Genomic DNA, 144,179 nt, shown 5'->3' with positions numbered 1-144,179 from the left:
AAAGAAAAAAGAAAACTCGGGAGAAGCGCTGAACTTCAACCAACCTTTCATTGAAGGAACACAAAAATATAAAGCTATCATGCGTACAAAAATATTATAAAATATTATAGCAACTATAACCCGATCAAAGCCCCGATGAGCGGACTGTCTCACATTTCACACTGATCTCGATGCGCAACATCTGCGTCCCGGACACGGTGGAAAAATAGGTGAGGTGTTGATAGTACTGCCCACGGCAAGGCGATCAAATCTTGTTCCATGAACCCGCACTTTTCGCTCGCGCCGGTTGATGGCGCTAGTGTATAGGGACCCAGCCACGTGGCTGCAGAAGTTGCGTCAGCTTGGACGTGGTTGGCCAGAACGTGTAGATTGAGCCCGCAGGCGTGTTTATTGCAGCACATAGCTGCAGTGTACAAATTCTTCGGTACATTTACAGTTTACTGGTCGCTCTAAACGCAGCAAACTCAAAGGTGGGCCAGAATACCATGGATGCTGTGAAACGTTAAGACAAAGTCCCCTGTCAGTGAGATTGGAGAGCTTTGGTGTATCCTTTCATTACTTTATTTACTCTTTGTAAACATCGTGGACACCATCCCCAATCTCGTGCGTTGTGCTGCTGTACGTCCCGTTCCAAAGTTTTTCGGAACTATGGGTACTACGGGCCAGAAGACATCTGGAGAGGAGTTTCTCAAATGCTTGCTTAAATGCCCAGAAACGTAGCTTAAAAAGACTCGTCAAATTCTGTTTAAAGTAGGCCTAAATCTTGCTGCGAGTTGAGTAACCTTTGCGGTCGCAGTAGTGCACGAATTGCATGATAAATGGTTCGTTGTGTCCATAGTTACATTTTGCGAGTGGTGGAGAGAAGTATATTTCTTAAAATATTTTTATCGTGTTGTTTGCCTTATATCTGCAGTGCACTTCAATCTAACAAAAAAAAACATTACGATAGCCAGTGGTTACCAGCGCTATTGTTCACGTCTTTATGTGCATTAGCTCTAAGAAATTCCAATTACTATTTTCACTAATGTCACATTTTTCGTGCTTGTACGATTTAATTCTGTGCAGTTGTTTCCTCTCGCATAACAAATGTTTTTGCCCAAACAGGAGTATTTTTCTGGGGACAGCTTATCAAAGGACCTGCTGAGTAGTGTAACGGTGTATTGTAAAAAAGGGTAGTTACTGTGATATAAAATATTGTGTGCGTGTGTGCTTCCGTGTCCATATATATCTACACACATGTATTATGACTTCGAGTTAAGTATTGGCACACCGCGCACATTCAAAACACGATATATATATATATATATATATATATATATATATATATATATATATATATATATATCAGAGTGTCGAACCGAAAAAAATACCGGTTCGGTTACGGTTCGGGTTCGGGTGAAATAATTTCGTTCCGGTTCAGTTCCGGTTCAACAAAATCACGTACCGAACCGGTTCGCGAACCGGTTCGGGAGCTTGAACCGGTTCGCGAACCGGTTCGATGAGTTGAATTGTCACTGAAATTAGAAAAAAAATATTTAGTAGTTTAAAGCGACAGTAAAATCAAAACACAAACAAAAACTCAAAATGCTGCTGTTCCCCAAGGGCAGAGGCGCAATAGCAAAGCAAACTTTAAACATTCACGAGATATTAGAAAAACAGAGGAAGTGGTGACGATTTACCACCTACTTTCTCGTCCAGACTTTATGTTGTCCTAGCCACTATTCATATAGCAACCGCCAAGAGATATGACGGTGGGATATATTTTCTGCCTTTTCATTTTTCGCAATCGTCGCTATGGAATCGCCCATCACGCTAACCTTGAAGCCTTAAATTTAGGTCTGCGTACTGGCGCGTACAAATATCAGCGCTTAATAGTGTGCATTACAATCAGTATGTCATCGTACCGCCTGACCCCCGGCCATCGTTCCGTGTGCTACATTGCGGAATATTATAACAGATTATGCTGTTACAAAATGAAAGGGAAATTTGACACGCGGAGCATGAGATGAACCTTTTTGGGTAGACGCTCTTCAATTCGTCCACAGCAGTACTCCCCTCCGACCAGCCGCGGTGGCTGAGTGGATAAGGCGCTGCTGAGCGCGAGGTCGCGGGTTCGATTCCCGGCCTCGGCGGCCGCTTTTCTGATGGAGGCGAAAAGCAAAAACGCCCGTGTGTACGAAATTTCTGCGCACGTTAAAGATCCCCAGGTGGTCAAAATTAATCCGAAGCCCTCCACTATGGCGCGCCTCATCGCCTGCGCTGCGTCGGCGCGTTAAACCCCACAATCAAATCAAATCAGTACTCCCCTCCGGAACGAGTAGCAGTAGAAGTAATGTAGCGAATTGGGCAGTCAGTACAAGTGCACCTTCGAAAAAAAAAAGCAGATCTGAAAGAGACAAAACTGCAGAACAAACAAACAGAAAAGATGACCGCTGTGCGAATGGGACAGTGTGAGGTACCGGCCTGCCTTTCTGCACGTGTCATCTGCTTTATTACTGTTTCTGCTTCCAAGACAAGGTCAAAGGCTGCAGTTTCTTGCCAAGGGATTAACTGCGCACCTTAACAGTTTACGCTGACATATCTGTTGTTATTTGTACTGTAAAAAACGGAGCTTGTCCACTGTACTGTCCTCAAAAACGGTCGTGGGTAAGGGACATCGAAGCCACTTGTGGTCAGCAGCAGGCGGTTTAGCCACTGAGCAGCTCCTGCGGTCATACCTGTCAAGTATTAACAATTTGCAGGTGTCGGACCTTTTAAACAAATTATGAGGAGGAGGAGGAGGAATAAACTTTATTTATGCGAGCGTTAGGTGCTGCTGTCTGGGCACCCGCCTGGTGGGGGGAACAAATTATGAAATGCAAAAAGTTTGCACACATCGGGAATGGGCTTTCGCTGCTGCGCACTGGAGCACTCCTGCAGCCTGATTGCTCCACTAAAGTCGCAGCTAGGGAAGGGCAAAGTCGTTTTATATCCCCTGCAAGCTGCGGAGAATGACATTTCGTTTGGTCAGCTTGCACTACGCTCGCGCTTCCAGCAGAAACAGACCATTGCTACATTGGTGCTCATTCATTTCTCTTGTTGTTACATAGAGCGTGATAGTGTTCAATTGTCTGGAGGGGAAAGTGCGCGAGCGGGTACGAAGTTGATGGTTCGTGGAAGAAAAAAAGGCCTGAATTGCATTGACTGTGCAGTGTCAACAGCGGAGGGTCGAACCGTTTCGGCATGAACCGGTAACCGCTATTTCTTTTTTCGGTTCAGTTCCGGTTTGGGTTCAGCGCGCTCAAAAAATAACGGTTCGGGTTCGGGTTCAGTTCCGGCAAAAATACCAGTTCAGTTCCGGTTTCCGGTTCGGTTCGGTTCCGGTTCGACACCCTGATATATATATATATATGCATATATATATATATATATATATATATATAGTTGCTGTTCATAAAAAGGGAGACCGTTTGCTAAAAGAAAACTACCGCCCAATTCACTACCTTCATCCTGCTGCAAAATACTGGAACACATCATTGTGCATTTCATAGCCGATTTCCGCGAACGTAATAAATTGTTGTCTGATATTACCAACACGGATTCCGCAAAGCCCTTTTAACGAATACTCAGCTTACAACTACTATTCACGAGATCGCTTCAACAATTGATATATCTGGGCAGGTTGATTTAGTGTTTTTGGATTTTAGCAAAGCTTTTGATCGGGTTTCCCAAGAAAACTTCAAAGATTTGGCCTCCCCTCCTTTAATATCAACTGGATAAAGCAGTACTTGCCCAACCGAACTCAGTTTGTGGATGTGAATGGGCACTTCTCCGGGCGTTTACCAGCTACGTCTGGCGTGCCCCGGGGAAGCGTCTTCGGACCGATTCTTTTTCTCATGTACGTAAACGATATCACTGCTGTATGTCCTGATGTTGAGACTACATTGTTTGCAGATGATTGTTTGATTTTTAAAAAGGTGACATGCCAGAGCGATCAAATTTCTTTAAACTCCAGTCTAGCGAAAATACACGAATGTTGCACAACCTGGCCAATGTCTCTGAATTTTGAGAAAACTGTGCTTCTGCACGCAACAAATAAAAAGCAACCATTTTCCCTCACGTACAAAATTAATAACGATATCGTAACAGAAGCCACAGATTACAAATATTTAGGTTTAACAATCACGAACAAACTTACGTGGTCTTCGCACATTGAAAAAGTTTGTACCGCAGCTACTGAGAAACTTGGACTTCTTAGACATAAACTACGTAATGCGCCATCCAATGAAAAGCTTCTGGCCTATATATCCTTTGTTTGGCCTAAAAATGAATACGCGGGCATAGTGTGGGATCTCTACTATAAAAAAGGTAAGCATGGGCTAGAAATGGTACAGAGGCGGGAGGTTCGTTTTATATTTAACAAATATAGGAGAACAGATTCCCCGTCATCCCTTATGCTGGTAAATAAGATTCCTTCCCTGGAGCAGCGTAAGGAAATAGCCCGACTTAAATTTTAGTTTTTACTTTATCGCAACAAACTGACCGTAAATGCGCGGGCATATATTCAGCCTTTCTTGAGTCGCACATCCAGAAATCGGCATGCACATACCACCCTCCCTTATCAAACTCGCACGAACCTTTTTAAATATTCATTTTTTCCTAGAACTATTGTCTACAGGAATTCGTTCTCTGAAGAAATTGTTTCATCGGAATCTGTATGTGTTTTTGAGAGTGCACTGCTGACTGATCTGGAAATGCAGTTCTGAAAATGCAAACAGTTAATGACCTTGTAACAACTTCTTTTGTATTGTGTCTATTTTGAAAAGGGGATGCATTATTGATGCCCTGTTATCTATTGTTAGCAGTCCAGTATTGTCTCTTTTGAAAAGGTGATGTATTATTGATGCCCTGTTATCTATTGTTAGGAGTCCAGTATTCTGCACACCTGGCATTGTTTTTGGGGACTTCTATGGTGTCTTCTTGATGTGATGTGTATTGAACCCTTCTGTAAGGTTGGTTATTTTGTTCCTTGGCTGGGTTTAACCGTTTTGCAATGTTTCTAGTTACGCGGATACGTATATTCCTTCTCTATTTGTTTAATGTTTTTTACTTCGGCTGCTGTGCGCCACGTGGCTAATGCTGTGCCACATAAATTGTATATCTGCATCACCATGTTCCAACCTGCATGGTCCTCCGTGACCGCAGTATACTGTAAATATATATATATATATATATATTTTATGTATGTATATATTCTTCATGTCTTTCAATGACCCACCACAAAATCCCCGTTGCTTTCCGAGGTTTTCTTGACTACCAGCCCTTATTTTCTGTCTTATTTCACCGAGCCCCTCATTGCCCGTTTTCTGATTCGCTACATACTTAGCTAGGGTCTCTGTTCTGAAAGTCTCGGTGCCAAAGATAGCTTAAGACGGTTCAACGCTGGTCGACAACTCTCGAGATGTCGTAGACTCTCGAGTCCCGGCCCGGGGGTCATAAAGACGGTCCCCTCCACCCCGAGTAGTCCAGGTGGCGCTGGCTACCATCCCCAAGTGCAGGAAACAAAAAATACCTTAACATAAATACCCCAGAAAGTGGTGGGGAAACAGCCCCGCCGGTAGCGTAGTGGTTATCGCACCGGGCCGGTATTCTGGAGGTCCTGGTTTCGGATCCCACCCGGCGGGCATTTTTTCACCACTTTCTTCCTGGCTGAAAAAAATTATTCATCTGTTTCTATGATCCACCGCAACATCCCCTCTGCTTTCCGAGGTTTTCTTGACTGCCAACCCTTATTTACTGTCCTATATATATATATAATTCAAAGATGCCGTGGGTATTGCGTATTGCCAGTGCTATTTGCTTATTTCCTTTAAAGCGCCAAATGAGGTGGTTCTCATTTTTGTATGATACAGGAATAAAGGAATTATAGTCGAGAAAAAATCCGCCGGGATCGGAAGCGCGAATCGAACCCACAAAGCAAGTAGCCGAATATCTTTGTGTTTGTACAGAATCCCTCGTCCCAAGTATTTCTGTTCTGCGCACTGCATTACGAGGTGTCCGGCTCCAGCAGTCCGGAAACGCCATTGGCTTACCCGGACGGGTGAGCCTCATTTCACAGACGATTTCTATGACACACCCTCGCGCTCCTGTCACGTGATCATAAAGGTCGTGACGTCAAGACCAAACGTCACGTGACAACGATCGTTTCGTCACTTTCTTGTTTAACCCAAAACAAATCGTGCCGTGCGAGTTTTCTCTACGTTGGCGTCGGCGTTTGTCGGTTCGGTGCTATCCGCGTTTGGTGGTGGTGGTGGTGAAACTTTATTTCCAAAAAGGGTCCTGAAGGACACCTGACCGGTGTCAAGGTGTAGAGGGCATCTCCCACGTCGGGACGGGGAGCCCGAGACTCTCCGCCGCTACGCGGGCCTTCTGGACAGCCCAGAGTTGATCGTTAAGTTCACTGCTCCTGAGAGCACTGTCCCACTTGACCTTATCCTCCAGATAGGAGGCTTGCGTAGCACAACCACACAACATATGACCCAAGTTCACATGCCCATCACACTTTGAACACGTAGCAGTTCCGTCGTAGTCCGAGTCGATGTGGCTCATCCTCCAAGGATTGGTGTATGAGTCCGTTTGTAACATGCGGAGAGTGACTGACTGCGCCCTGTTGAGTCCTTTGTGTGGGAGCGCAAATTCCCGTCGATTTAAGTAGAAGTGCTTGGTGAGCTCGTTGTAGGTCTGAAGTTGATCCTTGAAAGCCCCTTGTGGAGACGGGGGTGGTTGGGAGGGTGCGCGGCTGCTGAGTCCTCGCGCCGCCTCGTGTGCGGATTCATTGAAGTTCCGCTGTCCTCCCCCGAGGTCGCCCATGTGGGCTGGAAACCAGACTATCGAATGATTACTAATGTGTCTATCTTCCAATAACTTGGAGACTTTGGCATCAACCACTCCCCTGGCGAAGGCTCGAGTGGCCGCCCTAGAGTCGCTATAAATGACCTTGTGTTGAGGATCAAGCAGAGCAAGTGCAATGGCCATTTGCTCAGCAACCTCCGGATTCTTGGTAAACACGGAAAGTGCGTTGCACATCCGTTCTTGAGCATCAATGACGGCTATCGAAAAGGCCTGTCTTCCATTTATCTGAGCAGCATCTACAAAAGCCGACTCCGTAGGGCTCTCGAGAGCTGCAGCTAGAAGTGCCTTGGCTCGAGACAGTCTCCTTCCTTGATTAAAGACAGGGTGGACGTTTCTGGGGAAAGGACGGACCACGATGGAGTCTCTGATTTCTCTGCTAAGGTGTTTAACACTCTCCTTATTCTGTTCGGTAAAGATGCCCAGAGTGACCAGAATGTCTCTGCCTGCTCTTGTGCCTGACAGTCGACCTACCTGCGCAGTGTGCTGGGCTTCTGCGATTTCTGATAACGTATTGTGAACCCCTAGTTTCAGTAGGAGATCTGTGGATGCATTGATAGGAAGCCCCAAAGCTACCTTAAAAACACGACGAATCATGGTGTCGAGGCGTTTCTTTTCGGTTTTCTTCCAATTGAGCATAGCCGCGACGTAAGAAATGTGGCATAGGACGAAAGCGTGGATAAGCCTGATGGCGCACTCCTCGCTTATACCCCTATTCCTGTTGAGAATGCGTCGAAACATTCGTAACGCGTTTTCAACTTCCCCGGTAATCTTCTGTAACATTAAGTTATTGGAATCGTTTCCTTCGATAATTAAGCCCAGAACTCTGATAGAATTGACCTCCGGAATGCGATTGCCGTGCATGTCAAAAAGCGCCACGTTGGGCCTCCTGTCCTGCCCCCAACCCCTGGGCTTGCGCCCTGGTCTAGATGGGCTATAGAAAAGCAACTCCGACTTCTTTGAGGAGCATTTAAGACCCGCAGGGGCGAGGTATAGCTCTGTGGCCCTGACAGCTTTTTGCAATCGAGCCTCCAATTCACCGTCACTGCCCCCAGCACTCCACAGGGTAACATCATCAGCGTAGATGGTGTGTTCAACCCCCTCAATATCGAGAAGTGTTCTAGCTAATTTGGACATGACTAGATTGAACAAAAATGGAGACAGTACCGAGCCTTGAGGAGTTCCCCTATCTCCAAGCTGGAGGGGTTCTGATATAATATCTCCAATGCGTAGGGAGGCGGTTCTGCCGCTGAGAAAAGATCGAACGTAAGAAAAGAAACGCACGCCGAGACTAAGGTCCGATATGGCCTGAAGTATAGCCGTGTGGCGTATATTATCAAAGGCTTTTTCTACATCAAGGCCCAGAATGGCCCTTGTGTCTGGAGTGACCCGATCTAGCAGCTTCTTTTTGATCCGGAGCATAGCTTCCTGGGTCGAAAGACCCGGCCTGAAACCGATCATGGTATACGGAAAAAGCTGGTTATCCTCCGCATAAGCGGAGAGCCTGTTAAGCACAACATGCTCCGCAACCTTGCCGAGGCAGGACGTCAGAGAGATCGGTCTGAGGTTTTTAAGTCCGAGAGGCTTGCCCGGCTTAGGAATGAGTGTCGTATTAGCGTGTTTCCAAGTATCTGGGACGTAGCCCTCTCTCCAGATATTATTGATTTGTCTGGTTAGATAGCTGATGGAATTATCCTCAAGATTGCGAAGAACTCTGTTCGAAATACCATCAGGGCCAGCAGCAGATTTACTGTTAAGCTCCTGAATAGCAAAACGAACTTCGCCCTCCGAAAACTCTCCGTCAAGCGCGTGGTTGGGAGAACCCGTATACACTACTGGCGGAGGGACGAAAGTCTGCGTTTTTATAAGTGGCAAATACTGACCGGCTAGATCTTCCAAGAGCTCGTCATCCTTAGCTTCCTTCCGCGCCTTGGGAATTATTTTGCTCAGTAGCGACCGCTGGGTTGGCTTGGATCTGGAACCTCCCTCATCTAGTAGATGTCTGAGGAGACCCCAGCCTCTCCCTTTGCGAAGTTGGCCGTCTAAGGAATTGCATATCTCATCCCATTGTTGTTTACATAGAACTTTACAGTACTCCTCAATCTCTCTGTTCAGCAGCGCGATCTTTTTCCGAAGTCTCGTGTTCAGTCGTTGGCCTTTCCACCGTGCTAGTATTGATTGCTTAGCCTCAAGGAGATTAGCTAATCTGTGGTCCATCTTCTCAGTTCCAACATCCGTGAGGATGGTTCTTTCTGACGCGTGAATGTCCAGCCCAAGCTGCTCTATCCAGCTCTCGAGCGGAGGATCTGCCTCATCGGGAGAGGCATCGAGATTAGCCCTCAATTTGCGGAACTTATCCCAATCAATCAGTTTAAACTCCCTCAGCTTCTTACAGACTACCTCGAAGCTGACGACTACAATATAGTGATCGCTGCCGAGGTCAATATCAGTATTCACCCAGCTAGGTTTCTCGATTCCCCGGACAAAAGTTAGGTCCGGCGTCGAGTCCCTGCACGTAGAAGTGCCGCATCTAGTTGGGCGACCCGGGTCTGTAATGAGAGTGAGACTAAGGTCCGAGGCGTGCGTCCATAACCTTTCACCCTTGCCGGTGGAGTAAGGGTATTTCCACGCTTGGTGAGGGGCATTGAAATCCCCACCAACAATCAGAGGAGCGTTACCGGCCAGCCGTGCCACTTTAGTTAGGATGGCCTTAAAGCTCTGCCTCGATTCTTTTGGGCTACTATACAAATTGAGGATAAATATACTGCTGCTGTTGCCTATGTAATTGTTAGGAATTATCTCTATCCAGCTCTCGAGCGGAGGATCTGCCTCATCGGGAGAGGCATCGAGATTAGCCCTCAATTTGCGGAACTTATCCCAATCAATCAGTTTAAACTCCCTCAGCTTCTTACAGACTACCTCGAAGCTGACGACTACAATATAGTGATCGCTGCCGAGGTCAATATCAGTATTCACCCAGCTAGGTTTCTCGATTCCCCGGACAAAAGTTACGTCGCGTTTGGTGTCAAGGGCGGTTATTTAAAACAAGTGCAGCGTCCATCTGCAAACGTTTCTGTCAGGTAAATAAGCGAGCGAGAGTGAGGGAGAGCTATTTTGCCCTTGTTTCCGTCGTTTCGTGGTTTCGGGCGTCGCGTTCGTGCCTGGCGGTCGATCGTTCCGAGTGCGCGGCTGGCCTTGCGCGCCGGGAAGCTGACGCCCACATGTAGTAGTTATTAACCTTACCTTACCTGTTCTTGCTTCTAGCTCAGAGTACTGGAACAACGAGAAATTTCGCAGCTACTTTGAAGCGGTGTGGCTAAGTGTGAAGGAGCTGTGGGTAATGTTTCACAGGCTTGAATTTGACGTTGTTCTAACGACAAATAACGGCATTGAAGCCCAAAACAGGGTGCTCAAGGCCCACTATGTCAAAAGTGCGAGTGGAAAGCGGTCACTGTCGTCTCGGATCGCAGCCGTTGTTCGTGGCTACCTTTCGGACAACGAGAAAAGGTTCCATGAGTCGACGATGAGGCAGTCGTCACTGTACAGACAGTAGAGAGTTTTAGTACCGCGGAAAGCATCACTTTAGCGCGCCCATTGCGTTAGTGGGCACGTTAACTGTTGTGTAACGAGGCGTATCCGTTTGGGATTTCGGCGCGCAATCGTTAACGCCTATAACAATTTTTGTGGAGGCTTTGTGCAAAGCCCGTGAGTTTTAATTGCACAGAGGTGCAGTGTCCTGGTATCTGTACAACAAAGTGCGAGTGTCTTGTGTTCTTTGATTTCCATATTACTCCACATTGGATTGTTTACCTGTGTATATATTAGTTTGTCTTTCAGTATGTTATTTGAATTTGAATGTTTGTACACCGACACGTATTTGAGGCCTGCTCTCAAATAAATTGGTGTCTGCTTAACTATCATGTCTCACAGATCTGTAGCATTGCTGAGAGCAATTAAGTGGCTTATAAGCTACACCTTAGACAGACATAATGAATGCTTCACACTGTTAAGGCAGAATTACAGGTACAAACAAGAAGTCGGTCACATAAACAATAAACTACCTACCTGCAAGATATTGCTTTTATTGCACTTTTGTGCATAAAAATATTGTTTTTTCTTTTGTTTCAAGTGTACTTATTGAATTCTAATTTTACTTTCGCAGTTAATGGCCTTTTTGTACATTTGCTGATTTTATATTATATATTTTGTTTTACATACCTGTGACATAGTATTTATGCCAATGGGCATACTATCGCAATAAAAAAAATGTGGGGTATGCTTGCTGTCATTCCAACTCTGCCCTATTAATGTGAAGTTGTGATGTACAGTGGGGTCCACTGTTAAAGGGAAACGGCGAGCGCGTGGCCGCTGCGCTCCGCGAAGCGCCGGCGCCGAGAAGTGGCGAGATTCGGAGACACCCGGCACACGCGCATTGACTGCACGAGGTGGGAAAAGCGTTCTGTCGTCTGCTACGGTGCTTCGCCCGCCCGCTCACATCCTTCCGAGTGCGGAATCCCTCAGCTGTTGCAAGCTGAGCGGCGCAGCGGAGCACCGTAGCAGACGACAGAGCGCTTCTCCCGCCTCGTGCGGTCAGTGCGCATGTGCCGGTTGTCTCCGATTCTCGCCACTTCTCGGCGCCGGCGCTTCGTGGAGCGCAGTGGCCACGCGCTCGCCGTTTCCCTTTAACAGTGAACCCCACTGTACAGCAGCGGCAACGAAACATCCCAACTGTATGCGCCATAATGCAAGCATAATGTTTGGTACAAAGTTTTTTTACAGCAAGGCATTTTCAGCTGCTGCTGACACACACAAAAAAAATGTAAAGTTCCTTTCAGGCCTTGGTAACTGTTGTGACTAACAATAGTGCAGTAGAAGTGTGGCAGTTTCACAATTAATTTGTAAAATTGGTTGCGAACTCAGTATTCCAACACTGAAACTATGCAAGTCATTACGTTAACTTTGTTTCAGTGGATTCAGCATCTAAAGGTCCAACGAGACGAAAGGTCCAATAGTGGATATTCCGTCTCGGTGGTCATTCAGGCTCGATTGGACTTTCCGTCTCAGAGGATCTTTCGTCTCGTTAGACATTGAGGCTCTTACTATTAAATGAATGTCTGGAGCACTCTGAAGTTACCTTGAATGCCCTCTACCGCAATATAGTTGTGGGACCTTCTGCATTTTCACATGCAATACCTTTTACACGATAATTTGAAGTGAAATGTATGCCTGGCACCTCTGATTTACGTCATAAAATTTGAGTGCGTCTGCAACGCTATTGACGAAAGCAAGCTTGGTCGCGAGTACGTTTCTGAGGGTGCCGAAATATGACTCCAGTTTTTTCATTCGGACCTGTTGTATCATTCGGGCAAACCATCAGGGTTTTTCTCGTCGTTTTGTTGGAGTGCACTAGTATCAGTGAAAAAAATAATTTTCCCGTCCTTCATGCCATGGCAGGCACACGAGCGCTAAGCAAACATTCACATGTTCGTCCATCCAAAAAAAGGAGTGTGCTACGACAGTCGCCTGACACTCACCGTGTACGCGCGTGAGTGTTCGTCAACTGCTGGCAGCCCGTAAGAAGCGGTCGATGCGGATGAGGGTTGTATATTCTCAGTTCGGTCTCATCAAGGCGTCGGTTTGATGTGTCATATTTGTCATCCAGGATTTCACATATTAATCAGTTATTCAGATAAAACATCCTACTTCAATATCTTCCCTTCTGATATTTCGCCTAAATTTCGTGCCCACTTATAAAAACCACGTTATTGTGCTTCACGCTGTCACAAGAGCAAGCCCAAATACTAACTTCAAGCCTTGGAATTATCATAGTATTCACTTTTCAAAAACCGTCTTCTTTTCATCAATTCCCTTTCCTCATCTGTCCGCAGCAGTAGAAATTTGACGATGCCCTCAGCAGCATAGACTCAGCACCAGGACATGTGTTACATCGATAAATGGAACACTTCCTGAGCGTATGAAATGAAAATACGCTCAGGAAATGAAAATTTCCTGAGCGTATCGCTGCTCTGTTCGCGCTCAAACTTCACACGGCGGTCTCATTTTGTGGTCTATTTTGTTTGGCACTGGGAACAACAACAGTAGATACCTGTTTATTCTGCAAATACATAATATCGATCTTTGACTATGGCAAAATGGCGGCCATTATGGACGGGCAAGCTGATCTTGGATCGGTGGTGCCACCTGGGATATGCAAAATGAAATGAGCGATGACAATTCACGGTGGGAAGGAGCCGAACGAGGTAGCAGAGGATCAAAAAACCTCTTTTGTCGATAGCTTAGGATGGCCACAAATAATTACATAGCAGCTAGTACAAATCATAATACTGTACTCCTGCGGTTCATTGTTGTCGATACCGGTTACCTGGTTTCAGATAAGCTGTCGTCTTCTGTGCCAGGTTACCCTACTTTCCGAAATAAGGCTTACAATTCTTTGTTCACGTTTGTTGCTTTGTTCTCGTTTTACTTCTATTACTATTGTGTGCGTAAGTGTCTGTGCTTGTGACAAGGTGCCACGAGATCATTCACAGCATACGAAAAGGCATATCCTGTTCACCTGCAGTGATCGATATGGCGTCATGTCACAAGTACAGAATGTTCGCCGTTCGGCTGGCTTGAGAGACAGGTAAGGTGTGCCGTACATAATGTGCCTTATGAGAAAAGCTTAAGTCGGATGATGTCTGGTTCCTTCACTCCTGCCCGTTTGTGCTTGGTGCGATGGATGAATTTGGTTAGCTGAGTCATTGTGCGTTGAAGTTGGAGCCTGATCGGTCCTGTGGGATGGTGAGCACGAGTAGGCTCAAAGGCCAATTGCACTCAAGATTTCAACCCCCTGAAGATGTTATTTACGCATAGTCAGCCTAAAAAGACTGCATGCATGCATAGGCAAAAAAGGACTAAAAGTTGGTCTTCTGGGGGACTACTTGACTTTGCCCCAATCATTACACCCTTTAGGAGCTAAATGTGAGCGGACAAACGGTTAATCTGCCACCGGGTTGTTCAGTTGCCATACTCCCCAGGGATGGACAACTATACTTCAAACAAAGGAATGAACAAGAGAGAGCGCCAAGAGATGCTGCTCGAATGCAATTATTTATTTTCATAGCGGGTCAGATGATTTTGTGTGCACGTTAATTCTAGTAAACCATGAGCGCTTGACCCGTCGTCCTTCTTTACCGTCGTTGTCCAAGTCGCACTGTATTTTTTGAATCATTAAGGAGTGCTCCAGCTAAATCGAGAAGATAGCCCATACGTTGCTAAAAGAATCAATTGAGCAGAAGTTCGTTTTTCTGGCCTAAGAGTAATGGGCAAAATTTTGTGATTTCCGTTCCAGTCTTCACACGCCATTAATCATATGATGGTACCCTGTGCCGCAAACAAACAGATTAGTCTTATAGATTTCCATAATCACAATCACACTTTCTTGTTTGTTTTGGGGTGGAACTATTTTTAGGAGGTTGACGAAAGCCATCCGGTACGGCACATTCCTGTGCAACGCTTTATATTGACGCAAAGGTGAGGCCCGCACACGACTACCTGCACAGTCTCAACGCTCATTTTATTAACGTAGCGTAACATTTGGCACAACACGCTTGAACCTGCCGCTATCGGCTTAATCTTCACAACAAATGCATGTCTTGAATAAAACAGTGGGCCTTAGTATTGTTGGACCCTTCGTCTCGTTGGACATTCAGGCCAAAAGCGGTTTTTATGTAGCTTGAAATAAAATTCAAGAGAACAAAGAGCAGAATGCACATTTGGTGGACACTTCAATGCCCACAGGAGGATATATATTAAAGGGCGGGGGTAAGTGCGAAAGGGTTTAAGCGGAGGTTGTTCAGAGAACATGCCTGATTTACAGCATCCCTAAAAGGGCACTTGTAAAGTGGCCTTTTATAGTCCAGTATAATTGCTGGCTTTTTGTAAATGTGAAATTCGAACCTGTTATTAGATACAGAACCTACTTTTTGTCGTTCCTAAAGCTAAGTTACGACGTCCTAGTAAATTGGCAGAAGTCTAGCCATCATGCTGGAATAGAATAAGTGCATGGACGAGGGATAATGAAAACAAGCGTCCTGCTGTCACCATGGTCTCCATACCCTTTCTTTCACCACCGCCGCTGCCATCTTTCGTCCCCGCAACGCGCAGCATATTACGCGGGTAGCAGCTCCGTTGGGCGAAACAACCTCGGGCGCTAACCGAACGCCAAAGCGATCGTAACTGACCAGCACAACCGCGCGATGCTTGCAGCGGCTGCCTGCAACAATCGCTGCCCATGCAAGCATCGCACTTCACCGCCGAGTGCGCCGACATGAAGAGCGACAGAACAAAGTAATCGGTACATAGGACACAACACACCCTCCACTCCTCCACATCTCATTTGCGCATTTACCGCAAAATCCGAATGTGGTAAGTACGTCGAGCTCTACGCTCCGATGCACACAATCGAACCTCACTGTATTCGCCACATCACAGCACGGCGTTTGTTCGTGTGGTGATCTCTGGCACGTTGTTGCATGTCATTGCTGGTGGCAACGTGACTTGTAGGATAGGTACTGCAGAACTAGTGGTGGCAAACTTTGTCCTCGATTTTTCACGAGATGGATCGGTGTCGTCATGGTCACCGTTTCGTCGGCGAGGGCTCAGCACGCCGGCTACACCCGTGAGCTCCCAGCACAGCACACAACGCGAAGTCTAGCGTTTGCATATCGACGCTGCACTTGGTTTAAATAACCGGCCTTGACAACGTAACACGCGGATAGCACTGACGTTTAGAGGAGGAAAACGGGGCGTCAAACAAACGCCGACGCCAACGTAGAGAAAACGCGCACGGCACGATTTGTTTTGGGCAAAGCAAGAACGTGACGAAACGATCTTTGTCACGTGACTTTTTGGTCTTGACGTCACGACCTTTTTGATCACGTGACAGGAACGCGAGGGGGTGTCATAGAGATCGTGTGTGAAATGAGGCTCACCCTACCCGGACACTCGACCACATTTCCCGTGGCGAGCCGCTGGGATAACGAACGATGCTCCGCGTCTCCTGCGGTTGTCGAGGGGCGGCGCTAGTTGACCGGTCCCACAGTTTACTCAGTTTACTTATAGCATCCTCCATTAACCGCACCGGTGCACACCGGGGCACACCGGTGCGCATTTTCATCCTCGATAAACCGCACCGGTGTGCACCGTCCGTCCTCAATAAACCGGGGCGCACCGTCGCGGGGCAATTTTCGGTTGCACCGCCGCGCACCGAGAGTCGACGGTGCGCCGGGGTGCAATCCCGAGATGCATCGCGGACGACGCCGGCGAAGGGGCTTCCTCCGCCGTCTGCTGCAGCGACGGCGCATCGCCGCACTCGTGTCAAGGCGGAAGGAGCTGTGTGTTGTCGCTGACAAGGATGGCGTGCTTGTGAATTCATCGGGCAACGATGCGACAGGCTCGTAACGGTCGGTAACAACGGCCAGAGATTGTAAATGAGGACGCGAACTTCGTGTACTTGAAAGACGGCTGCATGCATTGCCAGACAGTTGGGGATTGACATTCGTTTCGTTCGATCGAATTATCATGAACTGTAACCGGAGTGCCTAGACGATGAAGACCTACTTGTTTTGCTGTAACGGAAGGGCGGAACAAAACAGGCACTCGCATTATGGCTCAAACGAAGATGAGAAGCAGCTTGTATGTAGCTGTTCAGTGGAAGCGGTGGCGGTACGTTGTTCCGCATGTGTGACGGATTTAAGTTGTGCGTACATATAATCATTGGCCTTCGATAAATACCACTTTCTAATGGCGCTGTGTCTCATTACAGTGCTGCATTGCTACTTGTGAACGTTTTTATGAGTTGATTTCTTAGATTAAGAGATGGCGCCTGGGTAGAACCGCCCCGTTTGTTCTCGATCAACGCTCCGTGCCGGTGCGCACCGTCGTGGGGCACTGCGCACCGCGCCGGTTTTTAGGGCAACACCGGTGCGTGTTTATCGAGGACGCTATCAGATGAAGACTGGTCCTCCAGTCGAAACGTCAGTAAACCACTTTTCTTGTTTTTAATCGTGAGCCAACCATTTCATGAAGTATTTCTTCTGGCTCCTCGAAAAGTTTCTTCTACTGCTTATATATATATATATATAAATATATATATATATATATATATATGTAAGCAGTACAAGATACTTCTCGAGGAGCCAGAAGAAATAGTTGAGAAAATGGTAGACGCATGATTAAAAACAAAAACAGTGGTTTACTGACGTTTTGACTGCAGGACCAGTCTTCGTCTTGCGTAACATACAACGTTGGAGCACGCACGCTTATATAGGTGCAGAAGGTGTGCTGCAGTGCTCATATATATCCCTTACAATATATATATATATATATATATATATATATATATATATATATATATATATATATATATATAGAGCGAATCACAATGTGCAATGATGGCTCGTTGAATTAGGACAGAAATAATAAGGGTCGGCAATCAAGAATGCCAAAGAAAGCAAGAAAGCAAAGGCATTTTTTCTCCACTTTCTTTCTCTCCAAATTCTTTATCTGTTTCAATGACGTACGATATCCTCCCCTTCGCTTTCCAAGGTTTTCTTGAGTGCCAACACTTATTTTCTGTCTTATTTCAAGGAGCCCCTCATTTCCTATTCTGATTCGCTATATATATATATATATATATATATATATATATATATATATATATATATATATATATGTAAGCAGTACAAGATACTTCTCGAGGAGCCAGAAGAAATAGTTGAGAAAATGGTAGACGCATGATTAAAAACAAAAACAGTGGTTTACTGACGTTTCGACTGCAGGACCAGTCTTCGTCTTGCGTAACATACAACGTTGGAGCACGCACGCTTATATAGGTGCAGAAGGTGTGCTGCAGTGCTCATATATATCCCTTACAATATATATATATATATATATATATATATATATATATATATATATATATATATATATATATATATATATATATATATATATATATATATATATATATATTGATTGATTGATTGGGGTTTAACGCGCCGACGCAACGCAGGCGATGAGGCGCGCCGTAGTGGAGGGCTCCGGATTAATTTTGACCACCTGGGGATCTTTATCGTGCGCCGAAATCTCGTACACACGGGCGTTTTTGCTTTTCGCCTCCATCAGAAAAGCGGCCGCCGCGGCCGGGAATCGAACCCGCGACCTCGTGCTCAGCAGCGCAACGCCTTAGCCACTGAGCCACCGCGGCGGGTATATATATATATATATATATATATATATATATATATATATATATATATATATATATATATATATATATATATATATATATATATATATATATTTATATATATGTATATATATATATAGAGCGAATCACAATGTGCAATGATGGCTCGTTGAATTAGGACAGAAATAATAAGGGTCGGCAATCAAGAATGCCAAAGAAAGCAAGAAAGCAAAGGCATTTTTTCTCCACTTTCTTTCTCTCCAAATTCTTTATCTGTTTCAATGACGTACGATATCCTCCCCTTCGCTTTCCAAGGTTTTCTTGAGTGCCAACACTTATTTTCTGTCTTATTTCAAGGAGCCCCTCATTTCCTATTCTGATTCGCTATATATATATATACCGTAATCGTTCGAATATAAGGCGGTCACGACTATAAGGCGAGCGAGGAGTTTAAGGACCGAAGAAGAGGAAAAAATGTTTGCACACTAATATAAGGCGAGCGATCCCGCCAGAAACTTTATTCAAATTCCTACCTTTGAAGTTCGCGAAATTCAGCCGCGATACCACATAATCACGAGCTGTCATCATCTGAAGCATCACTGCTGTCCTTGTCACTGGTGCACTCCCAAACTTCGCTGTCGTCAGTGCCATCCAGTGAGTCGGAAATGCAGCACTTCTTGAAAGAAGCTGCCACCATAGCGTCGGGTATAGCTGCCCAAGCGTCGGCTATCCAGCGAGCCACTTCCGACGGACATGCACGCTTCAAACGGCCCGACGGTGTCAAGGCCGTTTCGTCGGAGGCCATCCATTCGTTGTAGAGGGAATACAAGCGAGGGAACACAAGCGCACACCAGCGAGGGAACACAAAAGACAAGCACATGCAAGCGGCGAAGCGCACGTGGAAAACTGGCTGCGGCATAGAGAAAGAAATATGGCTGCGGTTTTGGACTCGGCTTGTGGATTGAAACATACTGGATTTTTGTTGGCTGTTTTTTACTTTTTATGACTTCCCGCGACGCGCCGTTGCTGATTTCAGAGCCCACCCTCGAATATAAGGCGGGGGCAGACTTTGAGGCCGCGGTTTTTGGAAAAAAACCTCGCCTTATGTTCGAATAAATACGGGATATACATATATATATATATATATATATATATATATATATATATATATATATATATATATATATATATATATATATATATATATATATATATATATATATATATATATATATATATATATATATATATATATATATATATATATTGTAAGGGATATAGTAGACCGAACGTCGTTGTTTCTTGGCAGGAGCAGAAACAAGGCGAGCGCAGGTGCAAGTGTACAGACGATGGCTGAACTCGCGCACCGAGCACCTTCTGCCGTACTTCGTCTCCGAGCACCGCTCTGTGAGCCCGTTGGTTCGCGGGTGGTTCGAGGAGCTCGTGCGGTGAACAACGTGGCTCGTGGGGTAGCCAGCGCCACTCCAACTACTCTGGGTGGAGGCGACCTTCTTTTTAACCCCCGGGTCGTGACTCAAGCGTCCACGACATGTAGGGAGTGGCCTACCAGCGTTGAACCTTCTTAAGCTACCTACGGCACCAAGACTGCCAGAACAAAGACCACTCCTTATGGCACCAAGACTGCCAGAACAGAGACCCTCACTATGCGAATAGCGATTCAGAATGGGAAGCGAGGAGCTTGTTTAATAAAGTCAGGAATATGGATAGGAAGTCAAGAAAGCCAAAGAAGCCGAGAAGCCAAGCTGCCGCCATTTTTGGTGTAGGAAATCACGCCTGCTAAACATGTCCCGACGCGGCACGGAATGTTTAGTGTTGCTTGATATCCGAGTGGTAGTTTATGAGTTGACAATTAAATATATATGGGTGCTTTTGGTATACCTGCAGTCAAGATTAAAATGTGGTTGATGACCCAGAAAGTGCAACTGCTGCGGTACCATGTACTTCCTCCATCCCCGTCGCTGTGTCCCGGCCATCAGTGCCCTGACAGGTGCTGCTGGGAATTTAACACAGTTGGTCCCTTCTGAACCGCGTGTACAAAACAGAAAGAGCACCGGATTTGGTGGTGTATGAAGCCTGTATATGGTCGTGTCTGTCAGCATCATGTAAGCAGTACCAAAGGGTCGGCCATTCACTACAAAACACAAATGCACAGGGTGTGTGAGATGAAGGTTAAGTCGATGGAGTACCGTGCGATCATATCCAGTGATAGCAAGATGGTACCCGTACAAAACCGCATGGGTCATACTTTCAGTTTTCTGCCGACTGTTTGCACCACACAGGGCCCATTGGAGACGTTGTAAATCCTACCACCACTAATATGCCCGGTATCGTGAACGTGTCCGTTCACGAGAAAGCAAGACAGTGTTTTGAATGCGAATAAAAAAAAACCAAATACATGTGTGTCCCATGGTTCCTACCATCCGTATTGCAGACAGCTATATCTTCCACTTTAGCACAAATCCTTCGGTGCTCTTGCTGTGCTGTCTACTTCCCCTTTTGTCGGAAGGTCAGCGTGATGTACCCGTATAAACGCTGCGTGAACGCGTCCTTCACTACTTTGTGCGGGACAAACATGTAGAAAGGGGTGAGTTTCGTTATGCTTGTGCCACACGGCAACATTTATTTGGCAATTGAACACTCACAAGTGCGCGCTATGCATTTAGAATGGGGTCCTCCTTAGACAGTTGGTTTAAAGGCCACCTTTGAAATGGTCATGTCGCACAGGTATTAAAAAGCTTCGTTTTAAAATTTTTTTTTCTTGTCTTGATGAATATTTTTATGTCTCGGTAGAACACTGGTGCTAACATTGTGTCTCTTTCTACGCCTGCCAAAACCTAGCTCACGCAGGTACTTCAGCTGGTCGCTTCAAACCAGAGTCGATCGAATACGTGATTGCCATCATTCAACACGTCTGGTCCGATCGGAGCGAAGAGAAGTTACAAGCCCTCTTCGACTACTTGAAGTCAAATGGAGTGAAATCCGAAGATGATGTGGAAACAATCAACGCAGAAGAGCTTGCCACTGTGGTTGGACGTGCTGCCGCAAGAAGGATCTTGAGACAATTTAGCAAGCTAAGTGAGAAATGCTCTTTTGTCCTTCATAGCTTCCTAGAATGAATGTAATATGTAGAAAAACCATTGGTTGGTGATTTTTCGTTCATTCTCATGTACTCAGGGGAACAAGAAAAAGCTGAACATCACGAGAAGAAAAAAGAAAATACCTCTTCTAAAGGGCTCCAAGAACGGTTAAGAGATGAGACGTCCGATGGTCTTCCCGGCTATAAGTGAGAATTCACCGGTAAAATAATTGTCAAATGCCGCAAGAATGTGCGAGCCCTTAAAACAAACCTTACAGAAAAATTTCACGCCAAAAAAAAAAAAAAATCGTCCGCTAACGTGCTTGCTTTGCTGGAAATGCCGTGGACACGCCGTAATCTTCCACTGCCCTGGTCACGTAACTCCCTCTTCTCTCTCTCTCTCCCTGCCGCCACTCTTTCTCTATAATATGAGGGGAGTTGTACAACCATTACGTCCCGATGACACTGTGGTGATTCCATTTACAATATCGTGACGCGCGAAAGGTGAAGCAGCTCGAGGGAGAGCCGCGCCTTGAAGGAAGGCACCGATGATGATAATCCCATTGATGTAATGACGATGGTCACAAAGTTTCTACACTTTGTATTGTCCTCTCACCCCGTTCATCCTATGATAGATGCATCGGAGAAATGTTAAGTTTAATTCTAGTTTCCCCTTTCCCACGACTCGCACGTAATTTCTTAGGGCAGCACGAGCGCTCCTCCTTATCTTTTTTTCAGTTCAAAGAGCTAAGGCTGTCATATTTAATTCTTTTCTTTTACTTCGCCTCTTTCTGACGCATTTTTAAACTGTCTTTATTCACTATCGCGGAATACAGTGCAACGTGTATTTCCTGAAAAAGAATGGTGCTACTGTGTACATGGTGTCGGTTGTGTACATCCTTTTTTCCCAAAATATGCCTGAGCATTCGTCTGCCCTGTATAACCTGGTCATGTGGAGCCATCGCAGCAGCTTATTCGGATGATGCAATCTGATAGGAGGCTGTATTTTGGCCGGTGGGCAAGTCATTTTATTGGAGAACGGACGGGAAGACAGAACTACAGATAGGCAGATACATTTTTTATTTAGTTTAGGTTGCTCAAAAGAGACCATCCTCTTCAAAAATTCGCTTTCTCTACGACATGTACCTGCGATGTCCGTCATAACGCTTTTACAACTGAAGTAATTCAGGAGGAAAACGGAGTGATCAATCGTAAGCAGAGACTGAACAAATGGTTCGGTGGAATATTTACCCGTGGGGCTTCTTTTGGCCGAAATAAATATGCCCTTACTATTTGTTCTCCGAAGCTTCCCTCCTCTCCTAACAGTTTAAATTGCATACCATCACAAGCTATGCATTCGATTTGTATGGACCTTTTTAACTTATTCGTCCTGGGAGCTGCCATTTTATCACCGGGCTGTGCTAGCGGCTCTATGGTTGGCGCAGTCGACTGGAAGATTTAACTGCACATCCGCAACACAGCCCAGAACATGTCCTGATCTTTTCACAGATTACCGGGTGAAAAGGTTTATACTTCTGTTTGGTTTTTACCAAACGGCGGTGCCTCGCTGTGTTATAAGTGTTTCAAGATAAGTGCGTGTATACTTCACTTTCTTTTGAATGCTGCACGGGCAATCTTATCTTGATAGGGAGAGTGTTTCGCCCTGACGTAACTAGCCTAGAATAATCGTCTTTGATCTCGAGTGTTCTCGTTCTAAATCGACGTTTCGAGAAAAAATCGCGCCGACGGATAACTAGTCCGACGGCAGCCGCCGCGGTACTCGATTCACGGACACTCTCCTGCCCACGTCACTTTGTTGACTGCTACTTCGCATCCTGTGTGTTCTTTGAGTTGTTAGCGGAGCACAAATCCGCCCCATTAAACTCATTTTTCCTTCAGGACAATTGCATCATCTTTGGCTTCATGAAAATACGCATGCCCGAACCTGCGAATTTAATTGCTGTCTTTTATAGCTTTTGTCCTGAATAGCAACATGTTTATGTAAAGGCTTACTCATCTACATTCGTATCAACTAAGATGTATCGTCACAGGCATGCTTCGTTTATGTCACATGGTTGAGGGTAGGTTTGGGAAATTTTTGCTTTGGAAAATCACTGCCGCGTAGGCGTTTTGCTAATGTTCAGATTACGTCAGTTACTTGCTTTGCACTATGAAATTATAAAATCTGTCTTGGCTAAATTTATACCTCGCGGTTTTCTCGGTGCAAATTAGCGGCGCTTCAACATCTGTTTGGTGGCGCGAGTACTAAGAATGTTCTTTAAAGATGTAAGTGGAAGAAAGCTATACTGTGTTTCAAACAACCCGGCTCTGTTTGCTTTGAAGTTGATTAGTTGCATAATAGCAACTTCTTTAACATTCCAAGTACGTCAATTTACCTTCTCAGACTGAAGCAGCAGGCTTGCATCCTACGTGGATTGTGTCTATGTAGTGTAATGTGCAATATTCAAGCCACTGCTTTCCAGAACATTGTGTGAGAAACTGATTGAATATATAACTATTGGCGATAGGAAAGAATGGGGGGGGGGGGGCTACTTGGATCTCCCCACACATTGTACAAAGCGGGGTTTCTCCTGAGTTCTTCTGGAAAAATATCAGGGCCATATTAAGACAAATCCAACTGCTTATTTATCCTTTTTTTTCCGCTGTTTAGATGGCAAAGTTGAAAATATCTGCGTATTGGTTTACAAATTTGCCTCCGTATCTGCGTATTGCGTATTCGTTCTGCAAATATCTGCGTATTGGCTCTGAATTATTTACAGTCTTAGAAGTAAGTACAATACCCATCAATACTCCACTCACTTGGTTAAGTATGTGGCTTACTTGCGTTGTTCACACATTGAGTTTTGTGAATTATTTGTATATTTATTTACCACCTATACTAATTTTTAGCTATCTATGTTTAGATATTTTTGTATTCATTTTTATCTATTTATTTAGTGATTTATTTATTTGGGTCCGTCTGCGAATGTAAATTTGTCCCAATTTCTTTAAAACCACCCTTCCCAGCCGAGTCACCATCCTTATGTTAATAAAGTTTCATTCATTCATTTATTTACGATACTGCCACTCAAATTCGGGTGTATAGCACGTGGGCTATCTAATGTGCGTGCAAGAACGCGTGATTCCTTCTTTCCTTCCTTCTTGAGAAAAAAGAAAAAAGAGAACATATGCATGCATGGACACAAATAATTACACATATACACAAACACACGTGTATACAACAAGGAGCAGTAACAAGGACAAAAACAAAGAAACAAGCAGATAAAACCGGTAAAAATAGGGTTACTATAAAGATACAGCAGCAAACAACGCACAAAAAACGAGCAGATCGGAAAGTGAAAATGCTACACATGTGCCAAGTTCTATTAGCCTGATGATAAATGTTATTCCTGTATTGAAAAATCTGGCATCTGACTGAACTTAGATAATGAGTCCATGCTTGTTATCACCAAATCCAGTTTTAAAGCGGATAGCCTTTCTTGGGCTACTTAAACGGAGAAATTTTGAACTCTCTGTCTGTCTGTCTGCGACTTGATTCCACCACCCAGCCCAAATGAAACAGACTGTAAAATAGGTTTATATACCCACAGCCAAATCTAAACGTCTGAGTCCAGTGCCAATGTTCATGCTTGTCAACATTGTTAAACAAGAACAAGACATCACGGAAATATGAGGTAGAAATTTAATACATGAGTAATAGTTACAGTGTTCCTTTATTAAAAATTTTGGATGCTTAATTTTCGCGATAGCAAGTGAAATATGTCCACGGCTGAAAATAAATTTCCTCTATCGCCTGCTATCTCCTACGCCACTATAGCTTCAGGCGGCATTTTGAAAAATCAAACGGCAACAGTAACAAAAGGTTGCAGCAGAGATTGGTTCCACGTTCCGCTTGGACCACGCGTGGGGTAGGGCAACGTGGTTCTATAAACGTTGTAGTAGGGTGCCTCGATTCACGCGCGTCGCCGCCGTACGGCAGGGCTGGCATCGAGGCACCCGTAGTGGCGCGGTGAAACGCGGTAAATTTAGACTGACTTGAGCAAACCTCTAGCATACTTATCTTGGGAGGATCAAGACGGGGGAGGAACTGAATAAGAGGTGAACCGGAAAACGAAGGGAGGAATTTACTTGGCAGGGGCTCCACACGACTATCGTCTCTCGTGGACATTTGCAACGACAGGAGGAGGTACGCGGTCAGTTTTTTTTTTCACTTGAGTATTTCAACGGGAATAAACAAGCATATAAACATCTCGTTACTCAAATAATTTTTGGATATGATGCAGTCGTGCTTACGGCGTGTAGGGCTAGTCTGAGAAAAATATACGTATTGGTGCATATCGTTCATAGCTCTTTTTCTTTCGGTTCTTTTGTAAAGTAGTAAGGCTGATATATGTTAATCTGCGAAAAACAGTTGTTGCATGTCTTCTGTTCAAACCAGGTAATTTCTGACTGGAAATTTTCTCCTTTTTTTCAGTGATGGCGAAGCTGATCCAGGAAGGTCAACTTTACGGAGGAGGGAAAGCCAGAGTGATATGACTGAGATGTAAGAAAATTTCGGTGATTACTCCAGCTCTCTGACGACTTCCCCATTCCCACGTGTTGCTTGCGTAGGTGAAAAATAAAACAAGATGTTGAGCTCTTTGTGAACCGTTGTTTAGCTAGAACCAGGGAAAGTGACATTCATCTAATAGGCCTTCGGAGTATCATGACCGCATCAAGTGAAATACGATATCCAGCTTGCTATCATTAAAATCTGGTAAATGTTTCAGGGAATGATTGAAACCTTTTTTGTCAAATGCGAATTTTCGGTCAAAATTTTCGAGCTCATTTTTAACACCAGTGTTACAGGACCTAATTCGGATATAAAAGGTAAATTCCTTTATTACAAATAAATGTACTATGAGAGTTAGGAAATACAATAACGACAAGGCCTTCCCAAGCGCATCCTTTTGAGTTCCCACGAAACAACAGGCACAAAGCTTATGAGCATGAGAGCAATTTCATTGTCAAGAGGATGAATTCGATTGCACCATGCATACTGTGCTTTTTTGGTGGGTTCCTTGCCGCCAGACTTCTGATTGGTAGTGCACCCTTGCCTGCTTTGGTTATCATACTTAAGAATAATACGTGATTCTTCCGTGCACGTCGCTATTTTTTGTTGGCCTCACAAATTTTTCACTGCTTGTACGTTAACATCTTGCAGGTGAATAAGCTATATACTTAGTATGTGGTGTTTAGACGCCCTTGTCAACTGCAACGGCTCTGCCGTGGCAATTTAACAAAAATTGTTGGGGCGCTAGTTGGTTGATGATTCTTAGAAATGTTTAGCGCAAAAAAACCAAAGACGGTACAAAAGAAAGGAGACAGGGCAAGCGCTAACTTTCAACTAAACTTTGTTCTGTTCAGCGCCGGAGCTGGTAAATATATAAATAACTAGAGCATGCGCAGCAGGCACCAGAGTAGGGATCACACGCACTCAAATGTGTCAACCACTGAAACGCTCGAAAAAAAGATTTCTCTGAGTTAAAAAGGACTACCACCGACGTATCACTGATGCAATTGTCGCCTTTTTGCTTGATATAAAAAAGCTTCCAAGAGTTCCCGTGCTGTCGCATCTCTGCTTCTACCCAAAATCTGAATCTCCCCCAGAAGTGGCTCACACTTGCAGGCGTGCTAATGCGCGGGCAAGTGGGCATTTCTGTTGTTTTTTACCGAGAATTCATGTTCCCGTGCTCGTTCGTTGATGCATCGGCCGGCTGGAAACATAGACTTTTCCGCATTTAGGTGCAATCTGATACACGATGCCTATAGCGCAGTCCACAAAGGGCCTACCATGCTTCTTGTCGCAACCATGCTTCTTGCACCCATTGGAAGAGGTGCGCGCGCAAAGTCGGGCCAGCCTACGCGACGCCCAGAACAGGATCGGAATCCCATGCCTGTTGGCCACCTTCTTGAGGTGATGGGAGACTTTGTGGATATACGGCACCACTTCGGGTTTTGCCGTAAATTGCGCTGGCTCAGGCGTTCTATTAGAGGTGCCTCCTATAACGTTCTTGAGGAGTGCCTCAGCGACTGAGTACAAAACCGTGCACGGGAAGCCGGCTGAAAGCAGCCTTTCAATTTGCTTATCAAAGCTAGCCCGCATGAAGTGGGGACATGACTTGGAAAGAGCCGATTTCAGGCACGAGTGAGCGATTGCTCTTTTCGCCGTCTTGGAGTGTGCAGAGTAAAAAGGAGGAGCTCTTTCTCTGCCCGTGGTGAATAAAGCTAGCAGACATGCTTGGTAACTAAATGGATGTTAATATCTAAAAACTGCAACGAGTTTTGTAAAGGAATCTCGAGCGTTAAAACTAAACCCTTCCCATAGTGCCGAAAAGCGGCTAAAATAAAGTCAACAGATTCTGTGTGCGTCAGAGTATTATTTTTGTTTTCTTTAAAACCACTAAATAATCGTCCACATATCTAAAAGCTTTTAAAAATAGCTTGTCGTCTAATTTTGTGTGCAAGGCACGGTCAACTGCGGCTAATAATATATTGCAGAGTACAGGGGCCACAAAGCAACCAATACAAATTCCTTGTCTTTGCAGAAACAGACCATTGTCAAAGGAGATAAAAGTGGTGCCGTATATCCACAAAGTCTCCCATCACCTCAAGAAGATGGCCTACAGCCATTGGATTCCGATCCTGTTCCCGGCGCCGCGTAGGCTGGCCCGACTTTGCGTGCGCAACTCTTCCAATGGACGCAAAAAGCAAGGGTGCGACAAGAAGCATGCTAGGCCCTTTGTGGACTGTGCTATAGGCGACGTGTATCAGATTCCACTTAAATGCGGAAAAGTCTGTGTTGGCGAGATCGGCCGATGCATCAACGACCGAACACGGGAACATGAATTGTCGGTTAAAAACAAAGGAAATGCGCATTTGCCCGCGCATTACCATGCCTGTAAGTGTGAGCCACTTCTCGGGGAGATTAAGATAATGGGTAGGAGCAGAGATGCGACAGCACGGGAACTCTTGGAAGCTTTTTATATCAAGCAAAAACGCAATAATCGTATCAGTGATACGTCGGTGGTGGTTCTTTTTAACTCAGAGAAATCTTTTTTTCGAGCGTTTCGGTGTTTGACACATTTGTGTACGTGTGATACCTTACTGTGGCGCATACTGCGCATGCTCCACTTGTTTCTATATTTACCAGCTACGGCGGTCAATAAAGTTTAGTTGAAAGTTAGCGCTTGTCCTGTCTTTTTTCTTGTGTATCGTCTTTGATTTTTTGCGCTAAACATTGTTAAGAATCTGCCATGGCAGTACTGTTGACCACAACAACACTCCCGAATAAACGCTGGTAACTTTAAAGAGTTGCCGATTACACCTGCATTTGGGTCCGAGATGAACGACATGATAACGTTACTTCGACATCCAGGGAGTCTTCTAGAGCTGAATTGTTGCATTTACTATCTACCCTTCACGAGCACTGGAAGTTGGAAAAGAGAAAAGTATAGAAGCAAAGGTTTTTAATCACCGGAATCCGGGAAGGCGAAAGCCTTATGCGCTTTTGGGAATTTGCGCTTCTGAGACTCTAGGTCAGAGTTAAAGGTTGCGCCGGCGGGCTGCTGTAAGCTTGAGTGAGAAGACGACATTGTCAGTGTTTGAAAGAGCTTATTTTTTGATGTCTTGGCCGGACTGAATGCTTTAGAGTTTTGGTAAGAAAGAGAGATTGAATGTCTTTGTTCAGGAAAAAAAGTTGGGATTTAGAAAAAGGGTGAACAGGTTATAGGGAGCTCAAGGGTGGAACCTCCAGTGCACGGCTCCAGATGAAGCAGCTGCTTTCGTGGCCCTCTCAAGCAGCTAGCGCTGATCATCAGGTAAAGAGTTGGGGTGGAATTTGAAGTTTTGTCCATTTCATGCCTCTTTCAAAGTTTCTTTGACGAGCGAACCCTGACTGGCCTAAAGCACACCACTGGATCTGCCGCAGCACATTTATTGCTCAAAGGCTTTGTACAAGCAACTACCTGACGACATAAGTGGACAGGAAATGGACCTTTCCGGAATGTACACCACTTCTAGTTCCGCCACTGTTCAAAGCTGCCTCCCCTGTCTCTGAAGAAGTGGAATATTTATTGTGTGAACAATTCCCTCTGAGCATGCCTTTGGACTATATCGGTTGCTTTAAGACAGTGGATGCTCCCTTAAATTAGGCACAGTTTATGTTATTGTCTTATGCTGCCAGCGCTCACCTTCGCCTACATAGACGTGTAGACACCTTGGTTATTTCATCCCCCTCAAAGCGTTCGATTCTCACGCATTGAGACACCCTGTGTCACGAAATAAACCTATGCGTTTTGGTACATCGGTATTCATATGAGCAGAACGGCTAACACCAGGAACCGTTTTCCAGACCACAACAGAACTTCGGCCCAAAGCGTATACGTCCCATCACTTGAACTTCCCATGCCGAAACTGTACTTGGTCTATGAGCAGCGCCGTAGTAGGTATCTTTATATAATGTACATCACCCGGGTAGCCTGAATATCCCCGAAATCTTGACATAATGGTTTGTGTTTTCAGTGTTTATCAGAACAACGCCACCCGTCCTCAAATGCTACCCTCGTCCTTCGACCTGGCCGCACAATGCCTGCGGCACTGAGCCTCCCCTATGGGTGTGGATCAACTGCCACATTAAAAAAACTAAACATTCCCCTCGCGAGGGGCACGATCAAATGCAGAGCATTTCCGGGGGCGCACGACGTTTAGTAGTTTGCGTTACGTTAATGTTGTTGCACTTGTTGCTGTTGACTGTTGTATTGTAATTAAATGAGGAGACGTAATTACGTGGTCATGTGACATCATTTATTAGCAGGTGGGTATGATTATTATTCTTCTCTTCCCTTTTCTCTCTTTTCTTCTCTGGCTGTTGTTGTTGCGTCGTCGACGTCTAGATGCCTCTGGTTGAGTTAGTCCCCCCATTCGAGGGAGTCGATGGGAGACGTCATTGTTGAAGTTGTTCTTGTTCTTTCTGCTGCTGTATCAGCAGCTTCTTGACGTAGTTTGAATGAGTCAAGGATATAAGGCGCGTTCGTAGCCCTCCATTCTGTGTCGGCTTTGTGGCGCAGTGGGTAGAGCACCATGTACCTTGCGTTCCGCCCGCAGGGTCGTGGGATCGCAACCAGGTGCCGGTAAGTATTATTTTTTTATATAGTGTAGGGGGAGGGGTGCGGACTACTACGGACAACTAGAACGGGTGACATCGTGAGTTAAAGAAATGCTCTGCATTTAAAAAAATAAGTCAGTAAACCGAGCTCGAATGCCTTTGTCCAGCACGGCACCTGGACCCTAGTTGTGCTCCATAACAGTTCGTTGTGCTGAGCTTGAACCACATGGTTCAGATTGATCGTGCTAAAACAATAGCAACATTTTTGATAAGGAAAGAAAATGGTTCTTAACGATGCATAAGGGTAATACTACGTTCCCCTCTTTTACAGGGTCAAGCTGTTCCAGGAAATGCAGGCGGCGGAAGGAGACAAGAACAGGGCAATGATAAAGTCGATCCAGGAAGGCATGCAGAGCACAATGACCGAAATTTGCGGAAACATAATGAGCACCGTGATGGTGATGAACAAAAGCTTCACCGAGCAAATGGAGATGCAGCGGCAGTTGTTAGAAAAGTTGGGCGGAGAGATAGTTGCAATGAGAAAGTCACACGACAAGACGGCACGCCATGCGCAGGAATTGATTACCAGCTCCCAAAAGATGAACAAGGAGGTGCTTATGAATATTACGCGGAAAGTCAACGCCGCCTTGGAGGCGAATGATAATGCGTTGTTCCGGTGTACAGATCTTTTAAGTGAGCCTGAGCTTAAGCAGCAGAAGGGCAAGTGCACAATTTTATGAAACTTATCACAGGATTTATTTTAGGCGCGAGTCTTATATCTCCATGGTTCCCGGCATTTTCTTGTCCACCAATCAGAACTTCATTGACTCCACTTGTCCTTGAGCGCAAGGCGTTTGGAAATGAACGTCGATGTGTGTGTCACCACCAAACGTGCCCACCAGTCAAAACATTATGCCGTCCTAAAACCTATACGTTTTGGTACATCGGTATTCATATGAGCAGAACGGCTAACACCAGGAACCGTTTTCCAGACCACAACAGAACTTAGGTCCAAAGCGTATACGTCCCATCACTTGAATAATCAATGGACTCAAAACCAAATCGTATTAGTGTATGTGTATATTGTAGGGATGATCACCATGAACGCTCAAGAGAAAAAAAATCTTTGCTCACACTTTTCACCTACATTCTGTGTAATCCACGGTTCGTGTGCTACAAAGGTTCGCTGGTTATCCGACTTCAGAAAGAATAACTGTTTTTTTTTCTGTTGCATTGCACAGCGCCTGCACTACTAAATAAAGGGCGCATACGCTGGGATACTCGGTCTTCATTGTTGGTGTGTCCCACAAGCTGAGATCCGCAACGGTGACATAACCAGCAAGAGAGGCACGTGGATAATTGGAAGAGTGTTACAGGTTCAAGAAAAGCTGATAAAATCACAGCCATTTTCCTTTTCTTTCTTGTCCTTTTTAGGGTGATAAAGACGGGGACATTATTTAGGTACAAGCTTAGATATTGGTGAAATGCTAATTGTGCTTTTAACATCCATATGTTCTGTGGCGCAACGTGGGAGGCCGCACCCTGAACCTTTCGTCCACCAGCTATACACTGTTCTTTGACTGTGGCTGAGCGCCGTAGCCTGCTCACGCGTTCACGCCTTCCCCATACCGTATACGCGGAAAGGACCCCGCGCGTGTGATGCATACGTCCCTATACGGAATAGACACCGGCCAAACTGTCGCTCCGGACTCCCTGCAGGAAGAAGACAACACCGAGACTTCTAGCAGTCGCCCAGCGTACGTGTGCCGTCCTTCGACCATATTTTGTGTACTATCCGGCGGAAACAGCTTTTGTGAACTTAATGCTAGGTTTCGTTCCAAGGTGGTTAACTTCTCTCGCACTAGAAATCACGAGCCATACCAATCTGTGAAGGTAGACCGACAACAAACCTTTTGAGCACGCTACATTTACGGCTCACATGATTTAGGGGAAAGTATGAACAAATTTTATGTATTTTAGCGTTGACGGCAGTCATCATTATAAAAGGCACGTACACAGACGAAGACATGTATTCTTCGTCTTCAATAATCCTCATTATAACTCTTATAATAAAAACCCACACTAAAGTGATAAGACGTATAAGCTTGAAGCCCTGTTCCCGTTTTCTCCTGGTATATGGTGCCTATTATAACTACTGCATTCACGGTGCATATTCAAGTGATGAAGTGTATTGGTTTGGAACAAAAATCGCGTTTTGAATGACGTGAAAGTTTGGTGGAGACCCCGTGCCACTGGCACAGGCACCTCGACGTTCGTTTTCCCACACCTCACGTTTAAAAGAAATCTGGAGACTCGGAAGGCTTCCTTAGAAGACAAAAAAATAGATGGAACCGAAGCCTACAAGGTTCACTTACAAGAAGAATTTCTTTCCGAAGAACAATTTTGCATTTATGACCTACACTTATGCCTCTACATTGTCGGGACGCTCACTGTTCGGCTGAGTAGCTACATCTCACTGTCTCGGTTTCTGGTCTCGCATAAATATTTGTAAACTTTATAATGCGGGCAGGGCTGCTTACTGTTAATAAAGCGAATATCTCAAATTGCCACGATCTCCCTAAAAAAACTTCGTTTTGGCTTTTATTGCTGTGCTGTGACCTGTCACGAAAAACCGCCTCTGTAAATAAAAATACAAAAAACACCTCTAAACAGTGAGTTTTGAACCCGGCTTTGCGCTTTAGCGGTCCAGTGCTCTGTTGAATATAAACATCATCATCATCACCACCACCATCACCATAATCATCATCACCACCACCATCATCATCATCCCATCTACGCCCACTGCAGGGTAAAGGCTCTTCCATAAATCTCCAGTTTTCGCGGTCCTGTGCTAACTGCGACCAATTTCCGCCGCCTGTACTTTCCGCCGCCCCTTGACACAGTTGCGCTCTTCAGGGATCCATGCTGTTACCCTTAACGACCAACAATTATCTTGCCTAGGCATTACATGCCCTGCCCACACCCATTTCTCATTCTTAATTTCTACTAATATGTCCTTTTCCCGCCCTCATATATTATGTACTTAACATTTGTTCCGACCCACTCAACTCTCTTCTTGTCCCTTACCGCTACACCTATCACCTTCCGTTCCATTTCTCGCTAATTCGTCCTCAATTTACCTTGAACCCTTGAAATGAGTCTCCAATTTTCTGCCCCGTAGGTGAGTACCGGTAAGATGCAGCCGTCATGCACTTTCTTCTTCAGGGACAATGGTAGGTTGCCATTCTGTATCTGAGAATGTTTGCCGAATGCACTCCACCCCATTCTTATGCTTCTAATTATCTCTGCCTCATGGTTGGGATTCGAGGTCACCACTTAGCACAAGTAGATATATTCGCTTACCACTTCCACTGCCTCGCCACCTATCACAAGCCGCTATGCTCTCCAGATGTCATTGATCAATACTTTAGTTTTGCGCATAATAATTTTCAGGCCCCCTATTCTACTCTGCTTGTCCAGTGCGGTAATCATGCTTTGCAATTTGTTCCCCGAGTTGCATAGCAAGGCAACGTCATCCCCAAATCTCATGATGAAGCGAAAATCATCTATTCCCAACTCGTACGTATCAGTGTCATGCATTTCCTATAAATTTACCCGTCTCTCCACGCCGAGATCTTCAGTCTAATACCCTGTTCGCCCAAATGACATCATTTCGGAGTATAACTAATCCTGTGATTAGGCGCGACTACCCCACTAGCAGTATTAAACGACCGCTGAGAAAGATCAGCGGCTAAGATGTGCTGCTGAGCCAAAGACCCCGGTTCAATCCCGGCCCCAGTGGCTGCTGTCCAGATGGTGGTCAAAAGCGAAAACGCTCGTGTGTCGATATTTTGACGCATGTTACAGATCCCCAAATGGTGAAAATTAACCGGGATCCCTTTTACTGGGATCGTCCAGTGTCACTAGCTAAGGTTACTGAGTATGGGCATTTTTTTCTCCCGCCGTTCCGTGCCGTCGCCGTGATCATTGGTCAGTTCGCATCCCGTGACACAGTTTACACTGCGATGGTTCATGGGCGCCGCCATTGTTTTGTTTATGCGGTTTAGTCGGTCAACTGTGGTAGTCTCATTTTGTACTCTTTGCTCTGCGGCTGCGCGACTGACGTTGTTGTGATCACCACCATGCCTTCCTGCGCCACATACCCTGAGCTCAAGATGAGGCTGCCAGAGGTACTTCCGCGCCGATTAGAGACGCTATACCACCGACTTTATTTCAACGCAGCGCTTACGAAGTCAAAAATTTTTCGCCTTGGTGTCACGAAAAACCTCTACTGCGACAACTGCGGATCGTTGGAAGCCGGGGAGCATCTGCTGTTGGAATGCCCCGCATATATCAACGCAAGGTGCAGTCTTGAGCAGGAACTAGAGCACCACATCCCAGGACCAATTACCTTGAAAGCACTTCTTGGTCCATGGTCATCCCCACCAGCTCAACGCAAAGTACTCTCGGCGTTGTTCGCCTATCTGGACAGGATTGGCGTCATTGCAGTGATGTAGAGTAAAAAAAAATAGTCTTTTTAATCCCACTACTGACACGACCTGAACGTCAGCTTCTTTTTGTCATTTTTCTCTTTTTATTTCTTCTCTTTCTTCCTCTTTCTTCTGCCCTGTAATCTATCGGGCCTTTTATTTCCCCCTTTACCCCTTCCCCCGCTGAGTAGCATGTCGGTGTCAAAATTCTGGCGAACATCTCGGCTTTCAGCTCTAATAAAGAGTCTTCTCTCTCTCTCTCTCTCTCTCTCTCTCTCTCTCTCTCTCTCTCTCTCTCTCTCTCTCTCTCTCTCTCTCTCTCTCTCTCTCTCGCTCTCCGAGTGTGAATCAAAGATAACGCGCTTGGCAGCATTTCAGCTGCAGAACTGCGTCAGAAGATTCAGTCTTGCTGCTACTACAGCAGTGTTATTTACAAATGATCTCGTCCAAGCTAGCGGTGAAGCCGCAGAGGCGGCAATCTGGTAAACCCAATACACAACAAAATGGCCGCCGTTGATCGCTTGCGTGCCTCAGTGACGGTACTCTGAATCTTATCTAGTGACGCGTTTTGCTTTGGTGAAATTGTGACTTCGTGTAGGTGTTTTTATCTTCTTTTGGTTGTTTTATTTTGAAGCACAGGTGAAACTTGAAGATTGTAAGCAATTTTTTACTTGTGCAATCGATTTTTCAGCACATGCTGCTATGAAACTTTTCATCCGTTAATCTTTCATAAGATCAGGATATGTCCTGGGCCGTGTTGCGCATACGCAGTCCCACCTTCCTGTCGACTGTGCCAATTATAGAGCCGCTAGCACAGCCCACTGATAAAATGGCAGCTCCCTGGACGAAGAAGTTACAAAGGTCTATATGTCCGAATATATTGACTGTATGTTATTGTTAAATGGGCGGAGTCCTTGTCAAGCCTTAGTGGATTTTTGTCTGTATTCTCTTCAGTGTCAGTTCGATACTGGAAATATAAAACATGATTTGATTTGAGCAGCATGCGTTTAAATTCGTTCCACCACTCTACTGTGACACATTTCCTCGCCATGTGTCTCGGTAGTGATAAGAAACCACTTTTCCAGAACTTGCATCGTAGCACCCGACCGACGAAACGGTGGATAAACCAAGTGAATTCGCTCAGAAATGCTACCACTCTATGACATACAATTAGATGTGTAAGCATACCGAAGGCAAGTATTAGAGTACGCGCACAAATATTGTTTCACATCGGACGCCGACAGTGATTACGCTTTCAGAAAGTTTGTTTTGGTTCAAAAGTTCGCTGTTCGAGACGGTGAATGCGGGAGATTGATTGATTGATTGATTGATTGATTGATTGATTGATTGACTGATTGATTGCTTGATTGATTGATTGTGGGATTTACCGGCCGACGCAACGCAGGCGATGAGGCGCGCCGTAGTGGAGGGCTCCGGATTAATTTTGACCACGTGGGAATCTTTAACGTGCACCGAAATCGACTGCGGGAGATTGATATCTGAACGGGGCACACAGCTTGACTACGCTACTGTTTATTGGAACGTTACTGGAACGTTACGCTACTGCTCGGATGCAAGAAATAGTATTTATGAAATAAAGAAAGTGCAGCATAATAGTATAACAGCCACGAACGGCTGAAAAGGATTGTACATTAAAACAGCGCAAAAATAGACTAGACAATGAGCGTGAACATATACGCCTGGTTGCACGTCGAGCCCATGTTTTAGATTTCGTCCATGGTGTGGCGCTGTTGACAGGTGGCAGCAGGGACAACCAGCCCAGATTCGTGCGCCTATTACTCAGAGAATGCCTGTATCGGGAGGTCGATAATACCGCCGCTGCGACTGTTTCAGTGTGAGCTGATCACGTTCATTATGAAAGTGTTCATTCCTTTACGGGACACTTTTTGTGGGAGTGCTTCCCCTGTAAGTTTGTTGAGCGATCATTTGAGGTTGTATAACACTGTAATATGTTTTGTCAGCTGGAGTAACAGGGTAATATAAAACGATGAATAGCGTCTACAGCTTTGGAATTCCAAGGGCCAGCGGCCCACCTAGAGTTAAAAGCGTGCCGTAGTGAAGAGGTTCAAGATAATTTATTCCGCATAAAGAGTTTTACAGGCGCCGAAATCACTGCACACAATCGTTTTAGATGCGAAGCATCTCATGGTCGAGGCTATATCCGTCCCTTGTCGTTGTCGTTGTTGCGCCGTCCACACCCCCACTGCGCATGCTCGGCTTGCTGAACGCCCAGTGGTGTCTTACCCTTCAATGGCTCCTGGAGCGAAAGTGTTGCCGGTATCTTCCTGGGCGGGTACGAGACGAGCACGCTTCACGCTTCACGCGCCTTCGACGTTTCATCGTCGTCGGCAGCGGCGTGCGTCGGCGAGTCTCGGCGGGCCGTGATTGCAAACAACCCACAACCATCTGCGGAACGTGCATCGACCTCATCTTCAGCAACTTTAGGTTTCATCCACTACAACATCCCTTGACTTTACATTTCACAGACCATAAGGCGGTCATAATCAAAGCGGAACGCCAACCACAGCTCGACGTCACCTACGTTGAACATAATGATGATAATGCGTTAATAAAGGCAAACTCATGAAACGTACAATGTCTCTCTCTCTCTCTCTTTCTTTATCGCCTCTCCACTCTAACACCTTCCACCCCCTCCAAAAAAATTACACCATCTTCCCTTAGGGGAACCTCGAGTAGTATGCGAAACAGCCATGGGGTCAAGGCAATTTCCCATTCCTAGTTCCGGTAAGTGAAAAGTGTGGTAGTTACCATGGAAACCAAACTGTAAATATTGCGGTAGCTACGTACCTCAACTTCACGGAAACGACGAACTGAAGACTAATGGGCACTTGAATCGACCCAATGGCGGCTTCGCATGCTACTCAGGGTTCCCCTACGGGATGATGGTGTAATTTTTTTCTTCTTCGACTCTATCAAAACAGCGGCCGCGGCAGCGGAGATGGTAGTGCTACCTTGAGCTCTCCAGATCAGATATTGGGATTTAACTCGCCGAAGCTACACTCGCGCTATGGAGCGCGCCGTAGTTAGTGGCTCCGGATTAATTTTGACTGCCTAGGTATCTTTAACATGCGCTCGAAATATCGACACAATGGTGTTCCGTTTTTCGCCTGCATCTAAAACACAGTCGCTCCATCGACCTGCGTCCTTGGGCTAAGTAGCAGAGCGCCTTAGCCACTGAGCCACCGGGCGGGTTAAAGGCGAATGTTTTACCATTAAAGAGTTCATGATTTTTTTCGCATATCACCACAAGCGTCCACCCGCATTTTTTTAATATACTCACTTTTTAAATCGGTTACAATAACGTCGTTAAAAGTCGCCCACAGAACAAACCAGTATTTGCCGAAGCAATTTGGACACTTACGTCCTCTGGGGAGCCCGCTTTAGTGAAATAACACTTCGAGTCGAACTTGAGTGCTTCAGTCTTCCGTTACCCAGTGTATGTACACAGGTACAACAACATGACAGTGGTGACGCCGATTTACTGCCTCCTAACGTTTTACTCAGAGGTCATGCTAGCTCCAACACTTGTGAATCTTGGATTTATTGAACATAAAAAGCGAAGCTTCACTTTTTTTTCCAATATACAAGCTGTTTTTTGTCTGAAGTGTTCAGCAATCATTTTTAATTCATAAATATGCCATGGGCGACATAACCGCGACATTTATTCTACCTTCAATACACAGCTACACGCCAGAACATTACGTCCACAAAGAATCGAGTGAACGGGTCATTCAGAGGAGTAGAAGTGTATTTTACATGCAACAGGTAGTAACTTTATGCTCAGCAACGTTTGCGAGAAATCGCTTAGGCCGAATAGGATTCCTGCTCCGTGATTTAGGGCGTCCTCAGTCGCCGATTACTTAAATGCGGGTCGGAAAGGCCCCAATTATGTTTGTTGCCTGTGGATCATAATAGCACACTAGTATCTCTCCTCCTGACGGCATAAATCACGTCATTTATCTCAAATCACTTGTTCGCGTGTACTGCCTCCCACCCACGTAGAAATAACTAGAGTTCAAGTACGTGCTGCCGCACTTATCTGCTCCCCAGTGGCCGTTCAAGACCTCGCTTATCACTGAACAAGTCGTCACGTCGATTCTAGGATATCCTAGCAGAAATAAATGTGATTGAAAAGCATGCTGCCCTGCTTATCATCAAGCGTGGGGCGTAGAAGACCTCGTTTATCACTTCCGTGAATTGGTCGTTAGCAGTGCTCGGTTTCCGAGTAGCAAGAATACGGGTGTTCAAGGGCGTGCTGACCGCTCATCTGCTCCCAATTGGGCGTACAGTATCTCACTTAATAATGATGAATTTTTCACTCATTAACGTGAAATCCTGGGGTGCACATAGTGTACTAACAAAAACGGGAGAAGTGGGCGTCGTGGCATGTGACGGCACCGATGCTCGGTACTCCTTTAGAGGGGCATTGATACAACACCTAGATGGCTTACGTGGCCTTTGGGGCATCACAAGACATTTCTGCAGCAACACGTACTTTGCAAAGCAGAAACTTTGTGGTACAAATGAAAAACACCAATGTTGTTGAAAAGAACGCTTGCATTTTTTCTCCTGCTAAGGCGGGGCTTAAACAAGCATGCGCGAGAGTCCGTGGTCGTGTAGCTTTCGTCGCTCCTAACAAGTTCATTCAAATCTGCAATCCAGACCCGCTGCAGTGGCTCAGTGGCTAAGGCGTTGTGCTACTGGGCCCAAGGACTGGAGTTTGGTTCACGACCGCAGTGGCTCCTCTTTAGATGAACGCGAAAAGGAAAAACGCTCGTGTGTACGAGATTCCTGTGCAGGTTAAATATCCCTTGGTGGTAACAATAAATACGGTGCCCGCCGAAGCCCTTCGGAGTCAGTTGAACCGCATAATCAAATCTAATAAAATCGGCAACAGTGTTAGCTCATATGACCGGGTTGCGCAGCTTTCAAAAGAAACCAGGTGACAAAAGCGGAGGCTGTGTACACGTAGGGGTTTACGAAATACCTTTCTGGTGCGCGAGTTTGTGCATTAGCCAAACGAGTTGATGCCTTAATGAACGACTAAAGAAGCACGAAAAAAGCCTGCGTTCATCGGCAAGCAGCACCTTAGCCTTGCATAGCGAGTACTTTAAATGCACACCCGTACTCTACCGGTGCATGATACTGAAAGTATACAAGGGCAAGCTAGCTGGCACGGCAGGCCGTGCCCGTGCATATATATATAAATTGATATATATATATATATATATATATATATATATATATATATATACAGAAAGAAATGCCGGCCGTCTACAACGCCAAAGAAGGCATAGGGGAATGGTTAGACTACTTTTTTACCGTTAGTGCCGTTACATTATTATTTTTATTATTATTTACGTTAGAAAGAAAGAAAGAAAAACACGCGCCCAAGAGTAGGGACCGAACCCACGCCTTTCGATTAGATCTCGAATGCCTTACCAATTCGGCTATCTGGGCGACTGTGTTCTCCTTCACTTTCTGGGGTATTTATATTTACTACAACTGTATCTGACCCTTGAGGGTGTCAGCCAGCGCCACTCAGACTGCATGGGGAGAAGGGGCCCTTCTTTTCAACCCCCGGGGCATGACGCGAACGTCTACAGCCTGTCATAAGCGGGTAACTGGCGGGAAACCCTCTTATGCTACCTTGGCATCAAGGCTGCCAGAACCGAGGCCCTCGCTATTCTTTCGCACGATAATAGGGTTTAGAAATGAGGTGCTCGTTAGGAAACACAGAAAGAAATGGCGTGGGTTCGGTCCCCACTCTCGGCGCGTGTTTTTCTTTCTTTCTTTCTCACGTAAATCATAATAAAAATAATAATGTAATGTCACTACGGGAAAAAAAAATAGTCTAACCATTCCCGTATGCCTTCTTTGGCGTTGTAGACTGCCAGTATTTCTTTCTGTATTTCCTAACGAGCCCCTCATTTTCAAACCCTATTATCGTGCGAAAGCATAGCGAGGGCCTCGGTTCTGGCAGCCTTGATGCCAAGGTAGCATAAGAGGGTTTCCCGCCAGTTATCCGCTTATGACAGGCCGTAGACGTTCGCGTCACGCCCCGGGGGTTGAAAAGAAGGTCCCTTCTCGCCGTGTAGTCTGAGTGGCGCTGGCTACCACCCTCAAGCGTCAGATACAGTTGTAGTAAACATAAATACCCCAGAAAGTGAAGGAGAACACTGTGTCCCAGATAGCCGAATTGGTAAGGCATTCGAGATCTAATCGAAAGTCGTGGGCTCGGTCCCCACTCTGGGCGCGTATTTTTCTTTCTTTCTTTCTCACGTAAATAGTAATAAAAATAATAATGTAACGTCACTAACGGTAAAAAAATAGTCTAACCATTCCCCTATGCCTTCTTTGGCGTTGTAGACTGCGTGCAGTTCTCTCTGTATTTCCTAACGAGCCCCTCATTTCCAAACCACATATATATATATATATATATATATATATAGTTAGAGAAAAGGTTGCTGGTTATGAGGTTAGCTGTACGATAGAGAAGTCAAAGTGAAAAACATAACATTTATTCTAACGTTTCGACCGGCCTCCGGTCGAAACGTTAGAATAACTGTTGTTAGGTTTTTCAGTTTGACTTTTCTATCGTATATATATATATATATATATACATATATATATATATATATATATATATATATATATATATATATATATATATATATATATATATATATATATATATATATATATATATATATATATATATATATATATATATATATATATATATCGCAAGCATCGCACGCAGAGCCGTGTGCGATGGAGTAGAACGAACATCCACTTGTGGTCGCTCGTACAGCGGCGACGTTTAAACAACGCCGTGAAGCTAAATGGAGGAAACGCGCTACCGTTGCGTCCAGCGTCGCTACTTTTAAGTCGTGCCCGTTAGTGTGACCTTCCTTCATTTTTCACATCTGTCGGAGGCCACTGCCAACGGCGTACTAGCAATGGAGCCGAAGGCCGGCCCACCGAGGCCCATGTAGTGACTGCGCGGCAAAGCCGGTAGCCAATGCTCGGCAGGCAAAAGCAGAAGACAGTGAAGCGAGCGAATGCGGACGAGGTGACCCGTGCGGGCAGCATATAAAAAAAGGGCGGTTTACATAAATGGCGTTTCCGTCTTCAGTAAAACTGAGGTCAGGGCCTCCCCTAAGCGTTTCCTTCCTCCAAGGGCGAGACGTTGACGAATTTTAAAACCGAGCAATCAATATTGAAATATTCTTGCATGTTAGAGATGCCAAAATTTGGGTAAATGGTTGGCAAATCATGGGGAAGCCCGCAACGTCAGCATTTTTCTATGAAATATTACTTGTTTGAATTCTGTGTTGACTGCCTTAAGCGTTTGATTGGCAAATATGAATTTACCAAGGACCAATGAGACGATTTAGAATTGCACTTGTTTCAATTACGTGTTCACTGTTTCCAATTTCTCATGTACCCCTGTCAATGTCATACAGCAACTTTTGGCCCATGACAACATTCACAGCAGCGCTTATGTGTGTGTTGTGTTCACTGTTTACAATTTCTCATGTACCCCTGTCAATGTCATACAGCAGATTTTGGCACATGAGAACATTCACAGCAGCGCTTATGTGTGTGTTTAAATAATAAATTGGCCATGCATTGGCCCCAGGAAAGACCATGCACCGAGGCAACGCCGCCTGGATATTCATTGCCTAACGCGCCAGCAAAAAATGGCCAAACAGCCACTCTCCTGTTGCTCTCTCCTACCCTTTCATGGTCCGTAGACTTCCTGCGTGCTTTCATGTCCGCTGGCCCGCGCCGCTTCTCGGCAACTATGCAAAATATTTGAAAGTTTGTTTAGTGTTTCTCAGGCGGCGCTCCTACACTTTCTTTATCACCATGCCTGTCTGTCTTGGGCTGTCGCTGATAAAACCGCCTTTGCCTCGGAGAATAATCACTTGTCCTGTCGCAGGCTGATGCCAGCTTTGCGTGCTTATCTACTTGGATCACGGGTCCCCAAATTTTATGAGTGGGGCATCCCCCCTCTGTCCCCTCCACATTGCAGTCTTGTTGTGTCCCCGCTGTTCGCACTCCGCATCGGTACGCAATTTTAAAATTGAGGACTGTACATTTAGAAGCGCCCGGACAGCGTGGCGGGACCCTCAGCTGCTTATCATTTTGTTTTCTATTATGTCCTGAAATGTACAAGCACGTGCTATTTTTGGAAAGTAATGGTAGAAGTTAGCACCCGAACAAAAAAAATGTGCAAGCAATTTTTTCTTCCCAGATCCTCCAGAGAGAAATACATCAGTAAAATAATGGCTGCACCATTCGAAGTATAGTTTTTCTGTCCGTATTTTTTTACCCGACAATTAATATAATCTTACGCTATGTCAGTTATGCCTCCGTCAGTTATATCTGGAAAAATGCTGCAAGTATGAAGCCAGCGACACGTTGAACAACATTGTCAGTGCTGCCCAGAACTATCGCCCTGTCGCGGCTAAGATGTGAGCGTAACGGCTGTTGAAATTCAACAGGCAAGCTGACAGACACACGTTGTAGAAGTGGGTGGAATGTTCGCGACTCGCGAGCCGTGACGTAAGGCGAGATGTCCGTCGGCGCGCGCCACATGGCGGATAAGTGCGTGAACTAAGCATCCCTACCCTTCCCATTGAAAAGCGCGCGACGCGTTAGGCAATGTTTATACAGGCGGCGTTGACTGAGGTCATATTTAAATAAACCACCATCACACGCCGCGTTAGCGCAGTCAGGAGACGTTTGCACTTTTCGGACGTCATCTATGCACACTGACGTACATGACATTTTTCCCTTTGTAGTTGCAGAATGCGCCATTTCATCGGAAGCAGAGTCCTCAGCGTACATGAGATACAGCAGGAGCCTTCGATAAATTAAAACAGGAGCCATTGATAAATTCAAATAAGGACCGATTGACTTGAGTCTCAAAGGGTGGATGTCAAGCTGACCCTGTTAACGTCCATTAGATACAGCAGGAGCCGTTGATAAATTCAAACATGTACCGTTGATAAATTCAGACAGGGGCCAAGCGACTTGCGATTGAAGGGGTCAAGCTGGCCCTGGAGCGGAGGAAAGATAAGCTGACGTGGAGCGGCTGTAGCGAAAGAGGACCAGCGTCTGGCTTCCGATACGGTGATGCAGTCGATAAGCGAGGCAGAGCGCGCCCCGATCCTCCTCTTCCTCTTCCCCTACTGTCGCCCCCTGCCTGCGCTTCTTTATTTCTCAACACACTCCCGCCGCCGCCAAGTTGGTTGGGAGCTAGCTGGCAGCAGCACGGGAAGTGGAGAAGTCCGGGCCTCACTACGACCAGTTGTTAGACTTCCGGCGGTGCATAATTCCACAGTAGCAATGCTTGTAGGCTGGCTGGGGAATTCAGTGGAGCATTTGGCTGGATGCCTCGATGCCGTCGATCTCGGTACATGTCTATAGCCAGCGTCACGAGCAACGAGTGCTTGCTGGGTTGCTGGATCGAAGTGACTTAGGGCCTGAAAGTGAATATCGCGAATGTTCCTATGGTCACCCGGGAAGAGAAACCATGCTCCAGGTTTTTGACCAGAAGGCAGCCGCCGGGATCGAATGGGAACAGGCGATGCGGATGGTCAAATTTGCGGAGAGCGTCAGGCGAGTGGTATGGCATTGCCGTCACGTCCACGTCTGATACTGCTTCTGTGAAGCAATCGGTGGGTTCCAGCAGCACATCCGGTTTCTCTGCGAACCATGGGACTTGCCTCTCGTCGGACCCATAAACAGTGTAGAAAGGCGCGTTCAGCATCGACTTGCTCTTGTTGAAGAAGGGGTAGTCACCATCGAAGCTTTTGTTGAGGATGCCTCCCCACTAGGCCTGGACTAGCGCGGCCGAAGCTCGCTTCCGGCGTCGAAGCTCGCTCACAGAGCGTCGGAGAAGCAGGCGCTTCGTTATCCCCTGAAGCGAGTTCACCTTCTGCACGAATAGTGTTTTCGTTGCTGGACCCAATGAAAATATCTTCTACTCGAAACCGTGTTTCTGAACTGCTTTGGGAACGAGAGATGCGTCGCCGACACAATGGTCGCCACAGGGAAGCTCGGATATATCCAAACCGAGAGGAGCATGATCGACGCTAGCGCCGTGACAGAACGGGTCAGATGTCTCCAGAGCGGTAGTCAAGTCATCGAAGCGAGGGTTGCGGAAGGGCTGTAGCGACGTCTCTGACGTGAGAGACGTGTCGGCGACGCCAGCGCTGCGGCAAGGCCGGTCAGACATCTCGGAAACCATAGTCGCGTCAGCGACGGCGAGGTCTGGGCAGGGTCCCTGAGATTTCTCCACCACGGCAATCACGGCAACACCAGGGTTGGATGGTCGCTGGAGCCGCTCTCCCGTGCTGAGCCCCTCGGGGTCTTGCTTGGCGTCCTGAAAGGCTGCAGCGCCTCCGTCATCGTTGCCCTGTTCTTCTACCGCCGCACCAGTCATTTCCCAGACAGGCGGCACGTCACCCGGGACCATTGTCCGCCGGTGCGGACAATGGTCGAGGGTCGAGGGTGCGATGCAGGTGGTGAACAGGGCCGCCTGAGGTTGAAGGACGGGGCTTGCGGAAGAGTCATGGCTCGCGGAGAAGCGCACGCGCGTTCGCAGGGCGCAGATACGCTCGTCATAATCGATCGCTTCCAAAACGTCAGCATCAAACTCTTCACCGTGCAGGTTCTCCTGAACTTGAGCGTCGAGTTTGTGAAGGCTCACCTGGTCCAGCAAAATGAGGTCGAGGACATTTTGTCTGTCAAGGGCCGTTGCTACCTGGCTCCGCAGCAAGGCGTCGAGGACTGTCATGGTCCCGGAGTCGGTCGCTCGGAGGACATCTCGGCAAATACGAAGAGCGTCCATGGCACCAGTCGATGAAGCAAGACGCTGGGGTTGCGAATACCAAGGGGACAAGGGCGGGCTTGGGCATGAGCCGATAGGGGCGGCGGCCGAGGGCAAGGCTTCCAGGATAAAGCAGTACGAAGGTATCCAAGCCTCGCGTGCCTCAGATCCGCTGCGCCGTCGAACGTAGATTCGCTCGTGCGCCGGTTCCCGGGCTTCACGGCACCAGAAAATGTGTAGCGAAAGAGGACCAGCGTCTGGCTTCCGATACGGTGATGGAGTCGATAAGCGAGGCAGAGCGCGCCCCGATCCTCCTCTTCCTCTTCCCCTACTGTCGCACCCTGCCTGCGCTTCTTTATTTCTCAACAGCGGCGTTCGTCCAGCTGCACCCGTCCGACGCGCCAGTCGTCCGGCTTTTTCACGTGTCCTGCCACCACTTGTACACGTTATGAAATTGCGATTGTCATGATTCACGGAAGAGTGAGGGACAAAAGACTACAGAACGACCATGATAGCGGTGAAATACCGAAAGCGGTGTACAAAAAGCAACGACAGGGAACCAACGCCACTGACGAATAAGCATACGTTGAATTTGAGATAATAATAACGCAATGTGCGGTTGGCACGGTGGTCAAGGTGTGTGCTAGAAGCGCCGTCTTGAGGGCTTCGAAACCCGGAGCAAGGGGCACGGATCAGGGCTAGCATCACGGGCGTGAAAAAGACACAATAGGCACTCACAATTTTTAAAATCTTCGATTCAATATGCCTCTTGCTATTTTTTCTCTTTTCAGGTCCACGATGATCATGCAGTCGCACCCGGCGGAAAGAAAGATGGACAGGGAAATGCTCAACACAGTGCAGGAAGTCTTAGAAACGACACTTCGAGAATTTACCGGAAACATAATGGGTACCGTGAAGGAAATGAACGGAGAGCTCTCCGAGCAATCAACGCTGCAAGGGCAACTTTTGGACAAACTGTCCAAACAAGTGGACACCCTGGACCTCAGGCAGCACGAGACAGCAAGCCAGATGGACGACTGGATGGCGCTTAGTGAATGGGAAACGCAAAGGAACCGCAAGATGCTAAAACAGCTGAAGCGCGAACAGTGATTTGACTCCTGGTCTTCTTGCTAGCACCTGGTTGGACTACTAAGAGTTCGGATTTTTGTGGGGCGCAGCTCAGGCCGCACGACTTCGCGTCTTCATGCAACGTCTTCGCTGCTTGCTGCAATGTTTCTTTCATCCACGCCTCAGACCCTGCTCTGTTTGTCCATACCGTGTTATCGTCAGCGTAAAATGCATGGTCAATTCCTTCAATATGTTCCAATAGTCGTGGCAAGGGCAGGATAGCGAGATTGAACAGTAGAGGTGAGATAACCGATCCCTGGGGTGTGCCGCGCTCGCCTAGTGTTATGGGGTCCGACTTGGTTCCTCCTATCGCCAATGTTGCCGTTCTGCCCGTTAGAAAGTTTCTCGCATACTGGAAGGTCCTCCCTCCGCATCTCGCATGCTCCACTATCCCTACTTTCGTAACCCAAGAAGCTGTCAACCCGAGAGTTGGCGGAACTCGGTCCTTCTGTAATAGCGCCCTTTGTCTGATGCGCTTCGTAACACGCAGCAATTATAAACGAACAGCAGATAACCCTAACGAATAAATGAACAGATATGGTGACGCCTCACATCTAGCTCGTCTAGTTGCCATGTCAGAAGCGGTCTAGACAAAGAAAATGAAGAAAATCAAGACTGGCGGCAACGCCCGCTAGGGCTCCCAAAACGGGCGACCATGTAGGGGGATAACGAGCTTCTTTCTTACACCTACAAGCGAACGAAAAGATGCCCGTTTTCGCCTAAGCTGAGCGTTGAGGGTCCCTAACCTGGGCAATCACGAAAGACATTTCGAATTGGCCCTCCACAGTCGCGGCAACACGTCATCAGCTGACCTGGTGTTTGCGCTACATTTCCGGCGCACCATGTCCCCCCGTTTCGGTTTCATGCGGGAAAAAGTACTTGATTTTCGAGGGATGCAAGGCTTTACCTAGGGACTTTTTCTTTGCTTTAAAAGCTGATGTCGCATCATCGTCTCCATGGCTACAAACATTCTATGAGCAATAGCGGCCAAACTTCGCTAATTAAAAAGTTCATAAGACAACTTTAGTTATTAAACTATTTTTAGATGCGGAGCGTCTTATGCTCGGGGGTATGTCCCGCGGCGTCGGCGGTGGTCCGGCGTCCGCACACCACCGTTTCTTGGCCAATCCCCCACGTGGGTACGCGCCATAGAAGAGGAGCAACAACAACAACAAGAACTCCGGTTGTGCTTGCGCTTGACTCCGTGATTCTTCAGATGAAGTAGGATAGAAGCAGCGGCCCCGTCAGTGAGTGTGCTGACGCAATTAAGTGAGGGCATCAGCGCAAACACTAACAGCAATTACACCCAACTACAATCCACGGAACGTGTATCGATCTCGTCTTCACCAACTGCAACGGCGACGACTGCATACAACCGCTGCTACGAGATCCACTGACTTTGCACTTCAGCGACCATGAGGCCGTCATACTCAAAGTAAGAAGACATGCAAACCTAAATAAAGTCCTTTAGATAGCTCTTCAATCTCGTCTCACTCGCGTATACACGCACACAATAAGGAAAATTACACCCATCTCCCCGAAGGGAACCATGAGTAGGATATATGAGCATTACGGGGTTCACTAAATTTCCACCAAATTTGGCTAACAAACATACCGTAAACGCAAACGGAACCCCCATGACGCTCCGCATCCTACTTATGGTTCCCTTCGGGGAGATGGGTGTAATTTTTGCTTTTTTATTCGCACATTTCTTGTACGAGATTTCGACGCACGTTAAAGATTTTCAGGTGGTAAAAATTAATCCGGAGCCCTCCACTACGGCGCGCCTCATCGCCTGCGTTGCGTCGGCGCGTTAAACCCCACAATGTATTCGCACATTTCTTATAATTGCTGATGTCCGCCGTACCTGATAGCTCGCTTATTAGAGAATTATTTTATCGAAAAACCTACCTTTAGGATTTTTCGAAGTGTACCCTGAAACACCCTATATACATATGTGGTCATATAAATAAATATATATGTTTGCGCCATTTATGTAGGAATAACGTTGTTTAAACTAATTTATGGAATGCTGGCAGAAAATGCAACACTCCTAACTTTGCGCCTTTCTTGACGTGCGATCTCTCTACTTTTATGTCTATTTTTATATACACCGAACTTTCTCGGCCGAACAGTGTGGGCAAAGTGCAATGGACGTGCAGTGTGCCCGACACGTAAACAAATACTGACTTAGAAAAACAGAGTTCGACAATCGACATAATGAAAGCCGTGGGGTGGTAGCAGTTTATTTTGCCGTTTCTCCAGCTCATATAAAAAGACAGTTTCTATTAATCACCAATTATGTGTACGTCTCCCAGTGACAGCATTGATACACGTGGAGATGAAACCTGTCCGCTCCTCTCGCAGTCTTCTTCTTTCGCGCTCCTCGTCCTCTTCCCGCTTTCTCGTTTCGCGCTTCTGCTCCATTGCTTTCGCAAAACGTGTTTCCTCTTCCCGCAGATCCTTCAGCATCTCTTCGTGGGCCTTTGTAGCACGGCTTAGGCTTGTCTCGATCCCGTTTATTGTGTTCTCACCGATCCTGTCCGCCTGCGTTAGCTTTTCATCCACGCTCCGCATGGTGTCCTCCATTATTGTCTGTCTTTTTTCATGTCCCTTGTTCCAGCTTTCCGTCCTGAAACACACAAGTGAAGAAAATAAATTGCGACCGACGTTTTTTTTCGGAGGTGTCTAGGAATGGTTTAACTGCTGAAATAATTTAGAAAATTTTCTGGGTTCTTCCTGAACATATCTCCCGAAGTGTTTCCTGCTTGAGCGACATCTAATGAAGTCCAGCGTGACACCTAACGTATGCATTAGTTACTTGTTTCAAGGTTTTACCATGTTAAAGCCATCTTTTTAATTTACTATTTTAAATTCCGCTTGCGCAATAGCTCAACGATATCGTAGGAAGAAAATTTCGATTGAATGTTCTTAAACTGCATAGAAAACATTATATTTGTGAATTCACTGAATGCTAAACTGCTCAACTTTTAACAGCACTCTCTGCAATTTGGAAACGGTAATAAAGAGCATAGCTTAGACAAACAAAAAAACGTGTGCTTTAACTATCCATATTACGGGACGTAACCTTAGCTTCTACACGTCCTGTTGCTTGTTGTGTAATAAAAGTGAAAATTTATGCGCAAGTGTAACACTGTTGGGATTACTACTCACCGCATAAAATTCATGTAATCAAAACACTGCCGGACACTTTCAAATTTTGTTCTCTTTTTGAAACAAAACAGGCATGCAGAGTAGCTGAGGAGACTGAAGTACGGAGCGCTAGCAGGCCGGATCCTCTTGAGAAAACAAGGTATACCAGATCACCTGTATTTAAAGAGACTACTTTAACCAAAGTGAAATATAAAATATAGGAGGTCCTGCAATCGTCGTGCTCCGCTCAAAAGGTAAGTTAAAAAAAAAATTGAATGCTATTTTCTACATTAGCGTCATTTACAGGCGCAACCACGCGGGCAGCAGAAGCGGCTCAGAAAATGTGGGTGCCCTGCTAATGGCAGGGAGAGGCATTTGTTATGGTCGTCATTACAAATTTACTGAGATTGCCTTATTGATGATGTGTTGCGGCATCCATGACGTTGGTGTCGTGCATCGTTGAAGGCTCGTGTAGCCACCAAGGAACCTGTGCGGGCTCAAAGGCCATGCGCAGTTGCGGCGCCAGTTACGAAACTGCGTCATAATAACATGCATTGTGAAATTACGCTAACCCGGGATTCGCAGCCCCTTTGCAGGTGCTCGAAACGATTCGGTTGCTGCTGCGCGTGCCTGTGCACGATGAAATGCACGGATGGAACGCTACCCTGGCCACCTTAAAGGGGTGAGAGTCCACTCGAAAAACTGCTCTCTCCCGATAACACTGACACCAGTTTTATCCCAAGCCTCGAACAAATATTGGAGATAATAATGAAAACAGATGAAGCACTAACACTTTTTCAGCCACTTTTTGCCCAGTTCTTAAGACGTCGCATAGTATTGTTTTTATGATTCGGGGTTGCTGGCCTGTGAACCACCACGAAGAACCATAACCAGGGGATTACAGTTGGGCCTGTAGTTTTTTGTATCGTATCACTGCAACGCCAACGTCCAGTTAACACACTGAGAACTATGTTGTGAATGCTTTCACATGTTACTTCACTCCTGCCAGTATTGCACTGCTGTAGGGAGAAATTTGGGTTTTGTTAATTTTCCCCGTGATTTCGGTGTTGGAATGTTGCTGGAGGAGTTACCAAAGGACTATTCTTTATAATTAAACACTCTTTTGTTTGCCTTTAGGAAATATTTCTTAACGCCGCCGTTTAGTGCCATCTGAATACACAACATACCGCAAATTCTCTGATGCAGAATCTGCAGAGCTACACACAGTGCTTTCCTCAAAAGGTTCAAACTACTTCGCGCCAATACAGTGTGAAGTGAAGCTACACTGGCTTTCACAGGTATGAGGGGACGTTTATTATCTGTGGTTAGAAAAGCGCCGGAAAAAGTCGAGGTTTCAGGATTTCATGTTGCTGATCCCAGTGTGATAGAGATATGTACAACTGTTTGAAAACAAAACCAGTCGATATAACAAACTATGCCTTCTGAACTTATTTTTCGGGAAGCCACATGGCAGAGTAACAAAATGCGTGGTTGTTCCACATTCATTATCACCTCAGTTTCATACAACCGTGTTCGACGCGGTCTTCAGAACTCCATGCAGTAGCAGCATCGTTAGGTTTACGGCGACCAGGAAGTGTGAGAAAGGCCAGGTTGAAGGCCCAGATATTTTCCACATCATTACGATAATGCGATTTGCAAAGGAATGACACCCAGAAAATGTCTCCCTAAATTCCAAAGAAAAGCTGCATTTAGTTAAGCAGAAAATATGGAAAGTCATAGTTCTGGGACAAGACGAGACAGGGCCTCATGTCGGGGTTCGTGCAGTCGCAATAACGACAAGAGGGCGAGGTCGTCGGTGATCGTGGTGCAGTACTACGAAACCAGAGCTGGGGCACAGATCATAAACTCATTGTTCGGGTCTCCTCTACTTGTGTTAGTACATATTTTTCTCGTACTAACCCCAAAAAGTTTACTTGCGGCGAATATATCGACATTTTTTTTATATTATCTTTCGGGCTCCACAAATGCCTCATTGGTGGACACTTTCAGAATTCGTTGATCACTGTTTCTCTTTATATAGGTTCGCGCGACGTGCTCCCGAACTGCTTGTCATGTTAGCAAGGAGCGGAGGGACTACATTACGTGTTGGGCGAGGACGATGATTCGAGAACAATAGAAGATCGAGACATGTAGAGACCCGACAGTTGGTTCTTTTGTGCTGTAGAGAATCCCCCGTTTCCCTTTTTTGATGGGACAACGGATGTTCTTCAATAAACGATTATTCAGCATCACCATCAATTATGTGTAAATGAACCCGCGTGTGAGTGGCTCTAAAACGCGCGAATAGCTCATGGTACCGTGATGTTTTACGACTGTCCTCCGCATTCGTTAGCAGAAACGCTATAATATATGTCTGAATAAAACTACGGAATAACGTCACTCCTGCCTGAAGGAAAAAGACTTGCATCTAAAATATAAAAGTGCGCTTTCTTGAGGCCGTGCCCCCTCTCCCCTCTGCGAAGGCAAAAAATCACCCTTAGCTACACCGAAAATTTATAAGGTATTAACGCGTCGGCCAAAGCCGTACGTAAGACGCATCAGGAAGTGAACGGAGCTCAACGTTGCAGAAAACGAGTGTTTTGGTGGCATTTTTTCGACATATGGTAGCAAATGGCTGCGATATACAGATGCAATGAATCTGAACACCTTTCCCTCCCGTTCATGTAAATGTGGCCTACCAAAGCCATTTTTGCCATCTTATTTAACCTGATCCAAACAGTAAAATCTTTGTGATATTTAGGCAAAACGTCTTGGGTACCGTAAGGACTGTGATTAAACAGGCTGTTGTTGTTGTCAGAACATATTTTTGAGACACAAAAAAATAGTGACCTCTTCTTATTTCAGGAATCCGCGAGCGCCGCTGCAGCTTTTTCCTGGGGGAATAAACACTCTAAATTTAAATCCCGAACTTTTACTGTGCCAGTGCGGCGGAAGGGCGCATATTTGGGTGGTCCGAGCATCCCCATATGAGGTGCTAGGTTCTATTCGTAGTATAATAGGTTAGAAAGTTGTAAATCTCTGCATTGGGAGATTCGTTCTCGTGTATAAGGGCTTTGAGGTCTATTTGGAACTGGAGTCTGCGCCGTAGCAAGGCATCGAAGGTGTGGAGTTGCCGTAGTAAGACAGGATCGTGTTCGAAAGTCATTTTAACACGTTATCGAAATTAATAAAACTAGCTAATACTATCGCCTAAACTAGTGAGAGTACACCTATTGTAATATATATCAAGAAATTCGCATTAAGGGTAATTTTACAGTCGTTTTGCTGGAATCCATCCTGCCGCAGAGTGCTTAAGAAATGGTGAGCGTGCAATCATTTTCAAAAAACTAGACAAAACACTTTCTACTCTAGTGAATAACCAGAAGCATGGCAGGTCCATACAGCTATTTCATTAGCTCAATTTTAACCTAATTTTTATTTAGATGAGCAAGGGAGCAATACAGAGGACTTTTTAAAATTTTATTATCGTCACAGAGAAGGCCTGCCACCGTGAATGCCTAATAGGTCTCCATATCTGCCGGAGAAAATATTACCGGTTTTTAGCACCAAGAAGCACGTGGCGTCAAGATTTCTTATTTAAAAAATTGCATTGCATCTAAACTGTCGGTTTACTCTCCAATCACCCTGACAGTCAGTTGGCTCAAAGCTATGTAACTAGAAACAGGTCTGTCAAGCTTGGTATTCTGTACTGCACTGCTGTTTATTTCAGAAAACTTGATTAACTGCACATATTTTTTTAATATGAGGCACCATTTGACTGAAAATCCTAATTCCATGTCCCCATTCACATGCGTGCAGTACGCATAACCTTATCTCCAAGAAAAAGGTGTTAACGTATTCATACTGAAATGCGTTGATCGCGCTGTTAATTGTTATGGATTACTTGCCCTACCTTCACAGGCAATTTTATGCGACATAAAAACTCATTGCAGCAACTGTTCTGTGGCAGCCTGGTGTGGTGTTTTCTTTGGCTTATAAAAAAACATCAGCACACAGGTATGCAGTCAGTTTGAGCTGCGCACAAATCACGTTGCTTACGTTTCTCGGACTTTTCTGGTTACGTAAGCAGTATGGATTCAAGAAAGCTGAGGAACTCCGACCAAGCAACTGGCACGCATTCACGACAATTCTTAGCGGGAAGCTGTTGTCACATGTAAAAAGTATGTTTGTCATTTGACACTTTTCTGCACGCCATCTGAGGCTTGCGATAACAAAATTGCAAAATAAAGAACCGCGTGACTTGTAAAACATGTAACAACATACAGCGCACGCTAGTGATGGAATAAAGAGTAACAATATTTCTCTTGGGGTGCTTTTACAAAAACTGTATTCGGATGCGTTGTTTCCGAATACAGTCTCAATTACCAATGTGCCCCGCTTTAAATAACAAATGTTAAAATTCCGGCTGGCCTTAACAATTGACCATTGAAAGGGAATATTCGTATGTCTATAATGCAAGCCACGGCTTGAAGGTGTTAAGTAAAAACGTTTTAGAAACAAACTAGCAGAGTAACTCATGGAGTCAGCGAGAGCACGGAATTGACGTTTTCTAAAGCAACCCGTTCTATTGTACGGCCAACAACGCACGACAACGGCATCAGCAATGTTTACGGCACAGTGTTATGAACAATAACATTGAGCTTCACCAGCAGGATTTGCCCATTATCAGAAATAGTGGCGTGAAAAAGTGAGCGTGAAAATGGCGATTGTGGCAATTTGAGCAGGGCTAGGTGCATCTCTAGGTTTTGAACTTACGTGGCTCGGCAAGCAGCAGCAATTCGTGGCTCCGCGTTCACCAATGCTTGCAGCTGTGCCAAGCACCACTGGGACAACCTGGAACGTTGCGCATGGGAAACAAAAGTTCGGTAATTGAATTTAGGAGCAATTTTATGACTCGTAATTGTGGAATCCCGCCAGAAATAAAGTAATTTGAAGAAAAAGCAATTCTCCTAACACTAATTTGATAGGCTTCTTAAAGTAGCAGTAATAATTGTAGTATATGATGAAATTGAAAGCTGCTACGGCAGATTCTTAATTCATAGCTAGCAACACTTAGGGTTGGTCCTCCCGATTTTGCCGCTCAGTCTCACTGCTTTGCCACTCATTTGAAATCTATACCTCGGCCTTCAGAATTTTTTACTGTGTTTCTCTTATGTACCCTGAAGTTCTTGTTATCCCAGTTTTCGGAATATCGGCAAACCTTCGCAATATTATATTGGTTTGAGTGTCAGTAACAAGTCATGTTTCGTAACGACGTTGTCAGTAGGCGGTATCGTAGCCTTCAACCCAGCGTCCGGGCTAATTGCGATTTTGCGCCAAATTTTCCCCTGGTGAGCCTGGGGAAACATTACTGCGTCGTTGTTGTTGCCCTAGCTACGCCACCGCCATGTTGGCCTTGTAGGCGTTATAATTGTCATGGCAACAATGCGAGGGCGCGCAGCTTGTGGGGGGGGGGGATAATGCTCTCCCCTCTTATGCCGGTTGGATTTCTTCCCCCCTCCCCGTACCCCCATTCCTACCCGGCAACCACCGCCGCCGCCCCGCTGCCTCAACCGGGCAAGCCCCGCTCCGACGGCGCGAAGCCGCGCCGCTTGAGCAGTAACGACGCCAGCTCGAATATCACTTGAACACTGTATTCGCGTTACGTGCGCGAACGCGACGTGCGGCGAGAAACACCGATGCCCAATACAACACAGACAAGGTTGTCTGTCATCAAGCACAGCACACGCACGACACAAGTCCTATCCTTCAGCTCAGCTTCACGTACGGCATACGAACGAGGTTCGCACCTTTTGCTAACAGCACTCAAAAAGACCCTCGCGTTAGATTCATCCTGGTTAAGGTGGCTAGAATTCCTGGTGTTCTTGGAGTCCCTTTTGCAGCACCGCCATGTCCGAGGGAGCACACACGAGAAATCGCCCACTACATTAGACGCGCGTCGGCCTCGCTGCCTGTATGGCCTCGCCGTGCGGAAGCTCCAACTGCGGTGATCGTTTTCGCGCATGCGCGCCCCCAGTCGCGCCGGAGAGAAGCGGAAAGAAAAAAAAAATGAGAGGAGGAATGTTTCCCTAGCGCCACTGCCTCTAAGCGCGCAATAATAGAACGGAAACTAGAAAAAGTAGCATTGGCCTGACGTTGTGTTACTTTCTGTCTATTCCTTGTTGTTGATGGCCGCCATATTATTCTTTGAAGTTTGCACCCCCCTTACTCAATGCTCTCATCAAGCTGGTAAGGTATCATAAAAAAATAAAAGTGTTTTAGAAGAGATTGAAACAGCGCTGCTACAAGGTATGAAGCGACAGTTTTTATGATGTAAATTACAGACTTAACAGTTCAGTCAATTCTAAATAAAAAAAACTGTATGCTGCTTAGAATTAAAATCAACTACAGGATCTGTTTTATTGCCAGAGTGTGGAAACAGTGCTCAATAATATTATTATCATAGCTAAAGGCAAAATACTCACGGTCCTGTAAATTGGCTGTTTACTTGTGATGACCTGTGATTTAGGTCCCTGAAATTGGAACAGAAGCATGGTTATACAACGTGCATCAATGCTTTTCTTATAATACTACACAAAGCTGGCAATGCAATTTTACCCACCACCAGGTAGAAACAGGGCATTTGAAGAACTCGTGCAGACATTAACGTCAAGATCTAGTCATATTGGAAGGAACAATGCTTCAGAAAAACAGTGCTAGTGATTTGTAAGGACGCAGATATTTCATAAAAAAAGCAAACGAGATCAGGGAAGAAAATGAATGAATATTTCCCTTGGCAACACAAAATAAAAAGTAGACTTCATTTTAACACAACCGCAAAAATCATAACTACTTAATTAGCAGATAAGTCATTCCCTGTTACCACACTGAGAATCGTTCTGCAAACTTGCTTAGCACCTAAATGTGCTATCACAACCAAATTCAGGCGATGAAAACGTCAATTCCCCAGTAGTGCCATGAATTACTGTATTAATAGCCCTGAACTTCACCGGTTCCTTAGGTTTAGAAAATTAGTTTCTCCTGGTTAGCTTTCTCCATATATTAGCGCCAGTTTCCCCGTAAACATACTTTTGCTATTGGTGTATATTTATATGCAGAACTCTGTTAATAGGGAACGCTAACGGCGACATCGCTAAAGTCATTTTTGGCTGCTTAGAAAGATGCACTCGTAGAAAAAACGAGCCCATAAGACTTGCGGCTCCCAGTGTTGATACCTGCATGTATTCCCTTCGGTCTGTGCAGCTGAACTCTTTCGTGAGTAGCTCATATAGATAAAGATAATGCTTGAACGTGAAATTACACTTTTTGATTATAAACACCCAGGTGTATTGCAAACATTATGAAGATATTCTGCCTGTAAATCGTAACCTAAAAAAGATGAACTTTTAGTGACGGGTCAAAAATTGTCAAATCAACCGATTTGTCGTAACGAACCCAATTGCACGTACAACGTTTGGTTGAGCAACAGCAGAGCAGCGTTTTAAAATTTCTGGGCTCCATATTTATGCAAGTGTTGGCAAAAAAATAGCAACTTGATTCATTGCGGGTCTTAACGCGCCGAAGGTATACCTGGGCTGTTAAGCGCGCTGTAGTGGAGAGCTCGGGATTAATTTTGACAAACAAGGAATCTTTAACGCGCGCTTAAATTTACACACGCGGGTATTTTGGTCTCTCGCCTCTATCAGAAAGCAGCCACCACGGCCAGAATCAAACCGCGACCTCAAACAGCGACTTTCCCTTTGAAAAGGCTCGATGTATAACTAAATGTCAGCAGAGCATTTTTCTCCTGTATAATAGATTGCGATTTCCCTGAAATCCTTTAACTGTGCCCTAAATTTGGTTTCTATTCTGCCACTGCTAAATGATCATTATGCAAAAACTTCAATTCAGATGAGAAACACTGAATGGGTGGCATATACGTAGTGTGCTTTTTAACCTCTTAGATGGCTGGGGGTTTTATATAAAACTTCATGAAAAGCACATAGAAAAAAGTGAAGTAAATTGCGTGGTATTCACAAAGCCCTGTCAAAAAATTATTATTTTATATTCCAAGATAATACATCAAATGTTTGGCAGCAGACATCCTAGCTGACAATTATTTTCGCATTGTTTTCTTCACATATTTTGTGCACAAAACCCCCTAAGCTTTCCAAAACTGAAATATGTTTTAATTGCATAACTTGCCAAATAAAAACGCCTCATAAGTAATAACTGTTGTGTGTTGAAACACTATAGTCATTAGAGTGTTGGTCATATCGTACATCCCCGAAGGACGTGGGTTTGATTCCCGTCCGCGGCGGCCGCTTTTCTGATGGAGGCGAAAAGCGAAAACGGCCGTGTGTTCGAGATTTTGGGGCACGTTAAAGATACCCAGGTGGTCAAAATTGATCCGTAGCCCTCCACTGCGGCGCTGCTCATCGTCTGTGCAGCTCCGATTGGTTAAACTTATAATAATCACATCACACATCGCTAAATGTTTTTTGCGTTGTTTTTTCCTCTCAAAGTGTGCCGCACAACCCGCGCGCACATTAAAAACCTACACACAATATCACGTGTACATTGTGGGCCACAAAACTCCAATAAAATGGTGGTGACGTACAACGAGAGAAAATTAGAAACAGTGGGAATGGCAATCTACCGGTCAAATGGAAGAGTAGGACGCCAAAGATGACGGCACCGCGATTACAAGCAGCGAGTAAGAGGTAATGTTGCGTGTTCCTTAGAAGCTCAGCCAATGTAGTCACAATCTTAAGTCACGCTGCTGCGAGGCAGTCTCTTTCGTACAATGTCCTCATGCTGGACGAAATCTTCGATGCACTCGAACGCAAACAAGAAGCTTTAAGAAACGCCCGCTCAAGCGTCCATTATTAAGTTTCATAGCTTTCGTTGCGACAGCCGTAGAGGATGCACGTCGGCCAATGTTTTCGCGGTTTAACGTTGAGCAGAGCGAGTGGCAGAAAAGCCGCAACAGCAAATCGCGTGGTTGGATGGCGCTGCCTTGGCTCTGCAGCCAAACGTTTCGACAGAGGCGTCAATTTGAAGGCGGGCTCTACACCTGCTCTTCCCGACGCGCTAGTACCATGCAGTCTCAAAATTGTCTTGTTTCCTCCATAACCCCTCGAATGCGTTAAAAATGGAGTGTGCAGCCAGTTTAGGTCGGCGCAATAGGAAGAATTGGCAAAGTTAGCGAATAAATACCGGTACTGGTACACCAACCTCAGGAGCGGCAGGCAGGAAATGCGATTGCCGAAGGAGTCAACGTAACTACCGAAACATTTGGAGCTTACAGTACGGCTGTACAATGTACGAGGACGTGCGAGGAAGGCGTGTTGTAGACTTAGAAAGCCGGAGAAATGCACCTGCAACGTGCCGACCGACAAGTTCACGCAAAAACGGGACAAGATGGTCACGAATTCTTGAACTTCTGCCGACACATTTTCGGTTTACTTTTTTCAGGCGCGATAGTTAGCGTCGTAGGCATTTTTACATCATCTAGTGTTTGACCAGCACAGAAAATTCCAGCCTGTGAAGGGCATGACAACAGGAGCTGTATGTTGCTCCGTTGACGACTCACGATTGCAAAAGTGAGCTAACAAATTATGTTTGTATTTTTCAATTCAACACACTTCTCAGTTACGTACTTAGTTGAATGAATATTAGAAGTACTAGGGTCTAGGTTCAGCGGAAAAATGTGGGGCTGTCCGTTTCTTTCCCGCAGAAGGCTATTGACAGCACACGGGACTTTCAGAAGATTTACAACCTCTTTGGGGACTGAACAATTATCAAAAGTAATGAAGCACGGTGTAATGTTCACGTCGTTTCAGCGGCTAAATATTTTTTTGATTTTTTGTGAATAGCGTCGAATAAACGCGGGTTAAAATTCTTTACTGTAACAATACTCCCTCTGTAGATGGCCATATTTCGACAGCTGGCAGTAATTCCGCACGTTTCCAGCTTTACTGCGAACTATATGATTAAGACAAATAATTTAAACTCGTTGTAATAATGTGCTGCTCATAGCGGACAATTTCAGTAATATTTTAAGGAAGGTGGCTAGACTGAAAGCTACTGGGCATGCATCAGAAAGTGTGCTGTGTTGTCAAATTTGTCGACGTGACTTGCGTTGACGCACGCTTTGTTTTTAACCCAGCCTGTGAGAGCTACTTTGGAGTAACAACCACACAGCATAGTCAAGCCTCGTCCGGTTGCAAGTAATTGCGCATAGAGGATTTTATATTGAAGCATCCCTATATAATAAAGAAAAGGACGGCACTTGTTGTTGGTTTGATTCCGTGTTTGGTGGGGGAGCTTAGCAAAAAAGTCTTAGGGTCATAAAAGCCAAAGTGGAGGGGCTTCTAACGGTAACCGCCTCAACTTTTTTATAACATAACCAAAGAAAAATATGGATATTATGGTTAAGTGCTAATGAGGTTAAATTGTTTTCCAAGGCAAGATAACCCGCCATCAGTCTCATTCAAAGTGAAAATTTTCCGCCATCATCATAAGCAATTTCGATAATGATAGTCATAATCATAAGCAATTTCGATAACAAAACAGAAGCGCCAAGTTTGGTGTAACAATTTTTATATTTGAATACCTGTAATAGAAAACGCCGAGTTGACGTGTTACTTCTGAAGATTTTGCTGTAAAGGGACACTTATGTGATTTGTAACCATTGCGGGGTTAATTCCGCAAATTGAAGCCTGCAGTCTCAAGGCCATGTTTCGACCATTGTGAGGACATTTACGCGACTTTGTATCGTAGAAATATCACTTCAAAGGTCGTGCCTTCCTCTGTGAATCCTCCTTGTCGATTTCGTAGGACATTTCGTATGACGATTACTGCCCAGGCTTGGTTTGACTGCGTCTTCTCCGTGGCTCGCCGTGCATCCGACAGAGGGAGTCGGCCAGCCGCCGGCTGGCGGTCTGAGTTCGTTGGCTCAGTTAAAACAACTCGAACCGGATTTTTTCCCGGAAAAAATGGGGCTTCAGTGTGCCATTTTGTAGACTGTATCGAGCTAAATAAACTCTATGAAGCCAAAGCAGCTCCATAGAGGCCCACGCCACGCTTCTCTCTGACTTCGCTCCAGTGGAGTTGTAAGCTGCATATGCCTGTACCACTGGTACGCTAGTAGAACATCAAACGCCAATTAAAGACAGGAGACCAGTCAGTGAAATAGGATAACGATGAAACAACATCAATTTAAACTGCGAATATAATTGGCAAACAAAGGTACGGATAGCACTCTTCGCGCAGGAGGAACTAGCAGAGCGGTCAACAGCACGACCACACATTTGCGACCGCTCTTCCTTCCTAAATAACGCAGTCGGTTGCGATCTAATGGGGATGTGTGGGACGGTTAATGCACAAGCGTATTATAGACTCATCTAAGCTGTTTGGATGGTGAATCTAAAAGAAAAAAAAACAGCCAGTACGATATGTACTTCATGTTTTCTCGCCATGTATTCCTAGCGTTATGGCCGGGTGGGCTAAAGCACTGAACGCACTACGTTCGATTAGCGGTTTCTAATCCCAAATATTAGCTTACTTACGACTAGGCCATGCCTACTGATGTGAAATGCTAAAAGTAGCACGTCCCGCACTGAGAAGGTTCAAATCCACGATTTGAGGAGTATTTAGTTGATGTCTTTATTTAGATAATGTTTTACATACTCCAGTCCAAATTTCCAATGCACAAATCATTGCTCTACGAGCGTGTTGGCGGACTGCGTGCCGATTGACACTAATGCGATGGCCAGTTCTCGTTGGCATAGCGGTTACATAAGCAACGAAAGCTTGCGGGCACAGTGCTGAATCAGCCGACTGTAGGACTGGTGCGAACACACCTCTTACAACACAGGGACGAGCCATGCAAACTCCTAAGCTGAGGACGCGGCCCCTCAGAATTGAGGGTCTCCGGTGGCGCGAACGCCGTTAGGCCACTGTGTACGCTTCGGCTAGTGAACGTTACAATTCTACGCGATGCGTGAAGCGTTATATGACCCATTCTACAGCCGAAAACATGGCAGAAGCGCGGTCTGCCGATTTCTGAGATATCGTGAAGGGCCAACCAACGATAAATTCGGATGCCAAGCATGCTTTAGCAAGAAACCAAAAACCGTACTGGTCTGAACAACTACAACCTTCGCCATCGTTCAATAACATTCCATTACGAACATGGATTCACTGGTGTAGTTGTTGCTTCCGCCAGAAATGTGGCATGGTATTTTTTTCAAGCTTTATAAATAAATCCCGTTTAACGATCGGATAAAGGATGACAAGTGTGTTTATTTGCGCCATTCTATGCAATGCAAACAGAATTGCAATGTAAGTCTATGCAATACAAACAATTTGTCAAACAGATGTTTGACAAAGTCACTTCGGTCTCACTTTAAAGCGAGTTTTTGTCGACGCATTCTGAAATTGTTGCGCATACGATATAAGGTGATGGACCAGTATCAATCATTTTGAATGCTTTCACAGGAGAAATATTTCATATCTCAATCCTAGCTGCTGTAGTTTATTAGGAGTGTCGTAAATTTATTGGCCTAAATTTTATAGCGCTCCTAATCTCTGAAAAACGCAACGTAGAACTTGCAGGGAGAATTGTTCTCGCTACATTTGACTGCATACTTAACATTTTTTATCTTATACGAACCACGACTGCACCAAACTGAGGGGTTGTTGGAACCCTACGGGGACTGCTGGAAGCACGTTTTAAACAGGGGCGGGAAAGTGGATACCGCTAAAGGTGCTTGGGAACAGGTTAAACGCCAGGCACAACTGGAGGAATTAAAACCGTCAGGAAACCGGGTTTTCATTCCTGCAGTTGTGCCTGCCGCTTAACCTGTTCCCATGATGAAGTACCAACTAGCTCGCATTGACATATTAATTCAGCTAAAGGGGCTCTTGACGGTACCCATAAAAATCGACAATTTCGGGGCAAAGGAAGGTTTTGAACATTGCAGGACAGAAGTGGTTAAAAGTCTACATGATAGACTGTCGTCTTTTCTATCGAAAAATAATTATGGTGATGGTGATGCTGCTGGTGGTGGTGATGCGTGCGATGACACCAATAAGGCCACGTACAATGACTAGAAAGCTTTCAGTAAAAGTGTGTAACGCTGGCATGAACTGTTTCCGTAGAAAGTGCTCCCTTGTCGTTTACCATTGGAGCGAAGGGCCCTCAGAGTGAGGCAATGTGCATGATGACTCACCATCCGCCATCAGTTACAACACAGCCCATTGAAGTAGCTGGAAAAAAAGCAGAAAAATTATTAGTCCCGTTCACCACCAAAAGATTTAAATTCCCACCCATGCTTCAATCCTGCTGATAAACCTTGCCACCAAAACGATGTTTGGTCGCCCCTAAAGCATGTCTGAGATTTTTCGTAGGAGTGGCCTCGAAAGCACGTGACCTTTCCTCACAACTGGTGACGCAAACAAGTGGAGAATTAACTGCACTAGAGATCAATTGCAGAGTTTAAGTGAATCGCTCTTGCTGATGTCAACTCTGCCTTAACTTTCGACGTTGCATATTTTTGTTGTGTTTTTGTGTTATCAACATTCTGTGGACTTCATCCGCAGCCCCCAGAATCTCGTGTAAGTTTGCCGGGCCTGAAATCATGACCCTATATATTCGAGTGAACGCTGAATGTGTGAAAAGCGGTGCCCCCCCCCCTCCCTATTTGCGGCGGAAAAATAAAAAAAATGCACAGCATATCCACGGGGTGAATGATGATGAGTGGGCGAAGCTCCTGAGGGGAAGTCATCGGTAAACCGTGACTCTTCAGTGAAAGTTCGCCCACTACATCTGTGTCCGAACGTAACGTCTAGAAAGTCTCGCTTAAACCGCGCGTCGGCACCTTGGGGCTCAGCTCGCCTGATGCGTTTTGCAGACGCCTCACGAGCTCTCACTGCATCGGGGTCTGCCGGCCGATACGCGCGCTTTCTCGCCGCTTCCCGCTCTCTGACGTTTTGGAGATCCTCTTCGCGCCGCAGCCGTGCCGCTTCGCGTACGGGAGGGTCCTCGCGCCGTTGCCGTGACGCTTGGGCCTCTCGTTCTCGAACGCTGGGATCTTGGCGGCGTCGTCGCGCAGCCAGACGACACGCTTCGGCCTCCCGCTCTCGTACGGCAGGATCTTGGCGGCGGCGTCGCGCAGCTTCACGGGGCGCTTCTGCCTCGCGGGCTCGCACATCTGCAGCCTTATCCATCGGGCGACTCCGAGCGCGCGCCAACAGCGAACGGATTTTATTACAACGCTCCCCGCCATCTAGTAAACAATCCAAGAACTAAACTAGAGGTAGCCACGCCATCTAGTAAACAATCCAAGCGCATCTTTTCATCATATACAAGTACCGCCATCTAGTAAACAATCCAAGAACTAAACTAGAGGTAGCCACGCCATCTAGTAAACAATCCAAGAACTAAACTAGAGGTAGCCACGCCATCTAGTAAACAATCCAAGAACTAAACTAGAGGTAGCCACGCCATCTAGTAAACAATCCAAGCGCATCTTTTCATCATATACAAGTACCGCCATCTAGTAAACAATCCAAGAACTAAACTAGAGGTAGCCACGCCATCTAGTAAACAATCCAAGAACTAAACTAGAGGTAGCCACGCCATCTAGTAAACAATCCAAGCGCATCTTTTCATCATATACAAGTACCGCCATCTAGTAAACAATCCAAGAACTAAACTAGAGGTAGCCACGCCATCTAGTAAACAATCCAAGAACTAAACTAGAGGTGGCTACATACATACGTCGACGATGGACAGACCCACGCCCTAAGGAGCTTCGCCCCTAAAAAAGGAAGGAAGGAAGAAGAAAGAACGGCAAGGCCGGGAGGTTATCCAGGTGTAGAGCCCGGTTTGCTACCCTGCACTGGAGGAATGGGGCTCAGGGAATAAAAGGGCGGGAGAAGAGGAAGAGATATAAGTGGGAAAGCGCGCACTCTAGTTCCGTTTCGGGCACTATAGTCTTTCACGCAAGTTCGTTACACTCAGGAAACGTAAAAGGGCTTTCGTCGCCTTTTGTGAGTTCGATGGTGAAGACCGATGACTTAGAATAGTTTCTATTGTAAATTGCCGATTTCCTCCAATCGCCTGAGCGAGGTGGCAAGCACGCTCCTCTCCGACGAGTATTCGAAGCAACGACACAGCACACGCTGTATTAAAAAAAAAATAATTTTTTTTTCGGGTTTGCTTAGCTGTTCGGCTGGAGGTTCCGTTCCTTTATTTATGTTTCAACGAGCCATTGGCATGATATTTTATTTCTCCTACTGTTTTTGGTTCTTATCTCTCCACCAAAGATGTCTTCTCATACCCAGCACTCTTCCATATTGTTCAGGTACTTCTGCCCCATAGCTAAACAGGACTGGCGATGACCAGGGCAGGATTACCTCACGCTAGCCTAAAGGGTTAGCCTCTAGCAGTAACCAGTTACGAGTAAGGCGTTACTGGTAACTTGTTACTTTTTCAGTAACTTGTAACTGTAACTTAGTTACTTTGACGTTATGGCGACTTCTACTTACTACACTTACTTCCTTTGTTACAAATAATTATCCAGAAGGAACACTCGCTAAAGGCCAACGTACATATAGCGCTTTCCACTTTTTTTGGGCTTTCTTGTTTACATATCATCTCCCCCTTTCACCTTTCCACAATACGGTATTCCCTCGCAGTCCAGGAGAAGAGGTCGCTATGAAGATTATCTTCCCTGAAGAATACCGATGTCGCAGGTCGGTCTCTAGGGCTCTTTTTTTTTAATTTCCTTCCTCTTGAGTCGAACGGAAACAAAAAAAAACTGGCAAGTAGAGCTTTGCTTATGAGGTCAGATGCCCTACTCCAGTAAATAGATTGAATAGCTTAACCCCTTAAATAGATTACACCCTGCAAATAGTTGAAATGGATTAAGAAACCCTTGCCCTGCATAAGACAATCACTTATAGCAAAACGAAAGGCCGAACTACAGCGCTTGCCGAAACGCTACGTAAACACATCGCAGTCACCGCAGGCCTAACCGGCCCAGCCGGCCGGACGAAATTCGGAAAAAGAGAAAACTATTGGCCAGGCAGGGTCAACATATTGGTGGAAAAGCTAAGCAGGAACTTCCACAGCATCGGAAACCGAGCTACTAAGTGGAAACACTCTAAATAAGTACAGCGCTACATCGAAACCACCGTGCCAATACCGAGCTAGGTGTTCGGAGGAAACCCAGGGTGACACAGGCAATAGCGCTAAAATGTGAAGAACTCGACTACTCCTGGGAACACGGAAAAGTGAAGCCACTTGCTGTGGCGGGCCGAGCAAGGGCTACTTACTTGTGTAATCGGATTTCATATGGAAGTTGTCATCAGTGAAAGAAGACGAGAACAAATAAGACGCAAGGCACGCGGCGCGAAGGTCATCGAAACCGGCTACGGCGCCGAAGGCTCGCGACCCCGGCACGAGCTTGCGCCGGTGACCAGCCAATGGGACGCGGCCAGCGACAGCAGAAGAATCAGCGGGAGAAGAACACCGAGAGTGAAGAGAGACCGGAGCGCTGGCGGCCGGGTGCCCTGACCCGGGCCACGTCCAAGAGGTCCTTCCCAACGGAACTCCTGACGCCCTCTCCCGCAAGCAAGTTGTCTCGTCGGACATCGGCATAAGGCAGCGACGTTCCAAGAGAGCTGCGTCGTCTCCTCAGCGACGGGAGCTTGGAGCGCGTTGCCCTACCTCCAGCCACGAGATGTCACGCCCTGACTGTGCTACCGGGAAGTGAGGTGCGGTGGACCATTTTCGGTGACAAACCACGTACTTTCTCTACTTTTGTTTGGACTGTAACGCTTTGCCAATAGTTAACCACGCTCATCTTTTGTTATTCTCTCATCACTGTATCTGTTTCTGTTGTGTTCATTTTGGGTGGTTGGGAGCAATAGAACTTAGTCTCGTCGAAAGTTTGTCGTTCTCTTCTTATTATTGTCCCGAACCTGACAAAGTAGAGTTTTTTGCGCCCCTGTTGCGATGCCAAGGCTTTCAGACTTTAGAGAGCACATGGTAGCCTAACTTTCGCACAGCTCTGCCAAAAGGCCACCGTGGTTGGCGAAGAGGCCGATACATAGTTTTACCGCCTACAGTAGTATTTAAAGATCAAGTAAGGACGCTAATACTGCTTTAGCGGCCTTTTTGGCAAACGTACCTTCAAACTAGCCAATGTTTCGTAGCTATGCACTTGAACATCGCAGTAGCTAATTTCCAACGGCCTAATGTGAGTGCATCTCTCATAAATGAGCCAGGATTTCAGCTTATTCCTTCAGAACCACGCGTATTAAATCTAAACCGACAAGCGCTTGTCCGGTATAAGTGGAGGCGTGCGCGGCAATTCCGTGGCGGGATACCTCTCTCGTTTTCGTCTGGCTCTCAGATCCCGACCCATGCAAGTATGGAGTGCTGCCGGTTCCGGACGCAACCATATTCCTGGATACCTAAGAGGCTACACTAGAGAGGTTCAGTAACGCTAGGAAGGTACTAGGGACATAGACAGCGCTCGTTCACCAGACAATGATCTGGCTGTTCTGGTGTAGTAGTTGGCCGTGACCTTCCATGATTGACCAACTCAACGCTCGGCCCTTAATTCCCAGCAGCTCTAGAGCACCTGTCCACGGAGGCGGTCAGGCCAGTAATACAGCAGAGCATGCAAAGAATCTCTGGGTCCGGACAGGCCACCTTTAGAGCTTGATCCTGCCAACGTTCAACGCACCAACCCTGTACAGCTACGGAAGCTTAGCTTCAGCACTAGAAAAATCCTGGGACAACAGTGGGATATCATACGGTTAAGCGAAGTTAGAATGACAGGAAAAGGTTTTATGTAGTTGAGTAGCGGGAATATCCTGCGCTTCTGAGGACCACAACAGAAGAAAAAACATGGCGTGAGATTTTTAATCAACAGAGAAATACCTGGAAACGCGGAGGAGTTGTTAAACATTACCGAGAGAGTCGTGGCTATGGTGATCAAGCTAAACAAGTGATACAGGTTAAAGATAGTACATGCCTACGCACCAACAACTAGCTATAATGACTTAGCCGCAGATAGTTCCTGCGAAGACGCGGAATAAACAATGAAGAAGGCAACAACACAGTACACGAATATCATAAAAGGCTAACTCTAAGGTACGTACGAAGTGAATCGGGGAGACGTCAGTGGCAAAATTTAAAATAGACAATCGCAACAGTCGGGGAGATACACTGTGTGATTTGCAGACACATAACCTCAGGTTGATGAACACTTTCTTGTACAAACAAAACAATAGGAAGTGGACATGAAAAAGTCACGAATGTGCAATAAGAAACGAAAGCAGTTCATTTGAAGTTTAAACCCAGGCATCGTGCAACACTTCGAGGTGCTAGATAACATTCGCAGCAGCGATCATAGGATGAGTGCGCAAGGTGTCTGAGATTCCAAACCAAAACAAGGAAACTCGTAAAATTAAGAAACCCAGAGTGGAGTCAGTCAGAGCCAAATCGCAGGAGTGTAAAATAACACTTCGAAACCAATTCGGGGTTCTAAACGAGCAGAACGAGGTTATTTGAGGTTAGTGTGGACAGGTTAAATGACAACCTAACCACGGCTGGCGAAGAATATGCGGCAGATGTGGGTGAAACAAGATGTAGGGAGAAAACTAAAAAAACTTACTAAGAAAACGAAGGAACTAAGTAACAAACGTAGGAACATCAAAGTGTCATGTACGGCGGACCAAATCGAATTAGCCCAGCTGCGGAAACTGATTCTATCGAAACTGCAGCTTAAACTGACGAAACATGGCAGTGATTCGGGAAATGCTGCAAAAAGTTTAACTTCAAAGCAACTAAGAGGAAGCGAACCATGGGCAAAGACAGGATATACGCACTCAGAGACGAGCAGGGTGACATAGCGCACAGTCTGGACGAGATATTGAAGGTTGCAACGCGATTATACACCAGCATGTGTGCCAGCGACGTCAGACCAGGGACATAGGGGAAACTACTGAGTGTACAAGCTGAACTACCGATGTCCCACTGGTAACTAAACATGAAGTAGGACAGGCTCTCAAATATACGAGACCATGAAAAGTTGCAGGTAATGACTGCATAACCGTGGATCTTTTAAAGGAAGGAGGAGCTATTATACTGCAAAAGCTTGCTGCACAATTTTCGGAATGCTCAAAGACTCAAAAAGTGCCCATAGCCCGGAAAAAACACTAACATTATTCTGATTCATAAGAAGGAAGATACCAAATACCTCAAGAATTACAGACCTATCAGCCTACTATCAGTTGTTTCCAAGCTGTTTACCAAAGGTATATTCGCCTGCATTGGTGACTGTGTGGATTTCCACCAACCCAGAGAGGAGGCTGTGTATAGGAAGACGCACTCAACGATTGAGCACATCCATGTCGTCAATCAAGTGATATAAAAGTCCGAAGAGTACACTAAACACACCCACATGACAATTATAGACCACGAGAAAGCATTTGATTCAGTGCTTACCGCAGCCGTGCTAGAAGCCTTAAAAGACCTGGGCACAGCACAAAGGAAGCTTGCATACGAGTTCTAGAAGACATATACAGGGTGATCAAATTTAAGTCGACAGGTTTTTTTAAAAATAGGCGCTTAGACTTACGCGAAGACGACTTCTACAGTGAGGTTATGTGCCCAGGGGGACACATAAATAGGAAGTAATTATTGATTTCGGAGGCTTAATTAACTAAGATTGATTAATTAACTTTTTAGTGGTTACAGTAACCAGACATGTTTGTATTGGAAAGTTGGACGCAATCATATTTGCACGCAGTTTCAATGGGCAGAATTCTTCTAGTGCATCCGTAGTCCGAGATATAAAGCGGCAGAGTTTAATTGCCGTTCGCGTGATTAGGCATGCAAGACAGCCTGCACCGGCGCAAGGTTCGTCTCTTCTGTGGCGTGCCTGCTGTGTACGGTGTTTAGTTCGACAAAGGGGTGGAGGCACAGGAAAAAGTGATAACTGGCACCCATTCATTCTTGGCAGGCGTTATCACAATGTGCAGTACTCGGAACCGCTATCGAAACACAGAAGAAAAGGGAGGAGCTATGCGCCGGTCTTGACTTCCAGCATGCGTAATCATGCGAACGGCAATTAAACTTCGCCGTTTGATATCTCGGACTACGGATGCACTAGAAGAATTCTTCCAATTGAAACTGCGTAGAAACACTATTGCGTCTAACTTTCCAATACAAACATGCCTGGTTACTGCAGCCACTAAAACGTAATTATACAATTTTAGTTAATTAATTCACTTACATCTATAATTACCTCCCAATTATGTGTCCCTATTGCCGCATAACCTTACTATAGAGGTGGTCTTCGCGTAAATATAAGCGTCTATTTCTCAAAAAACCTGTCGACTTAACTTTGATCTCCCTGTATAAGGAACGCACGACAGGATATTGCTTTACAAGCAAAGCGATAAGTTTTTGATCCGAAAGGGATTTATATAGGGAGATACCATCTCGCCAAAACTATTCACAGCATGTCTGGAGGGGTGTTCCGAAATATTGATTGGGAAAACACAGGGTTAAGGATACAAGGGCAATACTTGAATTATTTCAGGCTTGCGGGCGGCATAGTCATGGTGAGTGAGACTGCAGAACACCTGCAAACAATGCTTGAGGAACTTAAATCAGAGAGCACGGACGTGGAGCTAAAATGAATATCAATAAATTTCAAGTATTAAGGACTAAGAATGGCGGAAGGGTCTTCCTCAGCTAGTGAAACGAAACTCTAGAAGACGTAAAAGAATATAAGCACCTCAGACAGATCCTTAGGGCTGACGCCAACCACAGGACGAAACCCTGCGCATAAAAGCTATGAGTTGGAGATCATTCAGCAACCAGTCCCAGATAATGACAAATAAGCTTCCTCTATCACTCAAAATAAAGATATACAACCACTCCACTCTTCCGCTGTTGACATACGGAGCTTTCTGGATCAGGGAACAAAAAAAATAGATGATGTTATAGTTAAAATAAATAAAAATATTGTACTTGGGAGGGGCCACGTAATAAGACCAAGCGACAACCGGTGGGAAATTATGGTAACGAAGGGGATACCAAGAGATGGGCCTAGAAGGGAGAGAAGGAAATTAACCAGATGCAGGGATGAAATAAAGAAATTCTTCGGCAGAGATTTGACTCGAGCTGTGCAGTACAGTAGCGGTTGGAGGTCAGTGGCACAGGCCTTCGTCCTGCAGTGGAACTTAATAGGCAGATGATGATCGATATTATTATGTTTTCAGTGTTTTCTGACACATAATGCACACTAACACTATTGTAACGAATAAATGTGTTGAATGTCTCAAGGTATATTTCTGCGCCACTAGAAGCAATTGCATGGTCGGGGATCTACGGCAGTCGGGAAAAATTACTTTCGGCTCAAGAAAATACCGGCTGAGTACGAAATCTACCAATAAAACACGGAGAGGTCAACGTTGGAGACATTACTGTTTTTTTACGGGACAAGCACAGTGCGTAATAAACTGGTGTTATCACGCAATTCGATTGCAAACATATCGTAGCATACTGCTTTTGAACAGATGACACACTGTCATTCAAAGCTGTTAGGTCAAAGCAGAAAAGTTTAAACCCGTATGACCTCGCCTAATTGTGTGTTAAAAAACAAATTATACGACACTAATTCTTAAGTTACACGTAGGCTTACTAGGTGTAAATAACCTTGGAGTCGCTTTAAAAGCGACCTCAGTGGTGGGCCAGCACTGTTCGTCGTCCTATTTACGCGCCTGTTCATAGCGCTGTTGGAAGCGCCTTTCGTGCCTCCCATCGCGGCGAAAGAGTTCATGGCTCGAATCCCCGTGCAGCCCCGTGAATCGCAGTTTTCTGGCGATGTCATTTCCGTGACGGATTTGACGTAAGTGAGATCTTGGTGGACCCCGGCATGAAACAGTTCAGTGTTAAAAATTTGCTACGTATCTGCTCCTTAGTTGCAAATCTCGACAAACGACCATAGTCTTTATCGACTTTTGCCAAGTAAATGCCTCCCTTCGCTTTCCCGCTCACCTCTCATGTTGTTCCGCTTGCGTCACGCTGCTCCCAAGGTAAAGACACCAAAGGTTTGCTTAAATCATTTTATGTTTACCGCGTTCCACTGCTCCAGGCCGGGTGTCTCGATGCCAACGCCGCCGTACGGCGAAGACGCGCGTGAATCGAGGCGCCCTACCTCAACGTTTATAGAACCGCGTTGCCCTAATCCACGTGCGTTTCAAGCAGAACGTGGAACCTATCTAGTGGAACCTTTCAAAAGTGTCGCCGGTTGATTTCTTAAAATGGCGCCAGAAGCTATAGTGGCGCGGGCTACAGCAGGCGACGGCGGAGTGCATTTTTTTTTGTGCAGTTGATGAAGTATTTATTTCGCAAAAATCAAGCATGTATGGTCTTTAGAAAGAAACGCTCCAAATATCGTTTCTGTATTAATTCGTTGTCTTATATTTGCGTAATGTCTTGTCCTTCTTTAACAATGTTGACAAGTATGAACATTACACCTCACGTAGACGGGTAGATTTAGGTGTGACTATATAAGACTATTGCGCAGGCCTTGATTTACTTTGGCCGGGTGGCTAAATCGTGTCACAGACAGACAGACAGACAGACAGACAGACAGACAGACAGACAGACAGACAGACAGACAGACAGACAGACAGACAGACCAAAATTTCGGGGTTTAAGTAGCCCAAGAAAGACTATCGTTTTTGAAACACGTTCCTTTGGGGAGGTGCAATGGGGTTCTAGTTCTAAAACTGGCGTCTATATGAATGAGCTGTCATGGAATTCCAGGAACACAGCATCATATCATTTGGGTCATGCTTAGCCTTGGCTTTGGACTTCACGTGAGCGTTCTCTCGCGCGTTCCTTCTCTCGTTCTTTGGTTCGATTGTTCGTTTGTTTCTTTGTTCGTTCGTTCGTTCTCTCGTTCTCTAACTCGCTGGCTTACAGAGGCCTCATTGCCGCAACTGAGCCGCTGTTAACTGCAGAGGTGTGTAAGCTTGTATTGGTCCGTTGACGCGGCGTCGACCAAGCGGGCACGTGGCCTTGGCCACGTAAGGAGCTCGAAAACAGAAACCAAGAAAACAGTTCACGCGCGTCCGCGCGTTAAATTGGGAGCGCAGAACTGCTTGCGGTACAGTAGCCGAGTTCGCGAAGCTGGTTGTCCCGGATTCCACCGCAGCCCACTTTGGGAGAGATGTGAAAGGCTCAAAAAAAAAAAAAATGATCCCGGCAAGCCTGTCACGGAGCATTTCAGCGGCAAGTTCGGAAATTTATGTGAGGTGCAATAGCCGTGCCTCGGACAAAGGTAGGTATCGGCGGCTATGCTTTCTCCAGCCTTGCACCACTAGTGAAACATGCGCCAATTTTTTGACATGTCAAGGCAACGCGGCTGTTCTTAGTTTGCGCCTGTAACAGGGGTAGTGGCGATATCAGAAGCACTAGTGTTTATGCGCCCTCCCGGTGAATCGGCGCTGAAAATAAACGTAGAGGAACGCAATGAAGAAAAGGTCCTCGAGGGCTGAGGAGTCATACCGAAACCCCTTACGTGTACCCATGCACGATGCTCTGCTCACGCATCAAAATAAAGCGCTGTGTTTGATTAACTTACAGTGCTTATTCAAATGGGCAACCAGCTTCTTTGCCTGGTCTAGGCCAAGTATATCGACCAGGACGTGTGGCTCTGCCAACCTTAAGGCATCTTCTCGGGACTTCACACCCAGGTCGGCAAAGGACTGCATGAGCAATTTCAGGGAGGTTTCTGTGATGTCCGGAAGAGCATCTTCAATCTGGGAGGCCAGACCATCTTCCCCTTCTATTGTTGTAGAAGCCGCCGTTTCAGGTTCCTGCAAATAATTTCCGAGGTCGGGTGACTTTTGCAAATATTTTTTGGGGGAAACAGGCAGTTGGGCTGTTAGAGGTTCGATCTGATTTAGAACCAAATTTTAAAGGCCAAAGCCCTATATGTCTCTTAAAACGCTTAAAAATGCTATTGTAGGCGTCACATTGCATGGTTCCACAGCCAGGTAAATTGTGCGGCGAGAAGAACGCACGCAACGAATGCGTGTGTGCTGCTGTTTAATGGCGATTACAATGGCAAGTCATTACTTCCGATGAGAAGCTAAGACAATTATTGATGCGTGGTTGATGCGAGCAATGAAAATGCCTGAATATGTATCCTACTACAAAGACAATTGTTAGCGCGTGCTTAGAAACAATGTCACCTAATGAACAATCGTCGAAATACAATGGAAATTCATTAAACATGAATGCAGATAATGAGAATTCACTATATGTGATTATACGTAATGCCAATCGAAGAATACGCGCCGTGTCAGAACGCCAACTCAGGGCCTTCCAAGGATATACCTAGACTCGAACTCATGACCTTTCGAGTATGCCTCTGGACACAAACCCACATCCTTCCAAGCATGTAGAAATTAAGGTAGATCAAAACGGCTTAATCTTGATTAAGTTGGATTACGATGGACTAGGGATGAATTAAGCACAGTGAAGTAGCCGGAATTTTGTGTCTACGCAAAGGCGCGTATATGAAGGATACCCGTCAAAACAGCAGGCCCGGCATACGCCTTCAAAGCCTGTGCAGGCTGATGTGCCACGAGAAATTATCTGAAGAGACCTTCAGTGGTCTTTAACATTCTGCTGCCCCTCCTTTTCTTTCATTTGTATTTCTTTGCAACACTGCACTTTGCCGTTACGTGCGAGACGGCTAAGCTGGTGCTCTCCGTTGTCTTAGTCACAAATGGGGTCACGTGCAAGATTTCAGAGTACGCTAACAGTTCTGGGGTTGCAGATTACGCTAGTACACGAGTATCGCTTTTTTCGATAAAGGACGCAAGGAAGTCAGTTAAAGTCAACATAAAATCCAAATATGAAGGTCTTTGTTCTTTATTTTCTCTATGCGTTTTAAGCTTAATTGCGACCAGTGCATCTCAGTGAGACTTACGCTACATTGAGTGTGCTATATTATCTGCACTTTCCACCCAATTTCTGTTTCCTTAGTTTTGGAGAAAGCAGAAAACGCTGTCTATTAAGAACGTTATGGTTACAATGCCTACAGAACTCCCGATTATTGTTACTTGCGTGTGTTGTGAACCATTGTCATAAATTAGAGACCGGAACTTTAGGCACGAAAAATTACGGTTTTAGGTGCCTATAATAGGCACTGAAAAGTGTCATTTGGGCATTTATAGGCACCAAATATTGTCGTTTAAGCACATATAGGCCCCGTTCGTATTTACTTGAGCAGCATATTGTGCTACAAATTTCTGACTTGCAGTAAGAACTGCGGACAAGTATTGTAGAGTGGTAAAGTATTTTATTTTATTCGTGAAAATAAGTCATCCAAGAGTTGCTATATCACCCAAGAGTTGCATGCAATGATGCCGAAGTGAACGAATTTCTCAATGCTTGTCTAGACCATTCGCTAACACAAATTATAGACCAACCAACGCGGCGCTCGGCAACCTCGGCAAATATTCTCGACCTGATCCTTACAAACGATCCTGACCTTTGCTCCGATATCACCCACTTAGATGGCCTTTCTGACCACGTCATTATCACCGGCAGCCTCACACGCCCGTTTAACACACGACAAACCGCCAACAAAACAATCAGATGCTATAACAGAGCCAACTTCGCTAGTATGAATTCAGAATTACTAAGTTTCTCAAAGCATTTTATTGACAGTCACTTATCATGTACGATAGAAGAAAATTGGCTTCTGTTCAAAAACTTTCTCAAACAACTAATAGAAAAGTATATACCTGTCATTACAATCAAAAGCCAACGTACCGCTCCCTGGTTCACGCAGCAGCTTCGGCGTTTAAACAACAAGAAAAAAAAACGAATCTACAGACGGGCCGATAAAAACGTTACTTCAATTTCTTGGCTACGTTACAAAGCCTGTGATGAAGAATACCAGACATTACGTAGAACCACCCGCCGTCATTTCTTTTGCCATGACCTGACATCTATGCTTACAAATAACCCTCGAAGATTCTGGCGCGTTGTGAATCCAAAACAGTATCCTGATATCACTCTTTCCGATAGCAACAACACTTCACTTCCTGAATCACAATGCGCAGAACTTCTAAATGAGACGTTCGCGGCTGTCTTTACCTGCGAGGATGTTACCACCGTACCTATGAGCGATAGTATATTAGACGTTGACATGCCAGAAATTGTTGTAACTGAGGCGGGCATATTTTCTATTTTAAGTAAGCTTAAACGTTCTTCTGCATCTGGTCATACTGGTATTAATAACACTATACTGAAAAATGCATCCCAAGGCATCTGTAGTATTCTAACTGCCCTTTTTTCACAGTCCCTTGCGACAGGCACTATCCCCAACGACTGGCGAATAGCCAAGGTAGCACCTTTTTTTAAGTCAGGCGATCGTTCTTCACCATGCAACTACAGACCTGTCTCACTAACAAATACCATATGCAAGGTTATGGAGCACATCATTCACTCTCAAACTGCTAAATACTTAGAAAGCCATAGCATTATATATCAGTATCAGCACGGTTTCCGCAAGGGCTACTCTTGTGAAACCCAACTTGCCGGATTTGTTCATGACCTACATTCATCCGTCGACGCTGGCTTACAAATTGATGCAGTTTTCCTTGATTTTTCTAAAGCATTTGATCGCGTTCCACACCACAGACTACTTCTCAAACTTACATGCCTCAACATTCACCCTAACGTGCTCGCGTGGGTTAAAGATTTTCTTTCTTCCAGAATGCAGTTTACTTCCGCTAACAACTACAGTTCTTCTTTTGCCAATGTTACTTCCGGTGTCCCCCAGGGAAGCGTACTTGGTCCTCTGCTTTTCTTAATCTATATTAATGATCTTCCTTCTTGCTTAACGTCCCGGGTTCGTCTTTTTGCCGATGATGTTGTAATTTACCCCACAATTTCCTCTGATAAAGATCGCCAATGCTTACAATCTGACCTTGATGCAATTAACGTATGGTGCTCTAAATGGCTTATGACGCTTAATACTTCTAAAACAAAGTTAATGACATTTAGCGGCCGTAAGTCTCGAACTGAAAACACTTACTTCATTAATAATACCACGATTGAATTTACCACTTCCTACAAATATCTTGGCCTTCATTTCCAGTCTGACCTTACATGGCATCACCATATTAATTTAACCCTGGCTGCTGCTAACCGCACCCTTGGACTACTTAAACGAACCCTCAAGCAAGCTCCTCCACTCGTACGAAAGCAGACATACATCACAATCATTCGCCCCAAAATTGAATACGCGGCGGCCATTTGGGATCCCCATCAGGCATACTTAGCTACTAATGTGGAATCCCTGCAGAACCGTGCTGCCCGTTTTATATTTTCAGATTATTCTACATTCACCAGTGTTACAGCATTGAAGAAACGAGCCGATTTGCAATCATTGAGCCTTCGTCGCAAACACGCACGCTTTTCACTGTTCCATAAAATTTTCCACCACTGCGCGCTCCGTGATGATTTTTTTCAGTCCCCTCCGCTAATTTTTCCTCGTCGTGATCACCCTAACAAAGTGAAACACATTTTGTGTCGGTCATCCACATACGCACAATCCTTCATACCACGCACTATCATTGATTGGAACGATTTACCCTCACACATAGCCATAGAAACTGATGTAGGCAAGTTTAAGGATTTAATTTGCTCTACAGTGACGTGCTGATAAGTGTTTTCTTTTCTTTGTTCGCTGTGTATTTTTGATACTTTTGATGCGTAGTAAGTTCTTGCTTGCTCTTCACGCTTTTATATTCGTTATGTTATTTTTTTTATTTTATTACTATTTTTTGTTCTTTCACTTTCACATGCAGTGATGAATTGCATTGCATTGTTACGTGCCAACGCACACGCACACGCAAGAAAACTTCTGGTTGTTGTTGACCTTTTTATCTCTTTCCTTTGTGTATGCTGCACTTGAATATACATACGTGTATTCTGGTTGTTTATCGAAGCCCCCCCCCCCTATGCAATACCCTCATTCGAGGGCCTTGAGGGGTATTGTAAATAAATAAATAAACAGATATACGTGAAATGCAGGGTGATTCGACAAAAAAAAACCCCGCCGGCATCTTCCCACGGGGGGAACTCGAGTAAATGCGTCGCAGAGTGGTGGGGGTATCGCGTGAATGTTACGTAATTGGGTATGGTTTGGGAATGCTTAATTTTTATTTCGTCTTTATTATTCTTATTTATTTGATGAAGGAGAAGCGAAGGCAAGGAGTGTAAAGTTAAAGTCTGTCGTCATTGCTTGGTGCCGTCAAGCAAAGCGTCAAGTCAAGCGAAAGCCAAGCAAAGACGCTCTTGACTGAATTCCGAACACGCGCTCCGCCGCTTATATACACACCGCCCGCGTTCGAGGGAGAGGAGTACAGGGAAGAGACGCGCATGCGCACACTTCTGTACACAAGCGCGCGAACTTTCCACGCACCCACCACGCCGTTATCACGTGAACACGCCCTGCCGTCGTTACTGTTGAGCGCGACGCAGCGCACGGGTAGCTACGACGCATGCGCGCGCAGACGCGCTCCCCCCGCACCGCCGCAGCTGTTGTTGAGAGCGACGGAGCGCACGGGGTACACGCGCTCCTCCCGCACCGCCGCACCTGTTGTTGAGAGCGAGGTGGGTACGGGGGAGAGACGGGCACCTGCGCCTCGACGCGACGCGCATGCGCAGTGAGCGTGTGGACGGCGCTGACAACATCGACGAGTGACATCGCGAGCCTAAGAAATGTTCCGCATTTAAAAAAGAAAAATTTCAAAAGCAATAACAAGCCGCACCCATGGCAATTATTTGCGGCTTGAAGTACCTCATTTTGTTGGATAATTGTGTGCGAAAAAACAACATTTAACGATCACTGAAGTTGGAATAGCGCGCTTGTTCTTAGGGACGCTTCATGACCTCATTCCATCTGAAATATTTGAAATATTGCCGCGAACCATGCATTGATTTTTTTATTTGTGTTTTGCTTCGCCGCCCGGCTACGCCTGTCTGTGTTATCGGTGTTGTGTGTGCCAAGAGAGGCGCGTGTTCCCTTCTTTCTTTCTGTGCCGCATGTGTTATCTCTTCTGATAGGGAGAGCGTTCCGAACTAACGCGAGCAGCCTAGAATAATCTTTGTTGATCTACAGTGTTCTGGATACATTTCGACTATTCCAGAAACCCTCGCGCCGAGGGATAAATTCTGGCTGAGCAGATGCCGCTGCATTCGGCTATCGACGCTCAACTACGCCCGTCGCTTTCTTGTCTGCTGTTTCGCCGCCTGTGTATTCTTTGAGTTGTTAGGGGAGCACAAGTTCGCTCCAATAAAATTATTTTCTTTGAAGACAACTGCGTCGTCTTTGGCTTCGTGACAATATCATCGTTTGGTGCTCATGACATTCGGCAGCTCTTTTAGCACAGGGAATCCAGGAGTGTTATGTAAGACAGAATGGCAGAATGTCAGACAGGAATGACTCTATCAGGAACCGGTCCTTTGGGGATTGTGGCGGGCAAGTCTTGGAGCTCTGAAATCAGCTGAGCATTCTTAGTCTGAGTGGCACCCAAGCTCTGAGCTGCGGAAATGCTTTTTGCTAAGAGTGTGAAATAAGCACACAAATGTGCCAAGTAACGTTCATGTGTAGTGTGGTGTAAACAATTTCGGCTGCAATGCTTTTGTCGTTTGCGATGCTGTTAGTAGAACCGGCGAGTGTATATGTAGTAGTTTTCCGCCCTTAGCCGAGTTTTTATGTCGTAGCAATGAGCTGTGGTGAAAGAGGGACAATCGGTAAGTGCTGCTTGAAGACAACTGCAAACCGAAGAAAGATCTTAACTGCAGGTATGTATTCGTTGACAGAGTAGATCGACCTGGTCAGCCCTTCACAGCACCGTTGAATCCTATTGATTCATCGGTGCCGTGGTTTTTACGGAGTTAGCAATGAACGGGGCATATGGGAAAAAAGTTCTCGGCGTTGGTCCGCGGACACAGCGCGTCAGAAGGACATGGAACAAAACAGCTCGTGTGGACAACGGTGACGTCGGTGAGGTTGGCTGCGGTTGGGTGCGTACGGGCCTCTGGCGGTTCGGTCGATGTGGCGACGTCTATGTGGCGGTAGCTTGTGCACGGTTTGCGTTTCTGGGCTTGTTTGGCACGGCTCGCGAATTTTTTAATTTTTTTTTCTTTTTTCGAACGGGGTGCGAGAAACACTTCGTTGCGGGCCTCTGAAGCGAAAACAGTCCGTGCAGACCACCGATTCGAAAAAAATCAAATATAACACAAAACAGGCAATTTTATGGGCTAAAAAGCCCCTATATGCTTATATAGCCGAAATAGGCATTATAGGCACAATAAATGATTGCTTAAAATGCTCCCCTTCCTTTAGTTCTTGCTTATATATTAAATAGGCTTGATACGGACTCAAGAAAAAAATAGGCATTTTGCCTAAAGTTCCGGTCTCTAGTCATAATAAATTCACCGGGAAAGAAAGCTGGTTTCGCTATTAGCGATACTTTGATGAATGAAGCCAGATTTCGAATAAAGCAACTATAGTATAATCAAGCATGCCCTACTTTAAAAATAAGAGTATCGAACATATCCAATTCCTTTCCAACAATGGTGCAAGAGATATATGGCTAATTTACGATGTAACTGTGACGGGTAGCACATACAAATTGCTAAAGCAGCATTTCTCCCATTGTGAGTCCCATTATCAAACGCAAACTGTGCCTTAAAAAACACGACAGAATCATGAATTGTGGCGCAGCTCGCAATCAATATTTCAGAGCCTTTTCAACTCATTTTGGGGTCCTTTTTTGTCACCACCCCGCCCTTCCAATTTACAATTTTTCAGCAAAAAAGGAGCTATCAGAGCTCCAAATAAAACAAATATGGCTATGTAATTGGCCGTGCGTGAACAGATAATCGATTTACTCACCATTTTATGGACATTTAAATTTCTAAGGGCAGCGACGTTGGCTTGATCAGGCTGAATTTTATTCTTGTTACGAAAATGAGCTGAGAATCGCACTAGAATAGCACCACACAAGCAAATTACTTTGTTCGGGGTTACGTTAGCGTCAGGCGCAATAAAAGAGCAGATCATCATTCATGACATTGTCAACACCTTGTAGCCCTTACGGCATTTCCTGGACTTTTTTCTGAAGCTGCTGCACCAGAGACATCATTGCAAAGCGTAATCTGGCACAACGGTACGTTTCAAATGGAGTACTGAACGCAGTTTACACCGCCGAGTTGTTATTGAGCGAAGTTCATAGAACTAACCCAGCCGTTAAGTCTTAAAAACTTAAGCTTGAACGATCATTGGTAACCTAAAGGGTTCACATATAACGCACTATTTACCTTTGTTTGGTCTGCACTAACTCAGAGCCCCCTCGTTTTTGGGCTAACACAAATCCTCCGGACCTCTATGTGGGTCAGTATGCTTTCATAATTGTCCACGTTAGCACGAGTCTCTAGATTGTTGGGCCTTAGCCTTCCCGCGACTAATATTGACACTCGCCGCAGGACGATTATGACATGATGAATGGCGCTAGGTTTTAGCCGCGAGTTATCTTCCCGGATAGTTCCTAGGCCGGTTTAAAAGGTATCTGATTGAAAAAGGTATCTTGAAAAAGGTATCTCCCACCGCTTCGGTCTGAAGTTAGCGAGTGAGAGAAGCCGAGGTCAATGCTGCCATTTATATGCTAAACACTAGATCGACCGCTGGCCCTGGCCACATTACTAATAAGATTCTTCGGCAGTTGGATGACTCATCCATCACTGGCATTACGGCCCTTTTTAATGAATGTTGTACCCAGGGCCCAATTTAGGGAAAATGGTGAACGGTCAAGACCATACTCATTCCAAAGCCCGGGAAACTGCCACACATGGATCATCGCAGACCCATGTCTCTAACATCGTGCCTAGGGAAACTACTAGCGCATATTGTTTTGAAACGATTCACCGAACACGCTGAAGATCTCAGCTGTTCCCTCACACCATGATAGGATTTCTCCCTCGTCTATGCACCCAGGATCTTATGTTGCAACTACAACATCACATCTTGGATCCGGCATACCCGCCAAAGCAGACAACTAAGGTTATCCTGTGTTTAGTTGTCTTCAAAGCCTTCGACACTGTGCGACACTCGGCCATACTGGAGATGGCAAAAAAAGAAGGACTTTGGAGAGCACACGTACAACTACATTAAATCTTTCCTCCCATCTCATATACTCAACCCATCATTCCGGAAAAATTCACTCAGACCCCATTAAGCTGGGTAGCCAAGGAACACCCAAAGGATTGGTACTGTCACCTTTCTTGTTTAACCACGCCATAAGGGAACTTCCGGCCCTTCTTTCGGACATACCTTACCTACATCATTCCATCTATCCCGGCGACATCACCCGGTGGATGGCTTAAGGCTCCGACTGCCAAATCCAGGAAGCCCTGCAATGGGCTTCCTGCGTGCAATATCGTGTCCCCCGCCCCCCCCCCCCCCCAAATCGGAGCTTTTCATTTACAAACATCACAAAAACCCACCGATATTTAACGTAACCACGTCATCAGGGGCAACAATCCCATAGCTCACTCCATAAAGGTCTTGGGAATACGCCTAGATGCTAATGGGCAGCATACTGATGCACTCAGGGAGATCGAGAAGGAACAAGCGTCACTTTACCACATTATTTGGTCATGCCCAGTAATACCGGCATCACGTAGAATGAATCATGCTATTCTTCATGGCATATCATCCTTACCAGAGTTCGAGGCTGCCATCTCTAGCTCAGCTCCCCTCGTGAAGCAAGCCCTCGCCCAGGTGCCTGAAGACACCGAGCTGCTAAAACAACGGAAGCCCCGCTGTATAGAGGACTCAGTGAACAACTCAGTGGTGCAATTCCCACAACGTTTGGAAAAAATAAACTTATTTCTACTACTACTACTCCCGGCTTTGCATGGAAATTCTAGATGCATACCTTTTGTTGCGCTGACTTGTCTTCCTTGGGCCATCCATCGGGGAAATATACTTTGCTCCCACAGTTGGCACACTTGAGAGCTTTAGGTGGGCAAGCCTTGTCGGGTTGATCGTCGCCGTCGCCGTTGGAGCAGTGTCTGCTGTTGTGCTGCGGGCGTTTTTGGCCCATGAAATTTACGCCGGCGCCCTGGTACCCAATTTCTGGCGAGCTCCAGGACTGTGAACCTTCCTCTCGGAAGCTTTGCTCCTGCTTGCGGGCCTTTACTTTGGAGCGATCGTTTGTCTGCGGCGTTTCGGGGGTCACCTTGTGGTCAATTTGCAGAGGATTGCATGGTTGCTTGTCAGGGAGCCCCACAACAAATTTGTCCTGGATGACCGATTCCTTGGTATTGCCAAAGGCGCTGTGGTCTGCTGCAGCACCACTGCCAGTCGCAGACTGATCCGCCGATTCCTCTCCCCGTTCGTGGCTTCGGCAAGAGTCACTTTCGTACACACCGCTTCGCCCATTGTCAAAGTAACTGTCAAAATACTGTTTAACGATCTCATAACTCGTTGTGTCTTCTTTGGTCAGTCCAAATGTAGTAATGACATCGTAGGATTTTGGCCCCATGGTTTTGAGTAGCTCGCGTACCTGGACCTCTCCCGACTTTTTGTTGAGAGCCGTTGTTGAGCGGTAGTTTTCGAACTGCTTGATCCATGCTGGCCACTCTGACGCTTTCTTTAAGTCCAGCGGTGAGGGCTTGCGGAGCTCCGACATGGCCACTGTCGGCTTTTTGAAGTACTGAAATGCTGCTGCCTGCCGCCTCCTCAGAAAGATGCCGCCTCTTCTCAGACCATATGGGGACACGGCATACGAGCGCGAAGACTACAAGCCAGTCAGTCGAGCAGCTCTGAAGCCGCCGACAAAAGAATATGCCAGTTTGTGACGATGGCTGATTATATACGCACTGGAAACCATCACGTGATAAATATCTGGGAGGACGCGGCGGTCATTCAGTCACCAGTGGTGACGTCAGATACCGAACCTTGGAAGACGAGAGTAGCACACAAACTCCATTACAAACCGATAGGTAAGAGGTACAACTTGCCCCCGCCTCTTCTGGCCCAGTTTGCCCTTTCCCATCAGATAATATCCTACCTACGCCTACGCGACAGTATGTCACTTCACTGACATATAAAAACATTCTGTTGTGACTGCGCTTCACATATCTCTCAGTACTTATCAGGCGCCCTGCATTCATTGGGTACAATTCTACTCCCCTTTCGACACCAACTGGGAGTGTTTTCGTATTGGCTGTATTACTCGCGTGATTTCGGTTTACCCAACCAGAAAACTTTCCTAACGAGGTCATGCGATCTCAGCCACCTCCATGAGTTGATCTGTGGGGAAACAGTGCTCATGCGGTTGTAAGCCAGTCTGCGCACGGTCATTACGGCGCGTCCACCCACGTTCGTACACCTATTCCCAAGCACTTCCCTCTACCTCGAAGTCAATTGCAACAATTCAGCGAATCAACTCAGTTACAGCTGAATGCTCTCATGATGGGTGAGTAAACTTATTTTTTTTTTGTTGTTTTATGCGAAGCGTTTTATTTCACTCTGGCCGGCATAAAGTGTTGGGGATCGATTGTGTTAGGCGACATAGCAATGCAGAGTTCGTCTGCTGGTTGAAAAGCTGAATAAATTGAGGTAAACTCTAATGAATTGACGTTGTCGAGCTTTTAAACGTCGAAATCCCACCGGAGGGCTGAGAGCCGCCATAGAAGTTGGCCATGAATAAAACTTTTCAAAGTGGTAATCTTTAGTGTTCTCCGAATATCCCGCCCCGAAGAGTGTTTTTTCACCTCTATCAGGAAAACAGCTGCTGTGGGCGGGATCACACGCTCGTTCTCCAGTTCAGCAGCACAACGTCTTAGCATGACCTTTACAGCAGCATAACAAATGGAATTGATTATCGTTCCAATTTTTGGAAGTGTTTGACGCTAAGCGACACCCTGCCAAAACCTTTCACACCAGGTCTTCCGCGACTTAAGAAAGCCCCCACAGGACGGGCGCCCAATAATCAACGCCTATAAAGCTTGTAGAAATAAAACGACTTCACTTGCTCACTCACGTTGTAAACAGGGTACACAGCATATTCAAGAGCTTGTAGTGAAATAACTAACAGTATTGCTGAAACCATAAAAAGGGTCCATTCAGCTATCTCGGATTAGCAGCTATCTCGGATTAGCAGTCTCGGGAAACAACGCTACCTGAGAAGGCGATCGGCGATCATGTTAGCCAGGAAACTTGAGGAGTTTGGATTAAATGAGTGAAAGAAAACCAACTTTAGTCTTTTTTCACACGCACCCCGACTTCGTCCGGTGATGCTTTTGCAGCGATATTTAACCTACATACCGAACTCGACTTTGGCTAGGTTCTACATATATGGCAGATCTCACGCCACCATCACGCCGCCGCAGTGGCGGCGATCTGCGACTGAGAAGACCAACGAGGGCACAGTTCTGGCCACGTGGGACTCTTTCCAGATCGAGTCGAAGAACAAAACCTCCCGTTTGTCGAGATTTCGTGGAGTGATAATGATCCCTAGGTATTCGAAATTCACGTTTTATTGTCCCCTACGGCACGCCTCATAGCCCTGCTGTAGCGTCAGCGCTTTAAACAAAAAGCTTTAAAAACATGTCTTCCAACTTAAAAATGACGGTACATGCGTAAAACGGATGTGCACGAAAACTGGCCATGCCACTCTCTTGAAATAATACTGGAAACAAGCAAAAATACGCTCAGGAAAAATCTTTACAAGTTATTAAGCCACCACAGGTCCAGACATTCAAACTACGTCTGTTGTCTTCATCGTTCCAGCAAACCGGACCTTTTGTAAGTGCGATTGAAGGCAGGCTCACGCACTTATCAACTTTTCCGTAAATGTCAAGAATTTTGAATATATCTCTGTTGGTTTGAGAGCAGGCGACATACCCATATGCTCCACGGCGCAGGAGATAAATGTCGTCCGTTCTTTTTATGGTCTGATGCCATGCCTCAAGCCAATCTAGTGCTCTGTTATTCTCAACAACCCTGCATACCTTTTTTTGACGCCAGAGCGTACTTACATACCGATCGGCTACACTCTTGTCTAGATATTTCTGCAGATGAAAGGCTTCGCTCACCTAATTGTTTCCTTGAGAGCATGTCACACGCTTATCTGCTCTCCTGCGGATGTGAAAGACCTCTTATATGACCCTGGTTACTTCTTTACGTCCACTTTGGAGCACCGGAGTAGGATCACTATCCCTGAACCACTGCCCAGGAATGCTTTCCTTCCTTTTTCTTGTTCGGGGATTCCGTTCACCAGCGTACTTAGCGCAAACACCGTGTCAGGAATCAGGACGTCATTTCTTTGTAGCGGCAGATATTTCTTTATATTATGTTATGGGTTTGTAGCTATTTGATTTAAATTTGCTATGGAGTGTGTTTATTTATGGCTACAGCTGAAAGCACTTTGGCAATATTATTCATATTGTTGGTCTGTGTCGCTCATGCGAAAATAAAATGTCCAGAGAGAGACCCTTTTCAGTAAGTTCCTATGCTGCCCTACGTGCGTAGAGAAGGTATTTCAAGTATGGCGAGATCACCTAATCAAATTTCAGGGCACGCTCGTTAGATCTGGTGTACAAAATTATCAGATCCATAACATTTTGAAAAACTGCATTATAGCAGCTTTAACACAGGCGCGCACTTGCATCACTTACAATAACCGGCACAGTGGTCTCCTGCTTGTGGGCTCTCCTTGGGACAGCCAGATGTCCTAAGCAGCACTTTCGGCACGACATAGGGTACTGTAAAGGTCGGCAATGTTTCGTGGCGGCAATGTGGAAGCATTTCCTTTTCGGCACATTTACAGTATTTGCCTATTTATGGCGGGGAGCATTTCCACGAGCTTCCCAAGTGCAGCCAAGCAAGCATTGCGAAACAGTTTTGGTCAACTTTTCAAACAGTACGACAGTTCAATGATTTTAGAATGAAGACGAAGTACAACTTGGTGCAGGTTAGATGAACTAGCCCTTGCCCGCCCCATCAGCCTAGTCTGGCCCGAAAAACGCCTTTAACCAAAAATTGGCCGCATTTTTTCTTGCTTCACTGCAAATGTCGACAAAAAACGATAGTCCTGTACCTCGTCTTTCCTACATACTATCATCCGGTCTCCGCTACCATCCGCTACCACCCTCACACTCTCCCTCCTCATTTTATCGCTGCTCTCGTGATGAATTGAATGGAGATTTATTCAATGAAATTCAATTTTTTTAGCTTTGAATCTTGGCTAGCCTGTTTCTGGCACAGTGCGCATCTTTTTCTTTATTTGTTGTTTCTTGTTTAGGCTGGACAGCACGAGCGGAAGATATGCTTTTTTCCGGCATGCTTTATCATGCACAAGCTCGAAGCATTTCGCGATTTGTAAGGGGTTCAATTTTTACTTGCTATTGAAAAAACCAACTCAACTTATATTTTTAACTTTAAAAACGCAGAGGCTACTAGTTAATGGCTATCATTTTGCCTCAAGTGTGACTGGGGCTTCTTGTGCAGTAAATGATGGGAACATGCATTACTTGTGTCAGCAGCTTAGGCAGTTTGAAAAGGTTTTGCCTATATAACCTTAATTGTGGCCATTCGCTTAAACTCTAGGCAGAAAGGCTAAATTGAGGGTCAGCCAGAGAGGCAGACATACGGAGAAGCCAACATTTCCGTGTTTAGGTAGTCCAAAAAAGACTATGTTCTCAAAAAAAATCCAAATAATACTGAACAGCTCGCACATTTGCCACTAAACGACGTCAGCAGCGTCGTAAAACAACAATACTGAAAATAGTTATTAGTGTTTAGTGTTTCATAGCGTGATAGAATGGAACCTAAAGTACTACTACAATGAAGTGGTGTTTCTGGGTGGTGGCATGCGTTGGCCGTCGCCACGCAAGCATGTCCCTTTGACAGCTTAAGACTAGGGTTAAATCGGTGGTTGAGCCATCGCGTCTTCATCTGTGGTTCCTATGCCTAGGTTACTTGCATAATGTTTTTGTTCAATTTTCTATCCTTCCTCACGCCAAAAAACAAGTATTGTGTCTCTAATTAATTTACAATGCTGGTTGAAATGGCCGACAATATTGCTTGCCCTGTTTGCAGAAGTATTTGCACAAGTATCGTTTGCTGTTTGCACAATACCCTGTTTGCAAAGGTATCGTACTTGCTGTCAGTTTTCAAGTCTTCTTCCAACAGTTATTTTCCAGCGTTGTATAAGTACAGTGAACAACCTTTGCTTCTTGTATTATATTTTGCCAATCAATGAATAGTAAGTTTTCGTTCCAGGGAATGATTTTGTACTATTGACGCCATAAAAACATAAAATGTCGCAGAAAGCACATGTTCGTGCATTTCCCCAGCTGGGTGCACAATATTGTTTTGCGTTCATTCTTAAAAGGACTACGAATACACAAATAAAGTTAGGTGCAGTCGTATTATTGCCCCGTTGGAATGACGCTCCTACCACACATAACGCGAGCTCCACGCAGTAATCCGTGTATAAAGGAACACAGGATAGGCATACCGCTCACCAGGTACTCTGCCGGCTTACAGTAGGGACGCATTAGGGCCTTCACACGAAACTACATCCGACAAATGCTGCACCCCCCCTTCCCGTCATGCTGACTATTTCCTGGCATTCGGGGCATACCTGCAAGGACACCGCTAAACTGGCATGAGCAGTACTGTGGCTTACGTTACCAGGTTTGTAGATTAACAACAAATGATCACGAAACGATTACTATGCAACGTATGGCGCCCGAAAGGTCCGACAAAAAATGTACTGAACGCGGGAGTTGTTCCTGTCGGATGGCAGCGCTTGAATGCTACGTGGAAAAAAGTCTACTTACTTTAGGTACCCAGCTCTAAGAAGTCATTCCCGACGACACGAAACATCGATGCAGTAAGAGATTTGAAATGTTGTTTTACTTTTACCATTTTGAATGAATAAAGCATCACTTGAGTGCAGAGGGTAGTTTAAAGCACCACACCTTTGAAATAAAATAATGCTGTAAGCTGTCTACAAGGTCTGTTTAGTAGTGTGAGTCGGCTCTATAAACAATCTTCTACCTGCTATCACAAAACAATGCACACAACCAGCACGTATTGACCTCTACACGAGGTTAGTCAAACGTGAAGACGCAATACTATGTGCGAATAATTTTAAGGTGAACCTAAACATTGACAGTACAAGTTTAATTTTGTATAGCTAGACACAATTTTTTTGGAACCTGACGAAACCTTAACTTACGCATGACAATCAGGTTTGCAGCTTCGAGTGGAAGGGTTTCTTCGTTTACTGTTTCTGAATAATAATAAAAAACAATATTGCTGTTGCAAAAGAATTAGTCTTCTTAAAAAACCCTTTGAGAGGCCTACTTTTTAAAATTTTAAAGAGATTTGTGACATACACAAAAATTGTGTATTGGAAACTGGTAGACAGGTTACAGTACTTAGACAATTCGCTGGGCACCTAGGGATATCATAGCTAACGAGCGTTTATTGAAGCTTAGTCTACATTCGTTTTCTTACATTTACTGGCAACCACTTTGTACCTAGTTTTGCTGCTACGTTCTTATGCTTAATACGAGTGCCTAATTACAATGCACCAGCCGTTTCCGAACACGAAGCGTTCATTAGATGTTTGAATTTCTCATTGCTGACACAGTCCTTTGCCAGATAGGGTTCTCTGAGTGAATCTCAGCCGTCATTGCAGTTGGCCCTCTAAGACTGGCCCATTGACCATGGATTTAATTTTGAAATATTAGGAACAACATTTAAAAGGAACGAATTTCATAGGAACGACAGACGCTACCCGGATGTACAACACTAGGTCGAAAAAAAGGCTCCCGAGATACGACTTGACACAATCAAAATATTTAAAAGGGACATTGCAGTCTCCTGCTTGGCACAGGCCAACAGGAAAACATTTAACCACCTCACGGCAGAAAGCCACGCCCTTCTGATTTCTAGGTTAAAGGATCTTGGTATCCACACCACCTGCAGGCACCGGCTAGCGAAAAAAAGTTCCAGTCTATCAAAGCATAAAGGAGGCACAACGAAAGAAAAATAACAGAAAAAAAATTCCCCCGCATTTCCCCGAGGGGGAGAATGTGAAAGTGCGAATGAACGGTTGTCGGCCCGCTTGCGGCGCTTGCGCTCGGCCCCCGCAGCCCACCGCTTCGCCGCCTTCTCTTCAATCTCTTCCATCGGGTTTGTAGTATCACGTGCACACCACGCAGTTATCAAGCCGCTATAACGCCGCTGAGTCGCCAACGCACGCCGCTGACGACGTAGTTTGAATCCGTTAAAGATATAAGGCGCGTTACTCACACTGATATCAGCGTGGCTTCCGTGGCTTAGTCGGTAGCGCGTCGCGCTGCGGCCGCAAAGTCCTCGGATTGAAACCTGGCGCCGGATGCTGTTTCTTTTTTAAATGTAGAGGAGCACTGCGGACGCCGCCGACGCCGCCGCCGCCGCCGCCGGCGGTGGATGGTTTGGGGTCGCTTATAAAGTGCATTCGCACTTAAAAGTACGCCCGGTGCGATTTCATATATTCATGGCATTTCACACAGGTAAACAAACCCTGCAGAAAAAAATGTTGCACCGCAAAAGTGGTTTTCTCAGCACCGTCAAACAAACGGCCAGTGCGAAAAAGTGAACGGAAAGCAGAAAGGTAAAAAAAATGTAGTCGTTCCGTCTTCCATCGGAATGGGTAAAACACGAAAGTGAAATGTGCCTTCACAGGAGCAGTTGAATGTTTATTGTGCATCTGTATGAACTTGCACGTCGCTATTTATATTTCGTCGGTATGGCACCGTTAGACGCATCAACGTTAGACACTGGATTGCACGCGTTGGAGCATTGCGTAAATCCGACTGAAACCACAGGCGCTCGCAAACCCTCCAGGCTAACGAAACCAAACGAGTTAACAGCGAAACGTTTGGTGAACACACGCTGCAGAGGACCGCGTCCCGTCACGTCACGACAAGATAGCGACATCAGCAAGTCGGCTGCTCCGCAGCTTACAATGCGCGTCCCCCGTACACGTAGGCGCTAGCATCGAGGCGTCAACTGTTGGCGCCTCGGCGCCTCTCCTAGATAAGGCGCGTTTGTCGCCTATACACACGTCGGGGCTTGCCACATCAACGTCTGTCGATCACGGCTCTCGCATTACCGGGTTCTATGGGGAGATAGTGAACGCGGTGGCTTCACTGCAGACGTGTTTTTCTTGGGAATACCTGCTCGCCGTGAAGCCGCGAAAGTTATACTGGGACTTAGTAGCGCAGACATTCCCACCATCTCTGTACCGTCAGCCTCCGGTCCCTCAGGGTGGTGGCGACGTGCTCAAGCGAGTCAGGCAATCGCCCATCCCAGTCGGCACAAACGTTTTTTTCGTTTCCACGCGGCAGTGTTGTGAGTCATGGCGCGTCAGCAGGAGCGGGGCTTCTTCCTTCCCTGGGGCGCCGGATAACTCCTGTGTGGCAAACCGGAAGCCGCAGAGCACGCATTCCTTGACTGCAACACGGCGATGTATTTCTGGCACGAAATACAATCGTGCTTCAGTACATCGTGGAACGTCACTTGGCCGGGCCTCAAGTTCCTGTGCGTGGACACAGGGCACCCCGCTTTCCGTGATTGTGTCCTAGCCATCGGACTTCACTCCCTCTGGAAAGCGAGGGTAGATGCAGTGGAGTGCGCCCTCCACACACAACCCGCATGGCGGCACTTTCTGCAGGAGGTTTAGTGGACGGTTAGCGCATTGGGCACATCTGACTGTGACCTGGAACTGCGAAGGAAGCTCGCCCGAGACAGCCATGCGCTGAAGCGCTACAAAACAAATGAGGAAAGGCGCAGGCAGGGAAACGGCTAAGCCATTAATAAAATAAAAAAGGTGATTGCACCGTTTACGGGCCAGCGCATCTGCGTTGTCCAGCCCCTCCTTTGAGGTGCAATAGAGATTAGCGCCAGCTAATAGGACGCACACAATTCCTTCAGCCCTTGTTTTTGTATACCTGTGTTGCTGTTCTCTCTGTCCTTCTTTTTTTTATTTCATTTCTCTTTGTCTTTGTTTTTTTTTCTTCTGAATTTACCTTTGTTGCCATCTTACCACTCAAAACAAGTAACCGACACCTCCGCTGTCAGAGCTGCTCCTGAACCATGTGTAACACTCGGCATAACGTGTATATTTATGTGTAAATAACGTTATTGTTTCTCAAACAAAAAAAAATCTGCTCATAGCGTAGTCGGGAGCGCGTTTCGTACCTCCCGTCGCGACGGAAGAGTTCGTGGATCGAATCCCGGCACCGCCGCGTCAATCGAAGTTTTTCTGGCGATGTCATTTCCGTGATGGATACAACGTCAGTTTGATCTTGGTGGACAACGGCATAAAACACTTTCGTGTTAAAATAATGTGGTGTGAAACAAAGGTAAAACATTTGGCTGACGAATTGGCAGTGAGATGTTTGAGTGGCGCCCCCTGGCTCTGACGTCGGCTAAGGAACTCGCGCCGCGGTCGTCTGCTACACTCCGCTTGTGGGAGGCAGCAGTGCCTGCGCTAGAAATCCCCCGCATTGATACTTTAGTGCACTGAAAAGCGTATTTCTAGTAATTGAGTAATTTTTTGCCGACTTTTGAGACATCTTAATAATTTCAAGCTGTATCTCCGACAAGTTTGCGACACACGAAAAGAGAAACAAATTATACAAATTGCGTACGCTTCCCTACAGTATTTTTGAGATGCTCTTACGGAGACTCAATAGTCTGTAATGCTATGCACCAAGCAGCGGGCACCAAGCAGCGCACATCGCACTGCAGCAAATAAAGCGGCTGTCTTCTATTTCTTTTGTTGACTTGTATCAGATGAATGTTTTTTTTTTCAGTGCCCAACGCATTATTGTTCTGCACCGTCACGAACGTCTTATTAGTAAGTTTGGGGTTGCTAGGGAGGCTCACAAAGATGGTGTGGATATTTTCTTCAGGCTGTATGGCATACATTCCCTCCTTCACAAATTGGCTTTCCTTATGGCTGCGTGCAAGAAGGTGTATATTTGCAGCGTGATTTGTTTGTTCACATTCAAATACAAAGAGAATGTTTGTGCTACGCCACCGCGATCGCGCCTCAGACAACGTTGTCCAGAGTACTCAAAGGCGGCTTTTGCGCTCCCAATTTCTATCGTAACCATCGTTACCATAAGGAACTGACTTTCAACCTGAGCAGCTACGACATGATTACGGTGTTGAAGGCTTGATATTGTCGCTAACGAACGTCATAAATATAATACGTGTATAAATAACAAGAAACGAAACCGATCAATATTTCCAATAAGCTATTTATTGTTTTCCAAATTTTATTTCCAGGCGTAAAGAACAAAATTAATCTTACTCTCTTGTCCTGGACTGAGGACCCTGCCCACTAATCATCTCGATTTTATGGTTAAATAAAGTTTTCACCTCCTGCTCCTTCTCCTGTTGAGTGCAGCTTTCCTGTAATACATGTCTTAATATTGAAAAGATATGGCTGTGGGAAATGTACCGAAATATCCCTCCAGCTCTGAACAAACACAGTGTTACTGTATTTTTACTTTAGACGTGGCTCATTTTGCTCAAAAAACCTCCATACTGGTTAGAAGCCTGTATAAAACGAGCCCCCGCCTATACACACAGTGGGTTATTTGGAACACAGCCTACAGTTAATGTGGCCCATAGTGCATGTCAGCACACTTTCGTGCAATGACAACGTAAAGTGATGTAGTACAATAGTTTCGAGCGTTCGTGAAGGTTGCAAAAACTCATGACCTTACATGCGATTAACGGGGATCGTAATTCCTTCTGCCAAAGCCGACAGCCCTGAAGGCCTGGAATTTGTTTTGGTCTTGTATTTTCGCTGTTGTCGGTCACTGGCACCCTTTGTTCGAAACATTGCTTACAACAGAAGCCGGGCTACGACTCTTCGCGCTGCGCACAAGACCGGCTTCGCAAATAATGGGGCGACGCCGGCAATGTTTCTTCCGTAGCGGTATCGAAAACTATACGTTAAATCACGCCTTGAGCTAGTGTAAGCGATTTTAAGTCTGTTCCCATGATAAAAGGTTACGCACACGCAGAATCTGCTGCGGATAAGCATCAGACGTCAACAGAGCGCAAAGAAACAGCAAGGAGAGCGAGCCCGAGTGCAGCAGACGACAAATGCGAGAATTACTAAGCCGACGTCACGGAGGCGCGCTTCGCAGCGCCGCCCGTGATTGCGCTCACCGCCAATACGATTCTCCCTACCGTGAAATATCTGCGCAGATCGAACTGCAGTCTTGTTCGCGAGGGCGCAGACATGCTGCAGCTCACGAAGTGATGGCAGCATCAGCGACCGCAGGGCCGAAGGCGCGAAATATACTCTGGCGTTGTGTCGTAGCACGTCGCCGCGGGGGACCATGTCTTGCGCTTTTCGCCATACCTTCATCCTCCGCTCTCCTGCTCGCTCTATTCTCGGTGGCCTCTCCGTTATTTCTTCTACCTCGTAGCGTGTCGCCACCGGAGAGAAAAAATTAGCATAACTTAGCTCGGCTATGCGAGGATATACGTAGCGTGACGTAAGGTTCAGCAATCCAAACCAATTCAGTCCAGTCTAGTTCAATACAGTCCAGTCCCTGCTCCTCGCACATGCGCACCACGGCTCTCCAGGAGCCACCCGAAACGGCTATTCGGCGGCTCTGGCGCAGCGTAAGACTTCGCTACTGCGCAACGGACGCACACAGCTGGGCACGCGCCGGTGGCAGTGCGTCTGCCGCGGCTATGACGTCACACCTCTGGAATGCGCAGACTTGGGAATGTGCAGACCCAATTCTCTACACACACTTACTCCATTTGAATTGGATTTCCAATCCAATCCAATCCCATCCAATTTAATTCAATCCAATCCAATACAAACAAAATCCAATCCAATGCTGAAAGGGTCCAAGCGAAACTGCTCAACCTCATCCAGTGTAGCTTACGCTACAATATCTCGTGCTGTCTTGGCATACCGACCTCCCCCTGATACCTTCGCCATATTTTCCTTCTCCGCCTCCTTGCTATCATCATCATCATCATCATCACCAGCCTATCTACGCCCACTGCAGGGCAATGGCCTCTCCCATTATTCTCCAATTATCACGGTCCTGTGTCAACTGTGACCAATTTATCCCCGCAAACTTCTTGATCTCATCTGCCCATCTAGCTTTCTGCCGCCCCCTGCAGTGCTTGCCTTCTCTAGGGATCCACTCTGTTACCCTTAATGACCAGTGGTTATTTTGCCTTCGCATTACATGCCCTGCCCACGTCCATTTCTTCTTCTTAATTTCTACTAATATGTCTTTAACACCAGTTTGCTCCCTGACCCACTCCGCTCTCTTCTTGTCCCTTAATGTTACACCTATCATTTTCCGCTCCATTGCCCGCTGAGTCGTTCTAAATTTAAGTTGTGCCCTTTTAGTGAGCCTCCAAGTTTCTGCCCCGTAGGTGAGTACCGGTAGGATGCAGCTGTCCTACACTTTCTTCTTCAGCGACAATGATAGGCTGCTATTCATTATCTGAGAATGTCTGCCGTATGCACCCCAACCCATTCTGATCCTTCTAATTATCTCTGCCTCATGGTTGGGATCTGGGGTCACAACTTGGTCTAAGTAGATATATTCGCTTACCACTTCCACTGCCTCGCCACCTATCTCAAACTGCTGTGCTGTCCCGAGGTTATTGATCATTACTTTAGTTTTCTGCATATTAATTTTCAGGCCCACGGTTCTACTCTCTTCGCCCAGTGCGGAAAGCATGCTTTGCAATTCGTCCCCCGAGTTACTTAGCAAGGCAACGTCATCAGCAAATCTGAGGTTACTGAGGTATTCTCCATTAGCCCTTACTCCCACCTGTTCCCAGTCCAATGTTCTGAATACTTCTTGTAAGCATGCTGTGAATAACATTGGAGATATTGTGTCTCCTTGTCTGACACCCTTCCTTATACGTATTTTACTGCTCTCCCTATGGAGGATGATGGTAGCGGTAGACCCATTGTAGATATCCTCTAGTATTCTTACATAATGCTCATCTATCCCCTGGTTCCGTAATGCCTGAATGACTGCTAGGGTTTCGACCGAGTCAAATGCTTTCTCATAATCTATGAACGCTATATATAGGGGTTCAGTATACTCAGCGCACTTCTCTATCACCTGATTGATCGTGTGAATATGGTCCATTGTTGAATAACCTTTACGAAACCCTGCTTATTCTTTTGGTTGACTGAAATCTAAGGTTGCACAGATTCGGTTAGCGATTACCTTGGTAAATACCTTGTAGACGACTGACAGTAAGCTGATCGGCCTGTAGTTTTTCAAGTCCTTTATGTCGCCGTTCTTATGGATTAGGATGATGTTCGCGTTCTTCCAAGATTCCGGTACCATTGCGGTCATTAGGCATTGCGTATACAGGTTTGCCAGTTTTTCAAGTACAATTTCTCCGCCATCCTTCAAGAGGTCTGCTGTTATCTGATCCTCACCAGGTGCTTTGCCCCCTTTCATTTCTTTCAACGCCTTCCTTACTTCTTCTGTCGTTACTGGTGGGATGTCTATCTCCTCTGAGCTACTGTCTCGTTCGGCATTATCCTGTATGTCCCGGCTACTGTGCAGATCCCTATAGAACTCCTCGGCCACTGTGACTATTTTATCCCTATTTGTAATGACAGTGCCTTGCTTATCCTTAAGTGCATACATCTGATTTTTCCCCTACCTCCGTTCTTTACAGCGTATTCGATCCTCTCCATATTATACTTCCGTATGTCAGCTGTCTTACGCGTATTGATTAACTTCGAGAGCTCGGCTAGTTCTATTCTGTCAGCTGCGGTAGAGATTCTCATGGTTTGCCGTTTCCTGATTAGATCTTTCGTCTCCTGTGAAAGTTTACCAGTATCCTGTCTAGCCATAGTGCCCCCGACTTCTACTGCACACTCCGTGGTAATGCGTGTAAGGTTGTCGCTGGCTTCCTGTGTCGTAAGCTCGGCTTCCTCGTTAAGGGCGGAATATCGGTTCTGCAGCGCGATCCTGAATTCTTCTACTTTACGTCTTTCTGTTAGCTCATTTATCGGCTTCTTTCGTACTAGCTTGTTGCGGTCCCTCCTCAAATCTACCCTAATTCAAGATCTTACCATACAGTGGTCACTACACCTTACCCTTCCCAGCACTTCCACATCCTGCACGACGCCAGGGTTATCGCATAATATGAAGCCTATTTCATTTTTGTGCTCCTCATTCGGGCTCCTCCAGGTCCACTTCCGACTGTCCCGTTTACAGAAGAAGGTATTCATTATGCGTAGGTTATTCCGTTCTGCAAACTCAACTAGTAGGTCCCCCCTTGCTATTTCTGCAGCCCATACCATAGTTCCCAACTGCCTTGTCTCCAGCCTGATTCTTGCCTACTTTAGCATTGAAGTCCCCCATAACTACGGTATACTGTATTTTACTTTAGCCATTGCCGATTCCACATCTTCGTAGAAGCGTTCAACTACTTGGTCGTCGTGGCTGGATGTGGGCGCGTAGCCCTGCACTACCTTGAGCTTGTACCTCTTATTGAGCCTAATTACAAGACCTGCTGCCCTTTCGTTAATGCTATAGTATTCGTCTATGTTGCCAGCTATGCTTTTATTGACTAGAAATCCCACTCAGAGTTCTCGTCTGTCCTCTAGACCACGGTAACATAGGACGTGTCCATTTTTCAGCACCGTGAAGGCTTCGCCTGCCCTCCTAACCTCGCTAAGCCCTATTACATCCCATTTAATGCCCTCTAATTCCTCGAACAACACCTCAAGACTTGTTTCGCTAGATAAGGTTCGCGCGTTAAACGTTTCCAGGTTCAGATTCCATTGGCGGCCTGTCTGGATCCAGGGATTCTTAGCACCCTCTGCTGCGTCACAGGTCTGACCGCCGCCGTGGTCAGTTGCTTCGCAGTCGCTGGGGACTGAGGGCCGAGGGTTAATTGGCGTATTCATGAGAGGTTGTGGCCGTTACTACACCAGGGTGGCCAATCCTGCTCTGGTGAGGGAGTGCATTACCGGCAATGGTCGCCGGGGTCAGGCTGCACCCCAAGCCCCTTTTGTGCAATTCCATCAATACGCGGATTTTTTTTTAATCTGGTGGGAATTGTCCGGAACCGGGATTCGAACCACGGTCCTTCTGCATGCGAGGCGGGTGTTCTACCTCTACGCCATCGCTGCATCCACGCCATTGCTGCATCGCTGCATCGCTGTATACTCGGATACAACTCAAGAAAATGCGGCTTTTCTCATCAAAGGATCCCCCTCCAGCCAATGGTGCCACCGTATCAACGTGACGTCATGGTAGACCACCTTCGCCGTATTCACGGAAGAAATCACAAAGCGTGTTCTTCCGCGCTTACGGACTTCTACCAACATGGCCACCTCCGCTGTTCTTGTCAATCCATTGGCGTCGTCCGTCTCGGAGAATGATTGTTAGTGCCGTTCAGTCCTATTCCTTGTTTGGGTGTTGTATGCAGTGTTCTTAACATGTTCGTTAGCGACAATCGCTATGATGTTTTTTCTTCTGCTTTGTGAGCGACCGGCGTTACCGGGAAATTGCCACCGCTGCAGGTACTGGATTCTGTGTACGCTGTGTGATACAAAGCGGTCGTCGTTACCCTGTGCGGGCGTTTCGTCTTGAGCGTGAAGTGCTTCTCGTTCTATAGTCCCTCCTGTATCTGTGCTGCCCTCGTTTTCACACCAGTGATTGTGACAGAGGGCGATAACTCCTTGTTTATTTCTCGTAGATTACGCCAGTCGTAAATATTACTGTTGTGCATAACGCACGACGTTAAAGCGATGGTGAATTATGCACGGGTCCACTGTATTATCTCTATGCACGGGGTGAAACGGAAACAGCGTGATGTCGCGCGCTGCATCTCGTTAGAGAACATGTCGAGCCGTGTGTCCCAAGTCCATACCGGTCGCAAGCGTATTCGCCCACATTGTGATCAAGTCGCCAAAAACAAGAAGCTGAATTATCGCGTTTTTTGAACGTGAATGCGTACGAGCTGTAGCTTAGCTGCGTTATGTGATTTAATATGCCACCTTTCTATTTTGATTCTCGGTTACGCTGAGGTTTCATTGTTAAATGTGTTATTGGCAGCTGATGTGTTTTCGTCGGCTGTATTTTGTTGTAGCGTTTTAGGTTGTTGTTTTGGACAAAAAAACTTTGTGAATTAAATACGAATAGGGATCTGCGTCGAGTTTGCATTGTCTATGATAATAAAGATTATGCATGAGTATTACCAATGTAAGTTCCATTTGATTGTCATGCTTAGGCTTCGTGAACGAGCTGTGCTTCGCGATAGTGAAATTTCATGAGCTAGCTTTCACCGGTATGACCAGCTGCAACAATGCATGGGAAGACATTAAACGCAGCACTGAAATAAAAGAAAACCACCTTTTAGGTTTTCCTCCACACGCGCTTGCGTATTCTTTACCAAATCGAATTCTTGCATCAGAGATGTGCATTATTGAAGCTATATAGGCACTGCTCGCCTTGTGCTTATGTCACTTAAGTACGAAGCTGCTGCTGTAATGGTCAACTGCATGTATGTGCTGTAAATTTGAGATAGAGCATTCTCACTGTCGCATCTCAAGTGGCTGCTGGAGCGAGAGGCTCGCTGCTCCAGCAGTGCTCAACATCGTGGATGCCAAGTCGAACAGTAAGCTGCTGCTTGCTGCAGCGCTGTTCACAACGCAACACGTGCAATGTCTACGCATATATTGGGAGTTTAAATCACAATGACAGCACATCAATTGATGCCAAATTGATAACAGGGGCAGTGAAGTATGTTTGCAGGGTTACTTAGTGATCTGTACCATACAACGTTATCTGCACTGGTTGATGTATGACATGTCGGTTGAGTGGACACATGGAAACACACATATGGCACATATCGCTCCGCTAAAACTGGTCAGTGGTATCATACTTTTCTTGTTACGCAAGAGCCAGAATCGAATCATATGCTCAGGAAGAAATTTATTATCTTGCCAAAAATGCACTACATGAAGTTATTCCCATACATGGGAGGATCGATTGAAGCCAACATTGTTTCCTCTTCCCAAAGCTTTAGGAATTGTTTTTATTAACGTTGTGCTTCTGCATTTTATCCAGGGGCTTAGCCATCAGCTAAAACCTATTTATCCTAATTTCTGCGTAAGACAGCAGATAGCCAGATAGAAAAGAAGCTAAACAGAATCAAAGTAGAAATAAAACACCGAAGCAACTTTTGTGGTCCTCACTGCTGTTATCATGTCAGATTTGGCTCAGACAGCTAAACAGACACACTGCTAAATTATGCAGAGTAAATGAAATGAGCAATAAGAGACTGAAGCAGATTTATGTGTTATTAAGGGATTTTATCCAGTGGCTTAGCCATCAGATAAAACCTATTTATCCTATTCCTGCGTAAGACAGCAGATAGCTGGATAGAAAAGAAGCTAAACAGAGTCGAAGTAGAAATAAAACACCGAAGCAACTTTTGTGGTCCTCACTGCTGTTATCATGTCAGATTTGGCTCAGACAGCTAAACAGACACACTGCTAAATTATGCAGAGCAAATGAAATGAGCAATAAGAGACTGAAGCAGATTTATTTGTTATGAAGGGATTTTATTTAGTGGCTTAGCCATCAGATAAAACTTATTTATCCTATTCCTGCGTAAGACAGCAGATAGCTGGATAGAAAAGAAGCTAAACAGAGTCGAAGTAGAAATAAAACACCGAAGCAACTTTTGTGGTCCTCAATGCTGTTATCATGTCAGATTTGGCTCAGAAAGGTAAACAGGCACACTGCTGAATTATGCAGAGCAAATGAAATGAGCAATAAGAGACTCAAGCAGATATTTTTGTTCTTAACGCTCTATCAGAAGACAACTTGGCTCAGCCAGCCACACAAGCAGACAATGTTCAGTTACATACGTTTATGTAGGTATTTTATTTGCAACTGTTTCTGCATCACATATGTGCGTAAGTGTCCAAACAATGCAAAAAACGTGCAGTGAAAACTCAAACTAGTGTCTTGTCCGGTAGGTGAAACTTGCCTTTATCACCATTTACAGTGTCGCACAAGGGGCCCCAACGCCACACACCGCAGAAGTGATTCTGCTTAAAATGAATTGGTGAACTCACTTGGCTCGGCTTGCACACACCTCATGCTATACATGCGAATAGTCACCCTCCTCGTGCAGCGAAAACTATGGCACAGTGTAAGCGTGGCTTTACTTCCAGAAAATAGTTCGGAACAGTGCAGATTATCTCTAGCTCGAGATGTACGATTTCTTTTTATGAATACATCTGCCACAGTATCCTGTCACGACTGAACTTATTCGTCTTAATTCCTGCACCACACAAATAACAAATGAGATCAGAAACCAAGCACTGCAACAGCCTTTTCTTATTCTCATAGCTACATATAAAGGCAATCAACCATGAGCCAGCACCACACAACACACTGCTCCGTTCACTACAGCAAATGAGATCATAACCCGATTGTTGAACTAGCTTCTGCCGCCCTCACTGTTATACTGTAAGATCACTGCTGAGTCTACGACACAGCAGACAACACTGAGTAATGGCAAATGAGATTACAAACCAAACATTGCAATGGTCACTTCTGATTCTCATAGCTGCATGTCAAAGCAATCAACCCTCAGCAAGTTACGCAACACGCACAGGCTGCTCAGTTAACTCCAGAAATTAGTCTTAAAGCACACAAACAGCATATCTGGTATTCTCTGCTGCCTGAAGGAGTTTCTTGCTTCTGAAGCTATGGAAACACAGGTATTTAAGCTAAACGCCGCACTCCACAGCAACTGAACGAAGCAAAGGCGGCATTGGTGAATGGTCGCAGCCTTACACATCTTGAAAGGACTCGATAGCAGATAGGTCACTGTCGGAGTCCATGTCTTCACCCAGATCTATTATAATAGGTTGAACATGCGCACTTGCTTCACCGTCTCCTCTGAACTTTGTTTCAATGCTGGTCACATGCTGAACAGTGTTTGCCCAGTGCTGAGCTGTTACCTTGGCAACGTCTTCCTTCAGGAGCACCTCTACATCTGCCAGCTTGAATGTGACATTTCTTGCTGCGACGCCTCACCTTATCTGTGCCCATATGCGCTCAATAAGACTGAGCTCACAATGTCAGGGCTCCCGAATACATCCTCTCCTTTCAGCTGCACCGTCAGTACGATACCTGATTTACCGTGTCCCAACAGAGGCCACAAAGCTGAGGAGCTCCTTTTTTAAGCGTTTTTTTCATTCAAAGCAAGTCCTGCGGACGTCACCCAGTCCTGAAAAACATTTTTGCGCGAAGTCGTCGTAGGCACTGCTTCTTCCAGCCACGAGTGGTACGAGGCATTGTCCATGACAAATACACTACCGAGTGACAGTTGTGGCAAAACGGTCCCAAACCACCTTCCAAAGCGGGTGTCGTCCGTCTCCTCGTGGTAGTCACCTGCCTTCGTACCCCGAAAGATGTCCAGGCACCCCCCGACGAAGCCGCCCTCGCTGTCGATGTGCGTTACAATCAGGCGCTATTCTTTCCCTGACGGCTGCTTCAAACCTGTCGTCAGAACACGGATGATGGCGTCGTGGTGCGAAGCAACCGTCGTGTCCGTCAAACAGTCGATATCGTATGTCCCGCATTCACTCAGGTTTAATCAAAGTAGAATATTTTTCGATCTTCAATCCTGTACCTGCCGATGTCGTAGAGGTACTTCTGCTGCCACGCGACAATGTCGTGCCGCTCGATCAGCAGCGAGTTCCAGCACCTGTTCTCATACCTGAACCCGGTGTCATTCAGCAGCCGGCGCACAGCCCATCGGTTGAGAGGAGTAACATCGCCGCTAGCGTTGAAATCCGCAGCAATTGCCTTCACTGTCGGGATCCCATTGCGGCCAAAAAGGCGATGCACGGACGACCGCAATGCGCACTTCGTGAAGTCGTCGTATACTTCTGTGCGTCGTCTCTTTCCACCGCTTAGCGGGCAGTTTAGGGAGGCATCGCAAGATTTCCATCGTTATTTTTGATCTCCTTCTTCACGTTCATCACCAAACGCACGCTGATTCCAAGAAGATCGCTCATTGTCGCGACCGTTTCTTCAACGCTGCGCTCTGGGTGTAGATGCCGCAAGCGAGCGTACGCGTTCCGGATCATCTCCTGCCCGCAGCTGCAGATGACACGGCGCTTTTGTTTTTCTTGTACCATCGGCGTGGCGTGGATGGGAAGGCACCACAATCCTCAGTCGAGAACGATAAGGCAGACTCAGACGCGACTTTGGGCTCCCAACCGGAAAAGGGAACAGGCAATTCATAAAACCAGAAGCAAGAGGTTGAGGGAAAACCCGGAAGAGCAGAAATTTACCATCAGCAATAAAGTTGAAACTCACTACTCCACCTGACGAATAAGTTCTTTCACGCGTTGCATTATATTGGCAAATAAAGAATTTTTAGCTAAGGTTCTTATCTCGGCTCAAAATGAAGGCGTCCTGAAGAACTACTTTTCGGCGCGGACTCACTCAGAAAAGCTTTGCTCCTAGCGCTGCCTGCAGGTGCACGGCGGTCGGCCGCGATGTTACCTTGATAGAGCAACACCATTAGCTGGAAGGGGGGTAATGGAAGTGGCGGATCGGGCGACGCCCCTTTTTTCTTGTCTTATATCCGAGTACAGTGCTGTTTTGTCTAGTTCCGTGTCCTCCTCTTTCGTTCGGTGCCTTTCGTGCTACTTCCATCCTCCGCTTTCCTGTTCGCTCTATCTTCGGTGGCCTCTTCGTTATCTGTGTTTTCTCGTAGCGCGTCACCGCCGAAGAGGATGTCTCGCGCCATCTCGCCATATCAACGTCCCCCTCACACTTTTGCCACACTTTCCTCCAGCACTTTCCAACTCGTTCTATCTCGTTTGTCTCCGGTGTCCCTTTCGTTCGCACGGTTACGTCGGGCGACGGCGCCCCGAAACCGCAGGAGTATGCGCTTAGGTGCTGCGCACTAAAATTTGTGGAGTGTCATATACGCGTGGCATACAAAATACCACTGGGGTGTGGAAAAGTGCATATCGGACAAGGTGGAAGGTGTGTGAGCGAACGGCTTAGAGAACACCGCTACGCAGACCAGCTAACACAGCCAACGAGCAATTTATCACGGAATTGCAAAACTTGCAAAACGCGCGGGTGCACACCGCACTTTTAGGAAACGCATATCTTCGTACGTACCAAAGGCAAGATCACACACGATTTCATAGGCACCTACCACGCAATCACCGAAGCGGACAGGTGCGTGAGCATGCCGTCAATCCTGGTGTCTAATGTTGAACAAAACTTCAAAGGTAGCCACCACCATGAGACATATTACCCTTCACGCAGTCTTTCCTGCATGCCCACTGCAAGTGTTTGCATTTATGGTGGCTGTCTACGTAGGTCTGTTCTCTTGACTTGTCTGTTATTATGTTTTTGTCGTTTTTATTGCTAAACAGTATATGCCTAACACCCCGCCGCCCACCAGTTTTAATTACGGTGAAGCCGGTTTACTCGACCCCGCTCCGGGGCTCCTCTTCGCCCCTCTTTCACAAATGATATTCCCCTCGCCTCACCGATTCTCCTTCCACAAGTTGCGCAACAGGCGGAAAACGGCGGTAGTGCGTTATCAGAATATTGCGGAAAATCAACAGAAGCGCTAACGGGCTTAAAAACGGCCGAAAGACACCACCGCCGAACATGTACAAGCCACCGTTGCCGCCAGTAATGTACCTTTTTCCAGTACCGGTCCTCCTAGCGGCCGCCACGACGACCTAAAAATGCGAGTACGGCAGCCCCCCCCCCCCCCCCCCCCCCTTAAAAAAAAAAAAACTGGCTCTTGGAGAACTCGTGCTCCAAATATCCTGAAATATCCTGGTCCTGCAGTCCCTCCCGCACCCACCCGTCTCCCGTACCTTTCACATGAATGTCGCGGGAGCAGGCGGACGTTCCCGTTACTAATCTGCAGTGGTCTAAGCGCCCCTTTTAGAGGTAAGCCCCTTAGGGGCTCAGGCTGTTGGCGTCTCCTGTTGTCGTCGTAAGCATCGTCTCATGTAGTCATGGTAATAAAACCCCGGGACACTCGATTACGCCTTACGCTATAACGCTTCGTAACGCGTACTAAAAAATACCGGAACACAAATTTACGCCTCGCGCTGGAACGCTTCGTCCTTCAAAGACACGTGACTTTTACAGCAAAGCTGTGTACCTCTATTCGCAATGGTGCCACCTCCGTGAGCGAAAACGGGAAGGCGCCAAGAATACTTGTATTCACTGCTTTCTTCGCCTCTCACCAGGTTTCAAGTTAGTGGCGATGGCCCATAATTTTTTCCTTACTTTTTTTCATTTTTGTTACTCCCTCACTGACAGCCATGTGCTCGCAGCGTGGTCAGCCTCTGACGTCTTTGCCCCGTTGCTCGGAAAGCCTTTCTTGTGCGCAGGTGGGAGACGACCACCAGCTCTCGAAAGAGAAATAGACGACATAGCAGCTCCCCAAGCAGAAAGTTAAGAGGCGCCCTTTTAATCATTTTACCGGAGGCGCCCACCAATAATGGCGGACCGGCAGCCTGCGCATGCGCAGACTGCTACTGGAAAAAGGTCCATTTCACCTTGCCGAGCAGCTTCGAATCACTCCTGGTTGAAGAGCAACTTGCACGGCTGGAACCACGGAATGAGCCCATCATTCTTCTTCACCTTGAAAAAGTTTCTGAGGGAAATTTTCGCCGGTGTATTTCGGGCCTAAGCATGCTCTCATCACCATTTGCCGGTTTATGCCTGCACAAGTTGCGGGTGAAATAACGGGGGCGTGCACGCACAGCTAGGCTTCATGCCACTACCGATTACTTGCCGAATGTGATGGTTGGAGATTTAAACGTCCAAGTATCACGCATCAATGTTGCCTGTGAGGTGTCCTCCGTGGTCGAGTGGTTTGGGTCTGGGTTGTTGTGTTAGACAGACGCATATACGGGGAACAGAAACGGACTGCCTTATGTTTGTCTGCTAGAATAAAGCTTGAAGCTTTCATGTGTTTAATCCGCTATGGGACGGACGCATGCCTTTCAGTTTGACGAAGAAGAGCAACAATTGAAGAAGCTTCGGCCCGAACAAAAGGGCGAATCGGGTCTAAAACAACGGAAAGCTGAGGCCGCGAGCGTTGCCTCCTAAACCTCCAGCTCTTCCAGTAGGTTCGAATCCCTCCAGAAGGAACAGCGACTTGCCCGCTCATAACACTGACGTGAGCCAATATTACTCGTTTAGCTTAAGGGGCTTTCAGAGCGAGATTTTCGATGGCCTCTAACACTTCTAAGCACGCGCACATAACCGGTCGTCGTTTTATGCGTGCAAGGGTTGCGAGTTGAGAGGGGTGTACACGCGCAGATAGATACGTTTCATGCCTTTACTGATGACATGTCCGTTGTGCTGGCGGAAAGTATAAACGTGGGAGTCAAGCAGCGTAATGCGACGTGTCCGGTGTTCTCAGTGGTCGAGCGACTTGGGTTGGTGTGTTACAGAAACAGTGAAATTCCTGCGACGCGGGAGGGCAGCAGGCGGGCTCCGCGTTTGTCCGCTAAAATATTGATCGGGTCCTTCCAAGTATCACTCAGATAATTGGATATGATTTAGGCTCAATCCCATAGTACAAACAAACGTGTTTTGTTTCGTGCACTCCGGGGACTACGTCCAGATTCGCAGGTCATCCTTCACAATAGTGGAAGGGCACTAATTTTTTTTACTGCCGTCCAAGTGCGAAATCACGTCTTGCAAATATAGTTTACGTGTCCATCGCTTTATTGTATTCTGTAACAATAAACCGCCACAGGTTCGCGCTTCCTCCAGTCTTCTTGTTGTCCAATCTATCCGAGTGAACCCATCGCAATGCAAGTGGAAGCAGTACCTCGTAGCCCCGTTCTACGTCCTTTCAAACTTTATTTCAGCACTTATTTGATTCCTCACATTGAAGCAGCGTTTTAAATCAATGTAGTTCTTGAAGCAGCACCAAATTTGCAATTGTTTTTCCAGGGATGTCTGAACTATGCTTGGCTGATTGAGAGAATTCAGGACGTCTCCATTTTGGCGAGTTATCGATCCTCTTCGAAGGGATTTAAATCAATGGTTCACAATATCCTGCTATTTGATGTTCCTCCGGTTGTGCATGTCTGTATATGGATAATAACATTGTTCTAGCGAAGCTGAGGGCAGGACACGTCTCTCCATCCAGAGTGATTGGTCGCCGATAAAGTGCTACGACTGTCATATCTGAGGCATCCTAGGCGACGTATCGCTGCCAAACGTTATCAGAAATTACCCTACAAAATTTTGGAACTACATAAGGGCGAAGAAAATACCTATCTCTGAATTACAAGTTCTTGATGCAATAGTTACAGATCAGCAGGCCAGTGCTCATCATTTCAACGACTACTTTACCAGTGTATTTCATTTTTCATTTTCATTTATTGTACCTTCAAGGCCCGAAGGCGTTACAGAAAGGAGTGGAGTTACTACATTATGCAAACACAGGAAAAATGATCAAAAACAGGAAAAATCAAGAAAAAAACAAAACAAAACGCGGATTAATAAAAGTGTTTTTATAGCATTTTCAAATGCAGACAAATTGGTTATGCTAGCAATTGAGGCGGGGAGGTGGTTCCATTTAGTGGTGGTTTTTGGAATAAATGAGTAGAAAAATACATTCGAACGGCACTTGCGGAACGAATAATTTATGGAGGCAATGAGTTCGGGACGAAATATACGAAGGTGCAGAGAAAAGTTGACTTCTTCATTCCGGATTGTAATAGGAAATTTTTCGCAGTAGTACTAATTGGGCTAATTTCCTACGGTGTGACAGGAGAGGAAGGTTTAAGGTAGCCTTCATAGATGTTACACTTGCTCTCCGTGAGTAGGTATCTAGAATAAAACGTATTCTCAACCCTGCACCGCAACAGCTGCAACTACGATTCCTCAGATGACGACTTTATTTCTTACCATGGTATTGTTTCTATGTTATTAAACTTGAAACCAAAGACCTCCTCTGATCCCGATGATATTCCAAGTGCATTCTTACGCAGATATGAGGAGTCTTTGGCTAAATTTCTTGTTATGTCATTCCGTGCTTCCTTCTTAACGGCGAAAGTTCCGAGTGTCTCGAAGATAGCCCGAGTTGTGCCCATTTATAAAAAAGGCTGCCGGTTTTCAGTGGACAATTACGACCCATATGATCACTATCAAAGCGCTCTAAAATAATGGAACACATTAATGCTGACGAAATTATGACGAATGGCCACGAGAGACATTGGCCGTGCAAGTGAGGCAGCCAGAACGACAGCGACGATGACAAAGAAGAGAAGCACACGGGGGTGATCGCGGAGGTTGGAACGCGGACGGCTGGAAGCCAAGCAGCGTAACAGAGCGCGGTTCCGTGAAACGACCCCGTGGGACGCCTCGTCCACGGGCCACCTTGAAGAAGCCTGTCGCTACCCTACGCCAAGCCTCGAGAGCGCGTCTCGGCGCCGTCATCGCGGCGCTTTTGTGCCGACTGCGGACGTTTTAAAGACGATAGTCTTTCTTGGGCTACTTAAACCCAGAAATTTTGGTCTGTCTGTATGTCTGTCTGTCTGTCCATCTGTCTGTCTGTGACTCGATTCAGCAACCCGGCCAAAGTAAAACAATGCCTGCGCAATAGTCTTATATAGTCACAGCTAAATCTACCCATCAAAGTCCGGTGTAATGTTCATACCTGTCAACATTGTTGAAGAAGAACAAGACATTACGCAAATATAAGACAACAAATTAATACAGAAGTGATGTTTGCAGTGTTCCTTTATAAAAAATCATACATGCTTGACTTTGGCGAAATTAAATACTTATCAACTCCAGAAAACAAATTCACTTCGCAGTCGCCTGCTGTCGCCCGCGCCACTATAGCTTCTTGCGGCATTTTAAGGAATCAACTGGCAACAGTTACGAAAGGTTCCACTAGACAGGTTCCACGTTCTGCTTGCAACGCACGTGGAGTAGGGAAACGCGGTTCTGTAAACGTTGAAGTATGGCGCCTCGATTCACGCGCGTCTTCGCCGTACGGCAGCGTTGGCAAGACACCCGGTTTGGAGCAGTGGAACGCGGGAAATCTAAAATGATTTAAGCAAACCATTGGCGTTTTTACCTTGGGAGGAGCGCGACGCAAGAGGAACAACATGAGGGGCGAGCGGGAAAGCGAAGGGAGGCATTTACTTTGCAAAATTCGATAAAGACTATCGTCTTTTGACGACATTTGCAACGAAAGAAGCAGATACGCGGCTAATTTTTTGTATGGCTGTTGGGCGCTGCCTTTCCTGCTGTTGGAGTGGCTAGAAACGCGTAGCGACTGAACGTGAGCTGACTTGCCTATTGGGCATTGCTCTCGGACCGTGTGAACTGAGAGGTTATTTTGTGTGCCTTCAAACTGTTGACTGTGCGTCCGTGTGACCCAAACCCGTCCTGTCTGTAACGTGCCGACCTCTACTATGCTCACGTCCTGTGTTTGTCCTCCATCCTCTTGAATATAGTCTTCGACGTATTAAACAGTGTTGGTCTGCTCAATAAAGTCTTTTCCAATCCAATCCCGGCTTGCCTGTGTGGTCGATGGCCCATTCATAACAGACAAACGATTTTCTCCAACGCAACTCTATTCTAACGAACAATCAGCACGGATTGGTAATGGATCAGTAATGGATCAGCAATGGCCAAACTGATGTAATCTACCTGGATTTGAGGAAGGCTTTTGACAAGGTCCCCCATCACAGTTTAATCCGGAAAGAATTAATATTGGAGTTATTGATGTTATTGTTTCATGGATTGCGGGCTTTCCAACTAATCTTAAGCAATTTGTCTCACTCGACGACGAAAAATCGCACTTTCTTCTAGTTCACTCTGGCGTTCCCAAAGGAAGTGTCTTTGGACCATTGCTTTTTTACATTTTTTTATTGATATTTCGTAGGAGTATCGCCCTGGTGTGGAAATCCGTTTATTTTTTGACGACTGTGTCCCCTTTTGTAAAGTCAGCTGCCCAAATCACCAGGAAAACCTACCCACAGACCTCAGTAGCATAATTGATCGCTGTTCGCAATGGGGAATGGTTTTAACACCGATAAATGTGTAATAATGCGCAGCACTCGCAAGAAACCAGAATTAAGCTGCAACTACATTTTGGGATCATTACCTTTAAAAGAAGTCACCTCCGTAAAATATTTCGATGTGACATTACAGTTTCATTCATCATGGAACGATCACATTGACAACGTATGTTCATCAACATTTCATAAGTAAAAACGCCCTTGTGGTCGAGATTTCGGTGCACATTAAAGATCCCCAGGTGGTGAAAATTAATCCTGTGCTCTCCACTACGGCGCGCCTCATCGCCTGCGTCGTCGGCGCGTCAAAACGCCATAATCAATCAATCATTTCGTAAGTTGTGCTTCTTAAGACATAGACTTAAAGGCGCTTCCTTTAATGTAAGGCTGCCGAGTTATTATTCTTTAGTTAGAGCAAATCACCAGTGCGCGTGTTTTATTTGACAACCGTTTACCTCGTCAAACATCGGCAAGTTGGAAGAAATCCTAACGAATGCCGTCACATTGATATATTGTAAATTTTCACCCTATGACTCCCCTTGAACTTTACTGAGTGTTAATAAGCTTCCCGCACTTCAGGCACGTCAAAGAGCACTCCGTTTAGATTTCCTTTTCCCTCTTATTAATAGGAACCTTGGGCTGGACCCCAGAAATTAGCTAACTACCCTGTAGACAAGACCTACACGCCATGATTACACGGAATAGTTAACGTCATATTTCGCTCACACGGACCTATTCATGTTTTCTCTGTTTCGCCAGACTATAAATGATTGGAACACCGGTATTCAATTCCGTAGCCTTCACTCCGTTACTTGATGTTATCCTGTTTAATGTGTTTTTTTTTGCGTGTTCTTATTGCAAAACGCCTGTAATGCTTCGACCTAATAAAGGTCTGCAGTATGTAAGTGCATCAATACGTAAACAAATATCATTCCTACCCCCCGTTGACTGTCGCCTAACTCCAGCGCCCCTTATGGTAGCTGAACGATATACATCCAACCAGCCCTGTACGAAGGCTTCAAGTACAAAAAAGACCAATAATTTCGTTCTGTATTTCTGTAACCTTTTACCTAATCGACTCGTATTGACAATGATTTGATTTATTTTGTGGTTTAAGGCGCCGCAGCTCCACCGGAGCTTCGTGATGGAGGCGTGATGTTGTGGAGGTCTATATGGAGTAATTTGAACCACCTGGGGATATTTAATTGCGCAGAGGTCTATAGGGAGTAATTTGAACCACCTGGGGATATTTAATTGCGCAGAAATATGGACACACGGGCGTTTTCTCTTTTCGCCTCCATCAAAAAAACAGCCACAGCGGCGGAATTATACTCACGTTATTGGGCTCAGTAGCACAACGCCTTAGCCGCTAAGCGACCGCGGCGTGTGGGTTGGTACAATGCACTCGAACCCTAAAGGTTCACTGACTATTGAAACCATTCGCACGGTCTTTTACTGGATAAAGAAGTTTGTGTAGGGTGCCTGGAATTTACCCTCAGCGGTAGCAAATCAGTTCACATCAACAATAGCCCCGTTTTTGTACTTTGTGGTACCTTTGTTGTCCGCTCCCACAAAAAATGCAAATGTTACGCGTCGGCGAACTTGCCACCTATGCTATCGTTGTGCCTAATTTACGAAATGTTTTGAGGTATGCAAATTAATAGCTTGCCTCGAGCTTGTACCACGCGAAGTTTCGTGGTTGCGACCAGGGGCTTCAACCATCGCCATAGCTGAGATCTATATCTTACGCTTCATCAAAAGTCTGTAGTATTTCTGCTCTCGTACCAAATTCGCGGCTAAGAGAAGTGTCATCGTTATGTAAGCTTGTAAGCAATTTCTGTGTGTTTTCCTTCCCAATCTTACGCCGGTACAAACTTGCAGAAAGGTGATGATGGTGCGGGCTAACAAAAAGCACCTAATTTTGTGCGCGCTTTGCACTGCCACGCCGAATAGAAGGTGTGGGGTGAAATGTACGGTTACAAACATTTCGTCTCTTTCACTGCCCATATTTCAGCTACTGGAGGTGTTCCAGGCAGTGGCTTCAAGCCTGAGACGATCCAATTCGTGATTGCGACAATTCAGGACTTTTGGCACGACAGGAGCCAGGAAAAGTTAGGAGAACTCTTTGGCTACTTCAAGTTAAACGGCATGACATGTGAAGCTGACGTATTGACAATGGACGAAGAGGACCTTGAAGAACTGATTGGTGATGAACCTGCGAGAATCATCTTGGAGCACTTCATAAAACGAAGTAAGTGAGACGCTCTTGTTATTTTCTTCATTGCTAAAACTGCTTGATGTACTTGTAAATTGGATTGCTTTTAGGGTGTAGCGCGCCCACGCAACGCACGCGATGAGGCGCGCCGTTGTGGGGGCCTACGGATTAATTTTGACCACCTGGGAATCTTTAACGTGCGCCGAAATCTCGTACAAACGGGCGTTTTTGCTTTCCGCCTCCATTAGAAAAATAACCGCCGTGGCCGGAAATCGAACCCGCGTTCTCGTGCTCAGCAGCGCAACGCCTTAGCGACGGAGTCACCGCGGCGGGTTAGTCGTAAATTCCAATAATGTGCTTCGTGAAAAGTTTCACTTCTAGTCCGAGAGCCAAGTAGGGGACCTGTTAGGTGTTATGATTCCCGTTCGTGTTCTCAGATCACAAATGTCAAGCTGAAAACCCATCCTCGCTAGTTGGGCCACCAAACAAGGTTCACTACGTGGGCTGTAGGTGCGGTCTATTCAATCCCATTGTCCTGAGGAAAAGTATATATATATCGGTTAAATGGGTGGATACTGTAATCACCGGCTCATGAGCATCGGACAGCGTTTGGATCAGGTACGGGTGGTAACTTAGCTTTGCACGTTAACAATTGCCAGAATTGTGTACCCAAGTTTCATCACGCCAGCACTATAGATAGGGAAAAACCAACGCGTCAGCGCGACCTGCTCGGGGACTTTGTAATTATTGGATAATGAATACCAGTTTTTATCTACGTAAACTCATTTCTTCACTTTGGGTAAAGTGTGCGAATGCGCAGGAAGCACCCATAAACGTATTTTTTTTTAAAACAACACAGCCTATAGTCCAGCGACATGATTGTGTTCCTGCTTGTGGTGTCCTGTGCCCTTTCTGCTCTTCCTTTTAGGCCAGAATAACAAAGCAACAAGAAAAACAAGTTTTGTTGCGCCGGTAGCAACCTGCAGTGGCACCCCAGTGACAACGCATCGGGCTTGTACTCAAGAGAACAGGGGTTAAAACCGGTCGGATCATACATCCTCTTTAGTTTTGGCAGCGGTGACATTTTAATGACAGGAGAACTACAAGAACAATGATATTATTTTAAATATATATATATATATATATATATATATATATATATATATATATATATATATATATATATATATATATATATATATATATATATGTATATATATATATATATATATATATATATATATATATATATATTTATACCCCAGAAAGTGAAAGAGAACAGAGTCGCCAGATAGCCGAATCGGTAAGGCATTCGAGATCTAATCGAAAGAGGTGGTTTCGGTCCCCAGTCTGGGCGCGTGTTTTTTTTTCTTTATTTCTCACGTAATGAATAAATGAAATAATGTAACGTCACTAACGGTAAAAAATAGTGTAACCATTCCCCTATGCCTTCTTTGGCGTTGTAGACTGCCGGCATTTATTTCTGTATTTCCTAACGAGCCCCTCCTTTCCAAACCCTATTACGTGCGAAAGCTTAGCGAGGGCCTCGTTTCTGTCAGCCTTGATGCCAAGGTAGCATAAGAGGGCTTCCCGCCAGTTACCCGCTTATGACAGGCTGCAGACGTTCGCGTCACGCCCCGGGGGTTGAAAAGAAGGTCCCCTTCTCCCCGTGTAGTCTGAGTGGCGCTGGCTACCACCCTCAAGCGTCAGATACAGTTGTAGTAAATATAAATACCCCACAAAGTGAAGGAGAACACAGTCGCCCAGATAGCCGAATTGGTAAAGCATTCGAGATCTAATCAAAAGGCGGGGGTTCGGTCCCCACTCTGGGCACGTGTTTTTCTTTCTTTCTTTCTCCCGTAATTATTAAAAAAACTGTAACGTCACTAACGGTAAAAAATAGTCTAACCATTCCCCTATGCCTTTTTTGGCGTTGTAGACTGCCGGCATTTCTTGCTGTACAGAAATAAATGCCGGCAGTCTACAACGCCAAAGAAGGCATAGGGGAATGGTTAGACTATTTTTTACCGTTAGTGACGTTACAGTTTTTTTACAATATATATATATATATGTATATATATATATATATATATATATATATATATATATATATATATATATATATATATATATATATATATATATATATATATATATATATATATATATATATATATATATATAAATATTGAGAGACAGAGCTCCGAGATGCTGAAGGACCACTTTTAATTAGGCTCCCGAGCACAGGCCACCGAAAGACGGAACTGTCCGGGGATGATGATGGTTATACACAGATGACAGTGGCGATGGGTTTGGATGGGTAGAAGGGACAGAGGGATTGACCCGCCGTGTTCCACACTGGATATAACAATGTCATGTCGCTTCCACGCATAAATATCACAACAGTACACCCCCAATGCCCACAATATATATATATTTCTTTATGCACACTATCCAGGTGAGAGGACATCGGACGAGCGCTCTGTGCAAGGTCCATTAGTCCGAGCGCACCTGAGTTCCTCGTTTCGCTCGCTGCTCCCCGCATTTTCCTGCAGCACTGTCATACCTACGGCAACCCCCTTTAGTTTGCAAGAAAATTGCGGTTGCAGGTTCGGACCAAAGCCGTTCACAAAATGGGACGCAAGCAGCTCTCCACAGCTTATCCATACAACCGTATGAGGGAGTCAACCCAGCCCTGTGTTTTAGACTGAACCCGTCCGCTTCGACATAAATTGGTTGACACGGAAAAATCGTTAATCTACACTTAAGCCTCCCTCGTCGCTTACATGTATACGGGGCCCTTGTTCATGAGGCTCGTCGTCCCGGAGGACTACGAAAAAATTTTACCCCTGGGGCATCTTAAACGAAAGTCGAATTCTCTGCCGCGCTGCTTTAGTCTTCCGCCGCCATAAGGAAGACCATTCCAAGGGCGGGATTGAACCTGAGGTATTGGGTTCAGCAGCCAACGCCTGATCCCCCGAGACAGAAGGGCGGATGTGAAAAAATGTAGCACTAAAAACGTCATAACATCTGCTCGGCTACAAGGATGCTGTCTCAGAATATCGTGCCACCCTGGCCTCAATCAGTTTTTTCGTTGCGGAAAGGCACTTGTGTCTGTCCTCACAAACTGCCTTTGAACACGTATACACGCCTCAGCAGTAGACTAGGAATGTACTTGTCACACCTGTGCCGCATTTCTTGCGGTTTCAATTAGTGACGTGAAAATCGGGACCCGTTGGCCTATTATTAACTGAATATACAAATCAGCTGAACAAGGCTGAACAGAGAGCAGAAGCAGAAAACAATGGCTGCCCTTATGTCGTCTCTTGCTGCTCGCTCTGAACGCTCTTATACTGACTTCATTATTTAACTTAGCAACAGTTGTTGCTTATTAAACGAGGAAAAGTGTAGAAGCTTGATGTGTGTAATGAAATGGTCTTGCTTGTCTAATTAATATTGGGGCAGCCTGCGAACCGGTCTAAATAATTGAACAAATCAAATTATTCGACTTTCCAATCACGAAGCTCTAATGCGGTGAAGTTTGCATCAACATTTTGAGTGACCCCGTGAGTTGATATTCGAGGGTAGCACAACTTCCTTTTGCTTATATAGAGGTTTTGCTTTACAAGAGCAGAGGTAGCACGCGCTTTATGAAAGTGCATCGACCGGATGTGTAAAGTTGCATGGAGCACCGGAAACCCGAATTCCGAGGTAGGGGGACCATTTTTTCGGAAATTTGATAACTTCTTTGTGCCCGCGAGCCGCTAGGCCTAACGACAACTTCGGTCCCGGCCGAGGGAAGCGGTAGGCCTAGGCCGATCCCCGGCGACGCCGAAAGCCGAACACCAATTCATCGGTTTCTACGCAAGCGCGCAACGACCCAAGATGTCTACCGCTATGCGAGTAGAAGTGGATGGCGTAGAAATTTCGCCGGATCAATTCACTACAGCGCAGGGGTGGAAATCCGCTGGCGAAAAAGTGAAGCAAGGCGGCGTAGGATGGCTAAGTCTAACGCCCGTAGTCCAAGTGAGCCAAGATGGCGCCAAGGCCACGACTGACGTCAACGGTCGGGGCAACGACTTCGGTGGCGCCACCGACAACGATCTACGTCAGCAGAGGATGAAGAAACGAATAAACAAGGGCAAGCTGCTGAAGGGCGCGCGCATGCCAGACCTGCCACGCGCAGATATGAAGATTGTCATGCGGCCACGAGGCGGGCTCCGCGTAAGCGAGGTGGCCCGCGTGGAAATAAGCCGAGCTGTAACGGCGGCGGCGCAAGTCGACGCAATTGCTGCTAGAGAAGATGTGATATGCCTAAACCACCAACAGAACATCATAGTCGTGAGTACCTCGAAGAGGGAGCACGCCGACAGATTCGCCATGGTGGAGCGAATCGACATTCGGGGAACGTCCCACGAAGTCAGCGCGTACGAGTCAGCCCCTTACGGAACACTGAAAGGAGTAATACGGGGCATCCCACTGGAGGGCACCGCCCAAGAAATACAAGGTTTAGTCGTGCACAAGCACAATCCCACGGCGTTGCAGGCGAACCGCAGCGGCAAGACCAGGTCGGTGGTGATCGCCTTCGAGGGACACAAAGTGCCCAACTACGTCCGGTATGGGAACCTGCTAATTGAGTGCACCCTGCACAGGACGCAGATGGACGTGTGCGACGCAAGCGGCCGAGTGGGGCACAAGGTGGACGTGGGCCCAAATCTTCAAGACAAGGTTTGCAGGGGCTTCGGTATCGCCAACCCCGGAGAAGGCCACAAGTGCGTACCCAAGTGTGGCCTGTGCGGGGGGAAACATCTCACCGCCGACAAGGCTTGCAAGGCAAGATTCAAAACGCCTTACGTCGTCCGTCGACGGCGCTGGGAACGGCGCCGGGCGGAAGAAGACAACGAGGACAAAAAGCAAGGCAAAAGAGGTCCTACCGGGCAACCCCAACGTAGCGCCTCTTCGCAACGGGGCCGGTCCCAGACGCCAGTCCGCAACAGCAGCGGCGGCGGCCGCCAGAGCCGCTCTCGATCGAAGTCACGATCGGGGGGTGGCGGCGGCGGCATTGGCCGCCGGGAAACGGCGGGTCGAAGTTCGAGCGGAAGATCCAGGTCCCGGACCAAGTCCCGTTCGAGATCCAGGGCTGGTTCGAGACCCCGGGCCGGATCGAGAGGCCGGGCCGAGTCTACCGGACGATGAGGGACAACCACCGAGAAAAAGGTGGGCTGGACCGGCAGGTCTTCTGTCGCTTGGGTTAGCGAAATCGAATTCCCGCCCCTCACCACCTCCCAACCCCTTAACCTAAGAGCTAGCCCGCAACAGGATAGCAATGAAGTAAAAGAGGCCATGAAAATCATAGAGCGACAGAACGGTCATATACAAGAGCAGAACGCCCAAATTAGGGCCTTAATGACCAAAGTCGATGCGCTAGCTAGCGGCAGCTCAGCAAACGCGAGACCCCAAGGCAATAACAACACGATGGAGAGCGCCAGAGAAATGCGCAAGGTGCCGCGGAGGGACCCCCCTACGCCCCGCTTAGGGCGGGATGCGGGGGAGGCATGACTGGCGCAACAGGCGCCAAGCAACCAAGAAGCAATGGACTCCGAAGAAAGCACCGTCAACGGCGAGACGGTGACAGCGGCGGCACAGATTCCAAAGGGAGGAGAGCTTACAGCGATCCTAACGGCCATCACTCAAATCAACGAGAAACTGAGCGCGATAGACGCCAGATTCCAGGCCCTCGATGGCCAAGTGCGCACGCTGTCAATCAAACACGAACGGCTAGCGACCAAAGTAGCAACCCTTACCACAAGGAACGGCTTCGCGTCCCTGAAGAAATAACGGGCGGAAAAAATAACGGCATCGATCCCGTGTAGGCGCAGCCGCATAGAAACATTCGAAGAAGATGAAGCAGGGACCAAATCAGAAAAAGGAGACCAACGGGGGGGACGTCACAGTAATTTACCAATGAAACTGCCGGGGTATCCGCAACAAGCAGGCGGAACTGTTACTCCACATTGACGGGCTCGAACACAATCCCGATGTAATAGCACTACAAGAAACGAACAGCAAGCCCAGACTCCCGGTATACGTGACGTACACGGACCCGACGGAGGAAGGGACAGCGGGGCTCGTCCGCATCAAGGTGGCGGCTACTCAACACGTCATGGCACAGGGCGGATGCGAGCACACGCTCGTCGAGATTCACGCAAGAACAATTGGCAACACGGGAAATCTATACGTCATGAGCGCGTACTGCCGCCCGTCACACAGGCAGTACGACTTTGATCGAGTAGTGAGCCAGACGAAAAGGTTGGCCGGAAGCAGGCCGCTCCTGATCCTCGGCGACTTCAACGCCCCTCACACAACGTGGTGAGTAACAATCGAAGACGGGCAAAGCTCTAGCCAACACCATGGAGGACCATGAGATGGCCCTGTTCAACGTGCCGGACGTGGCCACCAGAAGGGGCAACAGTGCCAATAGGGATACAACTCCGGATCTGTCGTGGCTATCGGGGGCACTGAACGTGGCCTGGAGAAACGAAGACATGGACCTGGGCGTGACCACAGTGTAATCGGCATTACCATCAAGGGACCCCAATACCGCGCCATGCTGGGGACGGCACGCGTAATGGACTGGGACAAGATGCGGAAATACACGCACGAAGTGGAAGAGGCTTCGGAGAACGATGAAAAAGCCGACAGAAAGCAAACGTACGCCGAATGGGCGAGGGATCAGAAAAAGGCCCTCGAGAAGTTCACGCAAGAAATAACGACGATGGCGCAGACACCTTTCGTGGATGCCAGGCTGGCTCACATGTGGGCTGCCCGGCACTCGCTAACGCGAAGGTGGAAGCGCCAACGTCACAACAAGAAGCTGGTCAAGCGTATCGCGGTCCTTAACAGGTCGCCGAGTACGCGGCCAAGCTATGCCGAGAGAACTGGATGAGCACTTGCGATAGCTTGCAGGGTAAGCTATCGGCACGGAAGACGTGGTGTTTACTCAGGCACCTAATCGACCCGATGAGCAACTAGACCGCAACCAACCGCAACCTCACCAAGATCCTCAACACGTACAGGGGAGACGGCCGCAGGCTACTGGAAGACCTGAAGGCAAAATACCTCAAGACCGAGCGAGGCCAGTACCCGATGCCCGAGAGGTACGTAGGCCCTGAAAACGAAGAGACGGAGAGACCGTTCACCATGACGGAACTCTGGGCGGGCATTGACGACAGCAACAGAAAGAGCGCCCCCGGCAGGGACGCGATCACGTACAAGTTGCTTGGAAACATGAGCGAAGCGGAGGCCCGCGGCCTCCTGGGGCACATCAACGAAACCTGGCAGAGCTCGCGGCTGCCGAAAGAATGGAAAGAGTGGAAAGAGGCAGAGGTTCGATTCATCCCGAAACCCGGCAAAGCGCTGACGGATGACAACATGCGGCCCATCTCCCTTATGTCTTGCGTGGGGACGGTGATGGAACGTATGGTCCTTCGCAGACTTCAAAAACACTTGGAAGAAACAAACCAAATGCCCGAGACCATGTATGGGTTCAGACAACACCTGGGCACCCAGGACGTCCTGATCCAACTGCAAGAACTCGTCGTCAAGAAGGTGACGGGAAACGCGGCGTGGGGGATACTCGCCCTAGACCTAAAAGGGGCCTTCGACAAAGTGTCTCATGCGAGCGTGCTCCAGAATCTAAACAAAACGGGATGCGGTCGGAAGACCTTCGGCTACATCTAGGACTTCTTAACGAGAAGAACAGCGCCATCAGGATAGGGGAAGAGAAGTCAGAATCTGTCGAGCTCGGTAACAGAGGACAGAGGGGTCAGTCTTGTCGCCCTGCTCCTCGATCTGGCCCTCCTGCCCCTGCTCAGTCAACTCAAGCAACAGATATGAACGGATATGAGCCAGGAGTTGCTGGAGACATATGTGTCTCCTGAAGAGGAAACCACCCCGTCTGGTGCCTGCGCGCACCATCGAATTTTCGGGACGAGCCATCGAGCTCGTGTGGGTAACGGCTCACTTGAAGGTGGAAGGCAACGCCCTCGCCGACCACCACGGCCGAGAACCGTCCATCCGGGCCGAGGACGAACCGGCTGAGCTACCGTATCCCGTGACGAGTTTTAAAGACATTACTGAGATGTACAGAAACGCGAAGTGCAAACTTCCCAAACCGCACCCGCAGTTAACCAGGCAACAGCAAGCTATCCTGCGGCGCACGCAGGCGGGATCGCTAGCGCATCCCGTTCTGTTACACCGAATGTACCCGGCGCAGCACAACGTACTCTGCCCTTTCTCCAATACGGAAAGAGGAACTCTGGCACATCATAGCCGAGTGCAAAGACCTCAAGAACCCCCCACTTTCCCCTCCCCCCAACACCCCCAATCCCCAACCCCCCGAGCGATGGGAGACCTTGTTGTCCAGCCTCGCCCTGCCAACTCAGCTCGCACTGATGGCCAGAAGCCAGGAGTTGCTGGAGACATATATGTCCCGTGAATAGAGAACCACACCGTCTGGTGCCTGCGCGCACCATCGAATTTTCGAGCTCAGTAAAGTTGATTCCCCCCTCTCTCTCTCTTTACAAGAGCAACAAAATGGGCATGGCCCGTTAGTACCTTGCATAACATACTTCTATTAGAACTGGTTTACGCTGACTTAAAAAGCTAATATGACTAAGAGACTTTTCTTTCAGTTTAGTGCAATGATTTCACTATAGAAGCCAAAAGGACGCTGTGGGATTATTTTGCCTATGGTAGCCTCAGTATCAATTGAAACTACTCGAACATTACCCTAAACTGGTTCACTCGTTTGCTCGTGTCGTTTTTTTATCATGCCTTCTGTTTGGGTTATAAAATATTCACCCTCCTATATTTGTTGATATATCATGAAGCCGCCATTGAACTTTGGTTTGTTGTAATATCACGTCATCGAGATTGGAAAAGTTAGAAAATGAAAGTATATGTAGGAGACGATGTGGTCGTGCGGCAGGCCCTACATTTATTTGCATACGAGTTTCAGTGGCACCATGAGCCCGCAAGTCAGGGAGCGCCCGTAGAATGTGGCCGAGCAGCGCAGAAGCCGGGGTGTTCTCTGTCGCGTGGCGTCATGCGTGTCGAGGCCACGCGCTGCTGACGATGGAGGTAGAAGCCAGTGATGATGATGGTGGGCGCTTGCTGTCGATGACGAAGTGACCGCTACATATGAAAGAAAAAGAAACGTGCATTCTGTAATCTATTCACTTCCTCAGGTGCAAACAACTCTCATTCTAAACCGGCACCAGGTGGTAGAAGAGACCACAAGTCTAAGGGCTCGGCTCGTCAGAGGTGAGGAATCCTCCCTAACTTGATGTTGGGAAGGCCTCGAGAGTGCGTGAGCTTTTGTAAACCAACCTTTGCTCGCGGCGAAATGTACTCAAAGAATATATGCCCTCCATTGCTTTGCAAACATTAAACTCAAACGAAGTCTTGTCAAAGCTTGTTCTTGCGACGACCAGCAGTAAACGTCCCCGCGTGAATTACCAAGAGGTAAGTGGGTAGTCACCAGCGGGAATAAGCCAACTTAGCATCAGTAAAATCTTGAAAAATAATATCGCAGAAATATTTAACCGTGCTCTGCCTCAGGTAAAAAAGAGAGCCAGAATTAGGATTTTCTGGCTCAAGCTCACCCTGAAATGTAACTTTTCTACAGACGCTACACTATACCGCAAGTGTTTTGAGTTCCCCGATTCGGTAGGTTCCAGTATCCTGATGAGGCATTACTTATTATATTGACCTAATTCACTATATTTTTTTCCACTGCAACTTATCCTCAAAACTACACATTTTCTTTGTTGCCATAAGACTGTAGTTAGGGGTGGTGGCATGTTGCCCTGACGGCAGATCCCAGTCGCTTTGGCATATAAAGAAAATGTGGGGCTCCCGCCAGTTGTTCACTTTTGTTTACGAGATAATGAGCTGGGCGCAAACTATGTGGCTTGGTTCCTTGGTACAGTTGCCGTTATAGACTAGTGATACTCCAAGACCGATTTTTCAATAAATGAAAAAGGGGGGAATATTTCTGGCTTTTCTGACCTTGTATCCTTCTGACCTTGTATCCTGACCTTGTATATTTCTGACCTTGTATCCTTCAAAGTTCTTTATTTCAAGCACTATATGAACTACCTTCGCGGTCCCAAATTGTTTAATGCACTAAGTTGCTTATGGCGCGGGTCCTTAGTCATGCTAGTAACATCGGTGGGTTGTTTTGATGTAGTTCGAAGGCGCAATACAGAAAAAAAAAACATTTCTTTACAGTATACGCGCCAACAAATTTATGTGGTTTGGCATGTGAAGACGAGCTGAAGCTTAAGGGATAGTGCTCTTGCGACACAGTTTGAAAAATTCTGTTCGTTTGCAGTTTACTTCAAAGTGAATCAGCGACACGTAAATAGAAACCAACATTTCAGGTATCTCAACTTTCTCCTCTCGTTTAAAACGCCAGTGCAAAAGACCTCGAGTTCGAGTTTCCAGTATTCTGGCTTCTACATTTAACTATTTGGAAACAAAATGTAGAAGCATCACCTGTTTCTTTAGTGCACTTGGACTTGAAGTTTTGACCTTCCATGTACGGATAAACTGAATTAAAAATGCGCTCAGTAATGAAATGAAAGGTATTCCCGAAGAGTGCATTTGTAATACGATCGCTTTTGTAATACGAGTATCTGAATATTGCATGCTGTTTGTGTACAAATACGCATAAACGAGTAACATAGAAAATTGGGCGATTTAGTTGTAGGGCCCCCATGTGAAACAACGCAAACACATAATGACCGAGGAAAAGAAAGAAAGCCGCGCTTATGTGTCTTTTCTTTTCCTGTGTGTGTTGCCTTGTTTTACAAAATGAATTTCAAAAAGAAGGGGTGGCTAGTTGATCTTGCTTTAGCTGCGCTGGCTTTGATTATCCTGTCATTTTATTTGTAAGGGCGCGAGTTCAATATTCAGGTATGTAGGCATAAAGAAAATTTTGTGGCTTCCTAAGGTGCGTTCTACGTTCATTGTAGCAGTCGACAGTATGCTAATATATTTGGTGTTGGGCAAAAGCAATACTTTCGAAAAATAAGAAATTACACCAAACAAGGGGCCAATTTTTATGTGCTCATTAAAATGTCTGAGTGAAAACAAATTATACCTAGCTCTTTTGGATAAGCGTTTTAATTTTGAGTAGCTCTGGTATGTGTTCGTGTGGTTCCCGGCTGATATCGGCAACGCCCGGTGATTATACATTCACAACTAAAACTGAACTTGGTAGCCTTTGTTTGCGTACATAGAATTTCCCAAAAAGTGATGGTTTCTTATCAGTTTCAACCGTTTGTCATTTACGTGTAGTCACCAGCTATCTCATGATCTCTTCTTTGCTAAAGCTGAGTAAGGGGTGGGGCGCACTGCTTCCAGAAAAAAAAAAACTTTTCTTTTTTGCCCAGCACATCTCACATACGATTCGCTAGGCATTCACTAATTTTAGACAAATCGCTTTCTGGGAACAGGTCTTCTAGCCCCCATGTTCTACGCGTGCCAAATTTAATATTGTCACGGTGAATATAGGCCATAAGAAATGCGACAGGGCCACCGGTGTTCACGAAAAAAAACCAGGGTACTAACGACAACCGCAACACTTCGCTGATAGAACATCTTTATGTTGATCGCAACCATGGAACCTGCATTGCAGATACGGGAAAACATTACTTGGCTACGCTTTCTTTCTCATGTATCAAAGTGCCTATTCTTGAGGTAGTGTTTCGATTACTTGAAAAACTTAGAGAAAGCGCTAGGAGTAATTTCAAATTTGTTAGGCAGCTGATAAATGTCATTTAGATAAAATGTATTGAACACATACCTCGTGCTTCATCGAGGCAATTTTTGACTTGAAATTTGCTTGTTTGCAGTGACGGCGCTGATGATTCTCGGTCGTCTGAACAACCCACGGCGGGAGACCAAAATCAGATGGGTCAAATGTAAGACCAGTGTGATGATTAATAATGCTCTCCTGTGATTGTCTCATGTCTTTACACATTTCCAGCGTAAAGAAAGAATAGGAGAAAATGTTAAGTTCTATAGCTAAGTCTCATAGGACTACAGCTAAATACACGCACATTATTCCGCCAGAGTAAAGTTAGGTGTAGTTCTACCTTTAGTTCTATGAACACGGAACTCACCATTTCCCTGTCATCATATACTAATAATCGTCTAGTCAAACGCGCAATTGTACTGATAACCATAAATTGTTTTTAAAATAAACTGTGCAAGGATATGGTCCCAGAATAAAATGTCGATGCCTTGACTAGAACACAAGGTCAGATCTCCCCCCAAAAATCCTTGATCTGATACCCACCTGCAGTCGCAACAATACTGACATTCGAATGGGTTGGTAGCCCAGTTACAGAGAGTCTTCACAAGGGATTGAGGCAGCTCACGTGGATACACAGGGGAGTTTGAGGCTACAATTCTCCGCGACTTCCCTTGTGTCCATCGAGCCTGCTACGAGATCTTCGTCGCCAGTGACTCAAAGAATGAGATAAAAAAAGGACAGAAAAACTCGCTTAGGAAATCTTACCTCACCCGGCTTCCTTGCGCCCCTTTCTGAGCATCCCCGATCTGCCAATGCGATCACAATGGACCCTCACAATTTCAATACCACCAAAGCCGATCTCCCCCACTCTATTTGTATCTGTCCCTAATTCACAAGCTATTGTACTTTCACACGCCTGTAAAAGACTCCTCAGTTGCCATAAACCTCAAGGCTGTTGATACCTCTAACTTCACATTCGTATCCCAATTCTCGATTAAATACGGTCTTGCCGGAGCAATACAGGGATTCAATCCTGCTGCCCACGCTAACATAGCCCACCCACCCAGCCCATGCTCTGTGCCGAGAACCACATCATTGTTCAGCCTGCAGCTTATAAAGAAGGCGGCAAAAGCATGAAATAATGTTACGTGAAAGCGAATGCCACACACACGGTGACATATACTAGCTGGTGGTTCATACCACAATACAGGCACGCTCCCTCCAAAGAACCCCTCTCTACAAGTGGGCGCAGATCATTCTCTCCTAATCAAAGTGTCCCTCTTCATGTTTTGTTGGTAACCAGCATCAGTATTCCGCAGTCGTACTTCCCATTCTTCCCTTTTCCGCTGCCCTACCCTTGCTCTGGGTTTGACTGTGCAACGCATAAACGCGTTCTGGGAGTCACGAGGCCCACACAGACGCCGTGCGACTCAACCTACGCTTCCGCGGAGACACGCGGTGATTTGTGCTTCTAGTGCACGCCTTTGTGGCAACGTCACCAGCGTTGCGAAGGCACCTCTTTCCACTTTCAAAGGCAGCTTTATCCATGCTATTTTTGTATTCTGTCGTTCTGTCTTGTTTTGTCACTCGCCCAGCTGAAAGGTGTACATGTGTCCCTTGTTTGGTACATGTATAGATGTAAAATCTTGTCCGACATGCCCATTGTATTGTTCACGCTAAAAAAATGCCTTGAACTCGGTATTGTTTTTCGAGCAGCCGCCGTTGGAGCCTTGGCTATCGCATTGCCCTCTATTGGGAGTAGGCATCCTACCGCAGTCACAACTGTTGGGAATCAGCCATACCGAAGCTGTCACCAGTGTTGGGACTGGGCTTCTCACCGCAGCGACACCTATTGCGACTGGATATCCGAGCGCAGTCACAGGTGTAGCGACGTTGCCTTGCTCCGTCCGCTATCGAAGCGGCGCCGAGCAGAGCGATGAAGTCCTCGAGCCGGCGAAAATTTGAAGCAACATTTATATACAGTATGTACAAGGGTAACAAAGGCGTTACATGGCTTGCACAAAGGCGACAGCAACTCTCCACTCGGTGCCTCTGAAAAGGGCCGCGCTCGCTGCTGCTTAGTTTGATAACAGCGCTAGGACAGGACACAGAGAAGGCGACACGAGACTGGGCGCTGACTAACAACAAAGGATTTATTTCGCCGCAGCGGCGGCGAAATAAAGTTGGGGCACAACCCTTTGTTGTTAGTCAGCGCCCAGTCTCGTGTCACCTTCTCTGTGTCCTGTCCTAGCGCTGTTATCAAACTAAGTATGAACCAACAAGCCCGAATCAACACAGTTTTTCGCTGCTGCTCCCGAGCTGGTTTTATACCCCGGGGTCCATTGCAGCCACGAGTGGTTTGAATCCTCCAATGAAGTCTCTCACTGGCCGAATTTTGAATCCGATGAATGGAGGTGAAGCGATTGAGTCAGCCGAGCCGCCACGGCAGAGAAAAGGAAGGCATGTCGAAGCATTTCTGCTGTGAGCGGTCGCCCGAGGCATGATTCGACCCAGCCGTTGAGAAGGGAAAACGAGAGGCGACTCGGCGGCGCCGGCAAGTTGGGGCACAACTGCCGCTGGCGGTTTAACAGAGGCGCGAATCGGCCCCGCCATTGTGCGTAGCCAGACGAAGCGAATTTGGGCTGGGTGCTCTGGCACACCTGGCACACTTGCCTTGCTCGGCTGTGTCGGCTCCCCTACAAATACTCTCGCGAGCGTGACGCACGTCTGTCGTGCGAGCGCCAAAAATCCCTGCGCTGCACAAAATACCCCAAAATTTTTAAACAAGACAAAATACCCCAAAATTTTTAAACAAGGTAAATTAAGCACGAGATTTTAACTTTTCGGAATGAACGAATGAACGACTTTAATTAAAAATAGGTCTAAGGCTCTGTGACGATATCGGGAGATTAGGGAAGCGGAGATGACAGTTTGAAGAAACGTCTCGTGTAACCCACAAACACTACGTGTCGGCTTGTTTGCAGGTTTTACTAAGGCTGTCAGAGCGTTTACTGTGCTTCGCAAACACTTCTGGTAACTGAACGAATTCAAGGCGTTCGAGAAAAAAACCTGAACACTAACGCTCGGCTCTCTGCAAAAGAAAAATTGTGGCCTCTGAAACATAGAGTCTATCACTGGATGGATAAATCGTGGGCATGTTATTTAGTGATAGATATTCAAATTTATCTAGCTTTTACTCGGGGGCAACCACCTAGGATGTTACGCGAGCAACGGACGCCTGCAGATCGACTGCGCGTTGGCTTCTTCAAAGTGCGGCAAAATTTCTACAGAAGACCGTTTTTATTTTTCTCCTCCAATCTGAAAAACAGCCAACATAGCCTGTAACATACCTGCATCTTTTCACTGAGCAGCACAGCGCATTGTGAAGTTAGTTTTCGTGATCGTTGTGAGCGGACTCATGCCTGATACCGTTGTCCTAACGCCAGAAATACCAACTTTTATGCAATTGTTATTATAGAGTTTCATACTAGTATATACTAGAGGCAAATTTGTTGTCACCGTCAAGGGAAGCCACGCTTCAGCGAGCGTTCCGTCATGTACCTGGTAGGCACGTTTCACTTATGCTTGGCATGGCTCATGAACAGGCTGGAAAGGTGCCTCTGGCTGCGAAAAAGCAACAATATTAGTGTAAAATATTAGTAAACTTTTTTTGTTAACATAAAAATGAAGCTCGAGAAAAATTTGCCAGCGTTTATATTAAAAAATAAAAAGAGAAATGTTTCCCTTTTCTTGTTCAATTTGGCTTTGCGGCAAAAAACAAGTCATGTGTGTTACATGTGGGTAACCAAGCCATGTACGCGAACAAAGTCGCTAGCTTAAGTGGCGGCGCCCATGACGGCTCGAAACTGCCGCGCCAGATTTCCCTTGAAGTATATATTCGTATGATGCTTATGATTGTTACATCTCGTCGGTAAATTAATTTTGCTTCGGAGTTAAGTTTTACTGCTTGTCCACCCACGTTGCTTGCACATTGTTTAACTGGATTCACCAGATCCATGCGAACGTTTCTTCGACAGCGTCCCGGAAAAGAACCGATCACAAGTTTTGAGCATCTTATTTCCTTGTGTTCGCTTCTTTTGTAGGTTCCAGATGTTCCTGGCGGTTCAGCAGTCTGAGGGAGAGAAGAACAGGCAAATGATGGATGTGCTGCAGACTCGCATGGAAAATGCGTTGGAAAGAGTGACCAGCAACATTATGGCCACAGTAAACAACATGAACGATAAGCTTACCTCGCAAATGGAGCTCCAGCGGGATCTTTTGGAAAGGATGGGCGGAAGTATTGTTGCCATGGAACAGAGGCACCAGGAGCAGGCAGCGAGGACGCAAGAGTGGATGGAGAGTACGCAGAGAATGAACAACGAGATGGTCAAGGAGCTTACACGCAAAGTAAATGAGGGCTTACAAGCCAACGAAGATCGTATGGATGAGATGAGACGTGAGTTCGGCCGACGTGAGTGGATCCCGCCAGAGTCACTGTCACCACGATGCCCTATATTGTAGAAGTGCATTTTCTGTTTTGTGTGTCGCTGTTGCGTGGCGTAGAGCGCGTCGGCTGAATAAAGGCGGCGTGCGCAGAAATAGCTAGTTTTAGTGTGTGCGCATGTGCCATAAGGAGGTAACTATAAAACTTTGTTGATGGTTGGCTTGGGTTGTTTAGCAAAGAAACCGCCCGCTTTCGGTATTCGCCGGCGGTTGTGCACAAAGTTCAATAAAAATGCTAGCGAAAATCATTATAGATAAATATAATTATTGGTTCAGTGTGCAAGAAATGTTTACAACTTGGGAGTTCAATAAAATCTTACAAAGTGGCTTCCCTATAGCCATGCCTTCATTTATTTTGTTGTGGACCTAATTCACAGCCTTAAATAAGCAAGCTGACAGCCGCCATCTTACATTACTCTTTACGACGATGTGATCATATTGAATCTCCCTGTTCATTAGCAGTTCTACAGCTCAGGCGGTGTGGTAAATGCTACGAATGACTGTAATGAAGGGATGTCGAAGTAAATTTCACCATAAAGAATTCCTCGCGGTTAGCGAAGTCGTACCGGAGTATCACACAGACGATCATGACCCATGGCGTGGGAGCCGCTGGCGCTAGAATCAGCGGTTACTCATCGGGGTGTCCTGGCTCGTAGTCTGTTTTGTTTTAGGGCAAGAGCTGGCCAGCGCACTCACCCACTACTCCCGTGAGCGGTTGGGGATGGCAGGATGCTCTGGGTTTGGTTGGCATTCCCAAGCAATATACTACAGTTTGCCTTGAACTTGGCAGTGAAGGGGATCGTAGAGACTAGATGGATAGCGGGTAGCTGTGTTTTGTGTGGACATGTGTTGATATGTATGTTATTGTCCTGAAACGTAGCTGTTATTGTCCTGAAACGTAGAAATGCGACCCAAGCAGCAGAAAGTGCCAAGTCCAAGCACTGCAAATCATTAGTGGCCAATGTGTCCGAGCTTGGCAATACGTCGGCGGCCATTATTAGCGGGCATATTGGAAAGGTTACAAGCTGACAATTTCCCAAGTTGTGGAAAGGTAATATTGGACAATGCTTGGCAAAGCATAATGCCATGATAGTGCCTGTGCGTGGACACTATGCTATTTTCGTGCACATGTTTGGGTTACTGCCAGTTTTTGTGGTCAATGCCTATTTTATGAGTTGCCTCGCCACCTGATTTCTGCTGTATACATGCAATTAAAGAAAATTAGTCAATGCGCACGCAATAAATAATTTTCTGCACAATGAGAAGTATAAAACCCAAATCAGGCTGCAAGGCAACTTGTTGATTAGACAGTCGGCATAATCATATCGTATGCATTACTCATTACCAGTTTCTCAATGAAATTTGCAGTTATTTCAAGTGATTGTGCTTCTCAAGTTTCCTTGTGTAGGCACAAGCCTAATCAAAGTAACTTAAAAAACATTTCTAGCCGAAGTAAAAACACTCGATTATGACACTTCAATTATTTTCTTAGGGCAACAAAAAAATTTCAATGAGCGTACGCACGCATCACATTGGAAGTTAATTTAAAAGGTTCCAATTTATATCTAGGATAAGTTTGCATGACAGTTATTTGGAGCTCCATGCATTGCCAGCAATTGCATAACGGCACTGCCCGCAATAAGCAAACTAAATCAACTTCTGGAAGCAATTACGCGACTTCCTCAACTCAAAAACTCCGTTATGACACTTAAATTCTTTTTTTAAAGCAACAAAAGTTTTCAAAGAGCGCACGGACGCATCAAAATGAAAATGAATCGAAAATTACTGTGGGAAATGACTTCCTAAAAACAATTGAGCACCGTAACACTCCAGGTCTCTTTGCTTGCTTTTTATTAACAGTGAAACTGTTTAGCAGATCGTAATTTTTTCTGTCAGTTAAATATAGCCAGAAAATGCCGAGTGCGGCCACGTGGGTACATCTTCGCGGCGACCACCAGGCAGTTACAAAACAAAGAAAATGTCTAGTGCTCGTGTGTGTCTGCCTCGCGACGGCTGCCCAGCGTCCCCGGCACACGTTTGTGAAGCCAGCAATGCCCGCTTTTGGAGATTGGCCAAGGTTGCGACGACCGCCCGCAAGTTAAAACAACCAAGAAAATGCCGAGCGCTCGTGTATGCGTGCCTCGCGGCTGGTGAAGGGGACGAGAAAAGAGACGTGTGCTCGGTCGCAGTTTCGAAGAAGTTTGTGTGAGCCCCCGACACGAGAAAGGAGGGCAACCCAAACGCTTTTCGCAAACAGAGGAAAGTGTCTCTTCCCCCCTTCTTCCCCCGACCGTGCGGGCGGCGGCGACAGTGACGGGAGACAAAGGAAGCGTCCTTGGAAAGGCCCCAACTTCCCCCGCCCGCAAGTAAGCGGCGGCGTCTCTGGGAAAGGTCCCCTACAAAGAAAGCATTCTTCAAGCCGGCGGGAAACAAGAGAAAAAAGAAAAGGAACCACTGGTGACAGCCGCATGGGGCGGCCAATCAGAGTGCTATATTACCGAAATCAGTTTGTCTGTTTCCTTTCGCTCATTGTATCTATCCCCTCTCCCATGGAATTGAGGGCAAAATAACAGTCTTTGCCATTTACGTCGACTCCTTGTCAGAAATCACGGTCACTCGGACGTCAAAGTGACGGCCAGTTTTTGCAGTGTAGGTGAACCTAAAAAAGCTACATAGTTTGATGTACTCACTGCTAACTAGCCGGCGGGCTTTGTGTCGGAGACAGTCCGCAGAAACAACTCCGGCCCGGGCAGTACACCAGAGATCGGTCAGCCCAACCAAAATGCCTTGGACGCGTCACACTGTAGAGGAAAAGGCGAGGTAACATGACTGTCGGCGTGCTTGCTACATACACCTGAGGGGCAGTGGGTGCTATTTTCCGTTGCCTACCAGTGTGTTGGGGCTTGCGGGTCAAGTCTATGGAGGTGGAGGTTGCACATGGCGCCAACCACCCGGTGGATGGTTGGCGCCATGTGCAACCCCTACCCCCTTCTTAAGTGTGACTGGGCAACGCCCACCGGCCGATCCGTTGGTAACTGCGAATACTGTATCAGTCGCCCGCTCGGGACTCGCAAGATATAACGGGTTCCCTGTACGGTTGCACAAGGGCTTTCTGCAACCACAGACAAGCCTACGAATTGGCACAGGAACGCACGCAGCGGTAAAGATGTGACTGAGACTCTCCAGGGAGCCAATTTAACAACAGGTGAGTGTCCCTGCGTCACCCAAGGTATTCGGGGCCTTGAACCGCAACTCATGGCAGTGTGCACGAGTTGCTTGGTTTGGGAGTCTCAAAGAACTTGGCCATCATGGATAGGCCGTGTGGGCTAACGTACGGGATAGCAGAGGACCCCGGCTAGCTTTGCTAGAGAACGCTACGCGCCGTACACTAGCCCTGCGGAATCCGAAGACTCACGCACGGGTTCGAGTACTCACATGCGGTAGACAGACTCCGGCAATCCGAAGTGAGGCTTTATTGCCTGGCAGATACAGTGCATACACCAGACAACACGACTATCGCTCGCGGGGAGACAGTGGCTCCTGTCGCTCGCTCAAGCCGCTGGGCTCAAACCTCGATATCCGTCATCACGGCCGCGGGAGCAGGGGAGGCATCCCGAGGCGACCGATCAGGGCAGAATCTCTCGGCAGAGTCCGTGGAGCCAACTGGGTTCACCGTCATCGGGGCATTCGGCGTAGGCACAGCCGAGCCAACCGACTCCGACCAAACCGCCCAGTCGACTCCCCGGCGGAGCGCCCGTTCGTCCCGCAGATCAGCTCGGAGGGGAGAGGAGATCTTCCTCAGGTCGGGGAGAGGGTGGCGCTAAGGAAGGTGACAAACTGGTCCTCCTTCCCTCGCGCCCTCGCGCACACGTTCGCGGCAAGCCGGTTCGGCGCGTCGCGCGGGGTCATGAAGAGGACACGACCTACGTGACGCGCCAGCTACCCAAAATGGCGGCTCCCAGCTCGCGGAAACATGTGCAGGCGAGGCGTAGGGGAACACGGGCCCCCACAGCCGGGAGTGTAAATCATACCCGAGACTTCCGGTACCCGAGGTTGTGGGGGGTGGTTGGAGACCCATGGCTCCATGCGCCAGCGCTCGATGAAAAAAATTGACTCAATGTTCCTCTCACAGGCGCAAGACACAATGCCACACACCTCTTCCGCACCCGGTACTCAACCTACCGCACCGGCGTTTACAGTGAGACAACGCATCGAAGCGGGTAGGGGGGGGGGACTGGGGGTCTACGTCACAACCTTTCAGTACTCTCCACCAAAAGCACATTGTCGATGCTGTAGATTGTCGAGGAGGGAACGAAAACGGTGATACTCTCGTCCGAGCTCAGTAATGGCACAGAAGGTGACAACTTCAACTAACGTCACACCTTTTATCAAATAACCAACTGAATTATACGTGCGATAACATTTACATAGCGACGTATACCTACAACCACGCAAAGTTAGCTGGTGCCGGCCGCAAAACACATTTTTAGCGCCATCTGGTGCACGTGAGCCCAACCGGTGCAACTTCCCAGTCTAGATTAAAACATGCCATGTAGCCATAGGTGAGCAGGCTCACTCACGAGTACACTCACACACACCCCACTCACCACTCACTTGTGAGGGGTGAGTGAGCCTCGCCATCGTAGTGGGCTGTCGAGTGCGAGTGAGTGTGGGTCCCGTTCGCGGCGAGCCACACTCACCCCTCGTGAGGGCAAACGCCACTCGGCCTGAGCCCCGCTCATGACTCGTGAGTGCGAGTGCGCTCACCACTCCCGAGTGCACTCGCGCTACTCGCGTGATTTGCGGGGCTCAGTCCGGTAAGCGCTAATCTTGCGCAGGTACTAGCTGTTGGCTATTCATTGCAGGAGCCACCCTCGCTGATGGTTCTTAATGGCGTGAGTGCTTTAGCTGCGGAATTATGTCGTCCCTGCACTCCGGCTATAGGGCACCATGGAATTAACTCTGTGGTGGCGTGTTGATTTCGGAAGACGGTTCGGATGGACTTGTGACGCCGTAATGCAATGATCCCTTTCATGTCATGATTCATGGTGGGATTGCTGCACAAACTCGCGTGCGAGTGGTTGCGAAGAGGGGTGAGGGCGAGTGCGAGTGATGAGGGAGAGTGGTGAGTGCGGGAGAGGGGTGAGTGGCGAGGAAGAATGGTGAACGGGAGAGCGAGTGAGTGCGAGTGGTGACGGTGAGTGGTGAGCGTGAGCCCGAGTGAGTGCGGATGGTGAGGGCGGCAGGTGAGCGTGAGTGCAAGCGAATGCGTGAGGAAAATTTTTTTTTTTTTTAGTCAGTGTGGGTGAGTGGCCTCCAGTTTTGCGGAGGTATGCCTGTAGCAGGGGCGACGGGTCGTGCGCGCTCGAAAAGTCAATCGCTCTTCACTTCAATCCAGGTTTAAAGTGCCTGTGTGGCAGGGGTATAAGTGGCTCTTTGCTTCATGTGGCTCTCCGATTTCTGTTCTTTTCCGCATTTTTAGCAAATGGCGGTAAGCGTGTGAGGCAGGAACAGCAGTAAATGAAATGAAAGGGGTCAAAACGCACATGCGCAGCTGTGCGATCGCTCACGTTTTGCTTTTGTGTTTTGGGTGCAGTTTACCTATTATAAACAGACTCGCAATGTTTGCACTAGCTGCTCTGGAAATCGAATCCGGGCTGACGAGGTGACGAAGACAGGTTGGCCTAGCGAGATGCTTCAAAAAGATTAGAAAAAGCGATAGTTTAAAAAAAAATGGCTCATAAATGAAAAGAACACGTACATTTGATACGCACCCTTTTTTCCTTGTTAAAATGAATACGCAAAGTCTTCTATTCTTTTCAGTTACCCTTATAGATGCTCTGACAAATCGTCGAAACCAAAAGTGAACATTAATTCCTCATGAACCAGTATTTTTGTACCCCAAGATTGGATGTCTAAGCTTCAGCTTTCAAAATCACTGGCATGGTAACAACTATGGGCTTCATTTAGGTTATCGTGATTGAACACGCTCGTTTACTCGATAATAAATCATTTCTAGCAGGAATTCGGTATTCTTTTAGGTGTTGGAACGCTATGAAATTGGGGGGAAGAGCTCTTTTGTGATTTTTCGCTGCCAGAATGATAAAGGCATTCAAAAGCGTCAGGTTGGCTGTATCGTGTGCAGACAGATGAATTCAATAGTGTACCAGTATACAGAGGAGACGCATAAAAAAACTTTATTGTAAATAAGCCAACAGCGCTGGCGTTATTCTTACGGGTGCAGCGCATCACCCGGGGCAATTCGGCGTCCTTCTCTGGGCGGTACTGTTATTTTAAGAATGGCTCTGGGTAAATGCGTGCGGCCTCCCTTGGCTGAGGTAATGCGGGTGGTGATCAAGTATAAGATTTTGCCTTTCGGAGGGAGCGATTGGCGTGCCCACAGGACGCGTGAAGTTGGGCTGATCTGATGGTGGAATACGGACGAGGATCACGCGTAGTTAGGGTAGTATAATGTTAGCTAGTCTCGGAGCGAGCAGAATTGAGCCTGGGGTCGGCGGCATGTGGGGGAATGTTGTCGCATGAGTTGTGCATGTGGTGGGGGAAATGTTCTCTATCTATGATGGGCAAGCATGACTGAATAGGTCACGAAACTATTTTTGCTTGAAATTTAGGGTGGATCCTAGGGCGGCAGTGAGTCCGCATTAATCCCGCGGGTGACTGGAGCTCATGTTGTTTTGATTAACGGGTTCGATGATTGCTCTAAGTTCGGGAACAAACAGTAACAAACGTACAACTTATGGCACCATTCTAATTACAGGAACCTGAAACACCGACTTCCGCGGCGGCGATAGAGGGACCAGATCGCCTTCTCTCTGATATAGCGGACACTGTTCCGTATATTTCTGGCAGTTGCCGAAGGTCTCTCTTCCGGACCTTTGAAGACATGAACGTGAAGTCGCCTGACGAGGCCTTGGTGAGGGCGAAGCCCGAGGTCCTCGTCAAAATATTTGTCTTCGATCAGGCAAAGAAGCTGGTCTCTCACTTCAACAATTGACTGTAGGGTTTAACGCGCCGACGCAACGCAGGCGATGAGTCACGCCGTAGTGAAGGGCTCCGGATTAATTTTGACCACTTGGGGATCTTTAACGTACACCGAAATCTCGCACACACGGGCGTTTTTGCTTTTCGCCTCTATCAGAAAAGCGGCCGCCGCGGCCGGAATCCAACTCGCGATCTCGTGCTCAGCTGCGCAACGACTTAGCCACTGAGCCACCGCGGCGGGTCTCTCACTTCAACAAGCAGTGTAAGTTCAATACACGCAACACTTTTTTTCTAGTGTTCCGAGAATCAACCACTAAGGTACATCTAATGGATTTTGTTGCCCGTGCCTGAGCCTTCGTAGAAATTCTTTTAGTTGCATTCCATTGTGGTTGAAAACGGCCTGGATTCCGAGGGACTTGCCAGATACACGGCTACTTTTGGATGACACCATTGCGTCTTTACGAAACAGCAAAGTAAAAGGTTTCATGAATGAATTCCGCTTAGCGTTGGTATGTACAACAGTACAAATGAATAGCACTTTTAAGTGCGAATGCACTTTATAAGCGACCCCAAACCATCCACCGCCGGCGGCGGCGGCGTTGGCGTCCGCAGTGCTCCTCTATATTTGAAAAAGAAACAGCATCCGGCGCCAGGTTTCGATCCGAGGACTTCGCGGCCGCAGCGCGACGCGCTACCGACTAAGCCACGGACGCCACGCTGATATCAGTGAGTAACGCGCCTTATATCTTTAACGCATTCAAACTACATCGTCAGCGGCGTGCGTTGGCGACTTAGCGGCGTTATAGCGGCTTGATAACTGCGTGGTGTACACGTGATACTACAAACCCGATGGAAGAGATGGAAGAGAAGGCGGCGAGGCGGTGGGCTGCGGGGGCCGAGCGCAAGCGCCGCAAGCGGGCCGACAACCGTGCATTCGCACTTTCACATTCTCCCCCTCGGGGAAATGCGGGGGAATTTTTTTATTCTAAGGTTTGTGATATAAAAAACCTGATCTCTAAACATTTCGGCTTATATAAATATTGTACCTTTGCACATAACGCAGTTGTGCAGCTTTAATAGGATATAATGCGATCAGCCAAAACTGAACGAAGAGAAGAAAAGTGAATAAGCGCAGACGGCAAGATTTCTTCCACATCCTAATACTGTAAGTCGATTTTTTTTTTCAGTGAAGCACTTGATTGTACATAGCTCAGAATCATTTGCCAAAATGCCGCCGTCACCAGTGGGAAAGAAAAGACAAATATATTGACAGAATAAACTAAAACGAAAGCATGATTGCGTGCGCATCTTAATCTGCGGAGGAGTTTTTACTGGGAGGCCATTAGCTGTACACAGGAAGGAATATTTTGTCCCAATGTCATCGTCACCGGAGATTCATATCAATCATTCTTTGAGGAGAATCAGTTATGTTGGGATATGTGAACATTTACGTAACGGAATTCTTTTTCCTAGATAGGGTAATTTTGAAGGAGACGGATACCCTCTCACCTCGTAAAAACATGGTCAACATAAAGAATTGGTATCTGATAATTCCTAAATGGTTAAGACTGAGTCTGATAGGATTCTGTGCCCGCGCATCGTTTTTCCAAGTGCAGTATTTTTTATTAGCCTTGTACATCTACTTAAATGAAATGCTCCAACAATATTAGATGTAAAAAGACAGAAGCCCGCACGTCAAAATAACAAATAAGTTGTCATCTAATGTACGATACAATTATGGTAACCATGACCATTGTACCGGGATTCAAAACTGATTTACAGCCAATTTTCCCAAGTCACTGCCTTACCTTTGTACTTTTTATTCACAACGGGCGTATCTCACACGTGCATTAACCTTGAACATTGACTGCCTGCCATGGTCGCACAACGTTCACCGGATGGATGTTTTGCTTGGCAGCTATCTGTCAGCTATGGTTGTAGCACCCACGGTCATTGAACGAAAACCGCAGTAGACGACACTGACACTATGTGTTTGTCAACATACATGAAACGTATGTTGATTAACAGTAGTGAAGGCCCAAATATTGGCGTATAATAACCACCGAATAAGATTTGGGTCTCTTCAAAGCAAATTGTTTGTACACAGAACCTTACCCGAATCATGGTTAAACAGGCCTTGAAAGTTTACAGGCTACGCCATTGTGCTGATACGCCAAAGGACGCGTGTTCGATCCCGGCTACGACATTAGCTTTTCTGTTGCAGACAAAAAACAAAACAACCGCTTTGTTCATATCTCGGCGCACGGGATAATCCCCATTGTTCCAATACCGCGTGCCTCCTAGCCCATGTGTAGCTCCGTCACTATGAACACTCAAGTTATGAAAGGTTGGGTTAAATATACCCTGAAGACACCAGTTATTATTGTAGCCTTGCTACATAAGTTGTTAAGAGCACATTAACCCGTAATGCTTGAGTGATAGCGTGCCGCCATCCGTAAAAAGTGTCAGGGGCCAGCATTTTTTGTTCGCTGAAGGCCTAAGACGTGTACGTTATTGAACATTTTTAAGCACACTGACGCCAAACATAACTATAGAATATAAGTCAAACGTCCTACGTGCACAGAACATGGTCAACTGGAACGAAAACTCATCAAGCCAATAAACGCGCCCGTTAAAGTGAGACCCCAGAAATTGGGAACTAAAACAGAAGCCAGAACAAATTCGCTAGCAACAGCCAAAAGAACTTCAAAGAAGAACGTATTCAAAGAAACTAAGGCAGATAAGCATATCCATTCAGGTCCTGCCAGACAAGTTTCTTGCTTCTAGTCTTCTGGCCAGCATAATCAAATGCGCTTCAATGTTTTTCTCCACCTGTCACCTCCCGAGAAAGTGACGTGCACTCTATTTTTTAACAAACCGGTTTCACCGTATTGCAACCTTAGTAATAAGAGGCAATTCAAGAGATAATATCAAAGAAAAGGCAACCGAAGCGCTCAAAATAGTAGAAAACTGGGGAATAGACAAACAACTTCATTTAACGCAACCAAATCAAAATTCACTGTAATAGGTGACAAGTACATTAAAAGACCTCCCATTATCAGACTAGGAAACAAAAATCTTAAATTCCGCAAAGAAATTAGAATATTATGCGTCTATATAGACAACAAGCTCTGTTTTATCCCTCATATTAACAACGTAAAGGAAAAATAAACCAAATAATAAACAGCCAAGGAAAGTTTACAGCATACAACTGGGGGCTTACCAGCAAACACCTACAACAAATTTATTTCAGAGCTATAGAAAGAATCATAGTTTATGGCGCTCCAATTTGGTATAAAAACAGGTACTAATGAGAAAACAACTAAGAAGTATTCAAAGAACAAGCCTAATTAAATATACCAAAGCATCTAAAACAGTATCTAATGCGGCCTTAAACATCATAGCTAATGTCCCACTAATTCATCTGACGATCGAAAAACAAATCGAAACATTTAACGTACTTTTCGCCGGAAAAATGTTCACCTGGAAAAACCGCGCTTTTACGGGAGACCAAATAAGTATCAAAGTAGATATATGGCAGCTGCATCTAGCAGATCAGATATCTTTTACCTATCTTACCGAACCAAATTCCCAGACAGATTTTGTAGTATTTACAGACGGCTCGCAAGATGAAACCGACATAGGAGCAGCTTTTATAATTCTAGATAAATCCGGCAAAAAAATAAAAACCAAAGAATACAAACTTCCGGAGTACAGCAATAACTTTGAGGCAGAAGGAATCGCGATTTTAAAAGCACTGGAATACCTCCAAACTAGCTCCAAAGAAGGTAACGTGCAGTTGTATACTGATAGCCTATCAACCCTAAAAGCAATTAGCAATCCAAATAATCGGAACCCAAATGTATTTATAATTACAGAAATGCTCAACAAAGTAGCAAAACAGGTCAACTTAACGTTACTTTAAAGGTCACAGTAGAAATGTCGGTAACGACATAGCGGACGAAATGGCTAAAAAAGCAGCAAAATATGGCGAAAAAAATTGGCTGGCCTATTTGACTACCATTTATCAAAAAACAGCTCAATATTAACCTAAGAAAACATTGGAATGTTGAGTGGCAACAAGAAGGAAATGAAAGCTACATATTGCAATGGATAAAGAATATTCACAAAATTCAGGACCACTTTCCCACCAATTATTACACGTCACAGTTTATCACTGGACACGGTAGATTTCCGTTTTATTTTCATAGGTTCGCCATTAAAAAAAATAATAACATATGTAAATGTAACCTACCAGCAGACAGTTTTGACCACTATTTACAGGACTGCCCAATAACAAACAAACACAGGGAAAAACTTCTTGATATCCATAGAAATTATCTCGTAAGAAGAAAACCAGAGCTAATAAAACATACAAAAACAATAAAAATATTAGAAGAAATGGCAATACTAATTAACGCTAATATTCAACAATACTAACCCCTCAAATATTTTGTCACAATTTCACACACACGCAGAAACAAAGTCAGCGGAAAATAACGCAATAATAGCTTTTAGATCGTTTGTATTTATCATTATTCTGTAGTGAGTCATTTTCTGCGTAATTATCTTGTTTAATTACCTTTTTGCATTTTTTAAATTTTAAATCCAAACATCCATTTTCAATTTACCCGCCGTGGTGGCTCAGTGGCTAAGGCGTTGCGCTGCTGAGCACGAGGTCGCGGGTTCGATTCCCGGCCACGGCGGCCGCTTTTCTGATGGAGGCGAAAAGCAAAAACGCCCGTGTGTACGAGATTTCGGCGCACGTTAAAGATCCCCAGGTGGTCAAAATTAATCCGGAGCCCTCCACTTCGGCGCGCCTCATCGCCTGCGTTGCGTCGGCGCGTTAAACCTCACAATCAATCAATCAATCAATTTTCAATTTATTTAATTTACCCGCTATACCTCGGTGGAACGGGAAGGGTTTCAGTTTATGAGCCCGTTTAATGAAGTAAGTGTACACGAAACTAGGCAACAAGAGGAACAGCCAACCGACAATTAGTTAAAAGCATTTCTATCATTCGATCCTACAAAATAAATGTCCTCCCTAAATGGCCCTATTGACCACTTTGCATCGTAGGCAACTGCTGTCCAACCGCCCCGTCCATAGCCACACCTTTTCCCCGCAGGTTTAAGCGGTACCTCCCGTTATTTAAGCCATTTTTGTGGTACGCCTACCTTGCCCGACAGAGCTCGTTAGCAGTACTCGTGGCTGTCGCCGCTCACCGGGCTCGGATAACGCCCACCATTTGCGCGTCCGCAAGAGAAGTTACATGGTCGGGTGGACTGGTTACCCATTGATGCTGTGCGGTTTTTGTCATATTTGGCGTGCGCAACTATTCCAAGCGTAAACACCGTGTCGCACCAAGTCAGGCGCTTTTTCTCATTCGATTCAGTGGTATCTATACAGTGGAAGCAAAGACCGCAACAGTGATATCAGCAAAATGCAAGTGAAGAAGTTCTTACAGGTCATTTCCCACCGCGGAGCCACCAGGGCCAGAACAAAGGGTTGTTTCTCACGCATAGTCTTGAGAACTCCACTATCGACGCCCGATTGTTTTTCCGCCGCATTTACCGCACGTAGGCAAGCCGCTTCTTGGCACTGACGCGGTCGACAAGGCGCCTTGTCGCGCAGGCGCGACCACAAGGCGCGAAGTTCGCTAGACTGTGCGTGAAAACATCATTTTGTTCTGTATAATTGCACCGTTTACCCGTTCGTAAGGCTCAACCTTAATAGAGAGTTATTTTTAGCACCCGATGTGATCGTGTCGGAGCGGTGACACGCCTGTTTGTTTTAGGATTTCATTCCCGACGGCATCATTTAGTGACTTTGATCATATTGGGATGCGGCAGAAGCTATGAAACAAGAAAATGAAAATACCTTCTCGTATTAGATGCAACGCATCTCTTTAATTCGCCTTGTCCCGCGTGATTGTCGCGGCGTAGTCCGCATCCCTCCCCCATTTTCCTCGCCGCGGCAGCTGCGCGCTCCGCCGCTCTCACCGCAGCGCCATCTGTGCGTCGGCGCGGTCAGCGCACAGCTTGCGCTCGGTTAAAAATTTACACCATCTTCCCGCGAGGGGAACCATGGGGTAGACACGACGCATCGGGGGTGAACATGCTGCGTAAATAAGATATACAACAACAGCAATCCACACGCTGACATCGCTAACATAACGGAAACGCAATGGCAACCCCCGATGCGTCGCATCTACCCCATGGTTCCCCTCGCGGGAAGACGGTGTAAATTTTTTAATTAATCCCTTGGATTTCTTAGATATTTTCTGCGAGAGCTGAAACCCACAACTGTACGTTACGAAGCGTATTTTAGGTTGGTTTAAAACAATGCGAACAATGTTCGTTTAACCACTCCGCACGAACAAGCCCCATTTATTTGGTACAGGCACGTGGGAACAGACATACAAATATTTGGTTTTGGTAAATGCGGGTTACCAAGCGCCCACGAGAAAAATACAAAACCATTCCCGTTTGCGAGGGTGAATGAACGCCGGAGCTCTGGGCGTCGGTGTTAGAAAACCTCTGGTGAATACCTTATAACACCGGCCAGAATGCTTCGCAGACTGACACATCATCGTCGTCATCAACATCATCATCAGCCTGCCTACTCCTACTGCAGCTCAAAGGCCTAGATTAGCAATTACTCCTGTCCTGTGCTAACTGCGAGCAACTGCAGAATTCATCTCATCTGCCCATCAAACATTCTACCGCCCCGTGCCACGCTTCCCATCTCAAGGGATCCACTCTGTTACCTTTAATTACCAACGGTTATCTTGCCTTCGCATTACATGCCCTGACCACGCCCATTTCTTCTTCTAATTTTCTCCTGATATGTCTTTAACACGCGTTTGTTCCCTGACACACTCCGCTGTCTTTTTGTCCCTTAATGTTACACCTATCATCATCCGTTCCACTGCTGGCTGAGTCGTCCTCAATTTGAGCTTAATCCTTTTAGTGAGCCTTGAAGATTCTGCCCCGTAGGTGAGTACCGGTAAGATGCAGCTGTCATACTCTTTCTTCTTGAGGAACAACGGTAGACTGTCATTCATTATCTGAGAATGCCTGCCGTATGCACTCCACCTCACTCTTATTTTTCTAATTATGTCTGCTTCATGATTGGGATCTTGGGTCACAACTTGGCTTAAGAAAATATATTAGCTTTTCCCGACCACTGCCTCGCCACCTATCTGAAACTGCTGTGCTGTCCCGAGGTTATTGATCATTACTTTAGTTTTCTGCATAATAATTTTCAGTCCCATGGTTCTACTCTGCTTGTCTAGTGCAGAAAGCATGCTTTGCGATTCGTCCCCAGAGATACTTAGCAAGGCAACGTCAGCAGCAAATCTGAGGTTACTGAGGTATTTTTCATTAACCCTCACGCACACTGTTCCTAATCCAATGTTCTGAATGCCTTTTGTAAGCATACCTTTTATAAGCCTGACATACAGTAAATCGGCATACTCGGGATCGAGCGTTTGTTCTTAGATGATGTAAAATCGACCTACCAATGGCGCTGCGTGGTTGTTTGGACCAGATTTGTGTGAAATTGAAATCCAGGTCTTTTTCAACCCGGAACGCGTAAACCACTCCTTTCCCCGCGCCGACACCTGCACTTTGAAATTACCGACTATGACCGCAGGGGTAGATGAGTTCAGACAGAAATCCGTGAGACGGAACATAAATTTTTAAAACCCTGCTTTAAAACCCCCTGGTTTGGTGGCATGGTATTTACGACTCTCCGGCGCGTTCTCGGATTAGGGAACCACGTCGTCCCATCTGCTGTCCGCTTACGGTCGGCCACTCGCGTATAATCTTGAGGAGTAACGACAATGCGTCGAGAGACATTTGACAGGTATGTCTCTCAGCCCAGAGCCAGAGCCAATGCGCCTAACACTGGCACCTGCAAATCCTGGTAATGAATGATATTCAACCAAGACAAACAGGATTTTACGAGTACACCTTCCAAATTTTTCGTTAACAGACACGAAAGCTCTATTTTAGTTGAGCCATTTATACGCAGCTCCGATTTAGGCATTTTTTTCCGGGAACCTAAGTCCGCCAGCGTGTTTTGAAGGAGGAATCACAGCCGTACTTGCGTACTGTTCATTTCACCCGTTAGGGTCGGTGTCTGCTCCCCAGTTATCGCCGTCGATAACCACGGAGGACGTAAATGTGCACCATGGATGAATTCATTCTCAAGCAAGGCAGACATTACAAACAATAAATCGCAGAAACTGT

General features: G+C 46.3%; 2 protein-coding genes across 2 annotated transcripts; one reads left to right on the top strand and one right to left on the bottom strand.

The window, feature by feature from the left end:
• Positions 1-49,140: 49,140 nt before the first annotated feature.
• Positions 49,141-84,040, bottom strand: LOC144142124 (uncharacterized). The gene is made up of 6 exons (XM_077673528.1): positions 83,137-84,040; positions 73,749-73,983; positions 63,300-63,336; positions 56,547-56,594; positions 54,838-54,915; positions 49,141-49,540 (listed from the first exon to the last, which is right to left on the bottom strand). The coding sequence occupies exons 1-6, from the start codon at positions 83,890-83,892 to the stop codon at positions 49,201-49,203; spliced, it is 1,494 nt and encodes a 497-aa protein (XP_077529654.1). The 5' UTR covers positions 83,893-84,040; the 3' UTR covers positions 49,141-49,200.
• Positions 84,041-84,517: 477 nt separating this feature from the next.
• LOC144142123 (uncharacterized) lies at positions 84,518-129,243 on the top strand. Its single transcript, XM_077673527.1, has 5 exons — positions 84,518-84,681; positions 112,394-112,630; positions 121,843-121,918; positions 124,516-124,584; positions 128,522-129,243. Exons 1-5 carry the CDS (start codon positions 84,675-84,677, stop codon positions 128,937-128,939), a joined length of 807 nt encoding a protein of 268 aa, XP_077529653.1. The 5' UTR covers positions 84,518-84,674; the 3' UTR covers positions 128,940-129,243.
• Positions 129,244-144,179: the final 14,936 nt, after the last annotated feature.

This window comes from Haemaphysalis longicornis, unplaced genomic scaffold, assembly GCF_048455015.1.
Source record: "Haemaphysalis longicornis isolate Haplotype H1 unplaced genomic scaffold, Haemaphysalis longicornis Haplotype H1 scaffold_6, whole genome shotgun sequence".
In the NCBI taxonomy this organism is placed as follows: domain Eukaryota; kingdom Metazoa; phylum Arthropoda; class Arachnida; order Ixodida; family Ixodidae; genus Haemaphysalis; species Haemaphysalis longicornis.
The sequence above is the reverse complement of the archived record's forward strand: the minus strand, read 5'-3'. Positions and strand labels throughout refer to the sequence as shown.

Coding starts and splice junctions, on each gene's coding strand:
- LOC144142123 (XM_077673527.1), top strand. Junction 112,631..121,842: donor GGAGCACTTCATAAAACGAA/GTAAGTGAGACG, acceptor TCACTTCCTCAG/GTGCAAACAACTCTCATTCT. Junction 124,585..128,521: donor CAAAATCAGATGGGTCAAAT/GTAAGACCAGTG, acceptor CTTCTTTTGTAG/GTTCCAGATGTTCCTGGCGG.
- LOC144142124 (XM_077673528.1), bottom strand. CDS start 83,892: ATGTCGGAGCTCCGCAAGCCCTCACCGCTGGACTTAAAGAAAGCGTCA. Junction 63,337..73,748: donor TGCCCATTTGAATAAGCACT/GTAAGTTAATCA, acceptor CTTTTTTTCCAG/CTACTTCAATGGGCTGTGTT. Junction 56,595..63,299: donor GTTGTAACTGATGGCGGATG/GTGAGTCATCAT, acceptor TTCCAATTTCAG/GGACCTAAATCACAGGTCAT.